We start from the raw sequence: 121,896 nt of genomic DNA on the forward strand, positions 1-121,896 counted from the left end.
TTGGTGGAGTAAAGTTGCACATGCAGCTGTCACTTTAGCACACAGGTGTCTGTTCCTGTTTCACTCTGTAAAATCTCCTTTCAGTGGGTTTTAAACATGCGGTCAGTTGTGCCACTTGGAAAGAGAGCACATCTACTTCTGTAATGGTTATTCTGCTCAGACATTCCAGTAATAGCATGCCATATATACACCCCATCTAAATATATAACAAACGACATTGTGAGACTGCATATTTGACTGCTTTCCAACTCACATTTATTAGCAGCACAATGCTGATCAAACAACTATGTAAGCGGACAAAGACAAGTACGTGCATTAACAAGCATCTGTGCCACACACAGAACAACTCATTCAAATGTAATGTGTGTCAGTTGACACCCAACCCAGCACTTCCCTTATTACTCAATACTTTTATGTAAGCATTTAAAAATGGTCTTTAAAAGGTCAGACTGTGTTTGTGAACAGCAAAACTCAACCTAATGGGAGACCTACAGCAAGAAAATGTGATTAAATATATTAAAAAATGAGCTTTAATCTCTCGAAATGCTTTTTAAAAGTCAAATCAGCTCAATTAATTCCATTTAAGGCACTTTGAGGTGATTTCGGAGGCTGCTTGAACCCTCAAACTAGCTTCAACAATCTTTTGTGTCACAAATTGACATCTCACATGAGCCTAATTTATTAACGCCTCTAAAAAAACAGTAGATATGGTCTTAAAATAGCTTTTTTTGGTCCGACCAACACAACAAAACCCCAAAATATTCAGTTTTCTCTAATGTAAGACAAGGAAAAGCAGGAATCTCTCACATTTGAGAAGCTGGAACCACCAAATTATTGCTTAAACTATTAACTGCTTGTCAAAATAGTCGACTTATTTCAGCTGTAGACACTTCTTATTATAGATTTGGTTATGCATCCTTGTTCTGTGGAAGTTTCTCAGTGAAGTCTGATGGTGTTTGAGATGTGAAAATGTGGGGATTCCTCTTTTGTTAAAGCTTCTGTTTCCAACGCAATTAGAGGATTTTTTAGGCTTTGTGCACCCTCACATTTCACATTCAAACTGCCCCCAAGCAAAAACAGGATTTAAATGCCCCAGTCACACATTCCCATTCATGCACACAGCAGATTTAAAGCCCCATTGTGGGCTCTCTCCTCCTGCAGTCTGACCGCTTCACCCTTTGTTGTCAAAAAGATCGGTTTTATATGATGAAAGATTTGATGAAGTTGTTTTACATGATTCTGACGTTGTTTGAAAAATGCATTGGTATCCATATAAAAACAAACCCACTGGAATAATACAGTGGCAGAAAGGGACACTGCAAAGCAAAACGCAGCCTAATGGGAGACATACAACAAGAAAATGTGATTAAATATATAAAACAATTAGCTTTAATGTCTCTAAATGCTTTATAAAGTCAAATCAGCTTAATCAATTCCATTTAAAGCACTTTTAGTTGATTTCACAGGCTGCTTGAACCCTCAAACTAGCTTCCAAAATCTTACTTTTGTGTCACAAATTGACATCTCACATGAGCCTAATTTATTAACGCCTCTAAAAAACAGCAGCAGACAGTAGATATGCTCTTAAAATAGCTTTCTTGGTCACAACACCACAACAAAACGCAAAAATAGTGAGTTTACTCTAATGTAAGACAAGGAAAAGCAGGAATCTCTCACATTTGAGAAGGTTAAACTATCAAATGAATGGAATTTTTGTTTAAACTATTAACTGCATGTCAAAATAGTCAACTTATTTCAGCTCTAGACACTTATTATTATAGATTTGGTTATGCATCCTTATTCTGTGGAAGTTAAAGCTTGTTTTTTCAATGCAATTAGAGGATTTTTTAAGGCTTTGTGCACCTCACATTTCACATGCAAACTGCCCCCAAGCAAAAACAGGATTTAAATGCCCCAGTCACACAAATCAGTAAGATAATGTAAAAGAAATGTGGAAAAACAGCTATATAATGTATGTTTAAACAGTAAATTAACTGTAAAATACTGTGAAATTAATAAAGTTCAAACTGTATTTTTCATTAACAGTATAATGTTAATTTTACAGTAACAAAGGCAACCCTGTTCTTTACTGTTATTTTGCACTCATTGCTATCTTAATTTCTGCATCTGCATTCTGCAAATCAGTAAGATACTGTAAAAGAAAGGTGAAAAAACAGCTATATAATGTATCTTTAAACAGTAAATTAACTGTAAAATACTGTGAAATTAATAAAGTTCAAACTGTATAATAATGTTAATTTTGCAGTAACATAAAGAGCAACCCAGCTGCCAGTTCTTTACTGTTATTTTACTGGGAAATTCTTAACAGTGCATATATTTGCACTAGATATAGCCCTGATCCCATCACATCACATCACCATCACTCACCGACTTGCAGCACGTTGTCCACGCAGCCGAGCTCCAGCAGAGCGACACCTCGTCGGAACGGTAGCCGCGTTTCGTCGCCGCTCTCCCCGCTACTTCCCACCTCCTCTCCGCCACTTGTATTGAAAGATGAATACATGCAAATCTCCCGTTCACTCCTCGGGAACGACCAGTAAACGATCCGTCTCTGAACAGGCTCCGGGATCCTCTCGAATCGCTCCTCTACGCGTTGAAACGGCCACTTCTCCGCGACTTTTCTAGCCGCGATGTCCAGCAGGGTCTCCGGGTTCCTGGTCGCGGCGCCCCCGGAGGCTCCGGAGCCTCCACCGCCGGAGGACTGAGCCCCCGCGGCCCGCTGGCCTCCCCGACAAACCGCGCTGTATCCCGGCCGACAGCAGAGCCGCTTGGCCGGGTGCTGCTGTCCGCGCTCCGCCATCATAGCTCCGCTGGAGGAAGTCAACGCACCGTATGAACGCGGACCGTGGAAGGGAAGCTTTTTTTGTTGATTGTTGGCCGCGTATTGGCCAAATCATCCTTTTATGGAGCCATGTGGGCAGGGCTTCTCCGGGGCTTGTCAAACCCCTTTGTTGACAAATTAAAGAGAGGAGGAGTCGGTCTGGTTAGATAGCTAAAGGACCGGATGGAGGAATTAATCCTTTGTGAGGTTTTAAGACCGAGAAAAGCTTTATAAAACCGACCGTGTTGTGCTTCCAGGTGCACCGGTGAGCAGATAGTACCGACCGAGAGCTGGAGCTAGAGAAGCCGGACTGAGAGCGCTGCCCTGCGGTGATGTGATCGGTGTTCTGGGCCTGTCAACACTGGAGACCTCGTGGTTTTGGGGGAGGGGGCAGTGAACGCAGCACCGCCTCCAACACCGTGTGACGTTTAAAGGTCCACTGGAATGTGGAGCCTTTTAAAGAGAAACACAACCGATTATGAGAAATAATAATAGTAGTGGATGGAAGAAGCACTCATATCTAGTACTAGAAGTAGTAATATTGGAACTAGCAAGTAAATGTACTACATTCAAGCAGTGGTGGAAGACGTATTCAGATCCTCTACTGCAGTAAAAGTACTAATACCAGAAGAAAACACAACTTATTATGATAAATTTAGTAGTGGATGGAAGAAGCACTCATATCTATTACTAGAAGTAGTATAACTGGTACTAGTAAGTAAATGTACTGCATTCAAGCAGTGGAAAAAGAAGTATTCAGATAATTTACTTCAGTAAAAGTACTAATACCACTCAAAAATACTCCACTACATTCAAGAAGTGATGGAAGAAGCACTCATATCTATTACTAGAAGTAGTAATACTGGTACTAACAAGTAAAAGTCCTGCATTCAAGCAGTGGAGGAAGACGTATTCAGATCATTTACTTCAGTAAAACTACTAATACCACTCAAAATACTCCACTACATTCAAGCAGTGGTGGAAGAAGCACTCATATCTATTACTAGAAGTAGTAATACTGCTACTAGCATGTTAATGTACTGCATTCAAGCAGTGGAGGAAGTCAGCTCATTTACTTCAGTAAAAAAAGAGCATGTAGTGGATAAGTGTATAGTTGCATAAAATTGAAAATAAAAGTACCTCAAAATTGTACTTAAGTACAGTCCTTGAGTAAGTGTACTTAGTTACTCTCCACCACTGGAAATATAATAGTGTATGGAAAGAGAACTACTGTATGAGTGAATTTATAGAAACAATACAATGACAAAGCTAAAAATTGACTTTATGTTCTTATATTCATATTTAATATGAAGCTACCTTAGCAGCTGATTAGCTTAGCTTAGCACAAAGACTGGAAACGGAGGGAAACAGCTAGCCTGAATCTGTTTCTAGTCTTTGTAACATTTCCCATACAGACATGTGAGGTATCAATCTGCTGTTCTAATGTAATGTATTGTAAATGTAGAACTATTACTACTTTAAAGTCATAACTAGTGGCATGAGTTTTTATTTTCATAATGCTTATTAACATAGTAAATCGTGTTATTTACCCATCAGAGAGCAAAGAATTACTGCTTTGTGTCACAGACAACAGTTCAACCACAAAAACGGTGCAAATCGTAAATTCATAGTGAACCCATTGTTTCAGTAGTGGTGTGTGCAGGGACTAGTTTACACCTGGGACATCAACCAGCTGATAAAACACAAATCCAGCAGTTTGGGCCTCGAGGGCAACCGGGCAACAACAACATGACCATTATCCACAGTGAACTCTGTCCAGTTGGCCTGAGGTGAGGAAGCTCATGTAGAAGTAATCAGAGAAACAATCACAAGCCCTTCCTACACATTATATATTAGAGCCGTCCTCGACCAAAGAGATCCTTAGTCGACTAATTGATTAGTTGATTTAATCGATAGATCTGTTAAACTGAGTTTCTCCACTTTAAATCTTGTGTTTATCAGAGATGTGCTCATAAGTTTCTTAGAAATAAGTCATTCAGCTTGAAAAAAAGCATGAAAAATGACTAATGGATTAAAGAAATAGTAGTCTAATAAGACCAAAATAACCGATAAGTCAACTAATCGACAAAGAGGTTAATAACTGTACTTCAGTACAATTGTGAGGTACTTCATTTGAGTATTTTCATTTTCTGCTACTTTATACATATAGTCTGAGGGATTACTTGTACTTTTCACTCCACTACATTTATTTAACAGCTATAGTGAGTAATTAGATTACAGATTAAAAATCTAACATACAAAAAATGTCAATGATGCATTATAACAATACAATTTTGCTTCAACTTGTGCAATATTAAAATGTTGCTTACATGTTATATCATGAGTAATAATAGGACTATTATATAGTATAGAATAATATTATGGGCCACTCTGCTGTGTAATTTCACTCCTGATACTTTGAATACATCTGGCTGATAATACTTTGTACTTTTACTTTAGTAAGATTTTGAATACAGGACTTTTACAGAGTATTCCTACATTGTTGTATTATTACTTTTACTTTGAGCAAAAGGTTTGATTATTTGCTTTCTGGTGAAGAGTTAGAGAAGCACCAAGAGTACTTTGACTTTTGATACTTTAGAGTACATTTGCTGATAATACTACTTGTACTTAAGTAATGTTTTCAATGCAAGACTGGTATTGCTTCTTTCACTAAAGTAAAGTATCTGAACATTTCTTCCACATCTGCTTTAACGTTCATTCAGTGCCACCTGACAAACACTAAGGTCAGTATTCATTCTCCTTTTAGCTCTGGTTTGATTTCCACCAACTTATAAGAAAAATATCTGCAGCTAGATGTTTCACTCTTTTCACCAGTGAGTCTCTAACTGTGTCAGGTAGTAAATTTATCAGCCGAAAACATCTGTCTGCAGCTGGAAACCAGGTTGCTGAGCGTATAGTGAGACTGAATCACACAGTAAATTAGGCTAAAGTGGCTAAAAAGCTGGGTGACGATTCTCTGCGGGTTCTTTCACATTACATGTTTGATTTAGTGTTAATATGAGAAATATTGATTAATAAAGCTTTAAGAAAAGAGGAGCTAATCTGGTCTCTGGTGTTTCGTAGCCTGAGGGAAAGTTAAATTGAAAAATGTGACGTAGACGGTTAAAAGTGAAATGCACTTTGGACGCTGGATGTGGTTCAATGGATGCATGGAAGTGAGGGTGAAGGATTCAGGGGCCCAAAAAACAATGCTAGGAATCATACAGTTCATAGTTATCAAGCAGTACGTCTGAGGTTAGAGAGCTGATATATAAACCTTCTGTAGTGGAAGAAGTATTCAGATCCATTACTTCAATAAAAGTACTAATACCACACTGTGAAAATACTCCACTACAAGTAAAGGTCCTGCATTCAAGCAGTGGTGGAAGTATGTCAGTATTATCAGCAGTGGCGGCCGGCCAATAGAGGGCCACGGGGCCTGGACCCACCCACCTTGAGCCACCAAAAAAAAAAAAAAAAAATTATAAAATTATTAATTATAAAAATTATAAAAATTATAAAAATTGTCAATATGTGTGTTTTTGACCTATGGAATATACCCGTAATATTTGTAAAATAGGATAACTGCGCCAAATATCTGCTTTCCTCCTTGAACTCTCTGCTAGTGCACCTCTCAGCTGCTCTGCTGCACGTGCACTTTCTGGGGCCAAATGGATTTGGCCCAAGGAAGGCGGGTCTAATAAGCAGTACAGCCAATCACTGATTAAAGATATATGATTACAAGCATGAATGACATACAATTCATCCAATCAGCGCCGTAAAAAAGACTTCCGGGAGGGCCAAACTGATTTGGCCCATGGTGTGCGCGCGCACGTTCACGTGTGTCTCTCTCTGTTCTCGTCAGGGCTCATGTCAGTTCTCGCGGGATCAAGACCTTCCTGAGAAACACCATGACACAGGATCGCCTTAATGCTCTGGCTATGCTCTCCATGGAGAAGAAACTTGTCAGGAACATGCCTGACTTCAATAAGAAGGTCATTGAGAGGTTTGCCACTCAGAAGGACAGAAGAGCAAAGTTCCTTTATAAATGATCTGTCGTATGTTATATTAACATACTGAATTGTATGAATAAGATGTCCTTATGTCAGTGTTGGAATAAATGATAAAAATGTAACTGCAAAGTAGTAATGCGTTTTTGATACCTTTTTTTTGCATTGAATCGTACTAGGATGTTTGTTGAAATTGATTGGCCCTACCCAAAAAAAAATCCACCAGCCGCCACTGATTATCAGTTGAATTTACTTTAAAGGGACTATTTGCAACTTTCAGAAATGCTTGTTAACAGCGACACCTGTGGCCGTGAAATCAACGAAAGTCAGCGTCGGGCTCGCGCTTGCTCGCTCTACATAGACATGAACGAGCATCGCTCAACACAGTGAGGCGACACACGTCAGCTAAAACCACAATATCACTCTATATTTCAGCTGCGTGGCAGTAATGTTAGCTGACCAGACGAAGGTCTCTCCATGAACATGATTTAGATCTGATCCTAGTGTTGGCTTTTCCTGCCTCAACGCACGGGCAGCGTGTCTCCCTGCTCCCTCCGCCCGCAGCCGAGAGCAGGGAGACACCGGCACCCGGTCGGTAACGAGACAACAACGTAACTCGTTGCAGAGCTCCGTCACTTCACAAGACACGGAAAACCTCTGTTGGTCTGGAGGAGCTGCAGCAGTTATTTCTGCACAAACGTCCACTGAACATTCACTAGATATTCTCAGAGCTAAACTAACTCTTCTGCAGTGTGGAGTGAGCGCGCGTTCACGTCTAGAGGTGGAGCGAGCTGAGCGAGAACGCGCGCGCTGTCTGAGTGAAGGCGAGCAGGCAGAGGAGGAGAGGCAGCGGCTACACGCGAACGCGCATATGCGAGCGCGCATGTGTCCCGACCCGCTACATTTATACGCTTAAAAAGTTACAAACAGTCCCTTTAAGTACTTAAAGTAAAAGTATTGATGTGTCAGTAAAATGTTCCCTGTCAAGTTTTCCTATTATATTTAATCGGTTTGAGTAATTTCTTAAGGAAAAAAACAGTCTAAATTCTCTGATTGCAGCTTCTTAAATGTGAATATGTTCTGGTTTCTTTACTCCTCTATGACAGTAAACTGAATATCTTTGAGTTGTGGACAAAATGAAACATTAGAGGACGTCATCGTAGGGAACACTGATCGACATTTTTCACGATTTAATAGACCAAGCAACTAATCAATTAATAGAGAAAATATTCGACATATTAATCGACAATAAAAATAATGGTTATCCACACAATAACACTGAGTTTATCTCCCACAGTAAAGTTTGAAAGATGTTGGATATCTCTGTTTGATCAGCACCAGGGGAACATTTCAGTCGTGATTTTAAACAGTTTCATTGATGCAGAAACACTCTGACTGTTTGTCACTGTAATGAGTTTATGTGTCTGCTTTCCTCCCCTGCTCTTCCAGTTACAGTACCACCTGCTGCTGCTGCAGGACCGGCTTATCAGCAGCCTCATTTCAGCACACTTGCTCCATGCTGTGTAAATGATTTAGGCCCCCTGGTTGAAAATCTTTACTATTGTCTCATTTCACCCTGCAGACAGCGCAGCAGAGGCGCAGTAATGACTGAGCCTATTCACTCAGCGTGGTGGGAACAGCAGGAGGGCTGAGAGAGAGAGGAAGACAGCAATACAGACACACACCGTCACCTTCTAACAACTGACTTTATATTCATCTTTCAGGCATTTCTCTCTCATTGTATTACATTTAAATTTCAGACGCTCATTATGTTAATACGTTTCTTATCGTTGCTTCGCTGAGAGTTTTCATCAAGACACCTCATTTATTACACCACGCTGCTGCTGCTGCTGCTATCTCTCATCGTTTTAGCCATGCTAGCGGCGTCTCAGTCTGTCCGTCCACCACTTTGAAATATCAACAACTACTGGATGGATTGCATTATTATTATGAATCCTACGGACGGATGTTGGTGATCCTCTGACTTCTCCTCCACTAGGAGGTTTATATTTGTGATTTTGAGTGAAATATCTCACAACTATTAGATGGATTGTCATGAAATTTGGTTCAAACTACATCCACACTCATACGTTTCTGTTTTAAAACGCATAACTTTTGCTATGTTTATGCCTAGCGTCCACTCATCAGACATTTGAGGGCATCATCTTGGGCTTTCGGGAAACACTGATCAACATTTTTCACCATTTTCTGACATTTTATAGATCAAACGAAATATCAATCCTTAGTTGATGATAAAAAAACGATATATTGTGCAGCCCTAATTATCATGTTAGCATATACTGTTAAGAAAAATGCATATATTATTCAAGCTATTGCTACATAGCTGCTTTTTTAACCTCATTATCATTGTACACGGCACGTCTACAGTACAAATCTTGTAGCACATATCAATGCTAAACCTTCAATTTCAACTTTTACAGTTTTATTTTGTATGTACTGTACAGGACTAAAGGGTGAGTTTATTGTAAGTCACTGAATAAAACCCAGGCAGCATTTCTTGACAACATCCAGCATCATAACATGTTAAATACTATTCAGGTATTCAGGCATAAAGAATGCTTTAAGACTCCCATTAACATGATTTCCATGGATGGACTCTCTGCTCGGCTAAGATGGCTAGTACGGGTGATAATGACACTCTGGCTCACTCCTGGGGATAATCACACACACACACACACACACAGACACACGCACCATGCACAACACAAACCATAGTATCCGTTCACGCTGGGCTCATTTGCATTCTCATCAGTATGCATGAAATTTCTCGCTGAACTTTAATACCCTAACTGCTGCATAATACACTTTAATGAGCATAAAAGTGAGCATGACAATTAAAACTCGCATTAATCACTGAGCGCTGAGGGGCGGGGGATGAGGGGATGAGGGGATGAGGGGATGAGGGGATGAGATGAGAGAGAAGGGGAGGATACCGAGGACTGGGGGGGGGGGGATGAAGAGCACTCCGGAGAGGATGAGGGGGGGAAGAGAAAAGAAATTGAAGTGAAGAAAGGATGGATAGTAGAGAGCATAAAAAAGGAGGAGAGAGAGGATTGAGGTGAGAGCTCTTGTATTTAAGTGTTGAGGAGCTGGAAGAGGCGTCACCACGGGAACGGAGGATGAATGATGTGTTTTTATCTCACAAGTGTGTGGACAAGCTTTTTTATTTCTCCCTTTGTTCCTGTTTAAACACTGACAGGGAGTCTCTCTCACAGAGGGGATTATGGTATATGGATGATAATGGAAACCAAGCAGTGTGTTCTTGCACCTTTACCTTCCCCCCACCGTGATCTCTCGCTCTCCTTCTTTGACACACATCATTTGTGGAGTTATGAATATTCAGCACAATGAAATAAATGCACATATGATCTCATTTAGATGATGTGTCACACCTCTGATCGTCCCCCCCCCCCCAGAAAACAATACTGAGCCCAGTTGGAAATTTAATTCTTGATCATGTTGCATGTGATCCAGATTTTTGCTGCTGATATAAGAAGTCAAAGAGATGTCAAAGAACGATTTTGAACAAATGCTACTTTCAGTGTAGACAGGAAAACAGAGTTTTTGGTTTGTAACAATTAATCGACAATGAAAATAATCGTTAATTGCAGCCCTAGTTGACATAATACACACTTAAAGGTGTATAGTAGCCTACAACGTACATCATTATAATCACAATAGTGAGAATGTTTTTGTGGTGGCAACGGTCTGTTATACGTAGCAGCGGTCTGTTAAACGTATCAGCGGTCTGCTATACGTAGCAACGGTCTGTTATACGTAGCAACGGCCTGCTATACGTAGCAACGGCCTGTTATACACAGCAACGGTCTGTTATACGTAACAAGGGTCTGCTATACTTAGCAATGGCCTGCTATACGTAGCAGCGGTCTGTTATACGTAGCAGCGGTCTGCTATACGTAGCAACGGTCTGTTATACGTAGCAGCGGTCTGTTATACGTAGCAACGGTCTGCTATACGTAGCAACGGTCTGCTATACGTAGCAACGGTCTGTTATACGTAGCAACGGTCTGCTATACTTAGTGACGGTCTGTTATACGTAGCAGCGGTCTGTTATACGTAGCAACGGTCTGCTATACGTAGCAGCGGTCTGCTATACGTAGCAACGGTCTGTTATACGTAGCAACGGTCTGTTATACGTAGCAACGGTCTGCTATACGTAGCAACGGTCTGCTATATTTAGCAACGGCCTGCTATACGTAGCAACGGCCTGCTATACGTAGCAACGGTCTGCTATACGTAGCAACGGTCTGCTATACGTAGCAACGGTCTGCTATACGTAGCAACGGTCTGCTATACGTAGCAACGGTCTGTTATACGTAGCAACGGTCTGTTATACGTAGCAAGGGTCTGCTATACTTAGCAACGGTCTGTTATACGTGGCAACGGTCTGTTGCCCCGTTATCTCCTTTGTGAGGCGTCACTAATGAGGAGACATGTTGTGCAACGGCGGCATAAATACATCCATGAACAGCGGACGTGGCCAAATAACCTGCTAACAGGACTTTTCACATGTTTATACATAAATGTACAGTTAGAGGTCACTGTTACTTATCCAATGCAACACTCCCACAACACAGACCCCGATGCCAGTGTGTTATTAAAATGATTTTGCGTTTTCATCTGAACAGAGTTTTTTTTAAAACCAAGATTTTTTTTTGAGAACGACAACTAGGCCTAAGAGTCCTCGGCCACGCCTTTTGCTCCACCAGGAAGGAACCTCCCTCAACAACCACGGCAACTCAAAGACAAAGAAACAAATGATTAATATAACAAACAATAGCCTGTGTAACCCTTCACTGTTAAAATGTTTACACTTCACCTAAACCCTGTAAGGTCAAAAGCAAATAAACAGATTCCAAATCAGACCAACTGTGTGATGGTTGATTGTTTAGGTGTAGTTGACTGCAAATGAACCTGAATAGTAAGCATAGGTAGAATTAGGATAATATTACCATGTGTGGCTGTGGCCACAATCTTGAAACCCATCAGCTATTGGTCTGATGACGGATAAGCCTGCTCGCTGTTTACAGTCCGATTAGCAACTTCAAAACTGGAGTTGGAGTTGAGAGACGACGTGTATGACCAGATTGTTTCACAGGTAGGTCATTTTAAAGGTTCTCTATACGTAGCATCAAACAACTATTGTCTATGTAAAGATATAAAGGAGTAATGTCTTCCTGAGCAGAGAATGAAGTCCCTCTCCCTCTGTGTGTGTTGTAATCAGAGCTTCTCTGTGCTTTGTTGACATCGCCAGGCGCCCCACTGGCTCGCTCACGGCCGCCGCTCTGCACTGCTCTCATACGGTGGTTACAGCTGATAACGCTGTCCTTACTGAAGCGGAAGCGTAACACCCATCCTCCGACACTGTTAGCTCTGTCAGCGCTGTTAGCGTCAATAGAAATGCTCCCAATCTTGCATTTAGCACCTTTAAACAAATAAAACACTAAATCATCGACAGTCGATAGCCGGTGGGTTCCCAGAACGCATTTCGGCCGATGCGTTCTGCCTCTTTTGCTCTCCACACGGACTGTTTACCTGCGTCCAACCAAAGCATCCTCGAACGTGATTGGTCAATACTACTCCGACTACAAACAGAAACCAGAACGCTTCCAATACCAAAATCTTGTTCCGTTGCCTACAGATTGTACGTTCATATGCAAATATCCGTTTATAGAGATTAAGGAGACTGTGACATGAAATGATCAGGAGGATTTCCCTCCTTGAATTGTATCTTATATTTCTCATATTTGAAAAACAATATCAATATATTGTAAGAAGTTGTTTTACTTATCTAAATACTTCTAAACAGGCTACTCTTCAGGAAAACCCATAATTACAGACAGATACAAATATTCACATGCAGCCGACACACTGACCTGCATATGAATTATTTGCTGCTTAAAATACTGTATAATTTATTGTGTCTTTAAACGAGTTAATTACAGCAATTAAATATCAAGATGTCTTCATGCACAGGCCCGACACACACACACACACACACACACACACACACACACACACACACACAGAGCATAACCTAATCACCATTTTGGTTGCAGAGTTGACACATTTCTTACAGTGTTTGACCTCCTTTGTCCTCCCGTTAGCCGAACAGAGAAGGATGTGTGTGTGTGTCTGTGCGTGTGTGCGTGTGTGTGTCAGCAGGAGGCATAATAAAAAGCCCATCTGCATTTCCATAAATCAGAGAGGCTGGTTTGTTGTCACCCAGCTGAGGGGCCTGAGAGCGAGGCCCCGGGGCCTGTAGGGATTAGAACACACTCTCTCTGTGAGTGTGTTTCTGTAACGGTGCCCACGACTCATCGCCGGCGCTGCAGAAACTTCATGTTTAAAACATACAGTATCTTCTCATATTTTGCCTTCTGTCTGTGTCTCCTTTCCTGTCATGCACATCTCTGCTGCCCACGTCTTTATGCACCTCCAGGCCTAATATCTCCACAATATATATATATACACCAAAGATTTATAACTTATTGGCCAAGTATGTGTAGACATTTGACTCAGGTTTAAGTCGCTCTCAATGTACTTACACACAGAACAATTATGAGGGAGATAGAAATAGTCATACAGCTACAAAGCTGAACAAAAGGAGGTACAAATAAACATTATGTACCTACAAGTAGGTAACAAAATATGTGTAGATATATAAATATATTAGGGCTGTCAAACTTCATGCGTTAAACGGCAGTTAACTCCACTAATTTCTTTAAAGCATAAACGCAACTTGCGATTTTTAGGTTGTAGCGGGCTCAGTCTTAAAGCGAGAGTGAAGATACTGGTATCATATGAAACTACAAAACCTAATGAATCCATCGTTACCAAGCATGTCATACTAGCTTGTCGTAAAGGAGGTTAAATAACGCTCCAAACTTGAGCTAAATTTTGGTGACAAATCTCCCTTTAAGGTTAATTTTGAACAGATAAAAAATGTGCGATTAATCACAATTAACTATTTTAATTGACTGACAGCCCTAATGTCTATATATACAGTATGTATATATTGTATATATCCGTATGTACTGTATATATACTGGGTGCAGGATTTATATTTGACAACTACATACATGTCTTTAGATTTAATACTCAAAGGTTTTGTTGTCATACAATCTGTGCAGCAAACTCCTGATATTGCTAACATGCTGATGTTTAGCAAGTCTAATGTTTAACATGTTCACCATCTTAGTTTAGCATGTTAGCATACTAACATTTGCTTTGTAACATTTGAATGTCATTAGTTCTGCAGGAATTTGATCATAAACCAATTTATTAGATAAATCACTATTTTGACCTGATGGTGTTGGTAGAGGAAAAGTGCACAAATAGGACAAAAAAATTCACATTTAAACACACATAAAACACATAACTCCTGTGCACACACTGCACCATTAACACCCAAACTGCTTTTAGTGAGTTTAAATGAAGTCCAGGTTTCTGCATTTGAGATTTATTGAGTGAATCACGTCGTTAACATTAATAAACGATTGCTTTCATTCCAAAGTCTTTCGAAATCTGAGCATTGAGTTAACCGTCAATCAACACAAGCTCTTCTTCTAATATTTAATGTGATTGGCCCACAACCATAACACCCAGTCCTAGACATTCAATATAACCATAATCCTCAATAATTCATGCTTTAATGCTAATATAATACTATTAATATTATAATAATAATGTAAGCTATGTACCCAGACATGATTTTTAAAAACGAGCCGTCCAAATGAATAATTTATTGTATGAGGCTGGTTAATAAATGTTTTAATCATCTGAATGCTTTCAAACTCTGTTAGTGTGACGCAAATGAACACAGCTTTCATTCACAACACAGACAGACTCACTACTTACTTACTACTTGGGTTTAGTTTTACTCAGATTATGTAGCCGCACATTTTTTTAAGTAATATCCAGCTCTTTATCACGTTTTATCGTTTAGTTTTTAACATTTCAAGGGTAAACTACATTTGATATAGATGTTTCTCTCCATTTATCACAAAGTTTATAGTCTTTATAGCTCATTTTTATATGATATTATTAGGGCTGTCAGTCTCGTGGGGGGTGAGACCCGTGGGTCTTGAGGTCAGAGGTCAAGCTAGTATGACATGGTTGGTACCAATAGATTCATTAGGTTTTGTAGTTTCATATGATGCCAGTATCTTCACTCTGACTTTGCAGCTGCGCCCGCAACAATCTCCAAAACATCAATTGTGTTAGTGCGTTAAAGGGACTATTTGTAACTTTCAGAAATGCCTGTTAACAGCGACACCTGTGGCCGTGAAATCCACGAAAGTCAGCGTCGGGCTCGCGCTTGCTCGCTCTAAATATACCTGAACGAGCATCGCTCAAAACAGTTTACATCCTACAAAAGGCCAAGATCTTCAAATGTTTTGTCCGACCAAAAGCCCCAAACCCAAAGATATTGAGTGCTAATCCTCGCTGGGAACATCAAATCTTTGGCATTTTTGGTAGAAAAAAAACTTCTAAATATTTGCAGATTAACTTTCTCTTGATAAACTAATTGATTAATCGATATTCTATTTTAAAATTGAATTTACAAAAACTTCCTTTGAGCAATTGTGTGACATGTTTCATATAGATTCATGTCAAAAATGTATCTTTCAACCTTCTCTGTTGTATTTCCTAATTCTTTATTTCAATAGTAGGTTAAACAGGGACAGAGGACGAGACGGAGGGAGAAGGAAATACTGACCCAGAACCTCTGGGCATGTCACGCAGCAATTTAAATTAATTTGAGACTCAAATACGTCTCCAAGCCCATCATTTAACCCTCATCATCATTTATGTTCTTTTCAATTACATGCAGGAGCTTTAAACGGATATTAAACTGCAACCTCTTCTCCTAAAAGTTAATCAGAAAGTTTTAAAAAGAGAGTTTTTCCTGATAACTTTCACAAAATCATCTTGTGTGAAGAAGAAAAGCCCCCCACAGATGTCGTCACCCTGCTCCTCGGAGGGCCTGTACTCGTACAGAGATAAAGATAGCGTGGGCGTCCCATCTGATCTGATCCAGTGGGTTTGCAGTGGTGAAATTGATCCCTGTGGTAGATGCACTGACAGGCCTGAGGAGCCAGTGTTCAAATGAATTTGGAAGAGGAGAAGAAGACAGCGAGGGCTTTCTGTTTGTTCTGCCTCTAAATAATACAGCACAATGACAGCCAGCAAACAAAAGCATTTGTGTAGCGCAGAGCGATACCGCGGATAGGATATAACACAGAGGAATGCTTAAATTACAGATGAGAATGGAAACAGCTTCTTTTTTCATGTTTTGTTGTGTTAAACATTGATGGGAGCCAAACCAGCGGGGACGATGTTCGACCATCCAAAAAAAAGCCAGTAAAGGAACTGGAAGCAGCAAACTGAAGCACTGGGCTCTGCTCCCACATGGACACAACTCATTTTGTTTTTAATATTTGCCAGCATAAAATATCTTTTTTTTTACACTTAATTGCATTGCTTCGGGGTGAAAAAAAACAAATGACAGCCATGTGATTGTATCCAAATTCCCTGAATGTGATTAAACATAAATGTGTAAAGTGTCGGCGGGGAGATTTAGCCCTGAATAATTGACAAAGCTGTATTATACGGCCGTAGGAATTATTCCGCCTTAAAATGCTCATTTCACTGTGCATGTGTTTTTTAACATTCATGCATCTGAAAAATAATTGAAGGGCCCGCGCGCTGCTGAATATTTCATCCCCCCGCCGCCTCTTTTTCCAAATTTTCACAGGCTGAACGATGGCTTTTGCACCCAAAAAAAAAGGATATGAATTTTTCAGGCATTTTAAATAATTAAGCCCAAAGTGTTTGGGGCGGCAAAGCCCTGATAAACTAATCGGAGACGGAGGAGAGAGAAAAAGGTCTGAGAGGGGGACATTAGAAATTTATTATTTTATCAGCAGCTATTTATTATTAACACAGAGAGATCCCATTAGCATTCATAGACAAAGGGACTCCTGGGAGGATGCCCTGTGGATTTCAAGGTGATACATTAAAAGTGAGAAGTTAAAAGGAGGGAAAGTATCTGCTTCGGCCGCTGATCTGCATATTAGCCAGTGTCTTTCAGTCGGGGAAGTCAGCGGGATTTCTTCATTTTCTCGGGGTGGATTTCGTGAGCGGATGGCAGATTTAGGACATGAAAATGAATCGTTCTGACTTCACAAAGTCACCTACTAAATACTTGATGTTAGGATCTCAGGAAGGTCAGGTTGTTTTCTGGGAATTGAGGAACTTCAGCAACCTGGGAGAGGTTTCCATTCAGATTCTAGTATATACTCAGGATATTAGAAGCTGCTATAATCCATATTTTTAGCAACAATAGAGCTATAACTCCAGGGATGGTCCACCCCTTAGATCCAGATTTAAATATCTCAACAACTACCGGATGGATTGCCATGAAGTTTTGAACAGACATTCATGTTCATCCTAATGACTTTGTTGATGCTCTGACTTTTCCTCTAGCGCCACCATGAGGTTGACATTTGTGTATTTTAGTGAAATATGTCTACAACTATTTCTTGGCCAAAAACCAAGATGGCGATGGCCAAAAACCAAGATGGCGATGGCCAAAAACCAAGATGGTGACAGGCCAAAAACCCAGACGGCGACAGGCCAAAGACCAAGATGACGACGGCCAAAGACCAAGATGACGACGGCCAAAAACCAAGATGGTGACGGCCAAAAACCAAGATGGCGATGGCAAAAATACCAACATGGCGACAGCCAAAAACCAAGATGGTGATGGCAAAAAAAACAAGATGGCGATGGCAAAAAAAAACAAGATGGCTACGGCCAAAAACCAAGATGACAACAACCAAAAACCAAAATGGTGACAGGCCTAAAACCAAGATGGCGATGGCAAAAAAACTAAGATGGCGACGGCCAAAAACCAAGATGACAACAACCAAAAAACAAAATGGTGACAGGCCAAAAACCGAGATGGCGATGGCCAAATAACAAGATGGCTACGACCAAAAACCAAGATGGCGACGGGGTAAAAACCAAGATGGCGACGGCCAAAAACCAAGATGACAACAACCAAAAACCAAGATGGTGACTGGCCAAAAGCCGAGATGGTGACGGCCAAAAAACAAGTTGGCGCAGGACAAATACCAAGATGGCGACGTCCAAAATGCCGAACTCAACGCTTCAAAACGTCAGTCCACAAACGAATGGGTGACGTCATGTTGACTACGTCCACTTCTTATATAGTATAGACTCAATATGTTTAAATTTAACCAGTATTAAGCTGCAAAAAAATAAATAAATAAGGGATTCACTACTTCCCAATCAGAATGTTCTTCCTGGCTTTGAACGGGAATTCAATCCATCCTGTTGGGATTTACATTTTACAGAAATTATAATCAAACAAACATGAAAACTCAGAATCTGAGACTTTCCTTCTGGAGTCTGGTCAGAGTTTCCTGTGGTGGTGGTGGTGGTGTTTAGTGGTGGGTGGTGTTGGGGGGAACTAACTTGGACTCTTTGAAGCCTTTGCGGTCTGTCAAAATGTACAAAGACTGAACAAAGTCAAGCGTGACCAGACAGAGAGGTGTGTAAGACTAAAAAAAAAGATCCAATATCTGTCTGCTTGATGTGAGAGAGCACCTACACAGATGGGTGAAGGAGTCTGCCTCCTCCTCTCAAATCCCACAAGAGAGGAGGAAACAGCTGAGAAAGACATCCAAGCCCACCCCCCTCCATCATCTCAGCCAACTCAGTGCATGGCCTTTATGAAAATATCCTAAATTCAATCAGGATCTGCAAATTTCATGAGCTGGCCGTCCAGCTCCTGAATTTCTTAACGGGGTGTCAACACAATCTAGGCGATGACATCTGACACTCTGAGCGCTGAATCAGAAAACCAGTTATTCCAGAACTGAAACCCGTTTTTATTATTAACGGACGAATATGTTCTTATCTCACACCTTCACATACTCTTAACCTCTCTCTGTGTGTCCAGCCCCAAAGAAATCTCATTATACTTGAAATTTGGGGGAAAAAATGTGACACCACAGGATTGACTATTATCATGTGGTACTTGGAGGGAAATTGAAAAGAAAAAACTTGTTTGAATTGGACCAAAGAAGGAGGCAGTACCCAAATTCAGCTGTTACAAGACATGATCATCGCATGTGTCTTGGATACATTTATATTTATACGTATATCTGGGTAATATTTCCCTCTTCAAATCAATTTTGGAGGCATTTCATTACAAAAATTAGACCTACATACAACATACATTTCCAGTTTTTACATAAATGTATACTTGGTAAATAAAAACTAGGGCTGTCAAAGTTACGCCATTTTCAAAGGGGTCCCTTGACCTCTGACCTCCAGATCAGTGAATGTAAATGGGTTCTGTTAGTACCCACGAGTCTCCCCTTTACAGACATGCCCACTTTATGATAATCACATGCAGTTTGGGGCAAGTCATAGTCAAGTCAGCACACTGACACACTGACAGCTGTTTTGTGTTGTTGATTGATTTCCAATAATATAATACACTCAGTGGCCACTTTATTAGGTACACTAATACAGTCCAATACAACAACTTATGTCACGTACGTAACATATTTAACTTATGTATGTAACTTAAGTTACGTAACAAACGTACTTATTTTAACCCAAACCACGATCTTTTCCTAAACCTAACCAAGTAGTAACGTAACGTACTTAACTTACGTACGCAACTTAAATGATGAAACAAACATACTTATTTTAACCCAAACTACGATCTTGTCCTAAACCTAACCAAGTATTAACGTAAACGTACTTAACTTATGTCAGGTACTTAACTTACATCACGTACGTAACGTAACATACTTAACTTACGTACTCAACTTAAGTTACGTAACAAACGTACTTATTTTAACCCAAACCACGATCTTTTCCTAAACCTAACCAAGTAACGTAACGTACTTTACTTATGTCACTTATGTAACGTGACGTTAACTACGTGTTTAAGTCTGCTGTATTGTGACTGCATTAGACTGTACAGGCGTACCTAATAAAGTGACCACTGAGTGTATATACATACGTTTGCATAAAGCAGAATATTTGCCCACTCCCATGTTGATAAAGAGTATTAAATACTTGACAAATCTCCCTTTAAGGTGCATTTTGAACAGATACAAAATGTGTGATTAATTTGTGATTAATCACAAATAATCATGGACAATCATGCGATTAAATATTTGAATCGATTGACAGCCCTAATGCTAACATTTGCTAATCAGCACGAAACACAAGAACACATGAAGCTGATGGGAATGTTATTATTTCTGCAGGTATTTGGTCATAAATCAAAGTACTGGACAAATTCAAAGTCTGACCTGACGGTGGCGATATAACTAATTATCTAAAACTGGGGGGAAAAAAGGAAGAGGAAACTGAGTTTGATAGTCAAATGTCATTGTTACCATGACAACGTGTATGTTCTTGACAGGGTCGTTGGAGGGGATATAGACGAGATTAAATTGGGGCATTAGATTTAATGAAAATCATCATTTGCAATTATAATTTTGAGGAAACACTTTCAAGCGACATTGAAGGATTTTACTTAAGCTCCTCTCTGCGTGTTCAAAGAATCTCTTTGTTTCCTCTGTGAACTTGTCCCGTCTTCGACCCGCGCCGTGCAGACGCGGTGCAGAGGATGCTGGGTAATGTCGGTGGATATATGCCTCGAGTGTTAGAGCTCCTCTGTGACCAAATACTCATCTTTTCTCTCACCCAAAAGAACCCATTAATATTTCAAATTAATGCAAATAACCTTAAATGATGAATAATTGCCCCATATCAAAATTCAATTACTGTTAAACACTGACGAATTGCTGATTGAAAATTATGAATAATTTCATGTGACAGAGAGAGAAGGCCTGAGTGGGGAAATGTGAGAACAAAAGACGGGTGTCACAAAGCACATTGTCAGTGTCGATATTTCATTACATATGTATCAGCTAGTCACCCTGCAATATAGGAATGTATTTTATAAGGTAGAAGATCTGGAAATAGTTTAAAGACAATGCAAATTTAACCCTTTCAGCTGCACTCACTCAATTTTTTCATATGATATGTTCAAAAAAAGACCAAAAAGACCACGTAGAGTCAGTGAAGGCAGGTTTGTATATAAAGCAAGCAAAACCTAAAATATCAATAAATAGTTGAACTGGGATCAATAAAGCAGTGTGTTATCTTTACCTATAATAATACATGATATGTATTTGATGATTATATTTTGTTAATCATCTTATCTACAATGTATGTTTTTAATCTGAATCTGCAAAGTAACTAGTAACTTAAAAGGTGCTTAATGGGAGCATTTCCATTGCCTCCACATGGCGACAGCTGAGCCGGTGGCTCACAGCTAGCGGTGCAAACAATCAAACAAAGAGAAATGCTCTCCCCTCGTCCTAAATCGACACTAGAGTACTTCATTGTTTGTGAATGAAGCGGTACGAGTTGAGGCGGTGCTGTGTGTGTTTCACCAATCAGCGACATCCCTGCAAACTCCACCCCAAAAGTTCCTGTATTTTCAGATAGTACTACCCCCCGACCAGGGCCTTTTTGGGGGCTGAAAAGGCCCCGGAACTTAATTTAGACCCTGATCCCTGCAGTCGAAACACAATGAGTTCCTCAAAAGGTTCTTAGTTCTGGGAGAAAGTTCCTGCGGTGGAAATGGGGCTGCACATGGCTACTTTTTCATCAATTAATACAAGCAGTCTGCATGCACGTTTTTTGAGCCCAACATTGTTGAAACAGAGCAGCTAATATTGGTAGCGAGAGCAATAAGTTAGCGGACTGCCGATCGTTTAAATACCGCTGCTCTGTGCACACGCAGTAGTGCTTTCATGTTATAGTAGCTGATACATGCACATACTGTATTTATATACACACACAAAGGAACACATAGTGTAATGCTTTGACTCCAAAAATGTATCAGAAATATTTTTTTTTCCTGACTGAAACTGAACTGAAATCATGACTTTAATGTATATTTAACTTTGAAAAGCATTATGTGAAATAAGCTGTTTTTTTGCCGCATGGTAAAATGTCAATATTCTATATTCAGTTCAAGAAGAGCGTCTCTCTCTCTCTGGATTGAACTATGACAACATGCTGATATTACTCATCAGTTTCTAGGAAACAGCTGATGTAACTCTAACAGTCAGTAGGTGTATGTCATGTTTCTGCACTGACTGTGAAAAAGAGTTTCCTCTGGGGGTCATTACTCACCACATCCAGTAGCTGCTGGCCAGAACTGTGGTTCATCCCTCTCATAGTGCAACAGCTCCACCTTTAGGTAGCATACCTGCACAACAAGCATCAATATAATGAACAATCAGGACTACTTCTCTGGATTAATTTAGATTAAAACTTCACTGACTAAGAACAATGAAGTTTATCACTCTGGACTTCTTAGATACAAGGCAACAGGTGTCTTTATTACAAATAAACTATTAGTAAAAGAATCCAAAGAGTCATCAAACAACATCCTGCAGGCGAAGGAGGAGGAATGATTTACAATTTAACAGAAGAAGGTGGAAAGTAACTAAGTACATTTACTCAATACTGTACTTCAGGTACTTGTACTATACTATTTCAATTAATGCTGCTTTATACTTCTACTCCACTACAATTCAGAGGCACAGATTGTACTTTTTACTCCACTACATTTAATTGACAGCTATAGTTTACTTTTCAAATTAAGATTTTACATAAAAACTATAAGACACATCGTTCAAGATTAAATCACTGGTTTACAACCTTACAACCTTTTTGGCTTGGACATTTTTCTGACTTTTTTCTGACATTTTCGGTCCTCAGAAAACAGTGTCTAGTTGGGGCACCTTGTCATATTTCACATGTCTATTATTCAGTATTTCACAAAAAAACAAAGACTAGAGAAAAAGTCAGTCAAAATGAATACAGATTTGTGTATCAGAAATTAGTTTCTTCTTCTTCTCTCTCCCATTAATCATCTCAGGACCCCCATTTGGAAAGAGCCCAACATCCAGGCTGGAAACCACTGAACTAAACTACCTAACAGTATATAAAGTAGTAACAGTAGCTCCACCTGGAGCAGCTTCAACAGCAACATGCTTCTTGTTTTTATTTGTTTGTACCCGTTTCTGTCTTTATTGTGTTCACCATAACACTGAAGGAATCAAACACAGTACTCGTCTGACTACTAAATATGTTAGAATGACAATAAACTCTACATTGACTTTTATCTCTATCTTTAGTATTACCAGGACATTTCACTGCCACATGATGGAGCCACAGTAGCAGACTGGTGTGACTGATTTCTGTTGCAGTGCTGGACCAAGATATGCTCTATTGGTGGAAGTATTTATTTAAGTAAAAGTACCAATACAACAATGTAAAAATACTCCTTCACAAGTAAAAATCCTGCTTTCAAAATCCTACTTCAGTAAAAGTACACAAGTATTATCAGCAAAGTGTATTTAAATGTATCAGACGTATAAATACTTGCAGAAAAATTGCTCATGTGACTGACATTAGATTAAAACTATGCATCATTAGAGCAGCATGTTACTGTTGTAGCTGCTCCAGGTGGAGCTACTTTAACTACTTTATATAAAGTTAAAGAGCTGCAATGAGTAGTTGACTAATCGATTAGTTGATCTACAGAAAAATAATCTAGAAAATAATAATAATCTAGAAAAATAATCCAACTATTTTGTTAATTGACTCATTGTTTCATTGAAAAGTGGTAGAAAATGCTGTTTTCAGCCTCTGAAATATGTAGATTACCTGCTTTTCTGTTTTATATCATATTAAACTGAATATTTGGGGTTTTGGACCAACAAAACAAGATGTTTAAAGACATCACCTTGGACTTTGAGGAACTTGGATGGACTTTTTTCACTATTTTCTGACATTTTATAGACGAAACTGGCAGAAAATACTTAGCAGAGTAATCAATAATGAAAATAATTGTTATTAGTAGCCAGTACTAGTACCCTAATGGTTCCCAACCTAGGGGTCGGGTCCCTCCAAAGGGTCTCCAGATAAATCTGAGGGGTCGTGAGATGATTAATAGCAGAGAGAAGAAGAAGAAAATAAGTTCTGATACACCAATCTGTATTCATTTTGACTGACTTTTTCTCTAGTCTTTGTTTTTTGTGAAATGAAACATGACATGACATGACACTGTTTTCTGAGGACCGAAAATGTCCGACAAATGTCCAAAAAAAAGGTGGAAGAAAGGCAGAAGATAAGTCAGAAAAATTGTCCTTTTTGGTGGAACTGCTAAGCTATAACCAATAACATTTCCTATTTACCATAAAATGCACCAACATTTACATGGACATCGGAGACGTGGCAACAAGGAGAACAAAACAGACCCTGCTTCTTTGTAAAAGGTCAATAATCCTAATCTGAAAAGTAAATAATATATGTCAAAATAAAAAGGCTATAGTGGAGTACAAAGTACAATAATTCCCTTTGAAATGTAGTAACCTAGAAGTATAACAGAAAGTGAAAATACTCAAGTAAAGAACAAGTAGAAAGTAAAAGTCACTTCCTAAAATATGATCAGTTAATGCATCAGTACAGTTCATAAAGTAATCCTTAACTATAAGGTAAGCCTGCAAAACATTTTAAATGTGATTTTAATCTATTCCTCTCACATACAGACTACTTCTAGACAATATTCATATAATTACTGACTCAAACTGACAGGAAGTTACTGACTATCTTCTGTCTGAAGCATTTCTTCCCCTACTAGTTTACCTTTTGTGAACTAAAGCTGAACTGTGTCTTCAGCTTTTATGAACCAACTCCCAGAGCAGTCATTTGTTTTTAGAGCCACTTCCTCCCTCCATCTCTCCCTTTTCTCACAAGCCCGTCTTCCTCTCTTTCTCCTCGCCTCTTAATAGAGCATCAGATTCCTCGCGTGAGAACCTCGTATCGGGTCCGGTTGATTGTAATATTAGGTTACTTTATTTTTCCTTCGTCTTTAATCTCTCATTCACACAGACCAGTCAGCCTTTTCTTCGGGGACAGCTTGGATTTCAGAGCTGGACTTGGATAAGCTTTTAAAAACAGATAAAATACACGTCTTTTTGCGTATATTCCAGAAGTAATATAATGGTTAGGCATTGCATTGGGTGGTTGCTCACTTAGACAGGAGGAGAAACCCTGGAAGCACAACACAAATGGTAACCTGAGGAGATGAAACAGGATGCTTTAACCTCTTCACTTCCAAAAGAAAGGTTAGATTCAATGATTGTGGCTCACAAGAGGAAGGAAATTGCATCTATTGTCAACTATCTTCAATTAGGAAAGTGATCAATATTCATTAAGTACAGTATTTGTAAAGTTTTTTGTTTTTTTTTAGATATAATCAAAAAACTTAATTATGATGTATTATTATAGGTTTAGATGAGACTTAATTGTCTTAATTGTTGGCAGGTTTTATCCTCCCTCCCTGGCTATTTTATATATATTTTTAATTTGATTTTATCCTTTGGTATTTTTGTTTTTATGATCCCTCTGTTGTTTGTATTTTATTCTATTGTTGTTGTTGCTCTTTCTTGTTTTAATCTGCTGTTTTTTGTTGTTGTTTTTTCTGGGAGAAAAACCTCTGTTATTATATAAACTACTGTGTTATGAGTGTGTTTTGTGCTAGCTGTTACTTTTTTCTTTTTAAATTCATTATTCACAAGATGGATTTACAATAAATAAGGCGATTATTACAATTACAAAGTTATCATCCTCAAAACAGAGCAGATATCACATTAAACATTTACAGACAATAAAACAAGTAAATAAATAAAAAGTAAGTAGAATAAATCATAAAAAAGTATGACATAAACAAAACAAAGATTAAGCGAGTTACAAGGTTAGATAACTTTAAAGAAATATAAAGAGAGCTTTGGCATATTTATCACATTAAACATTGTCTCTGACGAGCTAACAAGCTAGCAAGCTAGCAAGCTAGCAGTTCGTTAACTATTATGTCGTTATGTCCTGGAGAACCAATCGTTACATTTCATTATTCATACCAGAAGTTTGGTTTATAACATTATCCCGCGGTCGGAGGGCACCGAGGTATTTAATATCAAGTTCTTCGGTTAAAAAACTCACTTTTAGATGTGCGCTGTAGACGATAATCCACATCGTTTAAATCTACCGCCGCCGTTACTACCGTATTTATAGTAACGGCTGAAAACTACCAGCCAATCAGATCAGCCGTACCTGACAAACAGCCAATCAGATTGCAGCAGGTCAATCAGCTCTGAGCATGCGCATTGGTGTTTTGCCTTTGTTGTGAGGGCTAATTAGACATCATTTAAAAACTAAAATTATATCATATCCACTTTAAAATTGTAAGTAACAAATTTTTTTTTTATATCATGCATCAATCCAGAATTATATTAATTTTCAGTGATGGAAAGTAACTAAGTAGGCCTATAATTACTCGACTAGGCTACTGTACTTAAGTACAATTTTGAGGTATATATAATCAACATTAATATAATCAACAAATAAATTAATTATGGTGTATTATTATAATATATATATATATATATATTATATATATATATATATATATAATATTATTATATAATAATAAAAATAAACTATTAGAAATTATTATTTTTTATTTCTGCAGATTTAGATTAATAATACTGTATATATATTCTTCTGATTATTATTATATAATACTACTACTACTACTACTACATAATAATAATAATAATAATAATAATAGACTAAAATATAGTTTATTATAATATATTATTTTTGTTGATTTTTTTCTTCCAGAAAAAAATCAAATTTCTGGAAGAAAAGTGCTATATAAATAAAGCTCATTATATAATAATAATAATAATAATAATAATAATCAGCAGTATATAAATTAATTAAAGTTAGCTCAACTTGTATCAGCTACAACATTAAAGTGATGAACACATATGCATCAATAATCATAATATAATAATATAATATATATAATTCTGAAATGGGCCATTAATCTGCATAATGAGTACTTTGACTTATGGTACTTTAAGTATACTTTGATGCTTATACTAACAATTTTGAATGCAGGACTTTTAGTATTTCTACACTGTAGTATTGCTACTTTAATTTAAAGTAAATCTTTAGAGTACTTCTTCCACCACTGTTAATTTATTTCCTGCAGCCAGCAGGTGGTGCTAACATTAGCATTTATCTCATAGCACCACTGTGCCTCTGAGCAAGGCTGCAGACTCTTGAACTTGTTTGGCCTCAGTCAGAAGTCTTTTTCTTAATGACTGTTAATCAGAAACACAGGAGACAGTGAAGCGTCTGAGGTAATATCTGCTGTGTAGAGGAGGGCAGACAGCTGCTGGCGGTTACATAATGGCTTGTGGGAACGCTCATCTCAGAGGAGGGTCGATGTGGGAGCAGGAAGGCTGGAACAAAAACACTAAATGTGCCATCACAGATAACATTACAAGCTGGCACTGGAGCTGCAGACGGAGAGCACACCATCATAATGGGTTTAAACCTGATACCTGTTCATATCTGAGCTCGCTGACCCAGTTTGCTCACACCGTGTCCTCACCTGAACTCCTCCACAGATAACAAAGAGAATAACACATGCAGGTATATAACAGAGGGGTTACACTTCTTTAATGGCAAAATAAATTAGACTTGTTGTCCCCCAATGGTTATATATCTGGTACACGAGGAATACAAAGCAGCTACAGAGGGTAACATTATATTATAATTACAGAAGCACAATAATATGGCCATCTCCTACAGGCATAAACGCATAAATGTACTTTATTATGAATATGATGACTTGATAAGACAAACAAGGTTCTTCTTTGATACAGCTGAGATAGATTTAAACAGCATATTTATATAGTTCAGAGTCACACTCCTTAATTCATTTAGATCTGTTCACAATAAACACTACAGCTGCCAACTCTCCCATATCATGTCATGTATAATAATGAATTTATTTATTATTTTTAAGTGCCATGAATACTAATTCAGTGTTCAGTTTAAATATAATTTAGCATTTATAAGCAGTAAAAACTGTAACTCACTATAATGCGAGGCTGGGACTAACGAATATTTTCATTGTCGATTAATTTGTTGATCCTTTCCTCGATTAATCGATTAGTTGTTTGGTTTATAAAATGACAGAAAATTGTGAAAAATTGTGGATCAGTGTTTCTCAAAGCCAAAGATGACGTCATCTAATGTCTTCATATTCAATTTACTGTCAAAGAGGAGTAAAGAAACCAGAAAATATTCACATTCAAGAGGCTGGAATCAGAGAATTTAGACATTTATTTTCTAAAAAAAATGACTCAAACCAAATAATCAATTATCAAAATAGTTGGTGATTAATTTAATAGTTGGCAACTAATCAATCAATCGTTGCAGTTCTACTATAACGTAGTTGTGATCAGATATAAGGAAATTTTTTTAAAGTGCTTATTAATATATTTGTCAACAACAAAACATTGTAACTGGTGTATAAACAGTTATTTGTTACTTTTTTTGGTCAAACATTGCATTAATAAACACTTAAAATGTCCTCATATCTACTGTTTATTCATTGTTTTTATACTGCTAATAAATGCTAAAAGTGGGGGTGAAAAGTTAAATATGAATGTATTTTTATCTTCTCGAGGGCTTATCAACAGTGGGGTAGTTAAATAGATTGTACAGTATTTTAATAATACTGTATTGTGTGCGTTTCATGTCTAACATGCTTATTCAATGCAGAACTACATTATATAGTAGTTCCTTTAATATTGCCAGATAATTGGCAAACGTAACTGCAACTCTAAAATGTGTCCGAGTCACGATTCTTTCCGACACGAGCTGCGTTTAGTGTCGGGAGAAGATTTGTCTCTACATTTCAATCTTTAGTTTCACAGCTGAAGAAAATCCAAACAACGGAACCGATCTAATAAAAGGATGAGTTTACAAGTCTGTCTTAAAACAACTATCAGGTGTCCATACAGTATGTACACTGAAACACTTCTTTCTTGCTGTAATGATTCATCCGGTTCATAGTGGCCAATAAGAGATCCTTAATAAGAGACACCGTCCTTCTTCAGTGTAAAATCAAATTTACAAGTTAATCTGAAGTTAAAGGTCCCATATCGTGCTCATTTTCAAGTTCATACTTGTATTTTATGTTTCTACTAGAACATGTTTAAATGCTTTAATGTTCAAAAAACACATTATTTTCCTCATACTGTCTGCCTGAATATTCCTGTATTCACACTCCTGTCTGAAACGCCCCGTTTTAGTACATTCCAACGGAATTGCAATGGAATTGCATTGCTAGGCAACAGCTTGGGTCCATGTTTACTTCCTGTCAGCTGATTTTATTTACATACACTGCAACAGGAAATAAACTGGGACACATTTAGAATGTTTAAAACCGTGTAATGGTCTAAATATTGTATATTTATGACATCACAAATGGACAGAAACGGCTTGTTTCAAATGCGCAATTTCTGAATACATGCTGAGTGTGTATTTCTCCGTATATTGAGCGTTTTGATAGTTGAACGGTATTTATATAGCACTTAAACCTGCTTTATAATATAAAAGACATGAAAATCTTTCAATGAAATTAAACATGAAATCACTTTTTACGATATGGGACCTTTAATATGAGGCTTCATCTTCCAAAGTTAATATCTATTTAGTATAAAATTCCCCCTTTGTGTTCCCAAAGACGGTAACCAGGTTTCCATCCAAACATTTTTCTCTTTATATTATTATTATTAAATTTATTTAATATAATTATTTTTTTTATTGTGTTTGTTTCTAAGCTCAACTACTTCAAAATTGTTTTATAAACTATTGTAATTACGAACTGTAAATTGCATATATATGAAAACAACCTCGAAAAAAAGGGGAAAAAATAAAGTATATATATAGAAAAAAATAATAATTAGGTCACGTGCTTCATGTACGTCATGATTTATTTGCTACGTCGGTTTTCATTAAACTTCACTGCATTTTGCAAGAATTCTTTTTGCAATATTTCAGCATTTTTACGGTGTTTTTGTATATTGAAAATTGAAAATGTGCATAAAAACAGATGCACAAAGAGGGAATTTTGTACTAAGATAAAGAAATTTGGAAGACACTAACTTCATTTGTCTAACTCAGATTGATGAAGCCTCATATTAACTTCAGATACATTTTTGCACAAAATGAGGACTGTGTATTTTGTCCCCCATCATGCAACAGTAGGACGTGATCTTTTCATTCATCTTTCCAGTATGAACAGGAGGAAAGAAACTGTTTCAATGTACACATGAACATGTGAATATTGTTTTAATAGAAAAACAAACTCCCTTTGGTTGAGTTCAATGAGAAGAAGAAAGAGCTGCATTTACGTTACGTGACTGAGAACAAACATTTCTTTACTTTTAAAGCAAAGTGTAATAAATGAATGATATTAAAAAGGTCCATGACCTGATTTAAAGTCCTTCTCGACTATAATGAGTCCTCTAAAGCAGTGGTTCCCAACCTGTTTTCCTTTAAAGGTCCCATATCGTGCTCGTTTTCAGGTTCATACTTGTATTTTGTGTTTCTACTAGAACATGTTTACATGCTGTAATGTTCAAAAAACACATTATTTTACCTTATACTGTCTGTCTGAATATGCCTGTATTTACTCTCTGTCTGAAACGCTCCGTTTTGGCGCATTTCGACGGAATTGCGACGAAATTGCAACAGAATTGCGTTGCTAGGCAACAGCTTGGGTCCATGTGTAATTCCTGTCAGCTGATGACATTCACATACACTGCAACCAGAAAATAAACTGTGTTTACGTTTAAATCTGTGTAAAGGGTCTAAATATTGTACATTTGTGACATCACAAATGGACAGAAATCCTGACAACTTATTTTCGAATGCAGTTTCTGAATACGAGCTGTGTGTTATTTCTCTGTGGATTGAGTGTTTCGATACTTTCACAGTATTTATGTAGGACTTAAGCCTGCTTTATAATAAATTAAAAAAAATCACACTTTTTTATAATATGGGACCTTTAAACCCCCCCCCCCCCCCCCTCCCAAACTTCATCATCACCCTAAAAAAAATTACAAATCCTCGAACAAAATCCTCAGTTTGAATAAAGTGATTCAGTGAATTAAACGTGTTAGTCTTATTTTATTAAATCAACTTTCTTTAATGAATATAACTATAACTCTAAGTGTAAAAAAAAGTTGTGATAAATAGGTGAATAGATTTTTTTTCCCACCCCTAGTGTAAGCCCAGCTTAAAGGGGGGCCCGGACTCCAGGTTGGGAACCACGGCTCTAAACGCCACTCAGAACCTCACTGATATAAACTGGATACTACCAACAGAGAGTTCACATTGTGATGTACAGGAAGAAGAGTTAAACTGGTGTGAACTGGTCCTCCATATGAAGAGTAACTGTCCTTCTTCAAGTCCACTTAATAATAAATCCTGTCGGGTCCAGCTTCCATTCAGCTGAAGAGACGCTTCACAACATTGTTGGTTATAAATGTGAATATGAGTAAAAAAGATAATTATTATTGGATAAGATTGTTTGATAAATATTTGAAGAGTCAAACCGACATTATGTAATGCGGCAAAATGTTTTTAGTTTGAAATGAGAAGGTTCAGATTTCCTGGTGATCCACTGCAGACACACAACATCTGTAAAATACCACGAGTGTCCTGGGAGAGAAACTCGTCCTCGTCCTCGTCGTCGTGCTCGTTCATCATATCTGTCAGGATGTCGGATCAGAGCGGCTACGGGCCGGCGTTCTGGGAGAAGTTGATGCTCCCAGCAGAATGGGCCGGAAAGGCAAACGGGTCAACGACGCCGTTCAGGGGAACTTTGGGGATCTGTGGAAGAAGAGACACTAAATGAAAAGCTGCAGCTGGATCAGATTGGAGGAGGCAAGGTCCAACGTTATCGGTGTAGTCGTCCCTCCGGACAATCAGAGGAGGAGAAACCTGATCTGGATATCTGATCAGACGGGTTTACAGATACAAGTGTGACACCTGGACCCTTGTCAGTGGTTCCCAAAGTGGATGCCTTACGGACAGGACACGAGTGCCAAGAGATTTACATCTTTATCAACCATGTTTTATATAACATTTCATCTTATATTTCTACTTCTGGATGTTTTTTAATGATAACATCCATGTTCCTAAACAGAGAAAGGTGTTGCCGGGGTTTTTCCCAATCACTACTATAGGTTTTTGTTATGGCATTTTTTATTATTCCAACTTATGGAGAGGAAAGGCCTTTACACACACGGGGCATTTTTTATATTTTTTTGTCAAACTGTTGTTTTTGTTACGAATACTTTTGCACAGACCGTGAATATTCCACGGCAAAACAGCGACATTTTCAGCGACATTTTCCCGTAACAAGGTTGATTTTTCCGTCAATAAAAGGCATTAACCAATCGCGTCAAAGATCGTATATTACCAAAATTGTGAAAGTCAATTGTTCGTTCCATTGCAACGTCAGCGTTGAGCAGCAAAGCTACGCTTCCGCCATTTTGGACTGAAAGCGACGACCGGACGCCAGTTAAACATTCGCCTACAAAGTGTCGTACAAAAGTAAAACTAAATTATTTCTTTTCTATTGTCATATTCTACCGAAATGGCCTGTGTTAAACTATAAAATATTATAAATATAATAAGCAGTCCAAAATGGCGACAGCAGCTGTTGTCAAAAAAAACACCGGAGTTTCGTCTCTTTGTTTCTGTTTTCTTTGGAACGGTCCTTTATGCAAATGAGCCCGTCCAGCGCGACGCTTCCAGCTCACGAAACTTGGACCAAGCTGTCAAACTAGTCCAGGGGTCTACAACCTGCGTCTCTTCAGCTCCTCTCCAGTGGCTGGTTTACATTTTCATTTTTATTTATCATTGTTGTAGGTCTATGGTACGACGGTACGACGGAGTATTAGGGCCACATTGAAAGTCATAATATTACGAGAATAAAGTCATAAGTTTACAAGAAAAAAGTCGTAATATTATGTTAATAAAGTCATAATATTATAAAGTAGTAATTTTACGTGTTATTTTCTTTTTTCTCGTAAAGTTATGACTTTATTCTCGACTTTTTTTTGGAAATCTCAGATTTTTTTCCCCTCAATGTGGCCCTAATACTCCGTAGTACATTGTCTCTTTGGCCCTCACTGCATTAGACTTATTTACTATATACTTAGACTATAAACTGTGTTACCTTCATCACAATGCTCAAATGTTTTGCGGCTCCAGACAGATTTTATTTTTTTTGTTGCCTAAAATGTCTCTTTTGATAGTAAAGGTTGCTGACCCCTGGTCTAGACAATCTAGTTCTAAAATTAAAGAAGATTCAGCAGTGGCATTGCCTATTTCTCCCTGAAAATGTTTTCAGAAGTAGATTTTTAGTAGACTTGAGGCTTCAAAATGACAGTTCACAAACCAATGGGTGGCATCACGGTGACTACGTCCATTTCTTATATCCAGTCTCTGTTCAGACTCGGAGGTTGCCGCCTGATTTCAGACCAAAAAGCTCTTTGAGAGTTGATCTCCCTCCTGAAGTATTCAGGAACACAGATTTGTACTTATAACTTTTACATTAAAGAATCAGATATTTTCTAACGCAGTGATGATTAAAACTGGAGATTCAAGTCTTGAAAGAGCTGCAACTATCAGTCTCTTCTCAGAAAATGAGTGAGACGTCTGAAACAACTCTATGTGTTTCCTGGACAGCCGAGATGGAGGAGAGAGGCTCATCAAAACAGGGCCAGAGCTGCCCGAGGCTTATGTGTGCTTTCCAAGACAAATTAAAACCATCTGGACAAACAGTCGGGAGGCAGTTTGTTCCAGTAATCCTGGAATCTGAGCCATTCCTTCCCAAATGACCTCAAATTAGTTCCTACTTTACCTGAGCGTCACCGTTCCAGCAGAAGAACGACGACTGTAACGATCCGTTTCCGGGAGGATACTCTGATCGAGCTGATCCCAGACCAGCGTTGTCTCCACTCAGATGAACCAAGCCGACCACATCTGTGCAGCCGGTCGACGACTGCTGCTGCATCATCCCCCGGTTGACCGCCATGCCTGGATGGGGCTGGGCGAAGGGAGCGTTTGTGGTTCCCCCGGAGCAGGCAGGTCCCAGGAGAGGTCCGTTCCGAGTGTTCGGTATGTGACCTTCTCTTTTTTCATACATGCAGCTGCCGGATAAACGCTGCGTTTGTTGGTGGAACGACTGAGCTGTCGAGTTCACGCTGCCTGGTGTGTGTGAGGAATGTGTCAGTGTGTGATTGTGAAAACTCAGCGGCAGCTGTTGTTGCCACACTGAAGGGCTCTGAAGCTGCGGCGGCGGCGTATAAGTCTGCTGTGAGCCGGTTAGCGTGTATTGTACGCTCTGGTTCGCCACATCCACGCCACACTGATGGCTGCTGTTGTTTTCTACAGTTGGAAACCAAGAGTGTTGCGTCACGTCAGCGTGGCAGGACTGGGTTGAAATCATCTGGTTGCCACGGTGGTGATTGTTGCTGCTCGGAGGCCATGGTGACGAGGCGTGGCGAGCGTTACGACACGGCGCCTGTGAAGCAGCTTTTAGTCCAGTCGAACAACCACGAACGTCTCCCAACAGAGCCGGCTCTACAAAGTCTGTCGTTTGATGCCACACAGATCCAGGATGCTGACCTTGGATGGATAAACTCGACTCAGTAACCTGCACAAACGCACCGGTCTCCCTGCTCAGAGCCTCCTCCACGTACGAGAACACGTCGTTGGCCAGGATGTGATTTAGTTCCATCGACAAGTCTTCCCGCTCTTCATTCATCCTGTTGAGGGTGTTCTCCCAGTCCCTCAGCTCCGTCTCCTCAATCTCAAAACCGTCTATCCCTCCGTCCCCAAGATCCCCCAAAATCTGCTCCAACGAGTCAATCATGGCCTCCGACGTGGCGTCCCCAGTGATCGACCTCTTCTGCGAGGCGTGGATCTGGCCCGGCACGCTGAGCAGAGCGTGGCTGTCCAGGAAGGCCTGCTCCACGGACGGCTGGAGTCGGTCGACATCGGGGTCCTCTATCTCGGTGAAGATGGGGAGCGGCGGGCTGGGTTTCTGCGGCTGGGTGTAAAGAGAGCGGTCCTGCCGGCGGAGGGATCCCAGCAGGGAGGCCGGGTCCAGAGGTTTCTCTGTCGTGGGCTCTGCGGGGCCCGGTGCACCAGAGCCAGGAGGACCGGGGATGGTCTCCAGAGAGACGTCGTACAGGACGCCTTCACCGGTGGCGAGGTTGAACGGGAGCTGCTGTCTCCTCTGGCGCAGGTGTTCCTCTCCTTCTTCATTTCTACAGACAAATAGATAAAGTTAATATTAACACCAACCATTATAATACTGAACTTTTAAAGTAAAAATGGTTAAATTTATTTATTTATTTAGTTATTCCTGACATCTCAAATTAATCTTCAGGTTCCCAGCTTTCAGATGATGTACACCACTTCTACTGTTGACCTGCTATCTCCCGCTAAAGACCCCCTGTACCCCCTAAAAAAGACAAAAACAGGTCTATGAAAAAGAGGAGTGGAGTGGAAAAGGTTAAGAGGACAATGCCAAAGAGATGTTAGTAAGAAAGTCCTCTGTGGAAGTTAAACCCTTGAGCAATCAGAGCGTTAAGATAAGAAGCTGGTGCTTACGTGAGGCCTTTCTGGCGAGCGATGATGAAGTCCGGTCTTCCTCCCTTGAAGACGACCCTGGCGGTGGCCTGAACCCACAGCCAGTGTCCCGTTTTGGTCAGCAGCCTGAAGAAGGTGAAGCCGCTGTCTCCGGTCTTCATCACTGAGGACGAGGACGGTGATGGTGGTCAGGTTATAACAACAGTAACTCTGAGAGGTAGAAGGTGAACGATACCAGTGTGTGTAGTAGGATCACTCACTGCGGAGGTGGTTGTCAGCGCAGTACATCATGTCAGCGGCGTGGAGGAACTGATAGCCGGAGTTGGGCGTGACCAACTCGATCTCTGAGTATCCTAAAACCAGCTTCCCTCTGCGAACAAAGAGAAGATTCTGAATCCTGATCCTGGAAACATTATTCTACGATATTAAAGAGATTCAGCAGATCCACCGACCTGGTGTCGATGCCCACAGGAGCAAAGTCCATCCTGTGTTTGGTCTGGAAGATGAGGGTCTTGGTCCGGATCTCCATGACTGAAGGAGGCTGCAGCGGCGTTGCGATGGCGAACAGAGCCAGCTGAGGAGGAGCCGCCGTCCCATCAGCCCCGGTGTTTCCCTTCAAATGAAGGTACTTCAGACGCCCGTTGAAGTTTAGAGCCTGGAAGTGGAGGAGACATATTTACATTCATGCAACATCTGATGGATTATCATGAAATTTGGTTCCTGACTCCTCAAGATTAACTGGAATAACTTCGGTGCAGACGTGGAAGAAGTACTCAGAACTTTTACTGAAGTAAAAGTAGCAATACTACAGTCTAAAAATACTCTGTTACAAGTAGAAGTCCTGCATTCAGAGTAAAAGAACAAAAGTATTAGCATCAAAATATACTTTAAGTACCAAAAGTAAAAGTACTGATTATGCATCAATGACCCATTTCAGATTCATATATATTAATTATAATAATTAAAAAAAAAGTAGAATTTCCAAGATTAAAGTGATAATTTAAGAGAAAAAAACTTGGATATTCCCTGAGATTAAAGTGCCAAATTTAAAAATATAAATGTAAAATATATATTAATTATAATAATAATAAAAAAAACTTAGAATTTCAGAGATAAAGTCGTAAATTTACGTGAATTTTTTTTTTATATTCTCTGAGATTAAAGTGGCAAATTTACGAGAAATAACTAAAAAAATGTGTGAGAGTATTAAGTCGTAAATTTACATGAAAAAAAAAGATATTCTCTGGGATTAAAGTGGCAAAATTTACGAGAAATATCTCATAAATTTCCAAGATTATAAAGTCGCAAATTTATGTGAAAAAAACTTGGATATTTACTGAGATTAAAGTGGCAAATTTATGTGAAAAAACTCACAAATTCAAGATTATAAAGTCGTAAATTTACGACTTTAATCTTAGAGAATATCCATGTTTTTTTCTCATAAATTGACAACTATAATTTTGGAAATTCTGAGTTTTTTTCTCGTAACTTTGCCTCTTAAATCTCAGAGGATATCCGAGTTTTTTTCTTGTAAATTTACGACTTTAATCTTGTAAATTCGGAGTCTTGGAATAATACCCCTTCTCCCGGCTTTTATAAGTAGTCCACCACACCTACCTCAAAATTGTACTGAAGTACAGTACTTGGGTGAATGTACTTAGTTACTTTCCACCACTGAAATCTAACTTGTCCAACCTTTAGTAAACATTAGCATGTTAGCATTTAGCTCAGGGCCTCACAGAGCTGCAGATTCTTGGATTTCTTTACCAGGAATCCAGATGTGTTGTCCAGGAGGCAGCGGAGGCGACAGCAGAAGCTTCTGTCCAGGAAGGACGAGTTCTCTGGAGGGACGTACTGAGGCAACAAGCTCAGTGAGCTGCTCAACGCTTTATTACTGCTCGACTGGCCGTCTGCAGAGAAACAACAGTCATCTCTAACTGGGGTGTTTCTGTGTAACGAATCCCACCATATATATCTCCCTTCCCACCACATCTGTGTTTGAGTAGCTTTTAAAAAAGACGTTTGATTTGTACACAGACAAATAAATTAATACATTTAAAAAATGTATAAAAAATGAATACATACAAAAATAAAAGGGAAAATTAAACAAAAGAGTAAATAAATAAGGGAATTAATACAAACATAATTTTTTTATTTATTTATTCTTGCATTTATGTTTTTTTATTTATTTATTTATTATTTATTTTATAATTATTTTAAACTAATTTCATTATAAATTAATACAAAGATAAATAAATAAAGAAGCAAATTTAAAAAAGTAAGTAAAGTAGTTATCTTTGTATTAATTCATTATTAAATTAATTATAAATAAATAAAACGTAAATGCAAAATAAATAAATTAAACAAGTTAATAAAAATTAATAAATAAAAGGGAAAATTAAACAAAAGTAAATAAATAAGGGAATTAATGTAAAGATAAAAAATAGAGAAGCAAATTAAAACAGAAATATCAATTTATATCACATTCTATCAATTAATTAATGACTACATTTATTTTTAATATTATTTTTGCTACATTTAATGACACATTTATTTATTTATCAAGTCATTTATTTATTAATTTATTTATTTTTTATTTTGCCGGGTTCCGTACTCCATAATAAAAAAGGTCGGGAGCCACTAATGTAGAGAAAACACCTGAATGAAACCTGTATTATATTAGTGACAGGTAGATATTGATGAGGAGTTGAATTCGTACCTTCTGCTCTGGTGTCGTTGGGGTTGAGGGCGAAGTGGAGCTGACACTTGAACGTCTCTCTGTCGTCCGTGTGAACGAGATCAAGAACACTCTGGTGGACGACATCGGACTGACGGCAGACAGGAAGGAAGGAGAGAGTTTACATTTACTACAAGTACTACTCTGAGGTACTTTACTTCCATTTTATGCGACTTTAAACTGACACTTAAACTGATATAGATTATTTTAAGTGTCTAAAATCTGTGTTGCTGCTGCCCCCGTCCACAGCTGTACATTGCTTTGCTCTTGTGCTGAATACCTCATACAACCACACTGAGAAACATCACAACACAAGTAAAGCATCTCAGAAAGATATTCATACTGTGTTTGGTGTCACGTTTTTACCTGATGGAAGCCCAGGAAGTCCTGGATGGTCGGGGACGTGTAGAAGATCGTGCCATCCGTCGTCACGACCAACACAAAACCATTTAAAGCCTGCAGAGGTAACGGAAATACACAATTACATCCACACTGCTAAATACACAGCTACTGTATGCAAATGTTTTGTAGCTGTACCTGTAGAAGGAGTTCCCCCTCTGAGAAACTGACTCCATCCAGTGACACCGACGGTCCGTTTCTGCCGTTTGTAGACACGAGAGGAGCCGACCTCACGTGCTTCTGGAGAGTTGCTGCAAAACACATAAAAGAAAAAACAACTCAGTCAAAAAAACTAGTTAAAAGATTTCCAATGTCCTGAAGCTGCCAGAAGGGAAGAACTCATTATGCAAGTGAAAATTAGTGCTGCTCCGTCTTTAGTTGAAGATAAAAGTTAGATCTGAAAAATGTCGGACAAAAAAGTCTGAAAAATGTCAGAAAAAAAAAGTCTGAAAAAAAAGATCCGAAAAAAAAGATCTGAAAAAATGTCCGAAACAGAAGATCTGAAAAAAGTCTGAAAAAAGTCTGAAAAATGTCCAAAACAGAAGATCTGAAAAATGTCCGAAACAAAAGTCTGAAAAAAAAAGTCTGAAAAATAAGATCTGAAAAAATTTCAGAAAAAAAAGTCTGAAAAAAAAGATCTGAAAAATGTTCTGAAAAAAAAGATCTGAAAAATGTCTGAAAAAAAAGTCTGAAAAAAAAGATCTGAAAAATAACGGAAAAAAAGTCTGAAAAATGTCGGACAAAAAATTCTGAAAAAAAAGATCTGAAAAAATGTCCGAAACAGAAGATCTGAAAAATTTCCGTAGTGGTTTTTTATGTTTTTTCATGCTGAATGACTTATTTTCAAGAAACTTGTGAGCTCATCTCTGGTAAACAACAGATTTAAAGTGGTGCTTTTGTGTTAGTCTTTGTGGAAAAACACAGTTTTACAGATCTGTTGATTTAATGGAGTGTTAGTTGACTAAGAATTTCTTTGTTCGAGGACAGCTCTAGTTTATAACCTAAACTATAGCTCAAGAAATTGATTTTATTTGTTTGCTTTGAGTCACTTGTGAGAACAGACCCTTTAATTTGCAGCTGTGTGAATGTTTTGTTCAGACATTATTCAAATCAGGGGCTTATTTTCAGGGGCTTTGTGGATTATTTACTGCATACAGTTTCTTCTATTCCAGGTAGTTTGGAGTTTAAAGTTATGCTGAATTCACACCAGGCGGTGACGAAGTGAAGCTCATGTGCTCATGTGTTCATGTGTTTCAGTCGGGAAGAAACTCTTTGTATATAGGTCATCATGTCACAGGATCTGTTTCCTGATTGGCTGATACTCTCTGGCAACACTTTCCGCTAAAAGTTTAACTTTTCCAAACTTTTAGTTTGGCTGCAATTCCCTGCAGAATCAAACGGCCACAGCCAGTGAATTTCGGGAGTGGCCACCACCGCAGCTTTTCATAGACATTGCGTGGCAGCTCGCCACTACTCTGGTGTGAATTTGGCATTAAGATGGCATAAGTGTACTTGTTAAAGCTGCAAACAGCAGACAGACACAGTTAGAGAGCAGCTGGTGAACATAGTAGAGCATTTAGCAGCTAAAGAGACTCCCTCAGGAGTTGGTGGAGACCAAAATCAGAGCTAAAAGAGTGAGAATATTGGACTTATATATAAGCACCAGGTGGGCAGAAGTGTTTCTAAACTAATCGCCAAACCTAAACCACAAACTTTAGCCTGTAATCAAAGACTCGTCGCTACATGCTATAGCTCTGAGAAGCAGGAAACAACACCGCTGGGTAAAACAGTGTGTTTATACAACACTCGCTGCATCCCCGCTTATGTTTCACTGGTTTATTTGTGTAACAGAGACAGTGTCGGTGACGTCCTACGATGCCAAACGCAGGCAGCTTTTACCTTCATGAGCAGCAAGAGACAGCATGTGCAGTATTCATGTGTTTGTGTAAGAAAGAAATGCAGATTTCATCCAGAACTAGCTGCACCAATATAACCATGAAATATCTGCTGTCCAGAAGTCTGTTTTATTTTGGTCCAAGCGTTTTTAGTTTTTTTTCTGTTGTGTTAAAAATAAGTGTTTTTTTAAACCAAATCTTGTGTAATCTAATCTGTGATCACTGGCGTCCAGTCAGCTCAGCAATAGCTCCTTTCCTTTCCTTACAGTAATGACTCGATGGCACGCTAACACACTTCCTGCCCCCCCCTCCCTTCCTCTTTTTAAAACAAACCCACTGGATCTGCCTCTCGTCTCCCCCCCACAAACCCAGGAATTCGCCCTGTCATCTCGGTCAAGAGCAGCTTTCTACAAACTCTGAAGGAATCCACAGTTTGTTATTACAGCAGGAACTGGATCCAGCTCAGAGGGGTCGGCTCAGACTGGGGCAACACATCAACACGTCGCCGAGTGTGAAGCTCAGTGTGAAGCTCATTGTGAAGCTCAGTGTGACGCCGACACAATGTGCAACATAGAAAAGTGATAAACACTAAAGAAATTGGACAGCTTTAATGTAAAGTTTAACCTGAATCTGTAATCTGGCCTCCCCCTTCATCCTCCTCCTCCTCCTCTCCCCCCCTCGTCTTCTTCCTCTGATCAGCACCGTGGAGGTTTAAAGGAAGAGGGTTCACACGCAGAGGCAGAACACCTCGCCAAAGACGTGGGCCTGGAGAGACGAGGCGGGTGGGTGGAGGGTGGAGGGTGGAGAGCTGCAACCCTTCAGACTCTGTGGAAACTAAAGCTGCCAGTCGGGCTGTCGCAATAACCGCAATTCTTTTTTAACGCCCTGAAGGTACATGTCATCCACAGCCTCCGTCTTTTCCAAGCTTCTCATTTATTGTCTATGTAAGCAGCCGTGCAATGCATTCTGGTAGCGTGGCGATGTGATTGAGAGAAGGGGCGTCACGTTGGCCGCTCCTCATTACGCGATTCGCCGCCTCTAGAAACTCCCTAGAAACTTTTAAACTAACCGTTGTCGATCCAAAATTCAGTAACTGCATGGCTTATTTCTCGAAACTCTGTCTTTATTTTAGATCGACAGCGGTTAGTTTAAAAGTTTCTTGGGAGTTTCCAGAGGTGGCGAGTCCCGCCGGACGCCCCTGATTTGCATAAAGTAGCCTAGACCTCAACTTTATGCATAAACCATGTCATTGCTAAATCAGGTACCTAGAGCCTTGTGTCTAGTGGCAGCCCATCAAGCGTCCAATGCTGGGAAGCGAGGCGATCCCTCGCAATAAAAGACGACGGTCAACTGTTGGACAGTTTGGGGTCGTTGGTGAGCGTCTGTTGGCCTAGTTTTTGCGGTGTGTCCCGCATCGTTGGGTCTAGTGTGCCCGTGTTTGATGGTACGTGTCCACAGGGGCTGCCACTAGACACAAGGCGCACAGCACCTGATTGGACGAACGCTTTCCCTCGTTGGCTGCTGCTCCCAGCTTTCAAACCAGAACCAACATGGCGGCTCATTTGGAAACTTTCTTCTCTTAATTCCCGAAAGTAGTTCACCGAAATGTGTTTCTGAAAACATTTGAGGCGAGAAATAAGTTACTGAATCTGTCTTCATTTTGGATCGACAACAGTTTTTAGGAAGTTTCTAGAGGCGGCGAGTCGCGCTGGACTTCCCTGATTTGCATAAAGTAGCCTAGACCTCAACTTTATGTAAATGAGGAACGGCCAACGTGACGCCCCGTCTCTCAAATCGCGCCGCCACGCTACCAGAATGCATTGCACGGCTGCTTTTTTTGGGATTGAAAAATTTTAAACTTTGGATAAAACGCTGCTCTAGTCAAGGTCACTTTTTTACCCAGCCATCCAATCACAATGGAGGAGGGGCGGGATAAGTACCACAAAGACCAACCGTCACATCCTACATGTTGGCTACAAGTGCTGAACAACAGCAACAATGGAGAAATGAACACATAGACCAGCAGGTCCGTCCTCTCTCCCTACGTGCTTCAGCCTTCCCGTCATCCAGACCAACTACTCTACAATGTGCCGACATGTTGATATTCCGTATCATAGCAACCAGACACAACCAAAGCGTCTGGCAGCTATCTGCCAGTATTCTTCATCACATCTTCATATCACTTTCCTCACAGAAACAACGTCAGCTCTCAGTTTATAAGAGAAATTTCGGCTGATCTTGCAGCTTCACATCCGCCGTCTACTTCCTGTGTTCAGAGGTGACAGACTGAACTAACCGCCCCGTCTGCGGAGGCGGCGACGATGAACTCTGCTCTGGTTTTGGGGTTCGGTGAAGGTTCAGCTGTCGGTTAGCAGCTGGTAAAAGAGGTTTATAGGTTAGGTAGGTGTGTGTGGTGTACTTGTTTGTGCGGTTCTGTTATTTAAGATATGACTGTGATACGACACCTGAAACTCCTCTTCCACTCCTTGAGGGCGCCGGCAAAATTAGGCTACATTACGGCTACAGCTGGTGTCTGTATAAAAGCCTCAGCAGCATCTCTGTCCTCTATTTCATGACTCAGCAGAGCAGATTTATCTCTCAGGAAAATGCAGCTGGAGGCCGAGAGAGTTAACGACGGCGCTGACCTCACCGCAACCTCGCTATCAACAAACACAGGAAGCAGACATCATCATGAACAACCAGCTCTCCAAAAACTCCCCGAGGTGTCAGACTTCCTCTGGACTCTGTTGCTACGGTGACAAAGATTCACCATGGTAACTCCTGGTGATGGCAGCAGCATCACCTGGGACTCATTCACTAAAGGAAACAACAGACCTTCCTGCACTCACACACACACACACCAGAGTGTTCTTTATAGTTTCATACTTTTAGCAGTAGTTTCTATTTGTAGCGTGCACATTTAGTCAGTTTATATTTATATATTTATATTTCTTTTGAGTTACCAGTGTTGCTGCTGGAGCAAAAGATGCTCCCCCTAAACCAGAGGTGAAAGAAGTAATTAAGTAGATACTAAAGTTTAGAAATACTCAAATAAAAGTCGTGCATTCAAAATGTTTCTTAAGTAAAAGTACAAAAGTATTCAGCATCAAAATATACTCAAAGTATCAAAAGTAAAAGTACTCATTATGCAGAATGTACGATGGTGTGTTAGGGTTGTTGTAGGTAAAAATAATTAATATAATAAATAATAAATAGGTATAATAATTTAAGAAATAATAACGGAGCCAGAAGAGGAGGGTAATATTCTGAGAATTTTTTTTTAAATTATAGTCGTAAATTTACAAGAAGAAAACGTGGATATTCAAGATTAAAGTGGCAAATTTATAAGAAAAAAAATAACAAATTTGTGAGATGATAAAATCATAAATTTAAGAGAAAAAAATTAATAATTACCCATTTCATAATAATATATATTATTGGATTATAATTATTAATGCATTAATGTGTTCACCACTTTAATGTTGCAGCTCGTAAAGGTGGAGCTAATTTTAATTGCTTAATATACTGATTAAATTAAATACATTTAAATTATGTTATCAAATCTTATTGGTTTTAAAGATATGTATTTGATATTATAAAAATAGACAATTCAAAACGAAACATTAAGCGAAAGTAATAATAATAATGTCATAAAATAAAAACAAAATAATAATATAAAATAAAAATAATAACATTATTACTAATAATGATATTAATAAAAAAATATCCCCCCTAAATAAATTTAAATTATTTAATAAAATGCTACTGGTTTTAAAGATATGCATTGGAAATTATTAACAACAAAAAAATAAACAAAGTAAATATACTACTATTCGTTTTTCAGTGTTTTTGTTCTGTTAAAATATTTAAACTAATTATTCCGTTGTGTTCCATCTGTGGTTTAGTTGGTAATGTTTGTCAATTTGTTTAGTTCTGTTCATTTCACCTCTTTTATGAGCCCAAAATAAAAATAATAAAACCGTCTTTTCTCCTGCAGTCTCAACCTCACAGAGGAGCTGATTCAGAGTTCACAGTTTGTTGACGGTGCTTCAGCTTCAGCAGCGTGCGCTCACATACAGTCGGTCCACTGTGTTTCTCTGTGCTGCTCACGCCAGACAACAGAGGACCTGACTGTGCTCCGCGTTCAGCTCTCTGCAGCAGCGTCTGCAGGCCTGACGTCAACCTCCACGCCAACAATACAACGTTACACACTCACGAGAAACCACCAGACCAAAACAATCTGAAACACTAAGGGATGCACACGGCACATGAACAGAAGAATCAAGACTACAATCTGACTTTTTATAACTTCATTTAGACAACTTCAGGAGCCCTATTTATACCGAGAACAAGAGCATTCTTGTTTGCATGAATTTATATCAACTTAAATCACAGTTTTGTGACGAAGAAGGTCAAATTCTAACCGTTTATGTTGTTGTTCTTTTAGGCAGAGGAGAGCAAGTATCCTCACCAATGACCAATAACTCCTGTTTGTTGACGTTGTCAGTAGGGATGCTCATTTTGAAAAATGTTTTTAACCGATAACCGACCCTCGTTAACCGATTATTAACCGTTAACCGACAAGATTTGTGCCTCGTACCAGCTGCAGGAGCACAACAGATATTCATTGACGGGAGTCTCCAGTTCACCGTCCGGGAGCGTTAACTTACCATGCAGCCACGTTCCCAGTAAAAGTCTCCGCCGCACATTTAGTTTAGTTCAGCAGGTTGTCCGCTGTGTGTCTGCCTGGTGGAACTTTAGCGAGTATCCAACAAACAGTGTGTGTGTTTGTGCTACGTTAGCAGCTCTAGCATTGCCGGAGGCTTCGTGCTCGCCGCCGCACACGTAGTCTCCGTAACTTTAGCGAGTGTCCAACAGACCGTGTGTGTGTTGGTGGTGAGTGTGAGGTTGTTGGTGGCGTTATAGCTGTGAACGTAGGTGTAGCAGTGTGCGTACACTTTATCTGTCGGTGAATAAATGCTACAACTCCGGCTCCGCCTCTTAAGGTGGGCTGTTAAGGTGGATCAGCTATTCTCCTTAAAGTGACGAGCCGCTCCTCTGAGCCGCTCAGCTTTTGAGTTAATCATTAACATTTCTTTTAACTGTTTTAACCGATAGCGTTAATCGGTTAAAATGCTTAATGTCGGTTAACGGTGAAACGGTTAATTATGGACATCCCTAGTTGTCAGCAATGGAAGTACATTTTTCGGTGCATAATCAGTGAATATATTGTAATTTTAGTGGTATATTGTTTTATTCGTATTTTTATTATATGTCTGAGGAAAATGTTGATATTCCCAACGGTATTATGTCTCGCTAGCTTGCTGAATTGTTAACCTCTGTGGCTTCTAGACGCCGACAGTAACGTTAATATTGCCGTTGCTTAGTAGTGGTGTTCTTCACGACTTAACCACTTGAACGCCGAGCATATCGTGTACACGACTTCCCGGGTTTGTAAACACAAGCTCACGAGTTTCATTTGAAGGCCCCGTATAGTATAAAGCAAATATTCCAGGAGCAACTGTTAGCTTGCAAGTAGCCACAGTATGCAGAGTATGCTATAGGGATTTCGAGGGCTGCAGCAATTTCTGTCCACTTCTTTCTCAACAGTGTTTCTTCGTATAAATCTCCACCAGGAGCAGGATGTGACATCATCTCAACAGGACTCTAGCTGTAGTCTTGTAAATAGTGACCCTGCACCCCAGTCTTTGCAAAATATGATAAAACCTCTGAGACTTCAGACACGTTGTCTTTAGATGTCAGAGGGTGTCAGACCTTTAAAAGTCTTTTCAGAGTCTCCTGGTGTCTGGTAGGCATTACACATTATAACAACATATCATGCAACAGCCCTTCCCTGTTTCTTTTTTGTTCCCTCTTCTTGATGTAACAACACATTCAAAACATCCAACTATCAATTAATAAAAGACGTCAGAGATTGCGTGAGGACTGCGTGAGAGTTTGGTGTTGTTTTTAAGGCTTTGTTGTGTTCAGCATCGACCCATAATGGACCTGAACAAACATCCTCCACAATCGGAGGAAGCTGCCGGGGGGAGATTACAGACGGAGACTTTAGAAAGAAGAACTTCAGGAGGCCACAGAGAGGTCTTTTCTGTAAAAACAATGAACGCTGCTTTCATCCTCCACAACTCGTGATCCACAGCGTTTTTAGCCACGTTTAGCGGCGTAGCTTAACGTCGGTCCAGACTGAAATATCTCAACAACTATCAGATGGTTTGTCATGATTTTTTCTATACATATTCATGATCCCCAGAGAATGAATCCTTCTGAATTTAATGATCCTTTGACGTTTCCTCTAGCGTCGCCATGAGGTCAAAGTTTCCATTTATCCAGTGAAATATCTCTTCACACCTCTCCATGTTAATGGTTCCCAGACGATGTATTTTAATGACTTTGGTGAACCTCCAATACTTTGGTTTATGATCAAACACCCACAAAACTAATGACATTCCCATCAGCCTCAGCTGTACTTATCGTCCCCATAGTTTGTGAAATTATTAAGATAACTGACGTTTGACTGAATCTAAAGAATAGAGGAGGTTTGCAGAAGGAATGACTTCACTCGATGAAAAGTAAAAGATCATTAAAGTATTTCTTCACTGCCAACAAACTGCACCGCCATCAGAAACTTATAACCCCTTAAAGAGCGGGTCCACATTCAAATTCTCACATGCCTTGCATGACCAAAGTTTGCTCAATCTGAGTTATTTCAAGGGAAGGAAAAGATGTCTCTGTTGCTTTAGACATGTGATCAAGCTAGTAAAACCACAACCAGGACCACAAATCTCAAGATAAATACTGTAATTTATAGATAGATGTAAATATTGGGGCTGTCAATCGTTTTAAAAAAAGTTAATCACGATTAATCACACATTTTGTATCTGTTTAAAATGTACCGTAAAGGGAGATTTGTCAAGTATTTAACACTCTTATCAACATGGTAGTGGGTAAATATGCTGCTTTATGTAAATGTATGTATATATTTATTATTGGAAATCAATTAACAACACAAAACAATGACAGATATTGTCCAGAAACCCTCACAGGTACTGCATTTAGCATAAAACAATATGCTCCAATCATAACATGGCAAACTGCAGCCCAACAGGCAACAACAGCTGTCAGTGTGTCAGTGTGCTGACTTGACTATGACTTGCCCCAAACTGCATGTGATTATCATAAAGTGGGCATGTCTGTAAAGGGGAGACTCGTGGGTACCCATAGAACCCATTTACATTCACTGATCTGGAGGTCAGAGGTCAAGCGACCCCTTTGAATATGGCCATGACAGTTTTTTCTCGCCAAAATTTAGCGCAGGTTTGGAGCGTTATTTAACCTCCTTCATGACAAGCTAGTCTGACATGGTTGGTACCAATGGATTTGTTTGGTTTTCTAGTTTAATATGATGCCAATATCTTCATTCTAGCTTTAAAACTGAGCCCGCTACTAGTAAAAACGATGGTCCAAAACGATGCCCAAACCTAATATCTCCTAGTATCTTTGATTCACTGTGCCGATACACATGAATGAATAAAGGGAGTACCAGCACTTATTTTTTTCCATTTCAAGCACTGATCACAACTGAACACTCAGCTATGTTGTCTCACACTGTACGATTAGATTAAGACCAGATACACTTCTTCATGGGCTGTTGGATACAGCTAAACACAACAACAACAGTCTCCGCCTGGCACGACCCAATCTGGGTCAATCAGGGTTATTTCAAGACTCAACGAAAGGAAAACATGTCTGTACTTTCAGCAGGTAATCAACGACTGAACGACTAAACCACGACTGTAAATCTCAAGATAAATACTGTAATTTGGAAATTGCTAGATAGATATAAATATATACATAAATGCAGGAAATGGCATTTGCTTGTCTTTTTGTTTGTTTGTTTTGGCTGATCACGGGGTGTTTAGTACAGCAGAGTTGGGATCATATAAACAGCAATTTCCCAATAATTATATGAGCTTTGAGTTTGACACTTAAATATATGCATTTTTTGCTTATTTCTTCCGTGAAATTAAAGAGTTTGTGTGTGATGTCGGGCTGCTGGATGAACATCAAAGTTAAGAGGAGATAACGGCGCGGCAGCAGAACGTGCTGATGCAGATAAAGCCTTCATCTGATAGGCCTCACTACGAACCTTCTCCTTATACTTCATCAACTCTCTTTCTGTTTTCCTTTCTGTAAACCATGTGTGAGGCTGAATATGTGCTAATAATCTAGTATATATATATCTAGTATGTGGGGAGGTTTATATAATAAATAAACAGCGTGTTAGCTGTTCAAACGTCTCCATTCACAAACACTCTCCATCTGCAGCACCTTGTGAAGAGCCCTCATGTCGTGCCACCGTGCTTCAGAGCCTCTGACCCTCCTCCCCCCTCTACATCGCCCCCCACCACCTCCACCGCCACTCCATCAACAGCAGCGATCAGCCGGCTGATAGCGGAGAGAAGAGACGCACAAAGAGAGACAGGAAAGGCCTGCTGCTGGACTCCGCTGCTCTTACTGTGCAATTTGGTCAGAATCGAGTCTATGTTTAGGTCGATTTTAGACGACAGCTGGTGGAAGCATCTCGGTTTGCTTTCACTAAAATACCAAACTGTGCACAAGAATATTTTAAGTGTAACTACGCCGTTTTCACGAAAAAGGTGTATAAATGCCACGATAATGTGCAAGATGTTTACGCCGCTATGTATCCTGTACTGACTGCAATGTGAACACATCCGCGTATAAATGCTACGGTAAGAGTTAGTGACGTATAGAATAAGTAAGGATACCAGTATCGGTATTGGGTCCGATACTGTGCTCATGTACTCGTACTCGCAAAACGGCTCTGATGCAACGGCACCGATACCACTTTACGACAGCGTGACGTTAACCTCTCTTCACCATCTTTTGAGGCCTATCGCACGCGCTCACTTTCCACCTCCCCAACGGTGCGGGCGAGACGGGCCGGTGGTGCGCCCTCACTTTCATTGCGCCACGGGGTTTTGCTTGTACCCTCTGACTCGCGCGTGTATTAGACTCCTTGGTCCGTGTTTCAAGACGGGTCGGGTGGGTTGCAGACATCACACACTAAGGACAGTCCGCCCCGGTGACACTTTGTCCACGGCCCCGGGAAGCACATTCGCCCCGAGCCTTTCCAAGCCGACCTAGAGCCAGTTGCGGCACACCGCCTCGTATGCGGGACTCCCCAGCCTGCCGTGTGTCGCTCACACCCTCCAGCTGGCTGTTAACGAGGGCCTTTTGGCACAGAGAAGTACTCGTATCGGTACTCGGTATCAGCGAGTACCCAAATGTAAGTGCTTGTACTCGGTCTGAAAAAAAGTGGTATCGGTGCATCCCTACTTAATTTCCCTGATCAACTTTGTTTGAACCAACCTGATATCAGCATCCAATCAAGTTGCAGGAGAAAACAATTATGCAAAATAATTAATTGCAGTATGCAAAACATGCCGGTCAAAAATTACAGACGGACACGCGAATGGCATTACATTTGGTGAAGAGCACATTGTGACTTGTTTAGGATGCAAAACTCACAAGTTTAGGACTCGGGACTTTCCTGTCTTGACTCGGGACTTGAGAGCAAAGACTTGAGACTTACTTGTAACTTGTAAAACAATGACTTGGTCCTGGTACTACTTCTGTGGCTCTACACTTTAAATCATCTATCAGACAGACGACTCCATCACTACAGTGACACATTTCTGACACCAGGACAATGAACCAACCCGGTGCAGGCAACCAACTGCCACCTCTGACTGTGTGTGTGTGTGTGTGTGTGTGTGTTTGATCAGCGTCAGAATAAGGACCTACTGTTCCCGGCTGCCCGTCTCATGTTCCTTTGCATATGGACTCCCATCTGCCCCGGCAGCACACTCTCCTGTTTCCCTCCCAGCAGGGCGACTTATTCATTATTCACCGTGTCGAGTTCCCTCTCTGACACACCGAACACTCACCGCTCGGCCACAAAAATGTCTGGAAGCAGCACATCTGCTCACCTGGCACATTGATCCCACACACACACACACACACACAGCCTCTCACTTTCAATATTACACACACAAGTTTCAGATGAGCTTATTACTCTGTTACCACCAAGTATTCAGATCCTTTACTTCAGTGAAAGTACTTAAACCACACTGTGAAAGTACTCCACTACGAGTAAAAGTCCTGCCATAGAAATAAAGTAAGAGTAGAAAGGTCATTGAACTGTTTGCTGTGGTAATTTGACTGGTACAAAAAGAAAATGTCGATTGTTGTTAGTTGTTATGGTGGCAACAGAACCTCAGTGTGCGGTCGCAGCTCGCCGTGAAGAGAACGGACGCAGCACCCGGAGACAGCTGCTGGCTAGTCTCCAGGTCACAATTCTCCCGTATTTCTTTATTTACACTTTTTTTCCTTCATTATCAGTTCATTATCTCAACATGTTTCTGGCACTGTACAGCGAGTATAAGCCCCTACTGTTTCCACCCGGACGGCAATAGAGCTAGACCAAATGTCTTTTCCGGAGGAGGAGGAGCTGCGACTGTCGCACATCATAGCAAAGCCGTCGTGGCATGGCGCAAGCCAAAAATAACGGGTATCAGAGCGATGTGGTGCGCAGTGGTGCGCAGCTGTAGCTCAGTGGGTAGAGCGGGTCGTCCTTTAACCACAAGGTTGGCGGTTCAATCCCCGGCTCCTACAGACTGCATGTCGAAGTTTCCAACACGAGTTACTAAACCCCAAGTTGCTCCCCGGGCGCTTAGTCCTAAAAATACTTAGGATAGGTTAAATGCAGAGGTCAAATTTCATGTATGTACCTGTATATACTATGACAAATTCTTTCTTCTTTTTTAGGCCCATTTAACATAAAATCGATGTTGCAGTGTATTTATTATTTTGTTATTCTCATTCTTTAAAAGTCACCAGAATGCAGGAAACAAAGTCTCTGAAAATCCCTTTTTCTGCAAGAGGAACCCCAGATTTGCTGTGGTTTTGAAAAAACCTCCTCCCCATTTTTGAGGTTATTAAGTTGGCAAGTCTAGTCCCCTGGCAGAGGGATCATTTAAGCCCGGCGCTGCCACTGACCACCAGCCTGCTGTTCGGCTCATTTTCCATAATCAATGCATCGCCAACGCCTGGCGGAACCGGCCCAAGAACTAACCACTGCCACACTGCTCTCAGAAAACAAACCGAACAAAGTAGTCACTCATGTGGCGACAGCACTGTGCTTTCCTCCGCTGCGACTGAAGAGTGTGTGGATGAAGCATTGAGTTGTTCAATTTGACTCATTTACATTTTCTATGTGTCTCGTAGCGTTACTACTCCACTGCTCGTTTAGTCGTCATTACTGCAAAACTGCACCTCAGTGAGTCTGCGACGTGCCACAAGTCGGTTTAGTTTATGTGGAACGCAGTCTTGGAAAGGGAGGAAGTGAGTGCAGGGGTACTCAGTTGGTTGCAATCTGCAACCACACCACTAAATGTCGCTAAATCTTACAAACTGTACCTTTAATTGGCAATTAATTTCCTGTCAATCAACTAATCGTTTCAGCTTTTCTTGAATATCTTTATATGTTTTGCATGTAAACATCTTTATTTGTAAAGAACTAAAACTGTCACACAAATGTAGTTAAAGTAAAGTACATGTACTTGAGTAAATGTACTTTGTTACTTTCCACCACAGCTGCCAAAGCTATGAGGTGAAGGTCACTGACCGTGGAAGTAACTCTTGACCTTCAGGTATCCCACACTGAGCCGCAGCACAGACAGTTTGTCCAGGCGACCTCTGACCTCCTCGGAGAACGGCAGCATGGCGGTGAGGCGGTCCAGCTCTCCATTCAGACGGTCGCGGTGGCGTTTGGACGGGTTGGTCTTCACCGGCGGAGGCTTGGCACTGAAACCAACACACAAGACAAAGAGGTTGAGTGATGCTTGCTTGCTAAAACATGTTCGCTCTGCTAAACAATCTACGACACTCAGTTGGAATTTCCAACGTGATTCGAAGTGGGAGTTTTTGATTCCAGGTAGATCTTTCACATCCTGTAACGGGCTCTCGTCTGAGCGTATGCATGTAGGAGAACCGTGTGTCAAACACTGACTGTTACCGTTCATGGAAACAATACGCCCGTTGAAAAAATTCCAGTGTTTGCATTTCTGAGAGACGATGTGGGCTGCTGCCCAAATAAACCATCAACCACATCAAACGCAGCTTCAACTTCCTGGTTTAAGAGGCTGAACGTTGTGGTTCATACTTCTGTTATTACAAGATGGGAAAACACACAGAGAGAATCACTGTTAGAATATTCACCCTGTTAGTCTGTGTTTGGAGAAATATTACATTTACTGAGAATTCATTACTGAAATGACGTTTACAAAGAAATCAGTAGGAAGCAGCGGTGGAAAGTATCTTAGTACACATTTGAGGTACTCATATGTTTTCTTTTCCACTACATTTATCTGACAGGTATAATAAATAAAAAATAAATGACTATAATAATATAATAATATAATAATAAAATAATTAAAAAAATAAAGATTTTTGCATGCAAAACATGAAAATATTCAAGAAAAGCTGAAACGATTAGTTGATTAATTAATTAGTCGATTGAAAGAAAATTAATTGGAAACTTTTTTAATAATGTTTTATGTTTCTGCAGGTTATTTTCTCTCGTAGATTTATAGTGTCATAAATAATAAAAATAAGTTAAAATTATTAAAAAATATTTTAACTTATTTTAATTTATCTATATTTCATAAAATAATATATTACGATTTTTGCATATAAAACATACAAAGAGCTTTTCCACTACATTTATCTGACAGTTTTAGTTACTTTACAAATAAAGATTTTTGCATGCAAAACATATGAAAATGTACAAGAACAGCTGAAACGATTAGTTGATTAATTAATAAGTTGATTGACAGAAAATTAATTGGAAACTATTTTGTTTATTTTTTTTGTCATAAATCTTAAAAATAAATTCAAATAAGTTACAATTATTAAAAAGGATTTTAACTTATTTAATTTAATTTATATTATATATTAAGATTTTTTGCATTCAAAACATACAAAGGGCTTTTCCACATTTATCTGACATATAGGTGATGCTGATAACATTGCCCCCTGCTTGCTATTAGAAATCAAAGTATTGGACAAATTAAAGTTTGACCTCATGGTGGCACTAGAGGAAAAGTCAGAGGATCACCAAAGTCAGCAGGGTTCATCCTCTGGAGAACATGAATATCTGCACGAAATCTCATTTCAATCCATCAAACAGTTGTTGAGATATTTCCGTCTGGACACACAGACATCGTCATGATACGGTGGTAAAGCCAGCGTGGCTAAACAATAGAGATATTTGGAGCGGAACAGCCGAATCCAGAGTTACAGCTTGACTCTGAGACAGCATGAGTCTGTTGATCTTCCACCTGGCCTGTGCCATTATTACTACAAATTACCACAATGTAATTCCTCTCCGACGTGTCGGGACACGCAGCGTCGCTCCTCCCTGACTAAACACAACAGAGATCTGAGGACAGAGATGGAGGGAAGAGGAGAGACAACAAACACAGGCAGGAATGAGGAGATGAAACAAGGCAAGACAGAGAGGAAAACATCAGGAGGAAAACATCAGCAGGAAAACATCAGGATGAAAACATCAGGATTCAGAGTGGAAAGGACAATAATACAAAGAACAACTTAAGGAATTACATCCCTTAATTTCTGATTGCGACAAATACAGCTAAGGACTCTATTTGGGGAAACAACACCAGCAAAATGGCTCAGGGAGTAAATAAATAATCAATATATAAATAAATATAGATATAAATAATAAATAAATAATAATAATAAATAAATAAATAATAAATAATAATAAATAAATGAATAAATAATTGAATGAATAAATAAATACAGCCAGTGTAGCCATGACAAATCATAGGAATAAGTAGCCTGTTAACCTGCAACTACTTTGATAATTGATTAATCATTTTGAAAAACCTTTTTCCACTAAAATTAGGGGTTTTTTTAAACACAGAAAACCCCACTAAAAATAGGCTTTCTGTGGAAAACAGGGGTGAACAGTGAAAATGTCACTGTGGTTACTTCTTTTTTTTATAAATCTGTTACTTATTCAGTCTCTCAGTGGAAAGACTAACAAAGACGGTTTTGATGAGTTTGACTAAAGTGTTATTTTGTTGATCAGCAGGGTATGCGCCATGCCACTACGGCTTTGCTGTGATGTGCGGCAGTCCTTTCTGTCAAAGGAGTCTGGTGGCTTTGAGGAGTGCATATAACAGCTGTTTCTTTTTACATCTAACTCGATGAATTAAAAGTTTATTTCAACCAAACCAGAGTTGGTTGTTGGAACGGTGGAAAGAATAACAAAGACGGTTTTGATGAGTTTTATTTTGTTTCTGTTGAGTTTGAATGAAGTGTGTTTTATGATGATCAGCGAGGTAAAATGACTGTTTCTGTCACTGGAGTCTGGTGGCTTTGAGGAGAGCATATAGCAGCGGTTTCTTTTCACAAGTAACTCGGTGAAGAAAGGGTTTATTTCAGGCAAACCAGAGTTGATGATTGTTGGTCATATTATGTTGATTATACTGTATATTCACTTCTAGATAAAATAGATTTTACTCATTAATCTAGTGGGAAGGCTTGTTTGGACGTCTTTGTCGCAGCTCTGGAGCCAAGTCAGAGCTTTGGGCCTGTTGATCCATCGTCCTCATTGTGGTGAACAAAAAGTTTGACTTGGCTCTGGACCCAGAGCTGCCAGCCTCCGCTGAGTCGGGTTACACGGGCAGCTCAACGTGTCATGGATGGCACAAAAAGATGTCGGCTGTAAGACGTGAAGAAGAAGAAGACTTGAAGCTGCTTTTTATAGTATCATTATCTGGTTGATCTTAGTTTTCAGAGTCGTGGGTGAGACTTCTGAACTTTCTCTGATTGTTGCGGAGGTGGAGGAAGTATTCAGATACTTTACTTAAAGCAGCAGTGGGTAGAAATGGAGCAAATGTGATTAAAAAAATATATTTTTATAAAACGGTCACTATATCCTGACAGTAGTGCATGAGACAGGTAATCCGGTGCTCCTCTGTGGTTTACTGTTTAGCTGTAAAATGAGAAAGTTTGGGACCCGGCAGCCATGGTGAGATCAAGTTTAGGAAATACGAAGCACTTAAGTTAAATATAAAATATCAGAGTGTTTCTTCCACCATCACCTGCCGGGGACTCAACCTTATCTGCCCCTGACGTCATCACCTTCGCGTAACACTTGCTGCAGGTGAGATCACCTGTCTGGAAATCCCAAATACCCAAAGTAAAACTAAAACAACAAATACAACATGTCTGACTCGTGTCTTGATTGAAACATGAAGTGAAATATTGTAAAAATATTAGTAATATTATATATATATATATATATATATATATATATTATATTACTTTGTGGTATTGCTACTTTTACTTAAGTAAAATATAAAATATCAGAGTATTTCTTCCAGCATCAGATAAATAATAATTAATAAAAACATGCATAAATAATAATAAATAAATAAATATATAAATAAATAAATAAATAAACCAGTGTAGCCATGACAAATCATAGGAATAAGTAGCCTGTTAACCTGCAACTATTTTGCAACTACTTTCATGAGTACTTTTTGGTACTTTGAGTATACTTTGATGCTTTTGTTCTTTTAATATTGTGAATGCACTTTTATTTAAGTTAAATATAAAATATCAGAGTATTTCTTCCAGCATCAAATAAATAATAATAATAATAAATAAATAAATAAATAAAGCCAGTGTAGCCATGACGAATCATAGGAGTAAGTAGCCTGTTAACCTGCAACTATTTTGCTAATAAAAGGAATATCTTATCTTATATCTTATTATAAATTAAGCTACCCAGCAATATATAAGGTTATTAAAATAAGCTATAACTTTACCAACTGCAACATTAAAGTAATGAACACAATTTGAATACAATAATATAATAAATATTATTCTGAAATGAGCCATTATTCTGCATAATGAGTACTTTTTGGTACTTTTAAATATACTTTGATGCTTTTGTTCTTTTATTTAAATAATATTTGGAATTTTTTATTTTATTTAAGTAAAATATAAAATAGAGTATTTCTTCCAGCATCACCTGCAGGACTCAACCTTATCTGCCCCTGACGTCATCACCTTCCCGTGACAGGTGAGCTTACCTGTCCGGAAATCACCAAAGTAAAACTAAAACAACAACAACAACTTGTCTGACTCGTGTCTTGATTTAAAACATGAGGTTTTAATGTAAAAATATTAGTAATATTACTACTAATATTAATGATAATGACACATTAATAATAATGATGAATGACCTGCATTAACCCCGCAGACAGTTCACAGAGTTCAGGCCTGTTTCATAGCCTGCGGTGACATTAAAGAATAACTTTAATAGAAGGTTAAAACGGACCTTTTCTGCGCGGGCTTCTTCCTCCTCTTCACCGCGTAAACTCCTCCGTTACCCGGCATGCTGATCTCCGCTTCCAACGCAACTTTCACTCCAGAAAACACATTAAAAGTTTGTTTTTTAAATCTCCAGACACTCCCTAGGTGTTCCTCTCCTGCCAGGGTCCCTTTATAAAACAGATAATATAGTTTAAACTCCTCTAAATCCGATAGAAGAGGAAGAGTAATCCAGTTAATAAAGAATCTGGCAGCATTATGCGCAGCGACCCTGTCGGACACTAACTCATGTAACACACTCCCCTCTGTGTGCTCCGGTGTCAGCCAATCAGAGCCGCTGTTACATCATGACGTCTCTGTTTCGTGCTCTGTGATTGGTTCAAAACTTCTCCTTTGTTTATCTCCTCGTCTGTACATGTAAAATTACTTTGCCGCTTTACATTTTTAGTTATTGAGAGAGAACAGAAGTTGTTCTTTACTGTTTAGATGTAAAGTTTAGTATAAAGTGACAGCAGCTCAACTTTCCAGTGTTTATTCTGACACTGACATGTTGTTTTTACCTGTCTGCAGCAGCCTGTAGAACGGTGGGCGGAGTTTAACGTCGGAGCTTTTATCCCGCCCACCGTGATCTGATTGGTTTAGCTGTTGAATGTGGGCGGGGCTTAATATATATATATAGATAGATAGATATATAAATAGATAGATAGATAGATAGATAGATAGATAGACAGACTATAAATATACCAGACTACTACAACTAACTTAGAAAATAGGGGCCACATTGAGGAAAAAAAATAAATCAGAGATTTCGAGAATAAAGTCATAACATTACGAGAATGTAGTCAAAATATTACGAGAATGAAAGCATAATGATATAGGTAGTAATTTCACGTGTTAGTTTCTTTTTTTCTTGTAAAGTTATAACTTTATCCTCGTAATATTACAACTTTTTTTCTTGTAAAGTTATGACTCTATTCTCGTAATATTATGACTTTTTTTCTCGTAAAGTTATGACTTTATTCTCGTAACATTATGAATTACTCTAGAAATATTACGACTTTTTTCTCGTAATATGACTTTATACTAGAACATGTTTACATCTCTGTTTGAGCTCCATAATACATCATAATGTATTAGTTGATTGATTTTTTTCTTTGATTTTCTATTAGTATCTATCTATTAATAATCCGAATATGCAAAGTAAATAGTTACTAAAGCTGTCAAATTAATGTAGTAAAAAGTACAATTGCTTTCAAAATGAAGTGGAGTAAAAATATAAAGTCACATGAAATGTAAATACTCAAGTAGAGAATAAGTACCTCATAACTGTTCTTAAGTACAGTACTTGAGTAAATATACTTAGTTACAGTATATTCCATCACTGCTTCTAGCAACAGAAATGTAAATATTGGGAAGTCTGACAGCGACACCTGGTGGACTAAAACAGGAGATGCACACTGAAGAGTTTCTGTGTGCTAACTGTCCACTCACATCGCTCGTTATCAGATCTCTACACCTCTATACCTGATACTTTGAGACCTAAAATAAGATAAGAAAATAACATTTATCCACATACATTTTATTGTATAATCTTATTATAGAGGACCTTGTGCAGCCAGGTTTACTTTAATTCCTTCTGTGTAATATCTAATAAAACAATCCTTGTAAAGTATTTGAAAAACATTACAGCCTTATTGTACCTTATTGGAAAGTGCTCACATACAGTACAAAACAATTCTCACTTTTTTCCTAAAGTACTGTGTCTGGTAGTTTCATGGAACATCACGTTTTAGAGGTATTTTTTTATTTTGTAAAACATCTGATTTTGCTAAAAACATCAGCCCTTCCAGATGTTGCAAAGTCAATCCCAACAGAAGTACCACAGTGTTTATAAAACGCATGAGGAACAATGTAAATTGTTTTTGAAACAATGAAACCTGATTTATTGTCACACCATGACATTTAAACTACAATTTTAATTTGTCATTAATTTATCTAAAATTAATGACAAATACATATATTACATTTACCAGAAACAATCTAGAAAAACAAAACAAAAAAAACAAACTCAAAGAAGTCCAGTGGTTTGTGTGCCCTGATGCTGCTTCATGCTGCCCTGATGATGCAGTCCTGAGCAGCGGATAAGACCGCCGTGTTTACAGAGATGAGTCGAGCTTCTCTGCTGAGTCGCGTCCTCATCTGGGGCAGATGTTGTGGTCAGTGACGAGTTTCTCCATCCTCTTGATCTTGCGTTTGTTCTTCGGCATGGGTTTGTCGTACATGCCGTTCTTCAGGAGATGCTCCTTGCTGTGATGAATCTGAGCGCCGTGCTGCAGCTGGAAGGAGCACAGCGCCTTCAGGGGCCTCAGCAGCACCTGGACAAACACATAGAAAAAATACAAGACATTTATTTACTTTTTCTACCTCTGTTTGGTCCAGCAGACTTCTCAGAGAAACATCTACAGTATATACTGTATGTATTTTGGTAATATAGCTTTAGTGACTTCACACTTCTCGTCTATGGAGTCATAGGAGTAACATAAAAAAGAAAAAATCTGTTAAAGAATAAGAAAATAAATGTGGAAATATAAAGAGGAATAAATAAAAGAATAAATACATGTGGAAATATAAATATAAATAAAATATAAAGAATAATTATGAGCATTTCCATTTTACATTTATTTGTTAATTTTTTTCTGTATATATTTATTTAAAAAAATATATATTTATTTATTTTTGCAGTCAAATTACCCTATTTTGTCTGTATTTTTTATTATTATTATACAATGTCATGTATTTATTTTTGTAGTTAAATTATTCTATTTTATTCTGTATATTTTGTATTATTATATATTTTTATATAATTTTATTTATTTATTTTTATCCCTTTACTTTTCCCTATTGCTTTTGCTATTCATTGAAGGGCCAGGCTTTGGGCGGGCCTTCCTGTCCAGGCTGAATAGCCAATTCCTGCACACATATAATCTATTTAAAATTAAATTAAATTAAATTAAATTAAATTAAATATATACATACACACACATAAATAAATGACCAAATAAAGGTGAAAAATAAATGAAAATGCTTATAATTATTCTTTTATAATTCAATATTTGTCTTTATAATTCCACATTTCTTTTCTTGTTCCTACAGATTAATTCTTTTTTATGGCACTCCTATGACTACATACTCGTCTGTTTGTAATTTTAAAGCTCCTATAATTAACAATTAATCAAATAAAAAAAATATCAGTTTAATGTTCAATTCTGTGGAGCAAAAAGTAGAGAAGATGGACACTCTCCTACAATAATCCTAATTATTTTCACCTCTTGGATGTCGTCGTTCTGCTCCAGGATGGACAAGGCGACAGCAGCACACTCCAGCGTGGACAGACAGATGTTGGATGGTTGTGTGCGGATCACATACTGACTGGAGAGAGTCCTGTTGAGCTGCACCTGGTAAACCAAAAACACAGGTCATCAGTAGTGTACATGTGGCATTCTCTCTCTGTTGACATATAACAGGCGATGGCTTTTATGGATTAAAGTTAGAATCCTTACAACTCTCCTGAAATTAAACCCTGTATTTGATTAATCATTTCATGTATTTACATTCAGTAATTACCCCACTATATAGTAGTGTTCATTGTTAGTGTTGGCCATTACTGGGCTGGATTCAAATTGCCTTGACACGTACAAAGGATTCAGGGAATCATTAATCCAGCTTTACTGTTTTAAAGTCTATCTAATCGACATCAGCCTCAATGTCAAGCCGTATTAAAGGGACAGTTTGGGTGTTTCTCAGTGGGGTTTCTATGAGGTACTGATCCATAGTCAGTGTATTACCTCCAGCGATGGAGTTTGGAGAAACAGACAGGAGTACCAGCACGGGAGCAAAGTAACGTACTGCTGTGGACGGAGGCAGCAACAAAACGGATTTTAGACACCTAAAAATATCTACATGAGTTTAAGTGTACGTTATATTTAGAATATTTTCACCACTCCCCGACGGGGAACTGAAGCTGTTATCTATGCTCTTGCCAAAGCCACCAGACTCCATTGAAAAAATCTGTAATTTTACCTCAAAGAACATGGAAGAGGTAAAAATGACTGTTTTTGTCAAAGGAGAGTGGTGGCTTTGAAGAGAGCATAGATAACGGCTTCAGTTCCCTGTCAGAAAGGGCTGTCTTTGTGCAGCGCTCAGAACAGAGTAGACGCTCAGCGCCTCGTCATCCTGCTTGTTTTCACCATAGCGTAAATACGTGGCGCTCCCATTGCAAAGCATTAAAAAAATAAGCAGGAAAAAATGCTGGGACACGGCCCCTTAGTGACACAATGGAAAGCAAAGCTTTGTTAACTCTTTTTGACAACATAACCACCTAACCTCCTCCTCTTTTAATGTGACAACACAGTTACACTCACCTGTTTGGGCAGGTGGAACAGGCTGTTTTTGAGGAACATGTTTTTAGCCTGGCTCCAGGTGCCGTCTATGATGATCACATTATGTTTCACTGTGCCGACTTCCTGGTATTGCACCAGCTCCTCCAGGTTCTGGGATTTGGGACCCGGGTACAGGATCAGCGTCCTGCTGTCCTGACACACCGCTGCCAGGTCCGGGTGCCTGAGAGGAGACAGAAACTCAATATATTAAGATATATCAGTGACAATGGTGTGGTGAAATCAGTGCGCTAACGAAAAATACAGCTTACTTCTCCTCATTGAATCTCCGTCCCACTATGACGTTGCATTTTCCTTGTGGCAAACAAGCAGCAAGTAGTGGCACCGTTCGAAGTACTCTGCTCTCCTGAAAGTACACGAGAGGTTAGAATAGATGATCATAACCATGAGCCTTTCATAAAGATGACAACCAAAAAAAACCTTGATGTGAAGGCAGTTTATTTAACTACATTCATATCAACCTCACAAATAACACATCGTATTAAAATTGTTTTTTATGCCTTTCAAAAATCTAACAATAGAATACAAAATTAAGACTAAATGTCTTACATTTAACTGAGATTGAAATAAGGCTGTATTTACATCACTGACCACAAAAAATAAAATAAATAAAATATAGACTTTTAAGACTGAAATATTGTTTAAGTCACTGGGTCCTTTTCATTGTGATAACGTGTCTCCTCGTTTCCTTTCCTCGCCTCCTCTCCTCGCATTTTAGTCCCTCCCACCTGACATGTGAGCGGAGGATGCGAGGAGAGAGGAAACAAGGAAAAATTATATTAATTGAATTAAATTTATATCTATATCTATATATATTGTATATCAAAAAATGGCAAAAGCAAATTAAATAAATAAATAAATAATATAAAAATAAATAATAAAAAATACAGAAAAATAGAGCAATTTTAATTAATATTTTTTAACAATATATGAATAAAACATAATTAAATTAACAAATAAATGTGAAATGGAAATATTTATAAATATTTTATTTAATATAATATAAATATAAATTTTAGATTATTTGTCTTTATATTTCCACATGTATTTATTCTTTTGTTTATTTCTCTTTGTACTTCAACTTTTTTTAAATGTACTATTTTATTTATTACTCTTTATATTTCCACATTTATTTTCTTATTCTTTTACAGATGTATTCGTTTTTATGGCACTCCTATGACTCCATAAAATCTGATGTACATCAATACAGTCTCTAGATTTGAACATGTATGTGATATTGGTCATGTAATGACTCACCTCTGCAGGATGCTGCACTACGTAGAGACATGTGGAGACGTCCAGGGGTTGAGGTGGGAGGAAAGGACAGAGACACACCTTCTGAGGACGACTACATGGGAGAAAAGGACAGAGACACACCTTCTGAGGACGACTACATGGGAGAAAAGGACAGAGACACACCTTCTGAGGACGACTACATGGGAGGAAAGGACAGAGACACACCTTCTGAGGACGACTACATGGGAGGAAAGGACAGAGACACCTTCTGAGGACGACTACATGGGACGAAAGATGAAGACGTGAAGCTGTGATTGACTATTACTGTCTGTTTCAGCTGCTTCTGTCTGGAGCTTCTTCTGTAAAGACATTAATCTGATCCCTCATTAAAAACATAACAGATACTAGAGGAGAAGAAGGAGGAAGAGAAGGAGGAGAAGGAGGAGGAGGAGGAGAAGAAGGAGGAGGAGGAGAAGAAGGGGAGAAGGAGAGGAGGAGAAGAAGGGGAGAAGGAGGAGGAGGCGGAGGAAGAGGAGAAGAAGGGGAGAAGGAGGAGGAGGAGGAGGAAGAGGAGAAGAAGGAGATGGAAGAGGAGGAGAAGAAGGGGAGAAGGAGGAGGTCGAGGACGAGGAGGAGGAGGAGGAGGAGGAGGAGGAGAAGAAGGAGGAAGAGGGGAGAAGGAGGAGAAGGAAGAGGAGAAGGAGAAGAAGGAGGAGGAAGAGAAGGAGAAAGAGAAAGAGAAGGAGAAGAATAAAGAGAAGGAGGAGAAAGAGGAGGAGGAGGAAGAGAAGAAGGAGAAGAAAGAGAAAGAGGAGAAAGAGGAGAAGAGAAAGAGATGAAGGAAAGAGGAGAAGGAGGAGAAAGAGGAGAAGAAGGAGGAGAAGGAGGAGGAGAAGGAGGAAGAGGAGGAGAAGGAAGAGGAGAAGGAGAAGAAGGAGGAGGAAGAGGAAGAGAAAGAGAAAGAGGAGAAGAAGGAGAAGAATAAAGAGAAGGAGGAGAAAGAGGAGAAGAAGGAGGAGGAGGAGGAGAAAAATGAGAAAGAGAAAGAGGAGAAAGAGGAGAAAGAGAAAGAGAAAGAGGAGAAGGAGAAAGAGGAGAAAGAGGAGGAGAAGGAGAAAGAAGAGAAGGAGGAGAAGAAGGGGAGGATGAAGAGGAGGAGGTGTTCCTCTCTGTCTGTCTGTCTGGTGTCTAACCACTCTAACTCTTTATCCAGCTAGCATTAGCTTTAGCCTCCTCTTTGCGTTCAGCTCACCGGCACCGTAAGCAGGTCGGTCTTCTGTCTCCGGGCTCCACCGGGAGAGCAGCCAGGTCACCGAACGCGTCCACTAGTCCGTCATACCCATATCCGTCCTCTGTGGACGAGCTGTCCCCGTTCTCTGGTCCGGTGTCCTCACAAGAGACTGACGAGCAAAGACCGGGGACATTGTCCATCTCGGTGTAGCAACAAGCTAACAGCTAACAGCTAACTCACCTCAACTACTATACTACTCTGCCTCTCTGTGTTTATGGGCGGCTGGTTAACCAGCTGAGAGGAGCATTACCGCCACCTGCTGGACCGGAGTGTGGTGCAGGAGATTGTGCAGAAACAAAAATAAAAATTTAATTAAAATAATAATAATAATAAAATAATTAAAATAATAAATAATATTAATGAAACAAAAATAATAATAATAATAATAAAAAAATAAAATAATACTAATAATAAAAAATAAAATAAAAACATGATAATAAAAAAATTATAATAAAAAAAAAATAATGATAAAAAAAGATGATAAAAAATAATAATTAAATAAATAAATAAAAAAATAAGAATGAAAAAAAAGTAATAAAAAAAAAAATATTAATAAAAAATAAATAATAAAAAATGATAATAATAATAATTAAAAAAAATTACAAAATAATTGAAATAAAATAATAATAAAAAGAAAAGAAAAAATTAATACAAAAAAAAAATAATACAAAAAAATACAATAAAAAAATAATAATAAAAAAAGTAATAAAAATATTAATAATAATAATAATGAGGAAAACTCTAGATTCGTTTAACTAAATCAGTTTCTCTTAAAAACTGAATAATTTCCCAGTATATGTTATCTGCTGTATTACTAATAGACATTAATACACATAGATAATATATAGACATAAATGTACATACTACATTTATTTATTGACGGACTGTACACACTATGTTCATCCATTCACTCTGTATCTTTTATATCTCTAGTATATTATATAGTATATAGTGTATATTATACAGATGCCTTCTAGTTTCCTGATCATCCCAGTACTCCTGCCATACTTATGTCTTGATGAATGGTTTAGCCTCAGCTTTACTTAATGGAACTTGTAATTTAATATTCTTAATTCTGGCCAAATAGTGTTTTTTTGGCCAGAATATCTACCTGCTCATTTCCCTCCACACCAACATGAGCATAACTGCTTTTTGTTTAAATTTAAATTTTTATTTATCATTGTTGTAGGTTTATGGTTCGACGGTATGACGGAGTATTAGGGCCACATTGAGGAAAAAAATAAATAAATCTGAGATTTCAAGAATAAAGTCATAATATAACGAGAAAAAAGTCAAAAGTTCATGAGAAAAAAAGTTGTAATATTATGAGATGAAGGCATAAGTTTAAGAGAAAAAAGTCGTAGTATTTTGAAAATAAAGTCAATATTATAAAGTAGTGATTTTAGGAGTTATTTTCTTTTTTTCTCGTAAAGTTATGACTTTATTCTTGTAATATTACGACTTTTTTCTTGTAAAGTTATGACTTTATTCTCGCAACATTACAACTTTATTCTCGTAAAGTTATGACTTTATTCCTGAAATCTCAGATTTCTTTCCCCTCAATGTAGCCCTAATACTCCGTCGCACATTTGCACTTGGGCCCTCACTGCATTAGACTTATATACTTAATATACTTAGACTTTAAACTGTGTTACCTTCATCACAATGCTCAAATGTGTTGCGGCTCCAGACAGATTTTCTTTTTATTATTTTGCCTAAAATGGCTCTTTTGATAGTAAAGGTTGCTGAGTTCGGCCTAGAATCAACAGAATCTGCAAATAATGTTTGACATAAACCAGCTTTAATGACCACATGTGTTGGGTAAATACGGCACTGTCCAGTCTAAAAACAGCTCCTTTTGACTGGCTAAAAAGCATCTATATAAACATCAGTGTTATTCCTGATATTTGGTGCAGATAATGTAGGAGCAGATGCACATTCATTTAGCATTAATATCAGTTTGGAAAATATAAGAACTACATAAGGAATATACATGTTTGCACATATCACACAGTTTTTTTTAACTGTTTACAAGAGGGTACACAGACTCCTGGCTGAGACGAGGTATCAGGTTAACAGCCAGGGTAGAGGCGTATTTATAGCTGAAGAGCCGTACTGAAGTCACACCGACACCTACTCATGCATTCTCACCGTTTTTTTATTCTCACTCGTGACATAAACCATTCAAACACGCTATGATTCATGCACTACTGCAACCCATCTAAACACTTGGAAAATATCCTCCCCTGGATATCTGATCAATGTGATATCAACTGTTAGATTTGACTTACAAAACTGACTACAAATTATAAAAACTATTTGGCACTCACTATTTACCTCAGTTGATTGTAGGCTAATTCTACTGTGATTTTAAAGGGATAGTTGAGGTGTTTTGAAGTAGGGTTTTATGAGGTACTTCTCCATACTCAATGTCAGTGTCAGTGTAATAAAGTGTACGCTATATTTAGAGTATTTTCACCGCTTTACCTTGCCGTCAGACAGCCTTTTTTCAGGGAACTGAAGCCGTTGTATCCGTCTACGAACTACGAACTACACCACGGTTGCATGAGCGTGAGTATAAACACAATGAGGCTGTAAAGGAGGACGAGTTGGCGTGATGACGTTTAGTAGTCTCATTTAAGACACATTAAGGCTTCAAAATTCACACGTGGGGTATTTATTGATTTTTTTTATGTCGCAGAACAAAACATTAGACCTTATTTCAGGCATCTAACTAAAAACCCATTCAAAAAACCCATTGACTTCCACACGAGGGAACCTGAAGTGCTAAAACTGCTAACTCATTTCCTGGTTTTAGGCAAGACCTGTTGTAAGAGGTTGGGTCATGCTTCATGAACGCGTCATATCTTTGGGGTACAACACATGCATGTGTTGCTAACTGATCAAGGCAGCGGTAGATCAGCAACCCCCGTGTTCTGCGAGGTAAAATTACAGTTTTTTGGACTATGGAGGAGTAACTCTTGCAGCCGCACTTCAAAACACCCGAACTATCCCTTTAAGACCTTGAATAAGGACACATCAGCAAGACACTGTAGCTCAGTTAAAGTATGACACACTGTCCTTTGTCTTTAGCTGGTTCAGCTTGTTTCTCTGGAGAAACCTCTGATTTAGCCGATCCTTCTGGTTCAGTTTGTCTTGTTTCTTCTACTGTTTGAGTGTCTTTCTCTTCAGCTGCAGCGACACTTTCAGTTTGTGGGGACTCCACTGCAGCCAGGGCGTCTTCCAACAGAGCAACATTCGTTCCCTCGCCACCTCCATCTCCATCTCCATCACCATCTCCCTCGTCGGCGGTCTCCGCCGGTGATGCCGTCTCCTTCTCCTCCACCCTCTGCTCCTTCCCACCAGCCACTTCTTCTTCTTCTTCTTCCTGCATGACATCAACTGGAGTCAGAGGTGTCAGATCCAGACGTTCCTTAGGAGAGGACGCCGCCTTTCTCCTGGGAGGGGCGACCGGCTTTTGCATTTCTGAATCTTGTCTCCTCATTTCTGTATCTTTGTCGTCAGGAGCTTCAGGATGATCATCTTCACTCCCCCAGTCGGGTTCCTCGGAGACAAACTCAAAGCTCGAGACGCTCAGCGGATCCACTGGGACTTTTTGTATCTTAATGGAGACTTTTTTCGTTGTCTTATCTTTTAATTGGGTTTCGTCTTCCTCTTCGAGCGATTGAACGAAAGGCTCCACATTACAGGGAGAAGCGTTGTCGCCGGTCCTGAAGAAGTCTGTGATTTCCTCTTCTGAATTCAGCATCTCGTCTTTTTCTGTCTTTGAAATCAAATCGGCAAACTCATACAAATCTTGCGTCAACACCCAAGGACCTTCCTGTGGGTGTTCTCCTTTATCAGATGGCTCCACGTCCGTCGCAGGCGTCTCATCTATGAGGACAAATTTCTCTAGATATCCCCTGGCCTCCCGATCCGAATGCCGGCTGTGGAAGGACTTCTCAGATGTCAGACTTTCTGCGTCCTCTTCTATTTTCCGACAGCCGGTCGCTTCCTCGTACAGGTCGGTGTAATGGAACGCCATCGCTTTGGGCTCCTCCAGCAGGATTTGGTCGATAATTTTGCGAGGTCCTTCTGGCAGGAAGATGGGAGTCAGGATGTCCTCTTGGCTTCCAAACAAAGTGGAACCGCTGGGTTTTGAGGGGAGTCTAGCGCGAGCTACGTGTCCCTCCTCTTTGTCTAACGGTTTCATGATGTCCGTACTGCCGTAGAAGACTTCGTCCAGAAGCTCGCTGGTGATTTCCAATAAACTGATTGTGTCTGAGTTGTCCACAGGTGTTGTCGTGGTGTCTTTAGACTGCACAGGTTCTTCCTGGATCTCGGGGACGACCACGAACTCTTCCTCCGTCTGTCCCTGCGCGACCACAGCGGGACTTCCTGGAGCTTGGGCGTCAATCAGGGCGAACGTCTCGAAGTAGTCCACGTTACCAGCAGCTCCTCGTCCTGGAGGTCTGGCCACCGGAGCGCCCGGTGGATCCATCACGCTTACACCGACTGAAGACGAGAACGTGACCTGCTCGCTTCTCGCTGTATCCGATCCCGTGAGCTCGCTATCATTCGTCTCCTCGCTGGCTTTAGGGACGAGGCTGTCCTCCAGATACGAGAGGTTGTCCACCATCTCTCTGCTCTCCTCTTCGTCCACAGTCGCAAATTTTGGAGGAACGACGATGTTGCTGATCTCAGAGCCCTCGGACACTAAGCTGAACTGCTGCTGCTCTTTATCCACCAGAGGATCGTGCTCTTCCTCTTCCTCCCCGTCCTCGGTTTTCACATTCGGCTGTGAGACTTCCACCAACTCCGGCCTTCCTGAGACGTTCTCCGAACTCTCTACCAGGACTTCTCGCTGCCTGTCTGCTTTACTCTTCTGGTTCGTCCTCTCTTTAGTCTTCTTCCGTCGTGAAATCAGCTCCTCGTCCATGACGAAGATGATCTTCCCCGCTGGAACCGACCCCGGCGTCGCAGGCCGCGCTGCAACCGGAGAGCTGAGATCCACGCCGGCGTCAGATGCCCACGGCGTGGAGCAGCGGCTGGGCGTCGTCTCCCACGCGATGCCGCTGTCCTCGCCTTGCACGGTCACCATGGAGAAGGAGGAGTCCATCATCAGGCACTGCATCTTGGGTCGCACGTTGTCGTCGTGGACGGCCTCGCGTAAGCTGAAGGCAGAGAACCAAGATGCCGCGGGATAAACAAACAAAATCTAACGAATGTTTGACAGAACATTTTTTTTCATGTGATCTGAAATTTAAGGTCACTCTGGTGAAAGATGAGTAGCATCAGATAACAGCTACAAATGAGCTTTTCAGTTAACTGGATTAGAAAATATCTTAGAGAAATAAATAAATTATATAATAAAAAATAAATATTAAATATTAAAATAAATATTAAATATTAAAATAAATACAAATATAAAAATAATAATTTAATTATTTAAATAAAAATAATAATTTAATTAATTAAAAAAAAAAAAAATGTAAAAAAAATATTTCGACAATCTTGTGATGATTATCATGCAAATTTATAATGTAGCAGTTTGTTTTCCTTGCAAATCATAATATATATGTAATATTTGACTGGTATTTAGCTGACTTTATCTATGTACCGTTCTTTTATAGTTTCTTACGTTACCTACTGTGTGGAGGTTTGAGGAAATACATAGAAAACAATCACAAATCCAGTGTTTATGCAAAAGAAGAGCCGATTATCACGAACCAAAATATTATTTATAATCTCACACTCTCTCAATTTTAGAGATTTGGTGGATTTTAAGAACTAAGTTTACTAAAAAAAAGATTAGAACAAATGCAAAACAAAAATCTGGAATTAATTTGTGGAATAGTTTTGAAAATTAAATAAAAAGGTGTAATACATTTAATAGATTTAAAAAAATATTTAAAAAATAAGATGATTATAAAACTGAGGTGTGAACACAAGTTTGCATATGAATTTTTGTTTGGGATTTTTTGAGTATATGAAATATAGTATATACATATATATATATATATATATATATATATATATATATATGTATATATACATATATTATATGAAGCCATAATGCTGATTTTATACATGAAATAAGGCAGGTTATTTAAAGAGGACCTATTATGCTCATTTTCATGTTCATTCTTGTATTTTAGGTTACTACTAGAACATGTTTACATGCTTTAATGTTCCAAAAAACGACTTATTTTTCTCATACCGGCTGTGCTGCAGCACCTCTTTTCACCCTCTGTCTGAAACACTGTTACTTGGTGACATCACCACGTTACGGAAGAAAAGGCGGGACTTAAAGCGAGGCGTTTCAGACAGTTCAGAAGCAGTGTTTCTCCCTTTCTCGTGGACTTTGTAACTTTGCAGACCTTTTACATGCACAAAAACACTATATAACACACTAAAGGAGCAGAATAGGTCCTCTTTAATGGTCAAGTAGGCTTATATTCAGATAACTTCCTCTTCTATGTCTCCGGCACCTCATCAAATAATTAACAGGTCTGTATTTAGTCGGTGCAACGGTTCAACAAGCCCACGGTTCAGTTTGTACGTCATTGAGTGGTTAGTTTTTTACGGTGGGAGTGGATCCAATTTATTTCTGATAAAATAAACTGTTGGGATTTGTTGAAAATGAAACTATAAAACACAGATAGAAGTAATAAATCAAAGAATATTAAGAATAACTGATCTGTAACCTGTTTCTGAGGTTCTCCACTTCATCACTGGCCTCCAGGTTTTGTCCTGTAACATCTTCAGGGGTCAACGCCGTCATCTCCGCGTCCACATCCACATCCGCCCGTCCTGCCTCCTCTGTCAGAGCATCCATTGTTGTAAATATCCTGATGAATGAATCTGCTTCTGGTCTCTCTCAACACGACTCCTCAGTGCTGCTCTGTTGATCCCAATCTGAGCAGAGCGACCTCCATCTGAGTCTCTTCACGCTCAGCGTAACCTGGAAATAGAAAGCTGCTCCTCCAGAGTTTCATTTGAAGCATTTACAAAATGCAGGAGGTTTAATGTGTCATCTGTTCACACTGGATGAACTCTAACATTTGGCATAAACAATAAAAAGGTTAATCTGGGTTGATTAGTTGCAGCCGGTGATGAATTTGAACTGTGAGAAATGTTTCTGCTTTATTTCTGTTGCCAGGTCTAAATATGTTTTGCTGATATCTGATGTCATGAGTCACACAGATGTCATATTAAGATTTGACTTTGAACTAGTGAGCAAAACAAAATAGATAAATAGCACTCCTTTCCCCCTAATAACACAAAAAAATCTGCATTTTGTATTTTAAAATCTGCTTTTCTTGCTGAACTTCTCTGTAAATGTCAGCCGTGCACCTGTTTGTGTCCGTCTGGCAGCGTGACGGAGAAACTACATAACAGACTGGAGGAGTTGGGGAGGGTTTGTTTCTGGGTAAAAGTCGTCCTCATGTCTGGAACACCTTCTGTAAAACATAAACCTGCCCGATAGATGTGACTATGTAGGCTACAAATGTTCTGATATTAAACATGCACTTTATTCTACCAGTGTTTTTTACTACAAATCCCATTTAGTGAACAGTAAACAATCTTTATTTACATTAGAGTTAACACTAAAGTGAGTTCCTGTGAGTCGTATTCATGAAGCTTCCTCGTACAAAGAGAGTTAAGGAGTAACACTTACAGTTAAGATAAAAGTTATTCACAAAGCAGCTCAGCCCTTAAGAGAGCTGCTCAGGTGAAAAACTGTTCGGAGTACAGACGAGTTTCTTAAGCAGAGGAGAAAATGTTGGAAAGACAAAGAGGAGGAGAAATATTCTCCAAACACCGAACAGTGAGTTCATGAAATAAATTAAATACTAAAATTACCAGCATGATAAATAAATAAATCTAACAGCTATCAGTATGTGAACAAGCTGCTGCACAAGTCGGCCTGTGTTTTTAAATATTTTGTAGACTACTTTTAAAGTATCACTTACAGTTTATTCAAAATAAAATAAAATAATATTCATAATTACAACATGTATTAATAGAGACTCAATTCTATGTATACATTTCTAGTACCTAAGTGTCCTCTTTTTTCTTTATAAAATGGCTTTTAATTAGAGTTTTTATTTTTATTTTATGCTTTAATCCATTGATTTATTCTTTTATAGATTTTTATCTTTTATTCTGTTTCTATTTCTTGGCTGCATTGAACTTCTTAATTTGTAATTGCACTGTTTACTCTCTGTTTTTATGTCTGTGAAGCACAAATTAAGCTTATTATTATTATTATTATTATAGTAAGGCAGGCTTCTCGTTGCCTTAACTATAAACTTACTTGTTACTGAATTAAACTACTTTAGTGTAGGACAACTGAACACGATAACCAAAAAGTGGAACATCACTTCTTCTTACATCATATCACTCCACCAATCTTAATCATCACTCACATTACAAGAAAGTAAGGTGCACCATATTATATAGTTCCAGATCTAAATTAAGGAGCATAATACAATATGTTTACTGTATACAATGTGTGATTACCATTAATTAACTTACATAAATTCTAAATAATAAATCTGAGAAAAATAAGGTAATCTACAAAATAAATATTTACAAAAATAAATCTAATCTTACATTATTATTATTATTATTATTATTATCATTAGGCCTATCGATTTCACTGTCCATTCTATGCCCATTATCACTAAGAGTGCATTTTTATTTATTTATTTTTTGATCAACCAATCACACCTTTTTAAAACAGCGGGGTCAACCACAGCTCCTCACTCAGGTCAAAGTTTCTGTCCCTTAAAGTCGCTCTGAGAAGTTTCCTAAATCTCTGCTAAGTTACGTCTCCCTGCTATAAATGTCCAGACTCAGTTCGGAGATCTCGGAGAGGATTTCATTCTCACAATATTTGTGACCCAGACTTAGTAGATTGTTTTCATTATTAACGTCTTTGTCACAATAATATTGGAAAAAATGTCCATCTCAGTTTCTCAGTTAATATTTATGAGTGATAACAGAGTGAAGCATCTGTCTGCCTGTATCAACAACTGTCCACCAGATGGAGCTCTACAGCAGCATATAATGTGTCTCAGTCTCTGATGATAACTGTATATAACATTTAACTGTATGACATTATAGTAAACTGAATATTATTGGGTTTTGGATTGTTATTTTGCTTTTTACAAAACAAAGACATTTGATGATGGACTCTATTATAATGTGATTTTTCTCTTCTTTTATAGACTGAATGAGATTAATCTGTAACAAAAAATAATAACTGCAGCCCTAATATGCATTATGAGAAAAATAGAATATTTGTAAACAGGAACAGGAACAGAGACTTTATACATCTTTTTGTGGTATGTTTTAAGACATTAAGAGTGTGAGGGTTGCTTAAAAGTGCTAATACCACACTGTGAAAACCAGTAAGTATAGCTGTCAAATAAATGTAGTGGAGTTAAAAAGTACAATATTTCGCTCTGAAATGTGTCGGAGAAGACGCAGCATGAAATGGAAATACTACAGTAAAGTACAAGTATCTCAAAATGGTACTTCAGTACAGTACTTGAGTACATTATCTGGATATGAAGCGCTCACACAGACTCAGAGACACACATGCAGAGTTGAGTTCTGCATCGGTGGAAAAACTGATCACCCGCTGGCTGGAAAACGTACCAACCCCCCCCCCCCCCACCTCGAGGGCCAAACCCAGGTCTCAGCACCACGCTGGCTGCTCCACTTGCTGCATCTCCTCCCTCCTCTTCGTCCTCTTCGTCCTCTTCGTCGTCCTCCTCGTCCTCCTCGTCCTCCTCCTCCTCGTCCTCCTCCTCGTCCTCCTCCTCCTCCTCCTCCTCCTCCTCTGAATAAAAACCGAAGCCGTATTTTTTCTCCCTTCTCTTTATTCGTTTGGCAGAAACAAAGTGGAACAGATAGGACGCTATCTATCTATCTCTCTCTGACTCGACAGACTCCCTGAAACCAGACGCTACTAACGACAGCAATACTTCATCATTCGTGTCCTCCTCTTCATCATTGGTGTCCACGTCCTCGTGCACAGATTACAGGACGTCTGCTGCTGAACGAGGACCAGACCCTCCTCTCAGCTCAGACTACGATCAAGCTCACTTCTTCATTTCAGGAGTTTTTTGCAGAATAAAAAGGACAAACATCGGCGTCTGCAGACTCGTGAATCGTTCAGATACCGGTTACATTCTGCCACTGTGAGCTGTGAGTAGTTTATTCGGACTGAGTAGTGGTTCCCTTGTTGAGTTAACAGATCCAGGGGTTGCTGGTTCGCAGTCTGGTGACAGGAAACACCAGTGTTTTAATAAGGCAAGAGTGACATCATCATCATCATCATCATCATCATCATCATCATCATCATCATCATCATCATCATCAGCCTGGATCAAGCTGACTAATCATTCTTAACTATGTACAAAATAGATATAATCACACGTATTTACAGAGCATGTGGCGACAGACAGACATTAACAATAACAATAAGAGACGCAGCACCTCTAGTGGTGAAAGACACACCGAGAAATAACTTGGCACTTGTAGATTTCTCCCTCGTAAACACAAACAGAAACAGTTTTTAGTGGTAAACAACGCAGAGCCTCCGTTTCACCGGCCAGAAGACCAGGTGTCTCCTCTTCCTCTTCCTCTTCCTCTTCCTCTTCCTCTTCTTCTTCTTCTTCTTCCTCCCAACAGGACGAAAGTATCCGAGTATCCTCAGAGGAGGCAGATGAGGCTCTTCCCCTCCTCGATCTCCTCCTGGACCTTGTCGCTGGAGGTGGCGATCTCGGCCTGCGCGGAGAAGACGGCGCAGACGAAGGTGAGCACGGTGCCGCCCATGGCGGTGTAGAAGGCCCAGCCCATGGAGCAGAGCCCGGCCCGGTACGGGGCCGCGTCGGGACCGCAGTACAGCTGGACCTTGTCCGAACCCCAGCCAGCGGGGTACAACATCAGACCCAGGATCAGAAACAGACCTGAGAGGAGGGAGACACAGAGAGAGGGAACGTTTATTATAATATAATATACACAGAGCAATATGAGAGGGACAGATAACATAAAGGTCAGCGAGGAAGTTCATTCTTTACCTCAGAAATAGTAAAGAAATCTTTACTCAATATCCACTTGAGTTAAGATTAACTAATTAGATTTATAGCTACCATATTGATCTTGATTATGAGACAACAAAAAGAATGAAATCTGACCAGCAACCGTAACTAAACAAGAATAAAAAACAAGTTAAGCTGATCACTATGATCTTAAAAATGGAATTATTCTCCTCCTCAGTTCTCGGTTTACTGGCCAACTTTTAACCACCTGACAATGACAATCTCTGTCGTCGTCTGAAGATGTTTACTGAGGAGCCAGAATTAAAGTTTTTGCGGCCGCGGCCGGAGGGAACAGGGGAGACACCGGAGTTTTGGTCGGAGACGATAATGTTTCTCTCTGTGGAGCCCCGTCACTTCACAAGACACGGGAAACTTCTGTTGGTCTGGAGGAGCTGCAGCAGTTATTTCTGCACAAACGTCCACTGTACATTCACTAGATATTCTCAGAGCTAAACTAACTCTCCTGCAGTGTGGAGTGAGCAGCATGCACGTGAGAGTGGAGTGAAAGAGTGAGAACGAGGGCGGTGTGTGAGTGAAGGCAAGCAGGCAGAGGAGCAGAGTACAGCAGAGACTCCGGTCTTCGAGACCAAAGCTACGATCTCCCCCGCGTCCTCCGACCGCGGCCAACACTGTTTAACAGACGGGCTTCACTAGATACAACCAAGAGGTTTTGGTGCTTCCGTGTAGTTTGTGTTGGAGTCTGAGTCTGAACAGCGTAGACACACGCGAGCGTGCATGGGACACCGACCTGCAATGATTTATACGTGTAGAAAGTTACAAACAGTCCCTTTAACATTACTGTCTTTTGAAGGCCGGCTGAAGGTCCCAGTTTTTAAGGTAGTTTACATACGGTGGTATCATGTGAATCTTGAGATTGCGATGAATCCGTTGATACCAAACATGTCATGCTAGCTTACTGGGAGAGGGGATAAATATTCCTCTGAAGCTGAGCTGTCTCTTCACCTCCTCAGTGCTCGGTGCTACGTTTCTTAGCCAAAATTTCCACTCTAGCAGAATCATGTGTTTCTAGTAAATGATCTTCTGATTATAAAGCTAAAAATCTGATCAGAAGCTAGCAAGTAATTCCTGCTGGGTTTAGTTAGCTTCTCCACACGGCACTTTCACATCCAGAAATACTGTAATGACATTCTTTCCCAAATGAATCTCATACTAGTGCTTTATAATAACCTCCACATGAACACAGACTTCATCTCCCTCTGAACCTCGGAAGTGTCTGATTGAACAAAAACCCCACAATGGATCAAATGTGCTTCAGCGTATGAACGACATCAGCGAATGATCTTCGTGACCGCCACCGTTCTCTGATACACAAACACTTCCTGCCATCACGGCGTCCAGAGCGTCACCACCACGACCAGAGAAATGTGACCCCAGACAGCAGGAATGACTTCCTGAGTCACGAGCGTCTGAAACGTGACTGAAGATAATAATCCCAGCGAGGCCTCCGGGAGGAAAGAGAGACCTGAACCTGAATCTCCGTCGGGTCAGAGAACAACAGGAAGAGGAGAGCTGCTCCAGTCACCGGCTGACCCTCCGGCGTCCTGCGTCTCCGTGGAAGGATGTAGTCACTTCCTGTCTCACTGTGACCCACTTCTGCTGACTTGGCTTCAGCACCACAATATACTACTACTACTACTACTCACATACCACGGGTGGAAAATACATCAATTACTGAGCTGAAGTGCAATTTTGAGGTACATTTTCTGCTACTTTCTACATTTATCTGATAACTTTAGTTACTAAGAGTATATAGTGGTTATTTGCATAAAATGTGACCACTAATATCGACTATTTATTTAGTGAATTACCAGATAACATGGTTTATTGTGATGTATATCATCATCTATCCAGATATAAAATGATCTATGTCGTGATAGAAGATTTTGGCCTCATCACCGAAGCCCTACGTCGACTAACAACATTAACTCTTACAGTAAATTAATGTCATGAGGTTTCTGCTCTTCCTCCAGCGGATCAGTCAGCTGGTCAGAGAGACGAGAGGAGGACACCAAACAGGACATTTACAATAACGCAATTACAGACAGTGAATGAAGCAGACGGAGAGTCTCTCTCTCTCTCTCTCTCCCTCTCTCTGTCTCCCTCTCTTTCTTTCACTCTCTCTCTCTCTCTGTCTCCCTCTCTTTCTTTCACTCTCTCTCTCTCTGTCTCTCTCACTCTGTCTTCCTCTTTCTCTCTCTCCCTCTTTCTCTCTCCCTCTCTTTCACTCTGTCTCCCTCTTTCTCTCTCCCTCTCTCTCTCTCTCCCTCTCTCTCTCTCTTTCTCTCTCCCTCTCTTTCGCTCTGTCTCCCTCTTTCTCTCTCCCTCTCTCTCTCTCTCCCTCTTTCTCTCTCCCTCTCTCTCTCTCTCTCTCTGTCTCCCTTCCTCTCTCTCTCTCTCTGTCTCCCTCTCTCTCTCCCTCTCTCTCTCTCTCTCTCTCTCTCTCATTCCCTCTCTTTTTCTCCCTCTCTTTTTTTCTCTCATCTCATTCCCTCTCTTTCTCTCTCTCTCTCTCTCTCTGTCTTTCTCTCTCCCTCTCTGTCTTTCTCTCTCCCTTTCTCCCTCGCTCTCTCTCTCTCTCATTCCCTCTGTCTTTCTCTCTCTCTCATTCCCTCTCTCATATTCTCTCTCTCCCTCCCTCATATTCTCTCTCTCCCTCTGTCTCTCCCTCCCTCCCTCTCCCTCCCTCTCTTAAAGCAGTGATATCGTATTAAACAAGGAAATGAAAACTAGGTCATAAATTCTTTCCACATGTTGCTGCATCGCCCCGACGTCCAGACCGGCTCCAGTGATGGATTGAAGGTATGGTTTTAATTCACAACCCCACCCCTCCTAAGACCCCCCCTCCACACACACACACACACTTACCAACCTCCCCCCCCCCCCGAGCTGGACCTTTCTAACCTAATATCCCCCGGCAGCTCTCCACCCTCCCAGCCTCTCTATTCCCTCTGCTCTGGCTCTCGTCTCCGTTAACTTCCAAACTGTCAATTCTCCACCATCAATCCACGTCTGATAGCTGCTGCCACCAACCAGCCTCCTCCTCCTCCTCCTCCTCCTCCTCCTCCTCCTCCTCCTCCTCCTCCTCCTCCTCTAACCTCTGCTCCCACAGCCTCCACCCTGTAATACAGCACAGCAGGTTCTGCTCTCAGCTCCAGGAAATCTGGCCACCCTTCTCCTTTCCAGGAAAAAGAGGAATAAATAAGAGACAGCGAGAGGCCGACGGGAAATACTGGAAACTAGTTATTGATTCAAATGTCTTGTTTTATCCAACCAACACTCCAAAACCTGAAGATCAGAGCCACAACAGCCACGATTAGTCTTCTTAAATGTGAATATTTTTCTGGTTTTCTGGACAGTAAACTGAATATCTTTGTGTTGTGGACAAAACAAGACATTTGAGGACGTCGTCTTGGGCTTTGATCGACATTTAGAACAAACAACTGATTGATTAATCAAGAAAATAATCTACAGATTAATTGACGATGTCGTTAGTTGCAGCCCTACCACAGATACTTAATTAACTATAATGTTAAAAGAAGGATGTCATTCACATGTGGAGCCGTCAAATGTTGGCATTTTGAATGAAAAATGACTTAATTGATTGTCAAAGTGTTCAGGCTGTTCTCATACACTGTTTGTAGCTATACCTACCAAAAGTAATGCACTACTATTCATATATATCCCACAAAATCAATTTGTAAGTAATCCACGTAATTGTGAACAAGTTTAAAGAGCGTCAAACGTAGGATGAAATCGCCTCAATGGACGAGGAGCGGCTGATTGGTGAAGTTGAAATGAGGAAGTATCTTATAGATACCAAAGCGAGCGACAGGAATAAATAGAAACAGCTGGTCGTCTGACAAAAGTTCAGCTCAAAACGGCGTGCAACGTACGCTTGTGTTTGGGGCGAGGGACCAAGAACAAAAATATGCACCGGGGGCCAATCTCAATTATGTCACGCTGCTACGTTAACAAATAAATCAGACAATAAACAGGCAATTTAGAGATTTCCCCGCAGGTGTAAACTGGTCTTTGTCCGAGAACGAGTAAAAATGCGGTCGATTCCAAGACAAGACCTTCAAAAAGTGGGACCAAGACCGATCTGGAGTGTTACATTATAACACTGGTAAACAGTTATGTATTTCAGTAGCAACAGCATCATTCATTTGGAGTCGTGTTTGTGTCCACCTGATGAATGTAAGTCCAATAATCTCTCTACTTTTAGCTCTGTTTTTGGTCTCCACCACCTCCTGAGGGAAGTATCTGTCTCTTTAGCAGCTAAATGCTCCACTATGTTCACCAGCTGGAGGCTTTTATCAGAGCTTACTTGGTTAAAACTGCTTCCTGCTGCTGCTGGAAGTAATGATTTATTGGTTGTAAAATGCTACTCATTGTAAAATCACAGATATATGAGTGCACTTTTCCTGACTTTGCATGTTTGCTCTACTTTTGGTTAATGTCAGGATATCCAGTAAAAGCTGTGAAATGCACGGAAATGCCATTTCTTATCACAGCAGTTCTGCTTCACTCTTCTGCGTCACACATTTGAATCTTAAAGTCAGAATCGCCGTCACGCAGTAACGCTGATTTAATTGCAGTAAAACAGTTGTTTGTTTCCTTCAGTTCCAGCCTGGAGCTGAGTCACGGTCAACGGTTAAACCTGCGATGACTCACGGCTGGAAGGGGAAAGTTTACGGCAGGTAATAAAAGCCACCGAATTGGGAGACAGTTTTACAGCCCAGTTTGTTTGCCGTCTTGTCTCTAATCCTTTTTTGGCTGAAGTTCAACGCGAGTGATGACGAGCGAGGACGGCGTCTCAATAAATGTGCAGAGAATTCACTTACAGTTAAGTCTTTAGGGGGTTCTCCTGCAGGATGCAAAGTGTGCCCCGACTGACCCTCAACAGAAGACCGTCTGTTTTAGCCATTGGGTTACGTAAAGCGAAGGGAATGGCTCTACCTTTCAGCTGAAATCTTAAAACCACCTGAATCTGAGTCAGTTTAATGGCATCTGAGACGCTCCGGCCAGCAGAGAGGGTGTCACAGGGGACAAAAGAGAGTCAAAAAGTACACCAAAGTGACATCAGTGTATGTGCAGATTAGGTTAATGGGCTTTGGAGACTCCGGTGCAATGACGTGACCATCTCTGGCAGCGGCATCACAATCTTCCCATCTGAGGTCAATCACTTCCCCAAACATCTGCAGTCTGGCTTCAGTTTTCTCATTACCGGAGGGTCGGCACGAGCAGTGGAAACAGTGATTAGCGAGAGAGTCGTCGGTGAGGTGCAGCGCTGCCGGTGGATGTCAGAGAGAGAGTGATGGTATTCACAGACACCTACAAGACTCTCATGCACTCTAATATTCCACTATTAGTCCGAATATGATGATATTCTGCGTCTCTTCTAGAGAGTCGAGGTATTTTTTCTGCATGCCGTGCTCGGTTCACAGCAACAACAGAGAGTGAAAGTGATCTTTTGACTGTATATTGACGTCATACCAGCAACATTACTACAGTTTCAACGTCTGTATCTGAAGAATATGTCAAAAGCACTGCCTCAAGTGTTTTTTTCTGTGGACAGAATTCCTTCATTTGTTAACACGGGGCTTTTATTCTGAAATATTTACAGGACAGTGTTGTAGAAAATGCAGTGACTTGTAGTGGCTCCATGAATGAATAAAGTACTGGCTATTAATTGTGGATTATTACTATTATTTACGCCCAGTTGACATGTGTGATATGCTGATATTATTTAGGTTTTAGGAGCATTCTTTGAACATGTATACAACACATTAGGAATATGCGTCTCAATTGGAGTTTTTATGTCAGTTTGTGACACGTTGGCTGCGTCCAAAATCACATACTATGCACTACATACTCAATATGTGTACTATTGTTCAACATACTTTTGTGTGAATAAACAGTAGTATTGCCAGGATACGACCAATGCTGAGTTTTAATGACACTCAGACTATCGTTTATGCTTTTATTTCTTCACAGTTGGATTATTGCAAAGGTCTTTTAATGGGCATAAATCAGAAATCAATAAATAGACTCCAAAGTGTGCAGCGAGACTCCTAACAAAAGTCAAGAAAAGAGAACACATCACTCCAATTTTAATAACCTTACACTGGCTGCCTATTGGTTTAAGAATTGAGTTTGAGATGCGTTAAAACAAATTAGCTTTAATGCGTTATTATCACATTACTTTGACGGCCCTAGTTTTTGGATATGCACAAATATCACAACTTTGAACTTTTCAAGAAGGTGTTTGAAGGAATAAAAGATGGAGGCTGTGTTCGCACGGTTGAACAACTTCGCCACCGGTGGAAAACTTTGAAAAAATACTATTTTAGCGCAAAAGAAGCAAAATGGCACAAGCAGCTCCAGCTGTTACATATTTTAATCAGATTATGCACGTCTGCATGTAAACAATGATATTAGTGGAATATTAATTTTCATTAGTAAACAGCTTTTAGTAGGAATATCGTCTTTTTCGGGATAAGGGAATATTTTGAGCATGTGGTGGTTACTGATGTTGGATCGACTGTTAGATGTCAGGTTGTGAGTCTTATCTCTTCCTGCGGTTGAAGTGAGTTAAAGGTTATCGGCCTTCTGCTCCACAGGGACGAAGGACGCCCCCCCCTTCTCCTCCTCCTCCTCCTCAGTGTCTGTTTGAAGCTCCTCTCACCCCCTTTCCTCTTCCTCTTCCTCTTCCTCTCCACAATGAGGAGACTCAGCGGTGCATTTCCCCACTTTCATTACTTTAGACTCTCAGTGCTTTATATAGACGGTAAATATAAATAGAGGGCGGTTACAGGTTATATAACTCTATTGTTGGTGGTCGTATTGATGTGCCGTTGAGCAGGCTCTTGACAGATGGTATTAGGGCTGCACCATTATTTTTGATCAATATTGAGACACTTATTTATCACGATTATTCATAGATTTAATTGCACTTTTACTTCCATGTCGTGCTGCATTCCTGCTGATGTACAAATATGTGCATCAAATTAAGACCGGTCCTTATTCACAGTGCATCTCCTACCAAAACGTTTTACCCAAAATGAAATCAACAGAGCTCAGCTTTCACGTTAACGTTGTGCTCCATGAGCAGAGTCACAGCAATAAAAACACTCCTCCTGCATGAATCACTTCTCTGCTGTTGGTGTTCAATGAGTTCAGAGGACTCATAGTTTCTCCATGACTGGCTGAATACAATACTTCCACGTCACACTCCTCCGCCTCCTCATCGCTCAGAAGCTAAAACAAAAGTAGTAGCGTTCCTTTGGCTTTAGATAGAGCCTTCCAGTAGCCGTCCATGACTCACTATAGATTTCTCTCAGGTCAGCAGGTCGCTGCAGAGCTGGTTTACAGCCTGGCATGCCCTTCACCACACGCCCACCTTTTTCTGTTTGGTCCTGCACCAAATAAACAACGGTGTGGGAGGACGGCCACAATCACCACAGAGCTCAGAGCTCCGGTCTGAGAGAGAAAGAGGAGGTTCAGCAGAGAGTATGATCTCATGACCTCCTCCCTCCCATCACTCACCACACTCAGTCAAAGTGGCCGGAGATCTGACCTCAGACACACACACACACCCTTCACACACACACTAACAGAGATACGCATGCGTGTTGAAGAGTCAGGAAAGCTCCAGCTGACGGAGTGGAGAGTAAATATTTGGGTGGCAGTTGCTCTGAGGGTGGAACACAACAAGTCACCGTGTGTTTTAAACTTCTTGGGGTAAAAAAGTTCACAGGAGGCTCCACGAGAATCAAACATAATTGTGGCGGTGGGAGTTGTGGCGCTCGTAATGAATGTGTTCAGCTGAAGCTTTTCATTTACCTTGATGAACGGTGGACGCCACAGGAATGAAGAGGAACAATTAAAGGTTGACTGAGTTAGATTTAAGATTCCTCTGTTCTCTTCAGATCAGCACAAAACACATGCACATCTGTCTTGTCTTGGTATGCATGGAGCGATCTCAAAAGCAAGGAATAAAGTAGATAGCAATGTATACATCAGACATATGGGTATGGTCAAGGCCACACACCCTTTTGGGGGAAAGAAAACCGAAGTTCCCGTAGACTTCAATGTGATTTGACATATGTTTGGATTATAATTTTGACAAGTTTGTACGCATTCATCTCTTGTTATACAAACATTTAGTTAGAGACGACAGTCTGATGCTGCTATAACGTTAATGTATGCTAATGCCTTCCACTCAAGCTAATGTTAGCCACCCATGCTAGTCACTGTCACCAGCATCATTTAGTCATTTAGCACACTGACAGTGAATATTCACGTATCGGGATGAGCCTCAGATCTCAGTGTGAAAGCCTCGGTTAACCCGCTACACAACAGCTTTTCATCATTTTCTCTCCTGTGACGGCGAGTTTCTTTCCCCCAAAAGGGAGCGCAGCCTCGGAGATGACGCCATGCTGGTCTGGTCTATAGCTTGGAGCCATGAAGCCATGCTGGTCTGGACTATAACTTGGAGCCATAAAGCCGCTCTATTAGATCTCTTTTAGGACACGGCAAGGAAAAAATCATAGACTTTTCGGTGGGTTATGCTAGTAAAGAACTCGTTTGTGCAACGTGTTGTTGGACCATGCTGGGAATCTAAATTGTTGTTTAAATAAGGGGATAATGGTTCACATTCTTAGACAGTCTCTCCTAGAAGACATTCATAGAGCTGCATTCTGTTGTACACATGGAAAGTGACAAAAATAATCGTATAAAGTAAAAACTAGAGAAAAGTGCAAACCCTGCCAACTTTCTCACCTCCATACTCCTGGCGAGAAGTAGGTGAGGATGTTGGATTTGGAAAGTTACAGAAATTGTCAGACATCGGAAAGGTGGAGATGGAGGTGGAGGTGGAGGGGGTTTGTGAAAGTGTTCGACCATTTAACAAGCAGTTCTGATGAACTACACTGGCACCTTAAGACTTACTTTTTCTTTTAGAACAAAATAGAAATACTAAAGGGAGCATTCAACTGTTTGTAAGTCTTTGGCAGACAGTAATCATTCTTTAAACTTATAAAATACATGTGTCATGTGCTCACCTGCGATCCCTTGCAGCAGTCCACACACGTTGAAGATGCTCTTCTTCATGATGCTCTGGAAACACATGGTGAAGACCGAGATGAACGCCACGGCACACAGCAGCAGGATCCCCGCCGCCAGGAAGATAGACGTCGCCTGCCAGAACCCGCTGGCAATCTCCCCAAAGTGTATCGCGTACGGTCCGCACAGTATTCCACGCTTCAGGTGGGGCAGTTTTATACAGCGGCCGTAGATGCCTAAAGTGGGCCTGTAGGCCTCTCCGGCGGCGGTGGCCCCATGGGGGCCGAAGACGGCGTCGGGGGTGCGGGGGAATCCCACCAGCCAGTCAGTACTCATGAAGGCGATGAGCTCTCCGAACGCCGCCACGATGCTCAGCAGAGTCCACAGCATGGAGCGGCAGGTGACAATCACATGGCACATGCTGACGGCGGCTGGAGTCTCGCTCTGTTCCGAGGGCTGAGGTCGTGATCCTTCTCCGGCGGAGACGTGAGAGCGACTGAACACTTCACAGGAAGGAGTCACACAAAAGGTTCACGTCAATGATTCACCGTCTGCTGCTCCCCTTTTTCTCTCTCTCTCTCTGCTCCGTTCACTTCTTATCTTCTGCCGGCGTCGGGTCGGTACAGCTGCTCTTCCTCCTCCGTGGACTCTCCCTCCGTCTGTCGGCTCGCTCTTCACACTCTTCTTCTATCTGGTGTTTGGTGTCTACATCGTATTGAAGTTGTGTTCCCTGAGCCAGCCCGCTGGCGTCACATCAGACACACCTACGAGATAAAACACACAACAACAGGGTGAGGGCTTTAATTGCATGTATAAAATGTAATTGCACGTATAAAAGAAAGCTTTTTGTTTTATTTGAAGAGGTGCAGCTCTCCTGTTTCTCCTATTTGGAGAAGCAGAAAGAGGAAAGTGTGGAGGAGGAAGAGAGTGAGATCTTTAATGAGTTGTTTGTTCAGTTGAAGCCTTCTGTTTTCACTGTGTTTATGTTAAAGGATGGATGGATTTGTGATCAGGGCTCCCGTCGTGTTACTCTAGGGCTGCAAATAATGAATATTTTCATTGCCGATTAATCTGCTGATTATTTTCTTGATTAATTGATTAGTTGTTTGGTCTATAAAATGTCAGAAAATGATCGATCAGTGTTTCCCAAAGTCAAAGATGACGTCCTCAAATGTCTTGTTTCGTCCACAACTCAAAGATATCAGTTTACTGTCATAGAGGAGTAAAGAAACCAGAAAATATTCACATTTAAGAAGCTGCAATCAGAGAATTAAATTACTCAAACTGATTAATTGATTATCAAAATAGTTGGCGTTAATTTAATAGTTGACAATGAATCGACTAATCGTTGCAGCTCTACTCTACTTCCGGTGGATCTTCATGACTGAGGTTGTGAAGATGAAAACTATAAAAACATCATGCGTGTGGTGGAGGTGGAGATGGGAGGATTAAAGTTGTGGAAACAGCGGGATGAGAAGCGGATGCAGACGGAGAGAAAAACAAGCCGGAGGCCTCTCATCAAGCAGCCCACACAGCTGACCCGAGGTCAGCCAACGGTTGATAACACAACGGCCAGTCCGGCTGTCACATGACCGCTGATAACCTCGGTGACACCAACGCTGCTGAGTCAGTGGCACGACAGTACGAGGAAGCTGCAGTTCATAAAGAAGTCACATCTTTCACCAACAACTGACACTCTATACATCCACAGTACATAACAATATCTTCTATATTTAATAATAAAAGTGTACTTTGCTCCTGTTAAGTGCTGACTGCAGCAGAGATTAAAGATATAACCAGCTCATAAAAAGGTTTTACACTTGTTGTTTTAAACACAAGATGTCAAGAAAGTCTTCATTAGACAAATCCTCTAATGCACAGAGGATGAAGATGAGTTTTGTATCTCAGGCAGCAGTAATGGTACGTGTCCACAGGGGCATTTTTGGACTCGACTGGTCGCGTTGCTTCCCAGCATTGGACGCTTGATGGTCCTGATGAATCTGTCTTTATTTTAGATCGACAACGGTTAGTTTAAAAGTTTCTAGGGAGTTTCCAGAGGTGGCGAGTCGCGCTGGATGTCACTGATTCTCTCTGCAAAATGGACAAGCCATACTGTCCACTTCTTCAGAGCCACCAGCTAGTCATCTACGCAAGCGCCTCTTTTTGAAGACATTTCAGCAGACAGGATGGCACAGTGTGAGCGTGAGGTCGTGGCTGACTATCGGACCGTACAGTGTGATCACATAAATCGTGAGCTTTGGCTTCACATCGCAAACCATCTACTCGTACAGCAGGAGAAGGAATTACACAACAACACTGAGTGCCTCCTCAATGAGGAGAGCCTTTTCCATTGCATAACCATCTGCTATAAAAAAGGTCCAGTCCTTGACGTAAGTGTCTCTGACGGAATTATAAACGGGTCTATTTCACTAATACAAAAATTACATCTGAATTATGGGCCTCATTTTCACACCTTGTATGACATTTTTCTTAAATGAAGTGAGGACGCCTTTTTCTGATGACAAAAACACACAACACAGATTCCAGTAAACAGACAATAAAGAGTCTTTTCATCATCTCTATCTGAAGCCCTTTAGGGAAGATCTCCAGAGATTAAACAGTCAAACACTACTTCTATTTAAGTTATGAAAGAGATTTTATCTACGAGAGACATTAACAAATATGAGCTAAACATACATTAAAAAACAGAAGTTGGACAGCTTTATATAAATAAGCCTTTGTGTTATAAATACAGCTCTGGGCCAAAACTGACAGTTGTTTCTTTTCTTTCTTTTGCCCCGCTGTCTCCTGGGAGTCTGTTAGTCATTCTCCAGTGTTTGGCAGGGCAGCAGAGGGATCCGGGGGCCGCCGTTGACACGTGTGCCGCCTGCACTGTGAGGTTTCCATCTGCCTTTACAGCGAGGGTTACCCACCGCCACCGCCGTCCCTTGTGGTCACATCCCAGCGAGTGTGTGCGAGCGAGCGAGTACACAAACTTTGATCTTTGTCATCCTGTAGAGATATCAACAACAGTCCTTCGTCTTTTTTCCAGTGGAGAAAATGACCCAGATCTGTGGTTTCTTACAGTACAGGGCGGTGTGTGTGTGTGTGTGTGTGTGTGTGTGAGAGTGAGCGAACGTCGAGTATGTTTGGACGACGTTAAACAGATGAGATCATATGAACAGGCACAGACAGCCGCCTCTGTGGATTTGGACCAAAATTAATTTTATGAATCACAAGCGTTCCCGTTGCCTCACCATGAACAGATGCATGAACAGATGCAGACTCGCATTCACTCACACACAAAAAGACCGTTGACGTCTGAGTCCCAGAGGTCCGTTGACGAGGCTCGTGTTTGACGTAAGACAAACGGGCAGTCGGCAGGTTTAGGGTCAAACATTTGCCGGCCAGTTGCGAAGACTAATTCCTCTCTGACAGGAATATTGTAGAAAAACACTTTGGAGCTGAAACAATTGGAACCAGCTGGAGGGGATACGGAGCTTTGAAGACCTGGACACTTAACCTTTGACCTCGCTTGGTTGCAGTGTGTTTGCCCAGGCTGGGCCGATTCACCTATATCTCCTGACTCAATACTATCACGATACTTGGGTGCTGATTCGATGTGTAATTGTGATTTGATATTACGATTTAGAACTTTTTTAACACTAGACCATGAGGAAAAGTTGAATCATACACTTCTAGGGACTTTTACATTGGAGATGAGAGTGATGGCCTGGCTCGACCGCCACATTACCGCGATACGATAACGTTTCCTGTCCGTGACAGAGTTAGCATGCAGCTTTAGCCGTGATGTCTAGCTCTGCTTTTCCTGTCAATGTGTGAAACCCAAAGTGTTTCCATACTTTACTGGATGTGTAGTGTTTACCACGCTGGATTTAACATGTGAGGGTGCAGGTCGTATCCATGCAGACCCTCCGACGTTTTCTACTTTCCCCGTTGGCTCGCTGCGGTTTGTTTTGGTTGATGGATACGGAACGGATATGACGTCACGTTACTCAGACTACCACAATAAAAGCGGTAACTTCCTTCTACCTCCACATAGACTCAGATGAAGCAAATATATCGATCCTGGCATTCAAAAAATCAATTAAAAAATCGTACAAACCCCTAGTGTTTGCATCACGTGCCTGTTAGTTACACTACTAGTGGGTCTCTGTTTGTCTAAAGTTGCCCCTTGAATGTGGGTTAGTAGAGTTAAAACAAGTCTGGGCATGTCTGCTTCTATTAATGAACCTGGTATTTGTCACAACAGAAGCCCAGACGTCTGCTCGCCGCTCCCAGACAGACAGATTTGAGCCGTTATCGTGAACAGAAGTTTCCCAAGATAGAGTGAAGCATGGTAGTCCAGTTATGTGAGGCTGGAGGTGGATTTATGATGTCCTTTATGCTCCCGGAGTAACCAGGAAGGGGGGGAGACCCAGGATTATTTGAGGCTCGGTTTACATATACAGGAGAGTTTACAAGCTTCAGACTGCACCCCGTTGACCCCCAACACTAATCCCCATGAGCGCACACACTTACAAGACTCCCCGCCATCTGACACATGCTTCCCCAAATGTGAGCTGGAAGGGAACTTCCCCAGAGTTGGACCTCAGTTTCCCTGCAGCTGTTACTACTAATAATACTACTAATGGAGAGGCTCAGTGTTAAAGATGATCGGGCATTAATATTCACACTAAAATAAACAAGACTAAAAGTCTTTGCTCACATTGCCAATGCTACCATGCTGATGTTTAGAAGGTATAATGTTACCTACCTTAATGTTCATCAACTTAGCAAAGAGTATAGAAGCAAAGAGACAAAATGTTTTTTGACAACAGCCGCTGCCGCCATTTCGGACTGAAAACGCTTATTATATTTATAATATGTTATAGTTCAACACAGGTCATTTCAGTAGAATATGACAATAAAATAGAAATAATTTTGTTTCACTTTTGTACGGCACTTTTTAGGGGGACGTTTTACTGGCGTCCGGTAGTCGCTTTCAGTCCAAAATGGCGGAAGCGTAGCTTTGCTGCTGGGCGCTGATGTTGCAATGGAACAAACAATTGACTTTCACTTCTTGGCAATATGCATTCATTGATCTTAGTTTGACTTGCCAGCATGCTAATATGCAACGCATCCTCATACAACAGTTCATATGATATCTTACAAAAAGTTATTCCTCATTTTTTGTGCGTTTTTCTACGAATGTCCAGCAACACGTGTCAATTTATGCTTGTTACATGCATACAGTCTTTTCAAAATAAACTTCCGTCTTCACAGGAAACTACTTGGTTAAGTTTAGGCAACAAAACTACTTGGTTAGGTTTTGGAAAAGATTGTATTTTGGGTTCAAATAACTCCGGAAGTAGCGTTACTTAGTACGGAAGTTACGTTATGTCTGGTGTTTTTGGACCTCCCTACGCAGCATTTTGTCTCTCTTTATACTTCCTGGATTACGATTATATGGATTGCATATGAATTATTTTGTGGGATATACACGAATTACAGTGCATTACTTTTCGTAGGTATAGCTACGAACAGTGTATGAGAACAGCCTGTAATATTTGCTTTATTAGTACTAAACACAAAGTACAGCAGTGGCTGATGGGAATATTACTAGTTTTGCAGGTATTTGATTCTTATACCAAAAGTATTACAAATTTGAAAGTTTGATCTGGTGAAGAGTGAGAGGATCACCAAACTTATTAAGATTCATCCTGACGGGGGCATGAATGTCTGTTCCAACATTTCATGGAAATCCATCAAATAGTTATGGAGACACATTCACACAAAACCTCATGGTGGCGCTGCAGGAAAAGTCAGGTAATCACCAAAGTCTGTAGGATTCAACCTCTGGGGAACATGAATATCTGCACCAAATTTCATTCCAATCCATCACATAGTTGTTGAGATATCTGGACCAAAGTGGTGGAGGTGGGCCGACACACCAGTCGACCATCCCTACAGCCCTGCTGCTCCTACAGCTCCTGCTCAAAGTGTCCACTCAGCCTTTCTCTTATCACAGCAGCAAAACAGCAGGAAACGCCTTCCCACGCCGCCACCGACCGGAAACAATCTACACATCTATGGACGAGCCACGACGAGAGTGACGCGTCACCACAGAGAGTGTTTGTTTAGATCTGGATGAAGGGTTTAGGGAGATAAGCTTCTACAACCTGCTACGATTTAAAGCATCTACATTAAATAATAACATAAATATCATCCAATGACAAACCTCAGAAACATGCAGCGTCAGAGCCCATACCTCTCTTCTCCTGATGTGACCCAACAGCAAAGCAATTTTAAAACAAAGGGAGTGCTTTATAATCTGTGAGGATCTGTTTGAATGAGAAGCCCCTGCAGCTACTGAGAGGGAATGCAGGAGATGATTGGTCACAGAGGACCTCAAATACTGGTCTAGTCACACTTCCTGGTCTCATAACGGCTCTGTTTAGAGATAAATCACATAGTGAAATGTGAAATACAGCAAAAGCAGTAGTGTTTCCAACTTTGGGCATCCATCTGTGTCATTTCATAGCTCTTGTGAAGGAGTAAGAGGACAGAATAAGTCTATTATTTAAGGAAAACTGCAGACTCTAATGGTAATAATAGCAGTCAATAACAAAAGTCCATAGTCAGGTTTTCCACAGCCAGTCTTTCCAAACACATCTGCTCAGCATCCTGGAGCTTGTGCTTCAGACTAAAACAAAAATATTTGCATTCTATCACATCAGCCAGAAACCCGGCTGACAGTTAGTATGAACGAGTGACTCAAGAGTTCACCCGTCAGTAGGTTAATCAATGCAGGATAAGTAAGAAAGTAGTCCAACCTGTCTCCATTAGTGTGTGGATAGTCCAGCTCTCCTGGAGATGTGGCGTCTCTGCCCTGCCTCTCCTCCTCTACTCACTTTCTCTCTCTCTATCTCAGCCTCCTGACTCCCGGACCCTCCCCACATCCCTCCTCCCTGAGACCGCCACGTCTCCTCTGATTGGCCGCGGCCCCCCGACACTGGAGCCACACTTCTTGAGAGAGTCCACATGGTGGCCATATTTCAGCGCTGAATCTGGGTTAAAATAACAAGAGCTGGAGCTGCAGAGGGTCTCTCTCTCTTTCTCCCTCGGTCTCAGTTTCTCTCACCTCCTCGCTCTGTTTTCATTACTCTCTGCACACTTTCAATCAGCCAAGGCCAACATCTCATTATCAGCCTCAATGAGAGTTACACTTTCACTTCCTTTACAATGTAAACCTCAAGTACACACCAGTAAGTATTCTTCTGTAATACGTATATTGTTGGTATACTGGTTTAATACTTATTTAGACTACATTGGAACACATTTTAGTTCATATAAGTGTACTTCAAAGTACATTAAAGGGTCAGTGTGTAGGATTTGGCGACATCTAGTGGTGTCTAGGGCTGCACCTAACGATTACTTTCATTATCGATTAATTTACCGATTATTTTCTAGATTAATCAGTTAATCGTTTGGTCTATAAAATGTCAAGAAACTGTGATAAATGTCCATCCAAGTTTCTCAAAGTCCAAGGTGATGTCTTTAAATGTCTTGTTTTGTCAGTCCAAAACCCAAAGATATTAGTTTAATGTGATGTAATGAAGAGAAAAGCGGGAAATCTCCATATTTGAGAGGCTGAAAACAGCATTTTCTGCCATTTTTGCATGAACGCTAATCAATGCAGCTCTAGGGGTGAGGTTGCAAATTGCAACCAACTGAGTACCCTTCCACTCACTCCTCCCTGTCCAAGTCTGCGTTTACGTGAGCAGCCGAGTGCAAAACCGTGGTAACACTATTCACCTCGCTCAGAGGCCATCCTTACCGTAATAATTGCCTCAACACGGCTCTCAACATGGTGACAACTGAGCAGGTGACTCGCAGCTAACGGAGCTACGTAGTTTGTTTGCAAGTTTACCTACTTACTCATGAGCTAAATTCAATATTCAGAGCAGAGGAATTGCCTCCACATGGCTCTCAACGTGGCGACGACTGAGATCGCAGCTAATAGCGCTATGTAGTTTGTTTGCAAGTTGACTTAAAGGGGCTAAATACGATATTCAGAGCAGAGGGTTTGCCTCCACACGGCTCTCAACATGGTGACGAATGAGCTGGCAGCTCGTAGCTAACGTGCTAACAGAGCTAACAATGGCTCTGAATGTCGAATAGAGAACCTTTAAAGTTAGAGAAATAAAAGTTGAACACTACTAACCAATAAATGAACCACAACACACATCCTTCAGTCAATAATAACTATGCGACAGACTAGATATCAGCCTGGATGCCGTGTGAACTGACTGATAGAGCAGATAGTTTACTGTCTGCGTAATGGATTACCTCTCTATTCTGGCTGATGGGAGTAAAGAGTCCCAGGATTGCTTACAGCAGCAGCGGGATGCATTCAGCCAACACTGCAGTCAGCTACAGCGTTCGTCTGACTGTTGTGTTCGCTCACACAGAGAAAACAAATGAGTTCCATATGAGGACGGAAAAAAGGGGCCGACTCAAACAGGAAGAGAAGCCGATAGGCCGAAACACCGGAGCCTGAGGAAGAGGCCTTTCTTATCAGTATGAATGGAAGTTCCTTTCAACCCAGATGCATACATCCTAAACCTAATTAAACCTCTCCTTTGACCCATTTCCAATAAATCCTGGTGACTCATCCTCACCCTGCGGTTGTGAACTGGATGAGAGGAGGTTAATGGGGCTTTTTTAAAGCCACGCAAAGTCTCCTTAAGATGTCCAGAGTATCCCAAAAAGGTTTTTTCTCAGGAAAACAACAAGTGACCCTCGCTAAACCCCAGACACCCCTTAGATACCAACCCAGTCTCACAGGAAGGGGTATAAATGCCATGACATTACACGGCGTGTCATGAGTTCACATTTTAGCATTTTTGCGTTGTCATTTATACGCCACGCAAACATCTGCCGTAGGTTAGGTCAAGAAAATCACTTAGTAGGGTAAAGGAAAACGGCACGATTGGGCTTAAAATAAGTAACTTAGGGTGCTTTCATATTAGGGAACACACTTGTCCCCAAAGTCCAGTTTGATTGATTAGTGTGAACGCTCCGTACCGTACTCGGCGGCGGTTCGTCGATCCGTGCCCGAGTCCACTTGAAAAGGTGGTCTGGAGTACGGTTCATGTGGACTCGAGTACGGTTCGCATCAGGTGTGAAAGCCAACCGTACCAAAACACGGAAGTGGACCGCTATTTAACGCGAGTAACGTTAGCAGTCAGGGAGTAGTTTTGAAAGGACGGATCAATCGTACCTAATGTGAAAACATGTATGGAAACAACTACGGAAAACTCGTCACAAACGTCCTCAATTTTTTTTTGACAAACTTCACTAACAAAACTTACAAAACAATACAATGGTCAACAACGGTCTCAAACACGGGTCTCCTGGTTTAAAGTCCAGTGTTTGTTGGACCCATACACCTCACCACCCATCCGCCATAAATAGTGTTTTATTCTACGTCACTCGCTCTTACTGTAGCACTTATACGTGGATGCGTTTACATTGCAGTCAGTACAGGATACATGGCGTACAAAAGACACGCGGAAATCAAGAAAGGCGTGCTTATTGCAAGCTAAACGCCTCGCGCATTATCGTGGTATTTATACGCCTTTTCATGCGAGTAGGCTGTAGATTCTTGTTGTTGTCTTTCCTTTCTAGCACAAATACAACTTACAACTCAAAATGTACAGTTATTTCTCAAACAGTTGCTCCCTGTTTTCAGACAGAGGTAAAAATCAAAGCAAAGACTTCCCATTTCCAGCCAGTAAACCCGATCTCAACCTGCTAAACCCGGGGCGTCTGTACCTCAGTGGGTAGAGCGGGTCGTCCTTTAACCACAAGGTTGGCAGTTCGATCCCTGTCTCCTCCTGTCTGCATGTCAAATTGTCCTTGTGCGAGACACCGAATCCCAAGTTTGCTCCTCAGGCGCTTCACAGCAGCTTATAAGTATACTGTATGACGACTCTCATAAAGTTTAAGTTTAAGTCTGACAGCTTGATGGAAAGCCGGCGGTGCTGCATGAAGATGCTCTGGGAGATTTCCCTCGGCAGCCTCCGACACAGCGCAGACCCTCACATCAAAGACCGGAGGATCAGAGGATCCACAGCACATCCACACACATGCACAGTTAGATCATCACTCATACAGATACGACAGAGCGGTCGGTGGAGTCTGGCTGGTGATTCATCTTTCCCTGTCAGACTCTGATCAATAGTATCTCGTAGATCTGAAGAAAGTGGACGAGTGTGAAGCAACGCAGGGTTAAAGCTGATAACAGTCAGATAACACGTCGGGGAAAAGACATGAGACTGACAGTTTAGCTCAGACGGGGATGAAGGTGTTTTATGGACTGGACTTCGTTTTAAGAACAACATACTATAACAGATATTTTCAACTAAAGGCCTAAAAACTTCTTCTTCTTCCCATGACGTTATTTGTTAATCATTTAGTCTATAAAACGTCATTAAGTTGTAAAAAATCTCTAGAGTTTCTAAGATAACTTCTTCAGATGTGGTAGATATCCAACTTACAATGATATAAAACAGAGAAAAGCTGAAAATCCTCACATTTCAGAAGCTGGAACCAACAGATTTTGTTCCCTTTTGCTTGAAAAAAATGGCTGAAATGATTCATTAATTATCAAAATAGTTGCAAATTAAATTTCTTTCGATCAACTAATCAATAACTTGACCAATCGTCTCTGCTCTACATCACAGGGGAGATTTCTGACATCATCTTTTTCCATCAATCATATTTTAACAAATTAGGAATCAGAGTTCAGACGACATTTGTTGGGTTAGTTCACATTTAAACCAACTGCTTTAAGATGTTTTCCATGTTTTCTCTGTACTGCTGTATCATATTATTTATACCACAGATATACAGAGCAAAGCAGCCTACAACAACATCTTCAACATAATCAACATTTACAGATTGTAAGCGTAAAGGGCGGGTCTATCTGCGTTCTTTTCTGGGGGGTTTTTCAAATGGAAACGCCCACTTTGGAAACAGCCAAGAGTCTATAAACCTGTGACCTGGATATTCAGAGTCAGCAAGGAAGTGATTTCATACTACAGGAACCACTCGGATATCTGAATGAGGTCTTTTTTTTATCCCCACGTGTTTCCAATCTGCTCCAGTGTAACGTCACTCCAGCGTCCAGCCACCCTGAAGAGGCTAAGCAGGGTTCACTGTGGAAAGAGCTGGAAACGACGGACGGACAGATGGAGTATTTGGCTCGGACGAGTTTCCAGTTGAGGAAAATAATAACGACAGCTCACTAGCTTACTCGGCAAACTCTCTGGAGTGCAACACACAAACGTCTAGACAAGGAGATAGCACACCTGATGCTATTGCAGCATATGGATGTAAACAATATTCCCATTTCAACTTTTAAATATGCAGTCTGAAAGCAGATCCTGAGTGACAAATGGATGTTGGAGAGTCTTCTCGGTGCAATCAGAGAAGCCTTGAGCTCAGTCTGAATCCCACAGAGGGAGCAGCTACGACCATCTGGCCACTTCAAGGCCAACGGCTGCGTAAAAGCCATCAACGGGCACATGGAGGCAGATGTTTAACATCTAACTCACAGCCTGGGCAGGGCTGGGTGTTCACTACCAATATGTTGCTTTTTCCAAATCTTATTTTCAGACATATAAACAGGTTTTTCCATTAATAAAAACTTTATTTATTCATCAAAAGAAGCCAAAGTGCTCTTATGTTAAATGCTGTCTAAACCAGGCGGCAACCTCCGTGTCTGAAAAGTGAAGCCAATGCTGAAGTGCCTTAAACCTGCATTCTTTCTAACAGCCAGCAGGGGGCGACTCCTCTGGTTGCTAAAAGAAGTCTGATTGTATAGAAGTCTATGAGAAAATGAGTCTACTTCTCACTTGATTTATTACCTCAGTAAACATTGTAAACATGAGTTTATGGTCTCAATCGCTAGTTTCAAGTCTTCTTCAATACAGCATGATGTTCATTTAGTAAATGATGGTCCCATTTAGAGTCAAATAGACCATAAAGCAGGGAATGCTTTAGCGTGATACTACCTTGTGATTGACTCGTGTCACTTATGGTTGCAAAAAAGATGGTGACGGCCAAAATGCCAAACTCGAGGCTTCAAAACAGTAGTCCACAAACCAGTGGGGTGACGTCTCAGTGACTACGTCCACTTCTTTTATACAGTCTATGGCAGGACATGTTTTAACTTTGGAGAGAGCCAGGCTTGCTGTTTCCCTCTGTTTCCAGTTTTTATGCTAAGCTAAGCTAATCGTTAATGTTTTTTTCCAACTCGGTTGTCTGTAATTATTAATTGATATGATGTGAACATTGCATAAATCCTCAGCAAGAAAGCGACTAAGCATGTTTCCCAAAATCGGTTGTACTTAGCCTCTCACCCTCTTGTGTCACATCTGGTTGCAAAAAACCAAGATGACGACGACCAAAAACCAAGATGACGACAGCCAAAGACCAAGATGGAAATGGCCAAAAACCAAGATGGCGATGGCCAAAAACCAAGAGGGCGACAGCCAAAGACCAAGATGGAAATGGCCAAAAACCAAGATAGCAATGGTGACAACCAAAAACTAAGAGGGCGACGGCCAAAAACCAAGACGGAAATGGCCAAAATGCCAAGCTTGAGCTTCAAAACCGTCCCCAAACCAATGGATGACGTCACGGTGACTACGTCCACGTCTTATATACAGTCTATGCACTAAACACGAGCAGCCATACAGGAACAAAAACCTCTAAAATTGGCAAAATTTGGAATTAAACCTGGTACTTTCTGAACAAAGAATCAGCCGAGAAGAGTACGAATTGGACCAAAAGATCTTAGTACTTGACAATTTTTAATAATCCGTGCTACCTACACATTTAGGTCAGTGATAAAACCGCCCTTGTATCATCTCGTTTCATGACTTTAACCTAAACGTTGAAGGTGTTACTCGCTGAGAAGAACACATTTCATTGTTAAGCTGCATGAAATGTTGTCTGCTCCAGCATATCTTCACTGACAACCTCAACATCTTACTCATATATTTGACACCGATCCATTTATTTAATGCGACAGCTGAGGTCAGGAGACAGATACATTTCCCCCAGCGAGGTCACGCCACATCATTTTTATCCATTACGCTCTTGTCAGCGGCGGTTGTAGTTGAACATAATCGCAGTGTGGGAGAGATATCTCCGCGGCATATTTGTTAATTTATGAACTTTCTGTGGGGAGTACCGCTGGAGCATAAACACACGGATGTGTTGAAGGTGAGGAAATCCCACACTGGAGCTCCGGGGGAAGCAAGACGGGAAGCGTGGGAAAGAGAGGAGGAATAATGGTTCAGAGACCGGAGTGGTGAAGAGATCCCACAGATTGTGGTCAGTAGGGAGTACACCTGAGAGAGGTGTGGAGCCAACAGAGGGCTTATAACACCTCCAACTGAGGGGAAAGTTGGAGGGGAAAAAGAAATCACCTTTCCCAAGAGTCTTTTTAGTCCAAATACATACAGAGAACATCATAAAAACACACACCTGGACACACTAAACATGCACACCTCTATTTGATCTCAGTGCGAGTGGTCAACTGCTTCCCTCTGGAAACATCTGTTTATACAATCTGACTGTCAGTCTGGTTTGAGTGGTGAGGTGGAGTCACTCCAGTAGGAGCGACGGGATAATTCTTCAGCTGTGCCTCTGAGGAGGACGAAGGCGGAGATCAACAATCCCTCATCTTCTCTTATTGACCATAACAGCCCTCGCATGGCGAGCCCGCGCCACCAGGGTTAAGAGGGTAATGGAAAACAAAGACCATCTGACATTAACACAGCGGTCTCAAAGTGGGTGGCCGACCGGACCGCCGCGGACGGGAGGGAGAGTTTCACTTGTGAAAAGATTGTTTTGTACCACAAAAGGGCGTTTTTGTTGTTGTTCTGACTCAGTCGGTATGGCATCTCAGAGCGGTTAAATATCAGCTTGTGCTCGTTTGAGCGGAGGATTAAAGAGGCGGAGAAGCAGCAACAAAACAGAGATAACATCTGTCACAATGGCAACAACAACAGGGCAACAATCACTGTTTGTTGTGTGAAGAAACGGCGGCAGACTGAAATATCTCACCAATTATTGGATGGATTACTATGAGATTTGGTGCAGACATTCATGTTCCTCTCAGGGTGAATTGTAATATGTTTGATGATCATCTACATTATTTAATTTAGTGCAAAATACTTTTGTTTATGACCAAATACCTGCAAAACTAATGACATTCCCATCAGCCTCAGCTGTACTTTATGTTTACTGTAGGGTAGACATATTTTCAGTGTACCGCAAAAAGTGAACATGAACACAGACTATGACGGATTCTTTCGCCTCCATAGTCACCAAAGTAAATATTGGACCTATTTTCCACAAGCCACATATCTTCCGAATGTTTTTGACAGTAAAATAACATTTTTCAGACGGACAAATCAGTAGAAAATTAACTTTGTTTGAGACGTTCCTCTGTCTCAGCAACACACTCTCGCAAAGATCTGGCAACTAATGTTTGCTAACGCCCTAGCTAACGCCCTAGCTAACTAACTTTCGTAACGCTAAATATGTCTGTTAGCTGTGTAAATATCTAATGTTGGCAAAAGAAAATATAAATACATTATGCAAATATAATCCAATCTGTTTTCATCCATCCACACAACATTCACAACACTTCCAAACAAGGAGGGGGGATGCCATGACCACGCCCAGCCAACCACGAGACAGGAAGTGTAAATCATTTCAAACCATTGGCGGAGCTTGTAATGCGTCATCTTTGTTATAGAGCATCTTCTGGTTGCAAAAAAATAAGATGGCGACAGCCAAAATGCCGGACTCGAGGCCTCAAAACAGCAGTCCACAAACCAATGGGTGACGTCACGGATGAAATGATTGGACGGGCTTCTTAGAGTCGGTGACAGCCACAGACACTGGATTTGTTTTCTTTTTTTCGTCCGAGCATTTATTGATTGCGGTCGGGATGTAATGAGAATTCAACAATTCTAACAAAAATATTTTTAAAGAACACAAAGTAAGTGCTAAAATATTCAACAAGGTGAAATATCCCTTTAAGAAATATGGGGCTACATTCTTCACAACTATTTCCTCTGACGGCTGATGGACCGGGGAGCCCCGAGGAACCCCGAGGAGCCCCTTTCTGTTTCCCAATGTTAGAGAGTCTGGGGGCCTTCAGGCCTAACACTGTCTCCATTATGCTTAACCATTTCCAGCCCAACCTTCGCCCTGCAAACCGCCCCGGGGACCATAAACACAGGGGGGTCGGGGTCGCAGAAGAAAAGTCCTTCCACTTCAAATCCCCCGTGCTTTTGTTTTCCAGGCCAGACTCTCAGGAAACCAGTCCCTCTGCTGAGCTGGGTGGATGGTATTTGGCCCTCTTCGCCAGCATTGTTCCCACTGTGTTTTGTGCTTGGGATGAGTGCAGTTTAATCCTAACTTCCCTGTGGCTCTGAGACAAACTCCCCTGCAAACTGAGACCTCGCTGGCTGCTTTATCCAAACGCCCCCCCGGGGGGGCAGAGCTGTAGCTGTTGTGGGCACTCCAAGCTTAACCCGATACCTTCCTCAAAAACAAAAGTAAGCACTGCCGAGGAGCGCTGGCACCGGACTCTCTCCAGTTTCAGATAATAAAAGTATCAGGTGATATCATCCCCGCTTGCAGGCTCCTGGCAAATCATCGTTAACGGCATGTGTGGGAGGCGAGGAGGCGAGGGATGGAGACAAATGAGGGGAGAGGGCGAGTGAAAAGGAGACAAAACGGAGGGGAAGCGTGTTGCTATTGTCAGACCGGTTTCAGGGGAGTAACACGAGACCAGTAGGTGCTTTCACTTGCAGACAAAGAGATGAGTGTCAAAGAGTCACGCTTTTTCTTATAATAAAAACTGTCAGATTGTTCCAAAACATGAAGAAATCTGTCTGATTTAGAGCTGACATGGCAGGATGTATAAAAACTATCCTTTCCAAAATACATGGATAATAGAGCTGGGACGATACGCCTATCTCCTGATTCATTAATATCACGATACTTTGGTGCCGATTCAATATGTATTGTGATTTATTGCAATTTTTGTTAACTTTTTTAACACTAGACATTGGGAAAAAGTTGAATCATGACGTCACGTTACTCAGACTACCACAATAAAAGCGGTAACTTCATTCTTCCTCCACATAGACTCAAATAAAGCAAATATTTCAATTCTGGTATTAAAAATTGATTTCAAAATCATTAAAAAAATCTTCCTGATAAGAAATAAGTTTGAACATAATTCAAAGATGAACCCTCAGCCTGTTCCCATTGATACAGAGCATGAAGACAAAGGACGTCCAGTCAAAAACAAGTGCGAGATAACAGGAAGTGAGCCGCTGACGGGACGTCTCCCTATTTTAGGAGCAAAGTGACAAACGATTATTCTGTTTATTATCTTAACGGGGGGGTTTCCACTTTGAAATGACCTTCACAGGTGGTCCCTGCTCATTATCTCTCGCTCCGTTGTTTTCCTCTATATTGGAAAAACATGCCTCCTCCGTCCAAAACCCCTCCAACACCCCCGACTTCCTACTTCATCCAGATAAATATACCGGCCAGATTTCAAGAGTCAGCGAAGCAGACAATGAAAATACAGCATGAACTTGAAGCTTCACCTTCAGTTAACTAAAGGTTACAGACGCAGATGATTTAAAACATGAGGAGCAAGATGATTCACATGGTAGTTAAGTAGAAAATATATAAGATCAGTTGCCAGTTTATTAGAAACACCTCTCAGTATAACACCTCTAAAATGGCCTTAAATTAAAACCTCTCTTAAACAGTTTATCTTATAATAACCTTTGTGAAGGTAGGATTTATTGTACAGTTTTAGCTAATAACAGTGTATGTTGCAATAGAATTTACTCAAAACTTTGATTTTTTTGTGAATTTTACCTTTAAATAGAGCCAAATAAATTAATCCAGGATGGAAAAATGACTCTTTAATACTCTTTAATACAACCTGTGATGAGACAAGAGGCTGAAAATTTACATTACTTTGTTTTTAAGGTACCAGAAACCCTTGTCTTAATGTTATATACAAATTTCATGGTTGCATATTAGGGCTGTCAATCGATTAAAATAGTTAATCGGGATTAATCGCACATGTTTTATCTCATTATCATAAAGTGGGCATGTATGTCAAGGGGAGACTCGTGGGTACCCATAGAACCCATTTACATGCACATATCTGGAGGTCAGAGGTCAAGGAACCCCTTTGAAAATGGCCATGTCAGTTTTTCCTCGCCAAAATTTAGCGCAAGTTTGGAGCGTTATTTAGCCTCCTTAATGACACGCTAGTATGACATGGCTGGTACCAATGGATTCATTAGGTTTTGTAGTTTCATATGATACACGTAACTTTCCCAGATGACTTTGTGTTCGTGTAGGAAGTAGTTGCTCACAGTAAGAAGCTGACTTTAAAGCAGCGATGTCAGACAACACCTGGCCGGAACAATAGGGGCCATGGGAACAGCTTGTGTTTCCACCAGTAACAGACAGGTGACAGGAACCCCAATAATATCATAACAAAAAAAGCAGGAAACCCTGTTTCTGTTTGTTTTGTTTGTCTACACAACTACAAAGGATCTACTGAGGAAAAGCTCGACACTGGAGTCACAGTGGACTAAAGAGTTTAGATGCAATTAAAGGGCAAATACACCGTAAACAAAAACAACACAAACCTCTCGTGTGGACGAATTCTTCAGTTAAATCCAAATGATGTAAGAGTCCCCTCTCGACTCCTCACAACCTGTAGAGACAGAAGAGAAGAATGCAACCGTGAGTCCAAATCACAAAACCATCCCACCTCCAGAGAGCAACAGTTCAGTCACAGTCGGCTCTTAAATGAGCATCTTTTTCTCGTCTCCTTGCTCGTTGGTATTTTCCATCTAAACCTGAGACAGAGGAGCGACTGCACCTGGAGAAAAACTTTTAAACTGTTTCACGTGTTCATAAAAAAAAAGAGACGCTGACGTCTGCATCCCTCATTTGACGTGACGTGGTACCCTGTGGAAACGTTGCATAATGTTTTAGCACAACAAAACACATTGTGTGTGTGGATTGTATAATCCAGCCAAGTCACTAAGAGGGATAAAGTCATGAGCCCTGTGTGAAAGGTGTTATAAAATACCACAAAACATTATCCCACATCCTAACTTTAACTCTGAAATCAACACAGATTTTAAAACATGACTCCAACTGGTAGTTAACTAACTTTAAAGGGATAGTTCGGGTGTTTTGTAGTGGGGTTGTATGACCTACTTATCCATAGTCAGTGTATGACAGTCAGCACGCTCCCAGTTTGGAGAAATAGACAGGAGTACCAGCACGAGAGCCCTATCGGTTAGTTTGTAGGTGTTTTTGTGTGACTTTGGTGTTTTAAAGGGTTAATTCTGATTCACCAAAGTCACACAATAACACAAACAAACTAACCGATCAAAGCAGCGGTAGACCAGCAACTCCCGTGTTCTGCGAGTTAAAATTACTGTTTTTTTCAATGGAGTCTGGTGGCTTTAGCGAGAGCATAGATGGATACAACGGCTTCAGTTCCCGGCCGGTAAGGGCGGTCTAACGGCGAGGTAAAGTGATGAAAATATTCTAAATATAGCGTACACTTCAACTGATATTGATTTTTGTAGGTGTCTAGAATATGTTTTCTCTATATACTAATGGAACACATACGTCAGGCTGTAGATAATTAACTAATGGTCAACTCTCTTCCCCTTTTTCTCGGCCCTGTTGAAGCTTTTTAATGGTTACGGTCCAGAGAGTGAGCAGCACTCAGCTCGGGTCAATAGTCACGACATTAACAGGATTGCAGAGGTTTCCGCTAACAGTGCATTACATCGCTACGGTAGGATGACCGGAGCAGATTAGATGGTGATAACCGGAGGCTGTTCGTCTCCAAAGGAAGCTTAAGGTGGAGGTTTGTGCAGATAGAAGAGTGGCAATGAAGGACATTGTTCCTGTGACAATGCACTTAATCAGTACTTTATGTACTTTATCAGTGGCCTTAGGGTGCACTATTTTGGTGAGGAAAAACTGTCGAGGCCATTTTCAAAGGGGTCCCTTGACCTCTGACCTCCAGATATGTGAATGTAAATGGGTTCTATGGGTACCCACGAGTCTCCCCTTTACAGACATGCCCACTTTATGATAATCACATGCAGTTTGGGGCAAGTCATAGTCAAGTCAGCACACTGACAGCTGTTGTTGCCTGTTGGGCTGCAGTTTGCCATGTTATGATTTGAGCATATTGTTTTATGCTAAATGCAGTACCTGTGAGGGTTTCTGGATCAATATCTGTCATTGTTTTGTGTTGTTAATGCTTTCCAATAGTAAATATATACATACATTTGCATAAAGCAGCATATTTGTCCACTCCCATGTTGATAAGAGTATTAAATACTTGACAAATTTCCTTTTAAGGTACATTTTGAACAGATAAAAAACTGGCAAATACATATTTTAATCGATTGACCGCCCCAATATATATATATATATATATATATATATATATATATATATATATATATATATATATACATACATACACACACAGCAACAAGACACTCCTCACACCTACATGAAACAGCCACCATTCAAACACTGACGTCATTCTGAACCCGACTTTCTCTTTATGTAAAGTGATACTCTGATAAGGAAATATAACATAATCAAATAAGGTATAATCAACACTGGCACCGGGTTTATGAACAGTGGAAAAACAAGCACAAAAACTCTGGAATAAGCTTGAAACAATACACGGATACTCCCACAGAATCACTACACTAATAAACAGCATACCAACCAAACAGCAGGTCTCTAAATCACTGAATTAAATCTGTATTTTTTCATTCATTCAGCTTGAAGATAAAGAAATCTATAAGACCTGACACTGACGGCTGTGATTTGGTTTGTTTGTAAGTCATTTTGTTTTAGATGCATCTTTTTACAGCCAGTTTACACACCTGACTCCCTTTCTTCTCACACTGATCTGATGAAGTGGGGGATGAAAACAGGAACCTCAATTTCACAGATAATTCAGAGAGTAACAGAGATAAGGGGAAGAACATCATAGCTGTAACTTGTGAATGAAGAATAATACAATAATTGTAGGCCACAATATTTTCTCCTACAGAAGTGGACACACACTTGATTTCCCCAACGTGTTACAATCCATCTGTGAAAGTGATGCCAACAAATGCCCCAACATGCATTCAAGTTGTGAACACCTCTTAGTTAAGACACTGGATGTTCGGAGCTGAGCTGTTGAACCCTCCACAGCCGGGGGGCAGGTTATTATGTGGGGAATGGGGGGGATGTTCACTGCAGCCAGGACCACCACAAAAGGGTCTTTCTTATAGTATTTAAGGGCTCTCAGGGAACAGGGGAGCTGAAAGGAAGTATGTGGATTGTCAACATTTAATGGAACATTTGGTAGACACGCTTTCTTTCCGATAGTTAGATGAGAAGATCGATACCACTCTCATGTCTGTCTGTTAAATATGAAGCAATTAGCAAACGTATAGTATAAAGTGAAAGCCAATTGTTCGTTCCATTGCAACATCAGCTCCCAGCAGCAGAGCTACGCTTCCGCATTTTGGACTGAAAGCGACTACCGGACATCAGTAAAACGTCCGCCTACAAAGTGCCGTACAAAAGTATAACAAAATCATTTCTATTCTATTGTCATCATTTTAATGTCTCTACTGAAATGTCCTGTGTTGAACAATAAAAATATTATAAATATACATACTATTATAACTATTTAATTTTGCTTTTGTCCTGCGTGTAAATAAATAGCCTACAACTCCATTCAATTCTGTTGATGTCATGCTACTAGCGCTACTAACTACTGGCCGATAGCCGGTTGTTTGGGAACAGAGACGTTAACACATCCACCACGATACAGGCTTACAGCATACAGCGCATGGGTGTATTATGAGATCATAAAAGTGATTAATTACACCCAATATATCCATTATTACAGCTGCATACAGCTAGCAGGAAGCTGGCAGAACCGGATATATCATATGAGCGTGCAGGGCGGTGCAGCTGCTTCATTATCAACATATATGAGAGTGGTATTGGTCTTCTAATCAAACTCTCAGCAAGAAACTCATTTAAACTACTTTCCCAAAATGTCAGACTATTTAGACCTTTAAGTGTTTCGGTAGCTGCACACATGCACGAGCAAAGACTGCTGTTTTAATCTAAATCAAAGGTTGACTTTAATGAGGCTGTGTGACACATCACAGCACTAATATTGCATCCTCCGTTGCCGTCTGCATCTGTTTAACATTCAATCCTCTCTTCTTGTCTTCACTCTCTGGGCAGTAATGAGAGGCATGTGAGGCTAAACAGAGAGCATTCTCATTAAAATAACCAGTTCAGGAGCTCCCTCAGGCTAACATACACAACACAGGTGTTAGAAAGCAGCCGGTATCCAGGAGGACCCATTCTCTCTCCAACACTAATCTGCTTCTGCAAAGTGTTCAAACAAGCCATTTTGGAGCGCTGAAGCTTTGCAAATAGAGACAGATATCAGGCACAAAGACAGATGTTAGTGCACCAAACATGTTTATCTAAAGTGTGTGTGAACAGCAAAAACTGTATTTTTATAAGTCATAAACTTTGTGTGGGAACATCTGTTAGAAACACAATACATATTGTTGAGTGTAAACTGGGTTATATCTTAAGACTGGAACTGAATGGGCATTACAGCTGCTGTCTATTCTTACAATACAAAACAGACTTACAATGACTTCATCATTGTGCTCTGCAGCCAGTGTGTGTGTGTGTGTGTGCGTGTGTTTGTGTGTGTGTGTGACTGGAACATTTTTGCAGGACTAGGAAACTGTTGCTGCATCAGCACCACAGAAACCGCTCAGTGGCAGCGCAGTGGATTCAGTATCACACTGTACATGTGGGACAATATTTTTCAGTCTCACAATATTTAGCACAATATTTTTCAGTCCTTTTAAATCAAAACACAAGTGGCAGCTGATAATGATGCTTTACTTTGTCATCTAAAATGTATGCAATGTACAAAAAAAAATGGTGCGACATTAAAAAGAAGCAATTATTGTTCTTGAGAATAATAAGCATTGTCTGTTTCCCGCTCAGCTGGGCAGCTGTATTACATTTACCACACATTATTTTAGGAGCCAGCGCTGAGACAGAGGGGCTTTGAAAGCCTTGCCAGGAGCTCTTCAAAGACGGGAGGAAAAAAACGTCGTGTTTCTGGAGCCTGGGCAGCTTCCGCTTTGGGTTTGGATGCGAGCTCGGCCTGTTGACGGGAGGCAGAAACAATGCTGTTCCACAGCCATGATGAGCCTCATAAAGACGGTTTATGTCCACTTACATTTTTCTTTAAACGCTATACTCATAGGCGTTTTAGGACTGGAGGATCTTTTTCATTGTTCTAAGAACCCCCATTTTTATTGTGTCCACACCGCAAGAATAAGGAACACAAGAGACAATGCAGCACTGGAAACCGACATTTTTAAAAGCCTATTAGCCGTGTAAACAACAGACAAAACAAGAGACAAACAACAGCTCGTAATGAAATAGATTGAAGAAAACACAAACAAATGGACCGACAGTGAAGTCCAGAAGTTATTTTGTTCATGAGCACACACCCACTGAGCCAAAGAGTGAAGGCTAACCCAGTAGCACAAAGTCTAACCCAGTAGCAGAAAGTCTAACCCAGCAGCACAAAGTCTAACCCAGTTGCACAAAGTCTAACCCAGTAGCACAAAGTCTAACCCAGTAGCACAAAGTCTAACCCAGTAGCACAAAGTCTAACCCAGTTGCACAAAGTCTAACCCAGTAGCACAAAGTCTAACCCAGCAGCACAAAGTCTAACCCAGCAGCACAAAGTCTAACCCAGTAGCAGAAAGTCTAACCCAGTAGCACAAAGTCTAACCCAGTAGCACAAAGTCTAACCCAGTAGCACAAAGTCTAACCCAGTAGCAGAAAGTCTAACCCAGTAGCACAAAGTCTAACCCAGCAGCACAAAGTCTAACCCAGTAGCACAAAGTCTAACCCAGTTGCACAAAGTCTAACCCAGTAGCACAAAGTCTAACCCAGTAGCAGAAAGTCTAACCCAGCAGCACAAAGTCTAACCCAGTTGCACAAAGTCTAACCCAGTAGCACAAAGTCTAACCCAGTAGCACAAAGTCTAACCCAGTTGCACAAAGTCTAACCCAGTAGCACAAAGTCTAACCCAGCAGCACAAAGTCTAACCCAGTAGCAGAAAGTCTAACCCAGTAGCACAAAGTCTAACCCAGTAGCACAAAGTCTAACCCAGTAGCACAAAGTCTAACCCAGTAGCAGAAAGTCTAACCCAGTAGCACAAAGTCTAACCCAGTAGCACAAAGTCTAACCCAGCAGCACAAAGTCTAACCCAGTAGCACAAAGTCTAACCCAGCAGCACAAAGTCTAACCCAGTAGCACAAAGTCTAACCCAGTTGCACAAAGTCTAACCCAGTAGCACAAAGTCTAACCCAGTAGCAGAAAGTCTAACCCAGCAGCACAAAGTCTAACCCAGTTGCACAAAGTCTAACCCAGTAGCACAAAGTCTAACCCAGTAGCACAAAGTCTAACCCAGTAGCACAAAGTCTAACCCAGTAGCACAAAGTCTAACCCAGTAGCACAAAGTCTAACCCAGTTGCACAAAGTCTAACCCAGTAGCACAAAGTCTAACCCAGTTGCACAAAGTCTAACCCAGTAGCACAAAGTCTAACCCAGTTGCACAAAGTCTAACCCAGTAGCACAAAGTCTAACCCAGTAGCACAAAGTCTAACCCAGTTGCACAAAGTCTAACCCAGTAGCACAAAGTCTAACCCAGTTGCACAAAGTCTAACCCAGCAGCGAGAGAGAGAGAGAGCAATATATAAATAAAAAAATATACATAGCCAAACGAACCAATTGATGCAATAGCATTTTGACACTAAAACGTACGTACTTTGACCAAAATATAACTGTTTGGATGTGCATACATAGGGAACACCACTGGGAAGCTGCAGAATGAAATAAAAACCTAAAAAACTAAACAAGAATAATGGACCCACCCTTTAATATAATTATCTGTACATAAAAATCGATCCTCAGTGACATTACGGCCCTTTCTCGATGACATCACCCCACTAACGTCCAGCTCCATCTCCTCAGTCAGCGCTTTAATTCCCTTTGACACAAGCACACACCCCTTTCCACCTCCACACAGAAACACTTAACACTGCAGCACAAGCCGTTACAAAAGCACTCGGCCCGTAAAGTGAAAACACAAGGTGTGTTTTACTCCCTCCGGCGTACGCTGATTACACCCTCTGCACTAATGCAATGATTATCCACACTCTATCCAATTTCCTCTCATATGTGTGTGTCTACATGCATGCATATACGTACATACATGTGTGTGTGTGTTACCTGTAAACCACAGACCGCACGCAGCACACAGAACACAGAGATGACATCACCTCGCAGTGATTAGTCTGTTAGCTCAACGTTGAACACAACAGATGGCTGCAGCTGCATCATTCAGCGAGGCTGGTTTATAAATCATATTAGAGATAAACTGCTTTTAAGATTATAAAACAAGATATGGAATCAAAGAGGAAGAAGAGATAACCTTTATTTTGTTTTCTTTGTTCAGATGTGGTGAAGTCATCTCTGTATGATAACAGACAGGTGTATTAAGTGCTCTTTAATGTGGAGAGGAGGGTAATTTCTCTGGATTGGATAAGAGCCAGGTTTCTACCAGACATGATGACAGACATAATGGGCAAAGGGGTTTCACGTGAGTTCACACACACATGCACATACACACACACACTCATTACCCGCCTTTCAGGACTGCATTATGTGCTGCAGCCTCGCCAAATTGTGTTATCATGTCTATAATTGTCCTTTAGAGGCATCATCTTTCCTGTCTAGCCTCTGAACCCACAGTGATAAAGAGTCCCACTCAGTGTCACAGGCTGTTGGCCTCCAGGAATCTAACGGCCATAACGGCTGCTATAATGTGTCTAACCAGCCTGAGAAGAGGATAAGTGTTTACATCATCTGGGAAGTGCACGCCGGCCATTAAACTGCCCGAATTGAGCTACGTTGACACTTAAAATGCTGTTTAGGCGTCCACACACTGCATTTTCAGATGTTCTTTTTAAAAGGTCTGTTCACCCAAAACACAAATATAAACATCCCTGAGATTACTGCCTCCACCACAATACAATAGAGGTAAACAGAATATGTTTTGTGTTGTTCACAGCATTGAAAAGTGCAGCCCATTCGCACGAAAAGGTGTATGAATGCCACGATAATTCGCAAGGAATTTAGCGTGCAATAAGAACACCTTTCTTGCTAAGACTGCTTGTGGAGGGTGAGTGGGTTAGGTGGATGGGTCCAACAAACACAGGAGACTGGTGTTACGTTTTTCACGTGATTTTTAGTGGTGTTTGAGATCAGTTTTACGTACTTATGTTACCTTGTTTCTGTACGTATTTACTTAGTTTACGTACTTGTATTAAGCCCAACCATGAGTGGTTTTGTTGGCTTAAACTAACTGCAGGTGTTTAAATTTGGGAAAAAGAGAGCTTGAGGTTTTGATAATTGGTATCGGGAGAAAAAACGTTGGGTCGGCGCACCCCTAATGAACACCTGTATTGTGTGATCAGCCAAACTAAAACACAAAATAAGACAGTCACACATAAAGTCACGGGCAGTTGTCTTAACCACAGACAAAGTGGACATAGTCATTGTGACGTCATACATTGGTTTGTGGACTACGGTTTTGAAGCCTTGAGTTTGTCATTTTGGCCATCGCCATCTTGTTTTTTTGCAACCAGAAGTGACACGAGAGGGTGGAGCTAAGTACAACCGAACTTGCAAAAAACTCTTGCGAGACTCGGTGCCCAACGACCTATCCTAACCGTAATCATTCAATGTCAATGACTAACCTCAACCATCTTGCGAGAGTTTCGCAGTTTGCATGTTACCTTCTAGTCATGACCCCGTGGTAGCGGCCTGTCAATCACAAGGTAGCCACGCCCTGAAGCATCCCCTGCTTTATTGTCTATTTGACTCTAAATGGGACCATAATATACTAAATAAATCTCCAACGCAAATTACTGGAAGCTTTTAGAAAAGTAGTTCCCCTCAGAGTGAATGACCTCTGGGGCAGCGGGAATGTCAAAGGGAAGGGAAGGATTGAAGAAGAAGAAGGAGAAGGAGGAGGGGAGGAAGAGGGTACAAAGGCAGCTCCAGACGCCGGCCCCTGGGAGATGGATCATGGATGTCTGACCTAGAGACGCTCCAGTTAATTGTGAAACAAAAGCTTTACCTTCTCTTTCTCTCTCTGTCATTTATTCTCTAACCTTTGCTCTCCTTTCTCTTTTTCCTCTCTGAAACTTGTTTTCCCTTTACGCCTGCTCTCTGTCTCCTTACACTGTTATTACTGCCCTCTGTGATTCACTGTGTTTACTCTCCCTTCTCCACGCAGCGTGATCCTCCCCGCCGTCTTCAGATGTGCAAACACCACTTAGCTGCTGAGGGCCGACCCAAATGACAACAGCAAACAAAGAAATGCCTCATTCTCTGCAAGTATGCACATTTTATGAAGGCTTAGGACCAGTCAGAGCAAAAGGTCAACCAAACAGAGACCGTTAGGCAACCGTAATATGATGATATATGACTTACACTAAACCCCCAAAAGATTTACACTAAACCTGCAAAAGATTTACGCTAACCCCCCGAAAGATTTAAGCTAACCCCCCAAGTTTTACACTAAATCCCCAAGTTTTACACTAAACCCCCAAAGTTTTACCCTAAACCCCCAAGTTTTACACTAAACCCCCAAGTTTTACACTAAACCCACAAAGTTTTACACTAAACCCCCAAAGTTTTACCCTAAACCCCCAAAGTTTTACACTAAACCCCCAAAGTTTTACCCTAAACCCCCAAGTTTTACACTAAACCCCCAAAGTTTTACACTAAACCCCCAAAGTTTTACCCTAAACCCCCAAGTTTTATGCTAAACCCCCAAAGGTTTTACCCTAAACCCCCAAGTTTTACACTAAACCCCCAAAGAGATTTACGCTAAACCCCCAAGTTTTATGCTAAACCCCCAAGTTTTACCCTAAACCCCCAAAATGTTTTACGCTAAACCCCCAAAAGATTTACGCTAAACCTGCAAAAGTTTTATACATTCATATTACTTAGAAAGACATACAGTATGAAACAGGAGCATCACAACTGCAGTGAAATATTGATGCAAAGATGCTTTTCTGGCAAAATTCAGACAGTAAAAGAGTTCAACGCAGGAGGGAGAGTTGACTCTGAGCTGAACCTGAAACTGTGTTTATTTAACCGGAGCCATGTCGGTGCGGATCATACCTGAGATTGAATCAAACAGGATGCATCTGTTGACAAGCCTGTGGCTGGAAAACTAGCCTGGCAAATACCGGTTAAATTCAATTAGGCCTGTTCATATCAGCTTGTTAGAATGGCTGCAGCTTTGGGGTGTATTGTTTAATCTTGTTTAAAGAATCAAACCTGACTGAATATCTTCATTTACCGATGAGACATTGGGGGGGGGGAATCTGAAGACAGGTTAGCATTTGTTGGTGCTTGTGACTGTGTGGTCCCACAGGTGCTGTAACATTATCCCAGTCTAGAGAAGTGGTCACCCTCACCTGGAGAGCCCGCACACTACATATCAATTCACAGCTGCACAGACCATTAGGCAGATCTAGTGAAGATTAGTGGAGACGTTCAGTCAGAAGCTCCCATGGTTTTATACTAAATTTAACACAAAAAGGTTTACACTAAACCCTCAAAGGGTTTACGCTAAACCCCCAAAAGTTTTACACTAAACCCCCAAAAGTTTTAAACTAAACCCCCAAAAGTTTAACACTAAACCCCCAAAAGTTTTACACTAAACCCCCAAAAGTTTTACACTAAACCCCCAAAAGTTTTAAACTCCCAAAAGTTTTAAACTAAACCCCCAAAAGTTTAACACTAAACCCCCAAAAGTTTTACGCTAAACCCCCAAAAGTTTAACACTAAACCCCCAAAAGTTTAACGCTAAACCCCCAAAAGTTTAACACTAAACCCCCAAAAGTTTAACACTAAACCCCCAAAAGTTTAACGCTAAACCCCCAAAAGTTTAACACTAAACCCCCAAAAGTTTTACGCTAAACCCCCAAAAGTTTAACACTAAACCCCCAAAAGTTTAACACTAAACCCCCAAAAGTTTAACGCTAAACCCCCAAAAGTTTAACGCTAAACCCCCAAAAGTTTAACACTAAACCCCCAAAAGTTTTACGCTAAACCCCCAAAAGTTTAACACTAAACCCCCAAAAGTTTTAAACTAAACCCCCAAAAGTTTAACACTAAACCCCCAAAAGTTTTACACTAAACCCCCAAAAGTTTTACACTAAACCCCCAAAAGTTTTAAACTCCCAAAAGTTTTAAACTAAACCCCCAAAAGTTTAACACTAAACCCCCAAAAGTTTTACGCTAAACCCCCAAAAGTTTAACACTAAACCCCCAAAAGTTTTACGCTAAACCCCCAAAAGTTTAACACTAAACCCCCAAAAGTTTAACACTAAACCCCCAAAAGTTTAACGCTAAACCCCCAAAAGTTTAACGCTAAACCCCCAAAAGTTTAACACTAAACCCCCAAAAGTTTTACGCTAAACCCCCAAAAGTTTAACACTAAACCCCCAAAAGTTTTACGCTAAACCCCCAAAAGTTTAACACTAAACCCCCAAAAGTTTTAATCTAAACCCCCAAAAGTTTCAAGCTAAACCCTCAAAAGATTTAGCCTAGGCTAAACCCCCAAAAGATTTTACGTTAGCATTTCCTGCTAACTAGCTAACGGCATACAAAAGTAAGTGCTTTACTTCCAGGACCAAGGAGCGTTTCATTAACTAACCAACCTACATTTGTATGTAGAGTTATAGGTTAAAGAAAGCCCATTAGCTCATTTCACCGGGCAAAACCAATGTTTGCCGGCTTGAAATGACAGAACCTGCTTTTGTCTGCAATCAAGGACCCATTTTCTCTGAAATTACTAATAAATTCATGCGGTAAATCAACATTAACAAAAACGTCATGCTGTGGGAGAAGGAGAAGGGAAAGCCTGACAGGAAACCGTTACTAACGGGGGCAAACGGTCAACTACTGTGAATACAGTTAGTAATGTGAGCAGGATTAGGTCAAACCAGTGACCTGCTTTATATTTAGCATGAGTCACCTCTATTAAAACTAAGTCTACCAAGGCAGGATGCAGAGAGAGACAGAGAGAGCGTTATAGCCGTTGGTCCTGCTGCTGAGCTCTCTGGCTACCAGCGGTGGTAATGACCGGTGACCGCCTGCCAGGCCAAACCAAAATAGGGTTTCCATGGTGCTGGTGTGAAACCAGGACCCAAACACAGAGAATTTACTGTAAAAGTGAATGAAAGCGAAACGACTCCGTTGGATAGCTTGACCAGTATGACAAGAGGACTTTTTTTAGAGCTAGATTCAAAATGAAACTACAGTATCTTGATCAGAATTTCCCACAAACCTCCCATTATGGTGAGAAAGCTCCATTATTACGTCTCCAAACTTCAAGATATTGTTTCCAAAAGCCTCGTTTTGTCTGACCAACAGTCCAAAAGCCAAATATATTTAGTTTACTATCAAATAAGGCAAAGAAAGCAAACAAATTATCCCAATTTAGAAGCAGGAATTAGCTATTATTTTGTATTTTCTTTCATATAAAATGACTAGATCTGCAACAATTAATTGATAAATTGATTAGTTCTCAACTATTAGATTAATCGCCATCTATTTTATTAACCGGTATGAGTCATTTTGATTCTGATTGCAGCTTCTTAAATGTGAATATTTTCTGGTTTCTTTACTCCTCTATGACAGTAAACTGAATATCTTTGAGTTGTGGACAAAACAAGACATTTGAGGACGTCATCTTGGGCTTTGGGAAACACTGATCGACATTTTGAGACATTTTACAGACCGAACTACTGATCGATTAATCAAAATAGTTGGTTATTAATTTAATAGTTGACTAATCGATTAATTGATTAAATCGTTGCAGCTCTAAAGAACTTTTCCCAACATGTCAAGCTATTCAGTTAATTGGAAGAAAAACAAATTTGATAATAAAAATAATTGTTGTTTGAAACTTTGAATAGGTAATAAATTCATAGACTTCATCTCTTTGTAGTCTTTGTTTTCTTTCTCTTATATAAACCAACTGGAACATGAAAGCAAACTATGACGTTCAGCTGTGACACAAGCACAATGTACAATCTCGTGTAATCTGGTTCCATGACCTACGCCAAACTGAACATATGATACCATCTTATCGCACGTTACACACAGACCGCCTATTGTGGCGGGTCGTAACCTTTCGTGATTAGCATACAGCTGAGAGATCCCAGAGTGACTCCAGCTCCAGATTATATTATATTCAAACATGTCTGATCCAACATAAGCCGGTTAAAGGAAGACAGGAGGAAAACAGGAGATGCGCCGCTGACAAAGAGACATAAACTGCAGACAAGCAGCAGCGTTTAATGAGCCTGCAGCTGCTCTGGGACCAGATAAAGTGCTGGAGGCCATGCAGCTGCAAAACCAGCGTCCGTCTGCCGTGCATTCCCCTGAGACTGACCCCCAGCTCGCCACAAAGGAACACTGCAGATTCTTCCTCCTCATTTCACCCGACAGGAGGGTCCTGCCCCCCCACCCTCGCTGCCCTCCACAAGTCATTCTCTGGATGTCTCTTTCTTTCTGTGCTCCACACAGGCCAACCTTGAATAGACAGAGGGGACGAGTGTAAGGGAGAGGGCTTTGTTATTATGAGGACCCCACCCTGCTGGGTTCCCAGTAAACAGCAGGCTGTAGAGCCGCTGGAGGTCGATGTACCCCCCCCCAGGAGAGGCTCATCTCCGGGGGCCACGGGGAGGCCCAGAGGACGGGGAGAGAGTCAGAGAGAGAAGAAGGGTGATTAGCTCCAGCGCTGCCTAATCTAATCAGTGTGCATGACTGGCCTGTGCAGCATGGAGGGGAGGGGGGCACGTAGAGGGTTAAAGTTTACTATCATTCAAAGAGCTATGGAGGGTTGGGAGAGTTAAATCAGTGTTTCAGAAGTTCATCATGTAAACGCTGCTGGTCACGTTTCACAAGGACGTGACGTATAGTTTGTAGGACCGTCCTCGAACAAAGAACTTCTTAGTTGACTAATCGATTAGTTGATTTAACCGACAGATCTGTGAAACTGAGTTTCTCCACAAAGAATCACACAAAAGCACCACTTTAAATCTGGTGTTTACCAGAGATGTGCTCATAAGTCTCTTGGAAAGAAGTCATTCAGCATGAAAAAAAAGCTTAAAAAACGACTAATCGACTAAAGAAATCTTCGTCGACTAAGACCAAACCGACCGATTAGTCGACTAAACGACGAAGAAGCGTGCAATAAGAATACCGTTCTTGCTTTTAGGTGTGTCATTTGTACGCTATGTAGTCTGTACTGACTGCAATGTAAATGCATCTGCATGAATATGCTACGATCGGAGCTAGTGACGTGGAATGAAAAGTGAGAGACCGCTCATAGTGGCGGGTGGGGAGATGGATGGGTCCAACAAACACACGACTTTCAACCAGGAGATCGATGATAGAGACCCGGTGTTTTAAAAGTTACGTTAGTGGCGTGTTTTCCGTCCTTATGTTATGTATCATGTTGTTTCTGTACGTCTTTTACTTTGTTTACATACTTATTTTAAGGCCAACCGTGACATTTTTTCTAAACCTTAGTGACTAAGTAGGTGGTTTTATTACACCCTGCCTAGGATAAGGATAATATTAACGTTAGCGTGCAACCCAGAGTAACAATTCTGCAGCTTACGTTATTTCTGGCTTCACATGTTGCATTAAAATAAATTCAATTGAATTACGTTAGTTTGAATTAGTTCAAACTTGATTTCATTAAAAGTGACCGCCCTCAGACATAAAACAGTGGAAAATGTCCTAGAACAAAAGCCTGTTGGACGCCCTTCTCCTCCTCTGTCTGTGCCGACTGTGACACAGAGTTTTTCCACTAACAGACCATCTCCGAACAAACTCGGACACAAGGCTGCTTTTAATTCACTCCTTTTAGAAGCCTGGAACGGAAAACCCTATAACGTAATGTGACCCAGTTAAGATTTGTCTGAATCTTTAAGACCGCCTTCCTCGCATTACGTCAATTTTACGGCCAAATAAACAATCTTTAGGGCAACAAGTCGCGTATTTTAATAAAAAAAATTCTGTGTTGTGTTGCTTTCATTTGAGCACTTCCTGGACTCTCCCGTTGAAAGTTTTATTAACCGCATAAAAGAATACTGTGGGGGTGGAATTATGACCCTAAAAAAGTGCTGAATATTGTAACTCGATGTACAAGTGCAACTGAGGAAATACGAGGCATATAAAGCAGCCTCGTTATCAGGGACCATCTACACTGGAGGATATCCACAGCAGGGCTTTAACAAACTGTATTCCAGATGTTGGTCCAAGCCGGCCGGAGTCATCTGATTTAACCTCTGACCCCGGAGCAGCCGTTCAATTAGAGGATTTCACACTCTGGTCATGGCGACACCACGGCTCTGGCTTTAGTTTCAAACTCACACTGATAGTGCCCAGGTCTGATTTCCATCAGCGGGGAAATTTACGCTCATAAAAGTGTTTATTTAGGATCCAAATGCACGGAGATGTAAATGAATTCCTCCACTGAAGGGAGGAGACATATACTGACCCAGTCCCATAAACTGCAGCCAGCATCCTGGATTAATGACAAAAGCCATCAAAGTTCAAGAAAAGCACGAAGGGCAGATGATGTGGTCGGCATGAACGACATAGCAGTTTGGTTTTTTAACGTGCACTGAAAGTATCACCATCATCTGCACCAGGCGAAACAGAGGCTGGTCATATTATATTTTCTTTGAAAGTTTCTGTTAAAAAAACAAACATAAAAGAGTTTTCCAAAGCATCTGCGCTGCCACGCTGCCAACAGACAGAGACGCATGTATTATTTAGCTTTTCTTGTGGCTTAAACGGAGGGTCGTAACGAATGAAGGCTTTTTTTTTGTTGTTTAATGGTCCAAACACGGAGCCCTGAGGGACCACGTGCACTGGCACTCCAACCACTGGCAACCTCGGACAACAAACCGCCATCTTTAATGCCATTCAGTGATGACCTAAGCGTCATTAAACATCTGAAGCTCAGTTGCGTGCTCTTTAAAAGAAAGAACAAATTACAAAGAAATGGCTCAAGCTAATTACAGAATATGGAGTCAGGACCGAGACCACACAGTGGCTGCACCGCTGCAGCTGGTAATAAAGTGACAACAATACGCTGAACAATTTAACATGTTGAATTTATGATTAAAAACTATAAAAGCTATAGTGTTAAAGTGAAGATATGTGAAACTAGAAAACATAAGGAACCCATTGGTACCAACCATTGGTGTCATGCTAGCTTGCTGGCAAGGAGGCTAAATAACGCTCCAAACTTACACAAAATTTTGGCGAGGAATAACTTGCATGGTCATTTTAAAAGGGGTCCCTTGACCTATGACCTCAAGATATGTGAATGAAAATGGGTTCTATGGGTACCCACAAGTTTTTTTGAAAGAATGGGATATTTCCGCCTATTCTAAATGACATATTTTTTATATTTCTGCATACTGGGGTCCCTAAACAGTCTTGGAATAACATAAATTGGGTATCACTGTAAAGCTGAGACTCTTGTGGATCCAATGAGTCCAACTGTATTCATGTGTGATGATGTTAGTCCTCATAGTAGCCAATTCGTTGTAGAAAAATTTGACGTCACTGTATAAAATGACCTATGGTGACCTCTAGGATAATCACAGCCTCATGAAACTTTAAAGCCACAAACTAGAGACCTAGAGCATTCAGAAGATGGATGGCTTCCTAGCTAGATTGACAATAAGGGGGTTTCTGAGCAGTTTCCATAACAGACATGCTCGCCATCCAATTGCCGAAAAATGCAATTCTTGCAGAAATCTCAGCATGGCTTTTTCTATGGTGTTCCTCAAGGTCTTGGTGTCTTAATGTGGTATTTTGGAGGGATTATTGATCATTTATATTAATTCTCAAGTGGTAAAAAATGGTTAAATTTAGAATCAAATCTGTGTAACAAATGGTATCAACGCAAAAATTGCTGCAACAACTTATGAGACATAATAGAGCATGGGAATAGCCATCATATACTTCTATCATAATGTTCTAAACCCTTATACACTTTCATAATTTATTTTGACTAGAACAACTTGACACAGTGTTCAGGTGGATCTCAAATTAATCTTCAGGTTCCCAGCTTTCAGATGATGTACACCACTTCTATGTGACATTTACTGTTGTCCTGCTATCTCCCCCTAAAGACCCCCTGTACCCCCCTAAAAACAGGTCTATTGTGGGTCTCCAGAGGGTTAATCTAGTAGCAGAGAAAGAAAACTCCACGTGGAAAAAGACAGTTCATATTGCTGTGATCTTTCCGACCACAGTGAATCAGTGACTGAGGTTTGGAACAAAACATCCCTCATGAACACTGTTGCAATAAAGAGCATCACACGTGGAAAAAGAAACACAGCTTGTTGGGGGGAAAGAAGCAAAGTTTGGGTTTTCTTTATGCAAAAACACATAACACATGTTCCTGACTCTGTGGTCCAAAGATATTAAATAAAGGTCTCTGCCTGCAGGACTCCTTTCTCTTCCACACACACACAAACACACTGGTCTACAGGTGGGACCAGTTCTCAGGTTTACTGTTGAAACACAAGACAAGAATCTGTGCCGCACTTTGTCAAAACCTCCGACACACTTCCTCTTGAAGTCACAAAAGCAGGGCAACCTTAGACCTTCAATATGTGGAACAGATCCAGGATCAGGTGTTTGGGGTCAGTGATGCTTTTTATATTGTGGAAAATTAAACTTGGTTGTAGCTATTCATCCACATCTATGGTGCTTCCGATAACGCTTATTTAATAGCCTGACAACAGTCTAATCAGCTGGTTGTATGGAGCGCTGAGAGAATTAATTGATTAGTAGATTAATTTGAGTCATTTTTCAAGAAAAATACGACACAATATCTAATTCCAGCTTCTAAATTGTGATGATTTGTTGTTTTCTTTGTCTTATTTGATAGTAAACTAAACATATTTGTCTTTTTAAGACAAAACAAGGCTTTTGGAAACATTATCTTGAGCTTTGGAGACATTATAATGGACCTTTCTCACCATTTATATATGCGTTTAGGGGCTGCAACTAACGATTATTTTCATTATTGATTAATCGATTAGTTGTTTGGTCTATAAAATGTCAGATAATGGTGAAAACTGTGGATCCCAAAGCCCAAGATGACGACCTCAAATGTCTTGTTTTGTCCACAACTCAAAGATATTCAGTTTACTGTCAGAGGAGAAAAGAAACCAGAAAATATTCACATTTAAGAAGCTGGAATCAGAATCAGAATGACTCGAACCGATTAATCGATTATCAAAATAGTTGGCAATTAATCTAATAGTTGACAACTAATCGATTAATCTAGTCATTTACAAGAAGAAATGACTTCATATATATACTATTTATTTGTTATATCGTGATAAATATCATTATCAAGATATGAAATTAACTATATTGTGATAGAAGATTTTGGTCATCATGATATAATAAAATGAATGATGAATAAAAGACAGGGAATAGGTTTTTAAGTTTGATTTTGCATACAAATGCTGATTATTATCAGAGCTGATGATTAGTCGTTTAATTGATTAGAACTTAATCACTACTTTGATAACTGATTTTTTAAAGTCAAAAACACAACAATTGTCCTGTTGATAGTAATCTAAACATATCATTATATATCTTGAGCTTTGGAGACATTATAATGGAAATGTTTCACCATTTATAGACTAAATAAGAGTTTTAATGTTTAATGTATGCGTTTTTTTCATCTTTAATAAAACTTTTTAACTAAAAACAACGTAACAATGCACATGGTTTGTTGTTTAAGTTTCTCAACTGTGAAAAAGTGTTGCTAAATTGAATATTTGGGGATTTTAATGACTCTCAACTTAAAAACAGTTCTTATATTAACCAAGTTTGTTACACCATGTGCATGGCCAGTATTATTAATGATGTTAAAGACACATATATGAGTTAAAACTGTAATAATGGAGGATTTAACTGTCAGAACCTGGATCTCATATTATATTAGGGGGTCATACTGAGCAGCATCTAGCCGGGCAGAGCATCACTCTGTTCGGCTTCAATGCCACGAGTTTCCCCCTTTAGAGCAGCTCCAGGACACTAAATAACACAACTAAACTAACACTTTAGTGAAAGTCTCGTTAAGTGTGGCTTAGAAGACGTGTTTCATAGATGAATAATGTCTCTATTGTTGTAGAAAAGTAGAGTTTTCTCTACTTACGTGTAACTGCTGGCGGAGCGGTTTCTCTGGAGCGACGCCTCTGAGACACAGAAAGGAACCTTTTTCAGTTTAAGTTGACTTGTTTGATTATTAGTTTTCGTTCCTCTCAGTTTGTCTTCTTCTTCATCCTCCACGTTTCTCTCCGGGGAACCACAGAGACAGAGGAATGAATGATTCCGTCCTCCTCTTCTGCCTCAGACAGACTAACCCACCGCTGGGATGACTGGGAGTGACTGGCAGCCGTTAGCTCCGTCACCCAGCCAACCAGCCAACCAATCACCGGTTAGCTCGCTGCTCCATCCAACCATCCAACCAATCACAGGTTAGCTCCCTTCCTCATCAACCAATCACAGGTTAGCTCCCTTCCTCATCAACCAATCAGCCGTTAGCTCCCTCTTCCATCCAACCAATCACAAGTTAGCTCTCTCCCCCATCCAACCAATCACCGCTTTTCTTAGATAATGTCACTGACCGCTGCTGTGTTAATGTAGGCTGGGAAATAGGTTTATTTTAATTTTTCAGATGAAATAAAGAAATTAAAAGCTACATAAAACCAGCAAATTTACGACGGAGTATTAGGGTATTGAGGAATAAAGAAATCTGAGATTTCGAGAATAAAGTCATACATTTTTTTCTCGTAATATTACGACTTTTTTCTCGTAAATTTATAGAATAGAATTTTAGAATGAAGTCGTAATTTTACGAGAAAAAAGTCGTAATATTACGAGAATAAAGTTGTAATATTACGAGAATAAAAGTTGTAATTTTATGAGAAAAAAGTCGTAATATTACGAGAATAAAGTTGTAATTTTACGAGAAAAAAGTCGTAATATTACGAGAATAAAGTCGTAAATTTACAAGAAAAAAAGTTGTAATATTACGAGGATAAAGTCGTAATTTTACAAAAAAAAAGTCGTAATATTACGAGAATAAAGTTGTAATTTTGCTAGAATAAAGTTGTAATATTACGAGAATAAAGTTGTAATTTTACGAGAAAAAAGTCGTAATATTACGAGAATAAAG

The 121,896-nt window shown here is 40.4% G+C and overlaps 5 protein-coding genes across 7 annotated transcripts in view; all 5 read right to left on the reverse strand.

The window, feature by feature from the left end:
- Positions 1 to 26,224, reverse strand: part of LOC141756877 (zinc finger SWIM domain-containing protein 6-like) — a 73,265-nt gene extending 47,041 nt beyond the window's left edge. Inside the window, exons 1-2 of one of the 2 annotated variants that reach the window (XM_074616836.1) lie at positions 26,041 to 26,224; positions 22,162 to 22,237 (exon numbers count right to left, since the gene is read on the reverse strand). In XM_074616836.1, the coding sequence (XP_074472937.1) occupies positions 22,162 to 22,237; positions 26,041 to 26,073 (109 nt within the window). In that variant the 5' untranslated portion in view covers positions 26,074 to 26,224. Of the gene's footprint in view, positions 1 to 2,388; positions 3,222 to 22,161; positions 22,238 to 26,040 lie in introns of those variants that run through there. The other variant, XM_074616835.1, reaches the window with a different exon arrangement.
- Positions 26,225 to 27,697: 1,473 nt separating this feature from the next.
- On the reverse strand, positions 27,698 to 57,372 carry LOC141757004 (aryl hydrocarbon receptor-like). The gene is made up of 11 exons (XM_074617143.1): positions 57,089 to 57,372; positions 52,337 to 52,515; positions 38,852 to 38,964; positions 38,681 to 38,770; positions 38,297 to 38,405; positions 37,345 to 37,487; positions 36,030 to 36,232; positions 35,838 to 35,947; positions 35,599 to 35,740; positions 33,842 to 35,252; positions 27,698 to 31,800 (listed from the first exon to the last, which is right to left on the reverse strand). The coding sequence occupies exons 1-11, from the start codon at positions 57,145 to 57,147 to the stop codon at positions 31,705 to 31,707; spliced, it is 2,655 nt and encodes an 884-aa protein (XP_074473244.1). The 5' UTR covers positions 57,148 to 57,372; the 3' UTR covers positions 27,698 to 31,704.
- A 1,628-nt stretch (positions 57,373 to 59,000) lies between these two features.
- On the reverse strand, positions 59,001 to 64,280 carry dtwd2 (DTW domain containing 2). The gene is made up of 6 exons (XM_074617860.1): positions 64,027 to 64,280; positions 62,796 to 62,886; positions 61,790 to 61,884; positions 61,503 to 61,701; positions 60,408 to 60,536; positions 59,001 to 59,456 (listed from the first exon to the last, which is right to left on the reverse strand). Exons 1-6 carry the CDS (start codon positions 64,203 to 64,205, stop codon positions 59,277 to 59,279), a joined length of 873 nt encoding a protein of 290 aa, XP_074473961.1. The 5' UTR covers positions 64,206 to 64,280; the 3' UTR covers positions 59,001 to 59,276.
- A 1,564-nt stretch (positions 64,281 to 65,844) lies between these two features.
- LOC141757611 (uncharacterized) lies at positions 65,845 to 71,195 on the reverse strand. The gene is made up of 2 exons (XM_074618197.1): positions 70,773 to 71,195; positions 65,845 to 69,239 (listed from the first exon to the last, which is right to left on the reverse strand). Exons 1-2 carry the CDS (start codon positions 70,901 to 70,903, stop codon positions 67,127 to 67,129), a joined length of 2,244 nt encoding a protein of 747 aa, XP_074474298.1. The 5' UTR covers positions 70,904 to 71,195; the 3' UTR covers positions 65,845 to 67,126.
- A 3,149-nt stretch (positions 71,196 to 74,344) lies between these two features.
- Positions 74,345 to 121,120, reverse strand: lhfpl2a (LHFPL tetraspan subfamily member 2a). 2 transcript variants are annotated; one of them, XM_074617557.1, is made up of 4 exons: positions 120,874 to 121,120; positions 102,053 to 102,120; positions 84,269 to 85,033; positions 74,345 to 75,050 (listed from the first exon to the last, which is right to left on the reverse strand). In XM_074617557.1, exons 3-4 carry the CDS (start codon positions 84,687 to 84,689, stop codon positions 74,794 to 74,796), a joined length of 678 nt encoding a protein of 225 aa, XP_074473658.1. In that variant the 5' UTR covers positions 84,690 to 85,033; positions 102,053 to 102,120; positions 120,874 to 121,120; the 3' UTR covers positions 74,345 to 74,793. The 2 variants fall into 2 exon arrangements, with proteins under 2 accessions (XP_074473658.1, XP_074473660.1); XM_074617559.1 differs by lacking the exons at positions 102,053 to 102,120; positions 120,874 to 121,120 and adding an exon at positions 91,106 to 91,232.
- Positions 121,121 to 121,896: the final 776 nt, after the last annotated feature.

This window comes from Sebastes fasciatus, chromosome 19, assembly GCF_043250625.1.
Source record: "Sebastes fasciatus isolate fSebFas1 chromosome 19, fSebFas1.pri, whole genome shotgun sequence".
NCBI lineage: Eukaryota > Metazoa > Chordata > Actinopteri > Perciformes > Sebastidae > Sebastes > Sebastes fasciatus.

Bases quoted from the DNA above. Each gene is read 5' to 3' on its own strand.
- LOC141757004 (XM_074617143.1), bottom strand. From the start codon at position 57,147: ATGCCGGGTAACGGAGGAGTTTACGCGGTGAAGAGGAGGAAGAAGCCC. The intron at 52,516-57,088 runs GTCCGTTTTAAC...TGTTGGTTTCAG, and splicing joins AAGAAGCCCGCGCAGAAAAG to TGCCAAGCCTCCGCCGGTGA. The intron at 38,406-38,680 runs GTAAAAACGTGA...GTCTGCCGTCAG, and splicing joins ACTTCCTGGGCTTCCATCAG to TCCGATGTCGTCCACCAGAG.
- dtwd2 (XM_074617860.1), bottom strand. From the start codon at position 64,205: ATGGACAATGTCCCCGGTCTTTGCTCGTCAGTCTCTTGTGAGGACACC. The intron at 61,885-62,795 runs GTGAGTCATTAC...GTGTACTTTCAG, and splicing joins TAGTGCAGCATCCTGCAGAG to GAGAGCAGAGTACTTCGAAC. The intron at 61,702-61,789 runs GTAAGCTGTATT...GTCTCCTCTCAG, and splicing joins CGGAGATTCAATGAGGAGAA to GCACCCGGACCTGGCAGCGG.
- LOC141757611 (XM_074618197.1), bottom strand. From the start codon at position 70,903: ATGGATGCTCTGACAGAGGAGGCAGGACGGGCGGATGTGGATGTGGAC. The intron at 69,240-70,772 runs GTTACAGATCAG...CTCTGCCTTCAG, and splicing joins GTGGAGAACCTCAGAAACAG to CTTACGCGAGGCCGTCCACG.
- lhfpl2a (XM_074617557.1), bottom strand. From the start codon at position 84,689: ATGTGCCATGTGATTGTCACCTGCCGCTCCATGCTGTGGACTCTGCTG. The intron at 75,051-84,268 runs GTGAGCACATGA...CCCTCCTCTCAG, and splicing joins ACTGCTGCAAGGGATCGCAG to GTCTGTTTCTGATCCTGGGT.